Source organism: Dermacentor silvarum, chromosome 4 (assembly GCF_013339745.2).
Source record: "Dermacentor silvarum isolate Dsil-2018 chromosome 4, BIME_Dsil_1.4, whole genome shotgun sequence".
In the NCBI taxonomy this organism is placed as follows: domain Eukaryota; kingdom Metazoa; phylum Arthropoda; class Arachnida; order Ixodida; family Ixodidae; genus Dermacentor; species Dermacentor silvarum.
In genome coordinates this window covers 582,664-704,559 of record NC_051157.2, presented here as the reverse complement: position 1 = coordinate 704,559, position 121,896 = coordinate 582,664, and the positions used below count along the sequence as shown (strand labels likewise).

Sequence of the window (121,896 nt, the reverse complement as noted above, 5' to 3'; positions counted from 1 at the left end):
GGCCCTTCCTGTGACGCTCTTCACGGGATATTCTTTCAGCCAATCAACAACTGACATGCCGGCTATCTTGGGACGCCACCACATATTCGCGAAATTGCAGATGCATTGCACGAGCTTCTGCACGCTACCGTCCACTTTCTTTTTAAGCGCTAAAGTCGCAATAGAGGTGCCAAGGACCACAAAAAAGTATTAGTCGATAAAGTTTGCAGCTCCACGTCACGTTTCATCATTCTGACGAAAACGCAAAATTGCATTTAGCAAGTTACAGCTCAGGCCGACCTCTCTGCCTTTCTGTAAATAAATTTCTCTCTCTCTGCATTTAGCAAAACTTCCGTTTCCCGGCACTGCTGAGCCGTGCTCCCTCAAGGGCTGCAGAAGATAGCGCCAACCTTTCCCTTTCCCTCAAGAACCACTTACCACCAAATTTCAAAACACGTGACCTCCGGACAGCCAATGAGACAGCCAAGACGGCGGATAATGGCGGCCGTGCAGCCGCCATGCGTGTCTAGAATAGAGCCCTATGTTAATAGTCACATCAACGCCTCCTAAATAGTCTTTTTAGGAGGCGTTGGTCACATAGTCCTTGACGCGGCAACTTGCGCCCTCTCCAGGAGAGTCTATTGCATAGAGTTTCCTGCAATAATTGTTGTATTGAACTCTATGATCTATTGGCATTATCTTTGAAACGGGCGTTATTTTTGGCATAATTGGCATCATTTCTCCTTGATCTTTTCTCTTTTCATTAAAACCTCAATGTACCAACCACAGATGTACCAACCACGGTGTGCACGAGGTGGCTGCAGGGCGATGCATGCCACCATGGCTTCTACCGCGAGGAGGTGTTACCGTCGTCACAGTGGCGTTGAACATGGCGTCGGTAAGATGGGGTTTCCTTGAGTTGAAGATGAAAAAAAAAAAAATAACGTTTTATTTAGGCTGGGAAGAAAAAAAAAAAAGAAGAAAGAAATCAAGTGTGCGTTGTCTGTAGACAGTGCTATATTAAACAACGCCTCAACTATGTCCCTAATCTGTAGCGTGTCTGTGTGCATTGTTGGAACTCTGTTCGCTCTTTTCACGTGGTGTGCTTGGTCAAAAAAAGGATGATGCCGGTCGTTTCATTGCTCATATATGCTTCATTGTCGTACATACATAGCAATGAATGGTTACTTAACGTCAGTGCCTTGAAGATTCGCACGGTGCTTGTCCCACTGAAACGCGCACGTGCTCAAGTACCGATGTCCAAGCGTCGTTCACTCACATGACACTTTCTTTTTCCAAAGGCCGCTGCAGCGAAGGTTCAAGAGGTCCGTGAGATCACAAGGATTGAACGTGTAGGAGCCCATTCCCACATACGTGGACTCGGACTCGATGATTCACTCGAACCGAGACCGGTAAGCGCCAAGTTAGGCAACCTTATTAGAGAAGAAAGTTGGGCTTGCCGGTGCGTATCCCATAGTTCAGACATATTTACCCAGCGAAAAAAGACTTAGTGCTAAAATGTGTGTGCTGCTTATTCTATTGCTACATATTTTAGTGCGCGTTAGATAGCCTGTATCACGTTAAGGGGGAGGGGGCTTCAGGTTTTGCATTCGGAACCAAATGAATGGTATCAGGTTAATAATTTGCTTTCTTTGCAAGTTTTGTGCGTCACTGGGTTTCCTTGCTTAATAGCTTTTGAAAGTGTAGCTAACTGACCCAGGAATATTGCTTGTGATCTCGTGGAATTCTATTTTTGCTTTCGTCAAGTCTGCTAAGAACTCGCTCTAAAGAGGGCGATTCACTGATCACATTAAGCTCCCGTACGCGGGAGATCATTTCAATTACATGAGACACTGCAAAGTTGAGAAAGTTGCACACTTTTCAGGTTTCCCAAGGGATGGTGGGCCAGACTGTTGCTCGGCGAGCTGCGGGCATCATACTGGAAATGATAAAGGAAGGGAAAATTGCAGGCCGTGCAGTGCTCATTGCAGGCCAGCCAGGCACAGGAAAGACTGCAATCGCCATGGGTATGCGCTTCCACTGGGCTACCATAATCGCCTTACAAAATGAACTAGAGCAATGTTGTAGGAGGGCAGCATGGATTTTACTTGGGCTGTAACATAATCTCAGCTTTAGTGTGTATTAATAGTGTTGGTGATGTCTTTTAAATATCCTTTATTTATGGTTATGCTTTGCATTTCCTTTCTTAATGTATAGAAAATTTAAAAAAAATGCGATCCACAATGGCCATTTCTGGCAACAGAAAAAGCGTATTGTGAGAATGTGGCTGCTTGGAGTTTCTATGTACAACAGTCAGTCTCAAGCTGCAGCTCACATATTGTTTTCATTGATGTCTTCATAAAAAAAGAAAAAAAAAAAACGGAGAGATAACAGGAATGTACCTACAGATGTGCGATCGGCGAAGCAGCACATGAAAACAAAAAAGGGAGCCGTGTGTCTCCGTTTGTTCGTGATTTTTGTGCAGCTTCGCTAACCTTCATGATTAAATACGTGGAAATGTTAATATGCACATAGCAATAATATCTACATATTAACTGCTGGAGTTTCACGTCTTATCTTGCCATAGTGAGTTTTGTATGCGAGGTGCATTTGCATCACAATTTGCACTCGTAAGTGCTTTGTATACTATTTGGTGCCCTGAATGTGACCTTCCTCATACAAGTGGTGACCTTTCTCAAGAGCAGAAACCTGAAAACTAATTTTCTGATTCATCAGCCCTTAAAGGGATCCTGAAACGATTTTGACGATTTTGTACAAACGTACTGAGTCATTAGAGTAGGTCCTTCTGATCATTAATTGACGCATCTAAGTGCTTCACATAAAGCGTGCAATTTATTATTAGGTTTTAAAAAGGTACATCGCTACCGATTGCAACATGCCAATCGGCTGAGTTTTGTGACCAAGTGATGCGATTTGACCATAACACGTCAGTAGGGCCAGCTAACCGATTGGCTGCCCAGGGCGCGTCATTGGTAATTTTTCCAACATTATGGTGAACAAATGTTGTTCGTAATAGTTTAGATGTTAGTTAATTTGTTTCTATAAAAAGAAAGTAACAGAAAGAGAATGCACAAGGACATGTATCACTGCATTAAAAACACTTCCGGCCCACAGCAAGTGTCGTCTGCTTGTGTTAAAACGTGCCCCGTGTTGACGAGAGCTGCGCGGTCAGTGTTGGTCTTGTTTCTTTTCACGAGCAATTTTTGCGAACAATTATGCGTGCACTTCGGATCGAGATCAAGCAGCAGCATTTCAGCAAGTCGAGGACCTGCTTAGCTTGGATCGCTGTCTTGCCAAGTACATGGGGTGGAATTCCTGCTCCATTTGCGCCATCCTGCTCCATTTGAATTTTTCTGCGCCATACTGCTCCATTGCGCGCCAATTACACCAAAAATGAAGCCTTGCGCCGTACTGCGCCATACAGGAAATTTTACTACAAATAAGGCCACTTTGGCTAGTTTCGGTTTAAGTTGCTAGGCAAGCTCGTCTTGTGTCTGGCTAGCTCTAATTCTGGCTACAATTTGGCCAAGCATTCTGGTGAAGGAACACAAGCATGTCAACTTTCTTGCCCTTCAGCTTGAGCCTCCTATCTGAAATTATCTGTCCAGCATTCTGTGGGTACCGACGTTGCTGGAATACACAAGTACTTCCTAGCCACTTCAGAGAGCGGCGTTGTGGAACATTTGCCTTGACTTCCAGAATGCTAAAGGGTTACTTTTCCTTTCCTGCGGATGTAACTCCAGGTACTGGTGAACCATTAGCTCTAGGTTCGAGTTTGTGGTTGAGGGCTCCTGTTGCTGTCTCTCACGGAAACGCAGAATTTGGCTTCCTGCTGCAGCTTCGTTTGGAATCGCCTGCTGTCTAGATGGTTCAACTGGGACATTTGCGACACTAACACTTTATCCAGCAACTGTACGTAGGGTACATCTGTAGAGCTCGGTGATGGGTAGACTGCGATAATGAAGGGTCCTGTCTTAGTTGCACCACCACCACCATATACCACGCACTTGGAGAACCAAGCTTATGCTGCAGTGAGTTCACGTGGTTCATTTTATACTATCGATAGTACTACTGAAAGCACAATCGATAGTGCTATCGAAATTACTGTCGATAGCACTATCAATTGTTTTTTTACCATCGATAGTTTGATAGTGACTCAGCTATTGATAGTTTTGATAGTACTATCGATAGTTCTGCATCACTAATCACCTGTCATGCCTGCGGGGGTACACTCCGTGTTAGGCGAGGGATAAAGGCAAGCTCCAGATCTAGCTACACAGTCGTTCGTAGCATTCTCCAACCCGTAGCGCGTGTAATCGCAGCTACACTGGGTTCGGACTAACGAGGCAACCAGTGGCGTCGGCTCTAACAATGCTTATTGTTGCGACCAATAAATAACACTTGCAGAAGGAAAGTCCACTCTTTAATGGGTAATAAATAGGCTTGCCTTGTTGCATGTGATAGGCAACGAGGTCACTCATGGGTTGCAGCAGGTATCCCTTAAGTTGGTCTGGTTCAAGGTTAGGGCACCAGAGAGAGTCTTCCCCGGCAATGCTTTTTACCTTTGCGAGGGGAATGTCCTCCTCACGCGTCAGATGCCTTTCCTTCCCGCTTGTCTCTTGTGTGTCTACGCCGGTTATCGAAGCGTCTACAATGAGCAACATTGACAGTATGTGGGAGGACATGGGCGCGTGTGCTCCTCACATGCCCAACAACTGTCTTTGCAGACACCAGCTGTTTTGGTCTAGGAGCCGTCCCCCTTCAAGATCAACCTTGAGAAGCGAGGCGGGCAGTTGCTTTTGCATGTTGAGCTTTGACCCCTACAGAAATGCTCTCGAGCCAGACTGAGAAAGAGGCGTTTGCAATATCCTGGGCTCATAAATTTGTCCAAGACTTCCAAATTAACATAGAAACTGACCATCTACCATTGGTATGCCTCTTTTGAAAGATGGACTTAAACACGCTACCACCTCGCGTCCATTTGCCTCAAGTTGATGCAGTCTCGATTTGGTATGCATCATGTTCCAGTAAAGTTGCTGGCCACTGCAGACACCCTCTCTTGAGTTAAGTGACCGCCACAGTTTTTAGCAGCATAAACATAGATGAGTTGGACTCTTTTACAGTTGCAGCAGTAGAAGCTGCCTCTACCAGTCTTCCAGTGCAAGCTGCAAAGGTTCCAGCTGCTCCAGAGTGTTGCACCCTCAAGCAGTACTGCAAAGGGCTGGTCATCCAAGCACATCTGCCAATTCACATGTTCAAGTATTGTCAAGTGCAAGGTGAACTGTCAGTGTTAATGGGATAGTTCTTAAAGGATCAAGTTGCTAGTTTCTGCAGCATTATGTCCAAGCATATTTCGCCTCATCGGCACCAAGGGGTCAAAAGTGCCTGTGCTTGTGAGTCAGTGGGGTGGCCAGGCAAAAATGCACATATTGTGGCACTTGCAGGCAACAGTGTGCAAAGACTTGGGTTCAACCTGCAGAACCTCTCATGGACTCCAGCTTGCTGACATAGGAAGTTGTCGGAGCAGGCTTGTTTCACTACAAGAAGCAGGGCTTCATAGTTATTATTGACTACTACTCAAGGTACCCAGAGGTCTTGACACTCAGCAACACATCAAGTAAGGCCACCATTGAAGCAGTAAAGTCTGTCTTCGCACACCATGGTATTTCGGTCACTGTAAGAACAGACAACAACTCTCAGTTCTTATCTGGTGTATTTCCCACGTTTTCTAAGGACTACGGGCTCAAGCACCAGACAAGTAGCCCCCGATTCCCAGTCAAACGGTGTAGCGGTGAGAGCAGTTCACACCATCAAATATCTGATCGTCAAGGTAGAAGACCACTAGTTGGTGCTGCAAGTTACGGGAACACCCTCGGTGTGTGTGGTTACAGCCCAGCCCAACTCTTATTCGGACGAAAATTGAGGACTCGCCTGCCCAGGTCCTAGAAAGATTTATACCCACTGATACCGTTGCCAGGAAAAACAAATGGTACAAAAAGACTACAACCATAGGCATGCGGCTTGTGATTTACCTCTTCTGCAGCCAGGCGACCGCATGTGGGTTCAGTCTGAACAGTGTCCAGCAACAGATCTCAGTCCTGGCCAGCATCATCACTGTTACATTGTTGAGGCACAAAGAGGATTAATTTTGCAGCTTAACCACAACGGGTTGGTGCTTTTTTTCTTCAGAAGAACAGCCAACAAAGGAGCAAGTTGCCTTGTCACTTGCTGAACAATATCCACAACTAGGCTGCAGGTCACAGTATCACACTTGCCCTGGACGCTTAGTTGTTCCTCCAAAGCATTTGGACGCAAAGGGGGAGATCAGTAGTGGTTGCCGTTATCATCAGTGTCACAGGTGGTGCCCTCAGTCTCGTGTGTACGAGTAAAGGACACAGTTCATTCCCAGCTGTCGGTTTTCTAAGTTGCCTCGATGAGCTCGAGCAGGCCCGAGGCCTTCTCGCTACCGAACCCCCACACTGTATGTACTCAGATAAATCAATGACCCTGATGTAGTAATGGTCGACGTTGTTTGAACTCATGCCCTCTGCTACCTGTGCGTTAGTTGAACATTTTGTCTTGTTATTATAAAAGCACTCACTCAGTGGTTGCCTATGATTCTCCTAAACATGATGTTTTCATTGCAGGTATGGCACAAGCCCTGGGCCAGGACACACCGTTTACGGCAATCTCGGGAAGTGAAATCTTTTCACTTGAGATGTCAAAGACCGAGGCCTTGATGCAGGCATTTAGAAAATCAATTGGTGTCCGCATCAAGTGAGTTGCCCCTCGCATGTCAATTTGTAGCAATTCGCTAAGCAAGTCTTGGTGCGAGCACAGTTTTCCACATGCTCTGCTTGAAAACATTTGCATATTTTCCTCAGCACTACGTTTGAGCCCTGCTAGCTAGAAAAGCAGCTTCCCTATGGCATAAACCAAAGTAGGGTGCACACTGCTTGAATTACAATAGGCTCCATGCCTGTTGTCAGACGTTCTCATCCCAAGGGTCACACATAAAAAAATGCCCTCTTAACTTTCTAGGTGAACAAATAGTTTGCCACTGACACAATGGATTTAATATAAAATTCCGAGGAAATGTTAGTTCTGTTCATAATTATTGTAGGACCTTATTTTGGCCCAATGCATCATAATATTTCCATATTGGTGCATACTTCTATGAGTCATTACCTCCATGTGCTTCTTTATTGTATAGCAGTTCTTAAAACTTGAATTCATTGGGTCAATGCATGCAATCTCTCGATGACTGTCTTTTCTGCAATCAGTTCCTCTTAATATGCAGGACACTGATAACTTTCGGATGTCTATGAGCAGTGAATATTATGAATTCAAAGCTATACTGTTATGCTATAGGTACACGAGCTTATCGGTCTTCTACGCACTAAAACCTCATTAATTTAGATATCATGAGACCGAAAGAAATGTCAGCATTAACCGAATGTCGAATTATCGAAGGTATCAAGAAAGCAATGAATAAGCAAATGCTTACTGCATCAGCAAATCCCGTTTTGCACAAAAGCTGTGGAAGCTGCATCATCTTGTGACTGATATTAGCACTTGCAGCGACTGATATTAGCACTTGTAGCGGCGAAGGCCTTGTGACTTCCATCACAGTGGGGCTATGACACGCGTCTTCATCCGAGACTTGTATTTCACTGCCACACGCAAATCCCAGTTATCACCTGTGAGCTGGTGGGCAACAGCATCACCATGTAGCCTGCGGGCTTGCTGCCAGCGTGCGGGCCTTCATGCTCGTGTTTCACATTACACGTGCATTGCACTGTGTCAAAACAAAACTACTGCTTGCCGTAAACGCTGTGCATGCAGTCCTGAACTTTATACACTACAGGCAGCCGCAGTCGGCGCGGTTCAGCCAGCACGGGAATGATGGATTTGCCTAAACTTTTTCCTTCTGGCTTCGCCGTTTTCAGCTACATAATAAATAATTGAAATTGTCTGACGGCAAGATTCGAACACAAGATCTCTAGCAGAGAAGCCCGATGTTGAAACCGTTACGTCTCGGACGCATACATCAACATGCGACATAGAACGCCTTTATGAATTTCTCTCAGGGAAGCCAGTGCATTCAGACACTTGGTGCGTTTCGATTTGGCCACCTCGACAGGCTGAAGCACTGTAGTTAGTAGTGATTATGTGTGCTCATAGGGTCTTCTGCATTTATACATACAGTGAAATCTCAATATGATCAACTTCAGGGGACCGCGGCAAATTATTCCTCCTTCTGAAAGGCGTTATAATAATGAAAGCCCTGAAATGAACCATTTCACCCACCAACACTATAATTTACCATTTCGTAGTGTTTAGACGCAACCAAGGACGAGAAAAAAAGGATCGGGAAAGGAAAGAGCACTATGTGATTGGGTAATGATGCAAACTTGGAGTTATGTGCGCGAATGTACGTGTGCATAAGGCCACTTTTTCCTATATTTGACCCTTGTCTGCTTTCAATAAACTAGTTGCAAGTGACACTCTTTCCTGTCCTGATGCTTTTCTTTTTCCGTCCGTGGTTGCGTCTAAACACTACGAAATAAGATGAACCAACTAGCCCAGCAACAAGTCCTGATACGTTATAATTTACCAGTTGTCACCGTATGAGATATCCACGAAAATGGCGCTGTTGGCTATCGGCCCGCGCTGTTGCTATTTTCTAGGGGTGTGCGAATATTTGAAACTTTCGAATAAAGAATCGAGTAGTTATTTGTAAATGCGAATATCTTTCAAATACTTTTAGAATATTTTAAAACGTGAATTGCGGCCAACTAAACATAAAATTGGAGCTAAAGTACTGTAAATTTTCACCCCCGTGGGCATAGTGCAGATATAAAACATGGCAACTTGCAACGTGGAGCAGTCTACGTCACTATGGTAGCCATACTTTACAGCTTGTACAGCGATCATTTGCACTCTCTGAAGAGCCCTGTCCATGCGAAGAAACCGCTTGTTTCCTTCTAATGCTCCATTTGCACTTTTAATAAATGTTTCATAACGTACTATTTAATGACAGCAACTTGCTAACTATACTGGTATGTGAACATCGTTTTATATAATAATTGTGAAAATGGCTGTTCACTATTCAAAAGCTATTCGAAAAGTATTTGCTTTTCGATTTGATTCTGTTCGAGAATTGATTCGATTTGGTCTCAAAAATCACTATTTGTACACCTATACTATTTTCCATAGAATCTGCTACCACACACCACCGAAACAATGTTTTATATAGAGTGGCGCGCCCAAGAGCGACGACCGACAAAGTAGAATTTTTTTCTTCTTGTAGCACAAAAAACATACGGACGTAGAAGAACAACGGAGACACAAACAGGCGCTAACGTCCAACAAGTTAGCGCCTGTGTGTGTCCGTTCTTCTACATCAGTGTGTTTTTTTGCGCTACAAGAAGAAAATCTGGAAACATGTTACACCAACAAGCCCAAATGTCTGCACTGATGGACAAAGTAGAAGTGCCATGTCGTCCATAAAGCATAATGTCTCCTTTTGTTTGTTTGTCACATTCCTTGCCATGGACACACTGCAACTGCTTTGCTCGGGGCGGACACCTGAACTATTTTAAAGTGCAAGCGCGTGTAAACAACACGGGGTGCGTACAGATCCTTGAAACCCTTGAAAACCCTTGAAATGGAAAACTGCGTTTCCAAGGCCCTTGAAAGTCCTGGAATTTTTTTCCCTGCTTGAAAATCCTTGAATTGCATGAGCAATGCACTGTGATATCGACATTGCGACCTCCGTTCTGTGGTAGATTGGCGTCGAACTGACAAACTCCCCATTTCATAGACAATATGCTGGCGCGAACGCACATGATTCTGTTTTGCAGAACTGCACGAAAAAAATAAAAGGCTTTACTGCGTCAAACCGCGAACAGAAGGAGAGATGCGTGCCGCGCTTCGGTTCTGGCTTGGCTGGCAGTGTTTACGCTGATTTCTTCACCCCATCGTTCGTTTCAATCCTCGCCCGTCAGTCTGCCTTGTCCCACTTTCACTCTTGCGCGCGAGGTGAAGCTAAAGAGAGCTATAGTGGAGCAACTTTACCACTGATGCTCACTGCCTTTGTTTATGTAGCCAGCAGTTTAATGAATATCCACTACCGTTGTACTTCCATCGGAGCTGAAACTAAACAAACAAAAAAAAACATTGTACTGCCCAATACCAAAAGTTCCAGTCCTAATAACAGCATCTGATGCTTAACAATTGACTCCCACGCAGTATTTTTATTAATAAATTTTTGCAGAGACTTTAGCGCTACTTAGATAGCTGATTCTCGTTGAGCTGCTGGCCACATTGGCAGGAGTTCGATCGGTATTCTCTTGTGTCTCTACTATACCGTGTTCAATGCATTGCGTTTTGTATGTGGTATCGAGTGTGTGGTGCACGTATGTTGTGTTGTGATGGATGCCTGTGCACAATGGGAGTTTCAAGGTGAACCTCCGTCTTTGAATGTCAGCGGGATCATTTGAAAAATGCCCGGGAAGTGCAAATTTCAAAGCTGGTGGCTTAGAAACGACAGCTACAAGAACTGGGTTGCGCCTGACATGATGGATCCGCACCGAGCCACATGTAAACCATACGGAAAAACGTTCGACATGGGTGAGTCGGCTCTCAAGAGCCACACAAAGAGTGCGAAGCACAGTGGCGCAATGAAGCGCGGTGTTAAACTACCTTGCTCCGAGGACAGACGTGCTAGCACAAGCGAAAGAACCACCCGTGTGGTTTCAGCAATGGATTTAGAGGGTGCTTGTAAGACCTATGAGATGGTCACAGACACTGAAATCTTGTGGACTCTGAAGGTGGTTACCAGCCATTATTCATACAGGTCGTCGTCACAAACCGCCGATCTATTCAGACGCATGTTCCCGGACAGTGAGCTGGCAAAAGGTTATTCCTGCGGAGAAAAGAAATGCTCCTACATAGCGTGCCACGGGCTTAGACCCTTTTTTCAAGCAGCTTTGCAGTGGGAAATTGAAAACTCGGACTGCTACATTGTGTTTTGCGACGAATCTGGGAATGAGTTTCTGCGCCAGAAGCAAATGGACGTACTTGTGAGGGAGCTGGAATTCCTCGCACAATGTCGCAACAAGATATCTCGCATCAGTCTTCATAGGGCATGCGACCGCTGAAGGCATCCAGCAAAAGTTGTTAAAGGCCCTCGAACCTTTACCACTTAGAAAGATTGCCCAAATTTCAACGGATGGACCAAATGTTAACCTAAAGTTATTTAGGTACCTGCAAGCAGACTTGCGTGAAAACTACCAAGTGCAGTGTGTTGATCTGGGCACTTGTGGCCTGCACACAGTTCATAATGCTTATAGGGCAGGTGTCGTGGCCAATAAATGGGGACTTGATGTCCTGCTGTTAAGTCTGAGCATGCTCTTTGACAACTCCCCAGCACGAAGAGAAGATTTTACAGTGATAGCGGGGCAGAGCACATTTCCACTGAAGTTTGTAGTGCATCGCTGGGTGGAGAATGTCAGTGTTATAGAAAGGGCACTACTTCTTTGGAGCGACATCAGAAAATACATAGAAGCAGCAAGGAGTAAGAATGTGACTCTACCAAGGTGCGCATCTTTCGAGAACTTGTGTGGGTTCCTCCATGACCCTCTTGTCCTGGCAAAGCTGAACTTTGCCCTAACTGTTGCCATGGCTTTCAGACCCTCCTTGATTGAATATCAGGTAGACGAACCTATGGTTTTCTTTCTGGCAAGAGACCTGGAGACAGTAGTAAGATAGCTGCTAATGATAAAGTTCATGAAATGCTCAATTTTGTCTGCAGCAGCGATCACTGGCCTTCTGAGGCTAAACGTTGAAGATGTGAACAAACATGTTCCACTGGAAAAAGCGGACATGCGCAGATTATCAAAAGCTGCAAAGCAAGTAGAAAAGATGTGTTCCAGTTCAAAATGGAATGCAAGCAGTTTTTGATAGCTGTGACAAAATTAAAAAAGAGCCCTTTGAAGTCAACCCTAGTCAGAGGCCTGTCCTCCCTAGACCCACGGCTCATGTGCTGCAAGCCAGATGAGTGTCTCTTAGGCCTGAGGAAAGTGGTTGATGCTCTCATCACAGCTCACAGATTTGACGAAAAGCAATGAGACTCTGTTTTAGCTGAATACACAGTTGTGGCAACAGGAAAGGAATCGGCTCTTTCAGAAGGCTCTAAATAGGCTGGATGAGTTCCTCTATGAGTTTATGGGCTTAAATTCCTCGTATGTCGAACTTTGGCTACTTGTTCTCAGCCATGGACAAGCAACAGTCGAGCGTGGGTTTAGCATAAACCGTCAAGTTGCTGTGGAGAGCCTCGCAGACCTGTCCTACATATCGCAACTCATCATATGTGATGCAGTAGACATATGTGATGCAGTAGACAAAGCTGGTGGTATTCTGAGTGTCCCCATCACAAAGGAGCTAAGGACATCAGTGTCAGCAGCAAGGAACCGCTTCAATGCACACATTGCGGCTCAAAAACAGGAGAAGCTTGACGACATTAGGTACTCAAAAAGGCGTCTGATCAATGATGAGAGCGACAACATGAAGAAAAGGAAAAGGGAACTGGAAGCAGTCATCGCTGATTTGACTGTTTCAGCTGATCACTATTCGGAAAAAGCAGAAGCATCAAATGATATTACATTTGTGAAGTCCAACAGCTTGCGGAAGACTGTGAAAAGTAAAGCTGAAGAGCTGGTAAACATCACACAGCTTATACAAGAAAAGTCCCAGCAGCTGTTCTGAACTTGCTATAGTTTATTGTGAACATTTGTATTGTGTTGTGACCCCAAAAAGTGTTCAGGGCTGGAGGTTTGTTATGTAATTGTGGTAAATAGCACCAAGGTAATACAAGAAAAGTCCCAGCAGTGGTTGTGAACATTTCTTAACTTTTTTTTCAGTATTGTGGACTTGAGAAGTGATCAAGACAGAACGTTCTATTATAGTTGGGATATATACATTTATTTATTACAAATAAGCGCAATCAAACTATGCTGAATGTTTGGAAAAGGTTTGGTGAACATTGCCCAGTGAATACTAGAAAAGTCTGAGCAGCTGTTGTACACGCTTGTTGTGTGTTGTGAACTTTTTTCAATGTTGTGGACTTGACAGGGGTGCAACAGCTGGGCCATTTTGATACAATTTGATATAATGCATTTTTGCGCTGAGCTGCGCCAAAACGCCCGACCAGCTGCGAAATTTCTCGGTTACGCTACGTTTAGCGGGAAACAGAGGCCACGTTGGCAAACTGCAGTTTGGACATGGCAATCCAATCCACTCCGATCCAGTAGCGCAGACGAGATCCAAACACATGCTCAGATGAAACATTGGTAGGGTGGCTAACGTTGCGTGTTTTGTGGTGGGTGCCGAAGAATATTTTTGCTGCTGGTTGCAGTGTGATCTCGCGAAGACACGGAGTGCGCATTGTTTGCAGTAACGAAAGCAGTTCGTCTTTGCCGTGTTGACTTGACAAGATGCTCGCCGTATCCGTGCACGCGGTCACGAGTGGAGTGGGTGCGAATACTCTACGGGAAACTCGCTTGTACGGTACAGCAAGCGACCCGGCACTCACGGCGTGAGCTTTGTAGGCGATGCAATGCACAAAACTAGCAAGGGTTCGGTTCCATGCGGCAACAGGCACCGCATTGTAATGAAGCTGTGCCGATTTTCTCTCTACATCGCCAAAACGCCAAAAGATTGTCAGTCCGTGCATAATTCGACTACCGCCGGAACATTGCGACACACCGTCTGGAAAAAAAAAAAAAAAAAAGAGAGGGAACCACTCGCGAAGAAATGCATGTGTACTTTTCACATGTTTGGCGGAAAAAGTTGTGTGCAGTGCACTGCTGGGGCGCGATCGATGTCGTTGTTCGGAGCACGCGTTCGATTTCGCCGGGCGCGGCCTAGGTCAACGGCGCGCGGCGAAACTGAACGCGCGCTCCGAACAACTAACTCCGATCGCGCCCCTGCCCTCACCTACGCTGCTAACGTGAATTACCGTATCATCATCATCAGCCTGTAGTTATGTCCACTGCAGGACAAAGGCCTCTCCCTGCGATCTCCAATTACCCCTGTCGTATTACCTTATAGAATTAATTACCGTATATACTCGCGTAATGAACGCACTTTTTTCCCGAGAAATCCAATGCAAAGTTTGCGCGTTAATTATGTGGGGTCAATTTTATGGCGTTTTATGAGTAAGCGTTCTTTGTGAAACTGCTTAACTGCTCCAAATTTGGGATTTAGTGCTCCAAAACGGAGGTTTTTTTTCCCGTAACCTGCTCCAAATTTGGATTTTCGTGCTCCAAAAGCAAGATTTTCCTGCTCCAAAAATTGCTTCAAATCCTATTTTGGCTGTTGCACCACTGACTTGAGAAGTGATCAAGACAGGGCATTTTAAATGTAATTGTGGTGTACCAGGGTGTCTCTACCAATCGGGAAAACAGGGAATTCTCAGGGATGTTAAGTATTCTGGAAATACTCGGGGAAAACTCGGGGAATTTGTGCCTTTATCAGGGAAAATTAGCTGTAAATTTATTGAAAGGAAACGAAAGTTGTGGTAATGCTGGCTCAAGTAACAGAGATGACGCACTTTATACGGCTTGTAAAAAAGCGCGTCCTCTCCACAGCCACCGCCGGCTTCCCGCACTGTGCTGTCTAAAGACTGTGCCAGCAAAGCGGCAAAAAGAGCGCACATTTCCCGGCGCCGTCACCGATTACTTCATGTAATGCAGAGAATGCGCTTCGTACGGTTAGCATGTGAGCTCTTCGACGGCCGCCGCCGCCCTTGCTTTTTTTGTTTCACAGACTGTAGAGAGCTCAAGCAAGGCGTAGAAGACGTTGCGGGTTAGGACGTATAGACGTCAGACTCTGCCCAGGCGGCGCTGCGGAAAAACCCGCCACCAGCGCCCCCATCGCAGCCTTGGCGCAAACTGAGTAGTGCAAAGAGAGCTGTCCGCAAGCGAAGCTGCATAGGCCACAATAGAGCCCCGTCTTTCGGTTTTGTAAAGGCACGGTTTCCTAAAAATCAAGGACCTGGAAAGCTTCTTCCGCCCATCCACGCTTCGGAAAGGGAGCAGAGCGAAGTACGTGTACAATGTAAAAGAAGTTTCAGGTGTTATTTCGGCGCGCTGCAACTCGCAAGTACAGCGAGCATCGTACAACGTCGAGTTCGAGGCAAGCACTCCGACGTCCGTTCTCTAGCGCCTAAATGTGTTAAATTTGGGTACGTACATAATATCAAAGCGATGAAGTACATATATGATTAAGTCAGGTAACTATGTAGCTTACGGTCAGTGGTACAAAGCTCGCTTTATCAGCGGCGGACGGCCCCGGCGACCTTCGCCTTTTCAGTTGCGTTCTCGCTTCAGCTCTCGCTTCCTGGGCGTTCGAGCGTGTTATCGCGCATCTTCGAATGTTTTCTTCACGGTTGTCTTCCGTTTGTATTTACTGCAAATGGAGATACGTGCGTGTCCGCTTTCGCGGGATACAACCGAAGGCAAAACAAACCAGCAGACGCTTAAAACAACACACGCGCACAAATTAATGTAAAGAAACGCGACATTTTTTTTTTTCTAAACACGTGCGTTACTTCGCAATTGCTCATCCAGTGCTCCCACAGCAACTTTATTGCTCAGATTACAAAAAAAAAAAAAGAAAAACGCTGTCAAGAGGGCTCAGTGCATTGCGAAACGTGCTCGTTGTATCGAAAAAGCCGAAACTAGAAATAAGCTCGCGATACCACAATTCCCTAGAACATGATTTTGAATTCATAAAGGAACCAAAATGTTTGGTTAAACTGACCTGCCAAATCTCTCCGTTACACTTGCTGAGTAAAGTGGAGGCGGACGTGTACGTGTAAACAGGTAGAAACATCGATGGCACATACGCAGGATGGTTCACAACTTTGTTTATTCTGTTGCCAACGAAGAGGCGGCTGCAGATTCCTCAGTTTTCGCTTGGTTTCCATAGTCCCCCGTGAGGGCTACGCAACACAATTACAGCAGAACAACATTATCACACTTTCTCATGTGAGCGGCTGTGTTGTGGAGAATGCGAGTAATTCGCTTACCCAACACGCGAACGGCCCGTATCTAGCGCTCTCTCCTTTCTCCTTCATACGACCGCGATGGAAATCGGTAAAACTGAACGTTGTTATTCAGTCCTTCACGTTCATGGCAATTTACAACGCAACAGTAACGTCGATTGCGGCGTTTCTTCGTAGCGCGCGGAGCTGTCGCGGTTGCCGTCGTGCTCGCCATCGCCATAGAAGGAGTGAGCCAACAAGAACTTTACGGCAGTTCGGCGGCACGTCCGACTAGCGGAGAAATTCATAGCTCTCATTCTGGCTGTTAAATGCGCAAAACATTCGCAATATGAACAAAAATTAAGTTAAATCGTTGTTTCGCACTCGCTAGCTGCTTAGGCAACTTAGCAAGGGAGTCCGACTTTGCACTACTCAATTATTACTTCTTCGCACCGACAGGTGGCGCTACGCGTCTTGCAAAACTCCAGAGTCTGACGTCTATTCTTCGACGATCGCTTTCGGCGGTAGTATCGTTGTGAGGCGCGCGCTGATTGGCCGGTTGAACAAAATCGGATGAGTTGATTCGCTGGTTGAGCGCTACATCACGCGATGGCAATAGTACTGTCGCAGAATACGTGCCTAGTTGCGGGTCTTCCGCTTTCCACTACGCGCCCAAAATGAACTCTTCCTGCGCAATGCCTTGATGGAAGCGTCCATTTCTAAAAGTTCAGGAGGTGCACGCGGGCAGCGCAGCATAGGTAGAATATTCGCGTGCTGCCGCGATCTGCCGACGCCGGCGAGGTTCAAACTAACGAATTGTGTCGGGTGTTTAGTGACGCCGTGCTGAGCCGACACTGTTTTAATCACTGCACTGGCGCCGCAGGCAAGCTTTGTTTGTTGTGACAAGTATGACAGCGTTCAAGTGCACTTTGAAAGCAGCGTTGAAAAATTTTGACAGGAGCACGGATCGGCTGGATGCCCTTTGTGCAGGCATCTGTGGTTCAAACAAGGAACTACTCACTTTTGCCAACATTATTCTCTCTCTTTCGCACGGAAATGCGTCTGTGGAGAGGGAATTTTCTTTTAACAAGGGCTGTCTTGTCGAAAATCAGAAGGAACAATCTCTGGTCGCCCAACGAATCGTCTTTGATGCTGTGTCGTCTGCTGGAGGAGTTGCCAGTGTACAGTTGACCAAGAGGATGCTTCAAATGGTCCGTGGGGCAAAACGCATGGTGGAAGGAGGAACTGGAGAGAACGAGAACAGAAAGGGCATTGAGGAATGAACGTGAAAGAAAGCGTGTTGGCCGCTTCTTTGAAGGAGCTTGAGCTTAAAAAAACTAAGTGTTGGCTGACGCTGAGATGCAGATGTCGCTCATCCAAACTAAAATACAGTAGAACCCCGCTGTTACGTTTTTCACGGGACCGTAAAAAAAAAACGTAAGAGCCGGGAAACGCAAGAGCCAGGAAACAGGAAAAATTGAGAAATGGGAGTAGTGTTGAACTGCACACAATATTATTTTAATTCTTACGTGCGACAAAAAGTAGTTTCGCCCGACAGCCGAAGTATTGATTGCGGTGAGCTATACAAAGTAAGAATAGTAGTTTTATCGTCTGTATAAACTTGTAAACATTCGGTTATTAACTAATTAACAAACATAGTGTCAGCGCCCACAGGCAAACATGAACACATCACACTCGATGAGCGCGGACACCCGCAGTTAAGCGCCGCTGCAGAAGCGAGCGAAGTGACCTTCGTGCTGTTGTCTATCGCTTCAACCCTAACTGAGCGCCGAGAACACGCAGCACGCACAAAGCCACGAGCCGCCGACGCACCTACACTGCGTAGAATCTACCCCCACGCAGATCGCTTTCAAGATAGGGCCCGCGGGACCGCGCGCGCGCCGCCGCGCAGTATGATGCCAGAGCACAACGCTGCCCGCTACAGCCCCCCCCCCCCCCCCCCCCCCCCTCGCTCCCTCGCTGGTGCCTCGAGCGCAACGGAAGGAGGCGCGCTTCCTCTCTGCTTTTCTTTCGCGCGCGAGACGCGGTCGTCGGCTCCCCTCGCACGCTTTCACTCGCACATTCAGCATACGGCCGCGCCAGGCCCCGGAAACTCTCGAGTTCACCAAATGGCCACAGAGGGCGAAAAATCAACCGCGGCGCGTTCCAGCATAAGCGCGCAAGTGGAGCTACTGTAATTTGGTCGAATACTTTAGTTTGTATTTTTTCTGCTAGGGGCGCTCAACACGACTCAATATTTGAGCGATTAATGTACATATAATTACCGACAGACACAGTTACAGTGTCATTTTTTTACAAAATAAGCAGTCCATTGTTTTATTGGACTTATGTTATTAAAGTCCGTGCTTTGTTACGTGAATAAAGGTTTTGTGGCCTCACTGACATGTGATCAGCGGCAGCCCACTGGTATCGATTGCAGTCCGTGCCGTTTATCGATTCAAATTGTACGGCGGTTATATTTGCGAACGGGGTGGTCGTTTCCTTTGAGTAGCATCACGCAGGTTCATTTTAATTAGATATCAATAATACCTCAGCCAGTTTATGCGTCCAACATTCGATAGCTGCCGCCAAGCGAACGTGTTTAAAGACGGTGAACTTTATCAGCTGCGGCGTTTCACTGGCGGCTGCATGCACGGCTTCCGCCGTTTGTGATCTGCCGCGTCTGGCCGCGTTGCGTCTGGTTGCTCGAAAAAACGTGCTGGCCAGCACGAAAATTCATCGCTGGAACCGAGCACAGTCTGCTTGAAGACTACCCACGAAAGCGGATTAACCTTGCAGCCCCTGGGCTTGTGCGCCGGTGAGTAAAAAAGCAGTGCTTCGCATTTTCAACTTTGAATTTCTTTGCGTGCGAGGCGGATAAAGCTGATTCCTGTCGTCATGTCTTAAAAGTAGAAAATAGTAATAATTATAAAGTTATTGCCCTTTCAAAGCAATTCAAACGAGGCTCTTGCTACTTTGCCAAGTTGCTAAAATTGCTAACATGAGTACAGCATAAATAATAAAGTTTTGGCTGTTTCTGCATAAATGATACACCGCGATAAATTCACTGCACATTAGTGACAAGTGTACTTCCCGTGATACAGTTAGATTAACTGCATTTGAGACATAATAAGATGACTGTGTTTATTACTAGTATCTGGCAGAAACAATTGTAATCTAATCGAGACTTGACTAAGCACAGCCCACACAAGGACACCACTGAAAGAAATGCACACTCAAAACAGTGTTGTGTGTGTGTGTTTGTGCATTTTTCTGTCATGGAGCGTTTCGTGCACTGTTCTCTGTCATACATGAATCACAAACTCACGCACACTTCCACCATAGTAATTGAGGCTCTTTTTTCTTTCGACTCCAGCCTCCAAGACGCTGCTCATATTTGGACTCATCCCTTTGGACTCTATTGTCTCTGGACATAGAAGTCAACCGTGAACGTGTCTCCACTGGAAGTAACATCAAGGGCCAGAATCCTCACAGGGTATGTTTCTGAACACTTCAACTAGAACCGTGATTTTTCTTCATTTATGGGACTAACTTTTGTTTCACCATTTTTTGCTTGCTTGTGTGTCATGGCTTTGTCATTTCTCTTTTCAGGAAGACGGACAAAAGAGAGATTATTGGTCTGCATGCTGCCCAAGCTAAGCCACAAGATGCTCAACTGCCGCCACAATGACAACAGGTCCTCTTGAACTACGTGCCTCACTATGAAATGTTTGGAAGTTTACCAGATAGAGAGGTGTGACCCCTATTAGGAAAACAGCAGTCTACAGTTCTGTATCATACTGAGCGGGAATGAGAAATTTGACATACAAGCTTAGTTGCTTTTAAGGGCGCTTTATGACAATCGGAGAAGTAACATGTTGAGTCCCAACTTGTTTCTTTTGCAGTCATTATAGCCATGACGACCAGAACAGAAACAATGTAGCAAGCTCCCCACTTGCTAATGCACAAACTCTGTCATCTGCTATTTGCAAATCAATTTGACGGGCATTAGTACCACGAAGTATCACATGCTCCCTCACAACGATAATTTGTTACATGAAAATGCAAAGAATTTTAAAATGATCAAAAGCGCTTAATGCAATTTTAAGGAAATGACACTTCATGTTGATTGAAACTCATTTTATTTTTTGCTTAAAGTACCCTCAGGGCCACAGGCATTAAAGAGGGGAGTGGTTACAAAGTAGTAGAGTAAAACAAACAAGTGCAGTGAGTTCTTGTAACATAATGATTCTCCTGATTATACAATGTTAGCTAATGTTTTGCAAAAAAAGTTTGTTATCTGTGATGGCTACGATACTTGGTGGTTCCATTTCTGAGATGTACGGGGCATGAAAGAAAGACTTCGTGTTACATGAATCAATTCCTACCTTACTGCGATGATTGACGCAGTTTGAAATGCACTGAGGCCGCAGTATGAAGTCGTCATGAAGTGTGGTGTGATAGAAAATTTTATGAAATAGCAAACGATGGCCGACTTTACGGTGATTAGCTAGTGGAATGAGTGCTAGGCCAGTTTACATTGAAGTTATACTCGCGGTACGGTTATAATTAGAAATAATGAAACGAGTATAGTTATTTTGTACTAGTTCAAGTGAAGTAATAAGATTAACGCGACTGGGATCCCGTATTGCAGATGCATATTCAAGTTTCCAGCGAATTAGTCTTGTAAAGCTGTAGTTCTAAAGCAGACGGTGCTTTGGAAAAGTTACGCCATAAGTAACCGAGCATGCGATTAGCACTGCTAATAACGTACTCTATATTATTGGCCCAATTTAAGTTATTTATATGACATGACAAAATCTAAGGGAACGTTAGCATGGCAAGTGCTAGGATTTGAATTAGATCTGGAAATGCGCATGATTTTACATTTGCTTACTACAAGAGGCTCATATACAGTTTGCATGAAATAAATAACTAGGCTAGTACTGCACCATAAGAGATAGCTAGAAAAGGCAAGCTCACACAACCGGCCAGCCTATTTCACACTTCACAAACTTGAGAAATCACTAAAAGCAAATTTTCTTTCTCTTCAAACAGCAGATGACAAAACCTGCGCACGGTGTGCTCCCAAAAATATTTTGAAATGTATTCGCAGAATAAGTTCAGCTTAACATTCAGCTAATCAACAGTGAACGAGCAAGGGAAACCTCAGCGTGGGAACTGGTCTTCGTCTCGGCCCTCACAAATATGTTTGCTTGGTGAAACGCTGGCTCCAAGCTGAGGCTTCCCTTGGTCACCTGTTACTCAACTGAAGTGTTCATCTCTTTGCTCTGTTTGAATACATATACCGAGATTATTTTTCACCATGAAACCACAAATTCCGTTTTCCAAGGATCTGTGAGCATTAATTGGGCTTGCTTATATGTTGATTTAGTGCCCTTGTTTATTCACACAATATTTCCAGAAGTCCTTGTAAGCACTGCTGTCTCCATAACGTTCCTTGGTTTCCTTACAAGTGCTCAACTTGTGTCAAAGCCTTTGCTGCCGCACCTGAGCACTAAATGTGCAGCAGAAAAATATCAAGAGCAGGAAATGTGATGTAAAATTTAGCATAACGCCCCCCTCCTCCACTTCGTGCCTCTCGCCAATGTGTTATGAGAGAAGTGAGACATTGCAGCTCGAGCTTATCTTGCTGACAGTACATTTTTGCCGAGCAATTTTTTGTGTTCCTTTCTTTAATCTAGCTGAAATCGTCGAACGCAGATAATGTAAAACGCCAAGCAGCACTGTACGCAATCCAAGTACGAGGGCAGCTCAGCATAAATGTCACTGACTGAACCTTCGTTCTCCCTGCTTTACGGCACGCCGAACACGATGAGAAAACTTCGCTCGATTTCAGCTTTGGGTCCCAATAAACAGATGGTTATCTGTGTTTCTGTATGTTGTAAACTCAGTGACGGACAACATTAAGTCCACCTGAGCTGTACGAAAATTGTGCTCATGTACTGCCTCATTCACCATTGACAATAAACAATGTGAGCTTACTTGTTTGAAGTGTTTTATTGCCAGTTGAGGCCTCTCGGTCACCTGGCGACATAATGAAGATATCTGTAGTCATGTTAGAGTACAGTACACACGAATACCTCCCCGAAAGCGGTAACAAAACGCCCCAAAGCAGCGAGCGAGCAGCGCGACCAGCCCTACGAACCGCTACCGCAGCGGCCATATTGCTCACTACATAATGATGATGATATTAGTTTCGATTCTGCCAGCGCCATCTCTCGGTCGCATACTTTAGTTCACAACGCCACCGCTACGCTTATTTTCGTTGCACTGTGGAAGGTACAGTTTCCCTTCTCTAAGTTTGTATGGGTGTTCTGTGGCCGCGCGGCTTCCCTCGCACGCTTTCACTCGCACATACAGCATACGGCGCGCGGCGACGTATGCTGTATGTGCGAGTGAAAGCGTGCGAGGGGAGCCGACGACTGCGTCTCGCACGCGAAAGAAAGCATACGGCGCGCGGCGACGGCGTTATCGCCTTTGGACTTTATACGGAACATCTATGAGCCAAAACCAATTTTAGGGCCGCAACGCGTCATAGACGTCATCTTTAGATAGCAAAAGCGGATATCAAAGGCCATACTTTTGCTGGCGGAAACCGAAAATACGTAATAAATGTCGCCCCCAGCACTTTGAGCGGCCAATGCCATCGTCAAGCAACCAAGCCAAGCGACATGAAAAGTCAAAATGGCCGCTCGGGCCGGCGCGGTGTGGCAGTTCGCAACGTATGATGCGGGAACGGTCCCACAGTTGCGACGTAACAGCGGGGTTACCAATGCATTGGGTTCTATGGGAGCTGTGCCGGGACCGGCCGAAAACGACGTAACAGCCGGGAAAACGCAGCACCCGGGAACGTAACAGCGGGGTTCTACTGTAAACTCTTTAAAACAGTGAAACTACCATTTCTCTCGAAGATATTTTATCTGCTGTGCATTTTACTAACCCCTCCCTTCTGTGTTCTTATTGAATGAAATAAACACTACTCCTTACTATTCAAACTGGATTAAGTTGTTTTAGAATGCAGCTCTTAGGCGCCCGTTCGCGCGGTTACGCCGACGCTTAACCCAGGAACGGGCGCGTGTTGTCTTCTACCACAGCTGGCTTGTAGGCGCCCATTTCTGGGTTGAGTGTCAGCGTCACCGCGTGAACGCGAGCATGCCACTGCTCGCGCGTTCGTCGTCATCTTTTACCACAGCTGCCTCGTCGCCATCTCTTGGCGTAACCGCGCGAGCAGTTGCACGAGCGCGTTTGCGCAGTAGCGGTAGCAGCTGTAGCCGTAACTTGCGACGCTTACGGAGTACTGTAAGCGTCGGACATTTTATTTTATTGCGATAGCAAATATATGGACACTCAAAGCGGATTTCTGCCGTCGCTGTCGCCGTTGCCGTGAGGTTCTGTATGACGTCAAACGGTGATAAAATGCTTGCCGCGCGCCGTATGCTTTACGTGCGAGTGAAAGCGCGCGAGGGACACGCGCTATCACGGGGAGCGAATGCACGGCGGAGAGCACACGCGTGTTCTGCGCCGTGCTCGCTGAAGGGCTGCAGCAACAGTCACCAACGCCGTGCGCGTTAGGTGCGAATGCGGGCAAAACGCCGACAGCGTCGACAATAGTTCTGCACGTTGCTGCTGCTGCTGCATGTCCAAGTTGATACACAGCTGATAAAACTACTATCCTTTATCCGTATAGCTCTCTACTAATTTGCTATCGCAATTGATGCTTCGCCTTTCAGGTGAAACTGCGACATTTTTTTTAACATGCTTACTAAAGAGTGACAGCATCAGGCAACATGGTGTCAGCCCGTCTTGATATAAAAAGTTCCGTTTCACTCAGGGAATTTAGCAAAATCACTCAGGGAAAACCTGGAAAACTCAAGGAATCTGAAAATGTCAACTTGGTAGACACCCTGTGTACATTTATTTATTATGTAGTATAAGTGCAATAACACTGCTAAATGTTTTGGAAATATTTGATGAACCCAGCTAATACTGCAGAAGCGTGAGCAGCTGTTGTGAATGTTCATTGTGGGAACTTTTAATATTGCGGACTTGAGAAGTGATCAAGACTAGACATGTTTTACATAATTGCAATGTACATTTAATTTGTTATAATGGATGTGTAGCAAGACTACACTGAATGTTTTGCAAATGTTCGGTAAGCTTGCCCAGCTAATACTGGAGAAGTCGGAGTAGCTGTTGGGGAAGTGTTCATTGTGTTTTATGAACTTTTCTTTTTCGGTATTGTTGTGAATTTGCAAAGTGATCAAGGCTAGATATTATTAACATCATTGTGGTTTACATTTATTTATTTTTATATTAGTGCAATAACACTATGCTGAATGTTTTGAATATGTTTGGTGAACTGTACCCTGCCTATGCTGGAGAAGTCTCAGCCGCTGTAGTAAGCATTCATTTTGTGTTATGTTGTTGAGAAGTTATCAAGACTCCTCAAAATGTCTTATCAAGACTTTTTTATTATAATTGTGACAGTATACATTTATTTATTATACGTGCAATAAAACTAGTCATTCTTGGAAATCTTAGAGTGAAGAAATTCTACTTTCCATGCCACTTTGAGTCTCTTTAAAACCTGTGACAGGTCCTGGAAAGTCCTTGAATATCCTAGAATTTTTGCCTTGGAAACCTGTACGAACCCTGACAACACCGTCCGGAAAGTGCGACCGTGTGTCATCCCCGTGAGCACGAAGGTTGTATGGGTTACATTTCTCCGCTGTAGCAGTGCGAAAAAAGGAAGAGACGTGCCTCCATTGCTAGGCGACACTCGTCTGGGCTGATAATGCGCTCGCAAAACGTGATGCATCATTGCCTCTGCAAAAAAAAAAAAAAAAAAAAACTTCTGGTATTTGTTTTCTCCGGTGTATCTCAATTTTTTCAAACCCATGCGCTGCGACGTCCGCTTTCTGCTCTTTGTCATCTGCTAGCCTACTGTTCCGGCTGCCGTAAAGGATACACAGACATCTAACAATCCCCAGATTTCTGAATATTAGTTTGTAGTACAGAGGCGTTGTGTCAGTGTTTTAGGTGGCAGGTTCGCGATTGTCTGCTTATGATTTTATTATTTTTTTTTTAGAGAAGAGACGGAGATAATCGAAGGAGAGGTTGTTGAGATACAGATTGACAGGCCAGCCACAGGAACTGTAAGTGGTTCTGTTTTACCACTCGTTCTTCCTCATCTGAATCCTGTTTAATGTCACACAGGGCGCAAAAGTTGGAAAGCTCACTCTGAAGACTACAGAAATGGAAACCATCTATGACTTGGGTCAGAAAATGATTGAGAGTCTCACAAAGGAGAAGGTGCAAGCTGGGTAAGCTCGACGTAATTGTTTTTAATGCTGTGCCATAGCATTTACGACTGCATAGCTGCGGAGTGATTGCAGCAGCACACAATGTGGTGCTGCCTGTCTGGCCTCTGAAATGCAATGAGTGCAGCTAGATGTAACAAGAGGTGACACGGCCTTTTTAGTCACTTGTCTGATGTGCCCATTTCTTTTGGGTTGAGATCTAGCATTTGCATTGCATTGCAATTCTTAGCACAGCTTAGCGCAGATGGCACTTAAAGTTGTTGAATTATAGTTGGGTGCATGCCAGACCTATGATACATTGATAATTTGATGGTGTACTTCCAGTTTCGACATTATTGTTCCAATTGGTATAGCTACAGTTGCCAACTGATTTTTCACATGCCTGACTTTCCAGACCTGCTCAATTACTGCATTTTTGGGCGTATAACCAGCACAGAAAAACTAAAAAAGTTTTAATAGTGATGTTGGAGTCCAGGTTATATGCGAATTTACGTTGCGCAGGTAGGTGCTTGAAGGTTGTCCTACTGAATGATGGAAACAGATGATGATGGATACAGCTAAATGATGATGGATACAGCTAAATATCACTGACCACCAGATAACCTCACCTTGGTAACACAAAAGAAGTGAAAATAAACATGAAGCACCAAGATTGTTTGAGTCAAAAATATTCAAGTAGTAAAATGTGGGACCAAAGGTGCTAGAAATGTCCCAGCAAAATGCACAGTTTCCTGCTTTCTTTCTTTCATCCTCAAAACCTTTCATGAGGTTTCTTTTCCATCTTCTTCATTCGTTCTTGTGGAGCTGCAAATTTTGCTTTGCCAACCCTCTCCTTACCAAGGCAGGTGAGAGAGATCTCAGAGAGTGCATGTCATTTGATGCCAAGTACACTCAAAACAGTACTTCATGCTGCATTTTGATTCTTGCCCACTTCCCATGCACTTTTGGAGTGTTAGGGCAAAATGACATAGAGAAATATGAGCGTAAAATTGAGCAAACATAAAAAAAACAGTGACGTGTATGCAGTACACTGCAGCACTCACTATGAAAATTTGAAGTGACAACTAACAAACACGTTCTTGCTCAGTACACACATTCTTCTTGCTGTTCGGTGCCAGCATTTGTCATTGAAACAATTTGATGCTATTAGCAATGGCGCCGACTCCGCCTTTGTAATCCTCGCCAATGGCTTCGAAGCTTGGAAAGCACGGCGCTTTGCGTAATGCCAGTTCTCGAAAGTCGGCTTCGCCTCAATACAGCAGTGTTACGCGGGGAAACATGCGCGAAGTATTGCGGTGAAGCACACCAAGAGTGGGAAGGGGTAATTGTCATGGGATGTTTCCCTTAATTATACACGCGTGCACCCGCTGTCTTCTATCACAGTACGAGCACCGATATGCCTAATAAATGTGCTGGCAGGCCTTTAGAGCTGTTCTGGACGTGCCTGTGGTGATTTGAGCCCTTGGAGCCAGTAAAAGACATGCATTCATTCTCGCGGGCCCCTAGGGAGTCAGAAAAATAGGACGTTGAGTGTATGTGGACATAAGCCAGCCAGCGTTGGTGGTGCCAAGAAAAATATAGGCCTTGTTCATCTTGGCCGTTTTCTTGATGTTGTGAGCAACTTTGTGTACACAGGGGCAATCAGTGGCCTTTTATCCACTAGTGAGTTGTCTTTCCACTTTCCCTTATATTTTTGGAGGGTTTGAACAACTGAAACTATAACAGAACAAGGATACCTGGCTGAAAGTAGCTGTGTGACCTGATTGTTAAAGCTTTCCTGCATCATGTGACAGCAAGACCTTACTAATGCTACTTGGGCTGCTAAGAACGAGGTCGCGGGATCACACTCTTGATAAGCTTGGTGTGGGCCAAATAAAATGGCAAAAGTTCTTTGCCTGAGCATAGACAATATGCCCAGAAGATTTACCTTACAGAACCCACCGTGGTTGCTTAGTGGCTATGGTGCTGGGCTGCTAAGAACGAGGTCCTGGGATCGAATCCCGGCCATGGCGGCCGCATTTCGATGGGGGCGAAATGTGAAAATGCCCGTGTACTTAGATTTAGGTGCACGATAAAAAACCCCAGGTGGTCTAAATTATTCTGGAGTCCCCCACTACGGTATGCCTCATAATCAGATCGTGGTTTTGGCATGTCGTCATCATCAGCAGCCTATATTTTATGTCCACTGCAGGATGAAGGCCTCTCCCTGCGATCTCCAATTACTCCTGTCTTGCGCTAGCGTATTCCAACTTGCGCCTGCAAATTTCCTCACTTCATCATCCCATCTGGTTTTCTGCCGACCTCGACTGCGCTTCCCTTCTCTTGGTATCCATTCTGTAACCCTAATAGTCCACTGGTTATCTATCCTACGCATTACATGGCCTGCCCAGCTCCATTTCTTGCGCTTAATGTCAACTGGAATATCGGCTATCCCCGTTTGTTCTCTGATCCACACTGCTCTCTTCCTGTCTCTTAACGTTGGTCCTAAGATTTTTCGTTCCATCGCTCTTTGTGCGGTCGTTAACTTGTTCTCGAGCTTCTTTGTTAACCTCGCTGCCCCATATGTTAGCACCGGTAGAATGCAATGATTGTACACTTTTCTTTTCAGCGACACTGGTAAGCTCCCAGTCAGGATCTGGCAATGCCTGCCGTATGCACTCCAACCCAATTTTATTCTTCTGTAAATTTCTTTCTCGCGATCAGGGTCCCCTGTGAGTAATTGACCTAGGTAAACATACTCCTTTACAGACTCTAGAGGCTGACTGGCGATCCTGAATTCTTGTTCCCTTGCCAGGCTATTGAACATTATCTTTGTCTTCTGCATATTCATCTTCAACCCAGTTCTTACACTTTCTCAATTAAGGTCCTCAATCATTTGTTGTAATTCGTCTCCATTGTTGCTGAATAGGACAATGTCATCTGCAAACCGAAGGTTGCTAAGATATTCGCCGTTGATCCTCACTCCTAAGCCTGCCCAGTCTAAGAGCTTGAATACTTCTAAGCATGCTGTTGAGACTCCGGTAGCTTTTAGGCCAGTGATCCTTCAGCCAAAGGGATGAGTATGTCCGGGAGTAAGAGTGAGAGAAAATAGGGTTTATTTTACATATTTACAGTGGCTCCAAAGATGGAAGCCCACTCCATGGGAGAGCACTTTGAAAGTCTCATATCACTACATGTCTGAGCGCATATCAGAACACGCGAGGACACACCACTGCATGCAAGGTGTCTCCTTATAAAACATCGGTCTTCCCTAGTTGACCCGGCTAGGGAATCAGATGACCTTGATGCGACCAATCAGAGGGGTCGTATTGTTCACCGAACTCCGCCTGTAATGTTTCACTTTCGAAGCAAGGACGAGGCAATCCGGAAACAGGGGGTTGACACTCCTTCCACGAAAGTCGGTGACTTTCTTGCCCTCCAGCGGTCATCTTGCCAGGGTCGGGAGAATGGCCTTCACGCTAATCCCCGCTTCTAACGAAGGGTGGCGGTTGTGGTCGGTCGCTTCTAAGTGAGCTTCTTTGTCCGAACGGTACTGCCGCTGTCGGGCCGCGTCGCCGTCTGGGCGACGCTGATGAAAGGGGTGGCATCGGGGGAAGCACCCAAAGAATGGGCACTGCCGAGTTTGGGCGCTTGTTTGCCCGTCTCGTCGGTGTCTGGCATTGTCGCCGTCTGGGCGACGCTCATGAAAGGGCCTGCCTCGATGGGAAACAATCAAAGAATGCACCCGGCCGATTCGGGACGCAACAATGCAGTGAATAGCATTAGAGAGATGGTGTCTCCTTGCCTGACCCCGTTCTTGATAGGTATCTTTCTACTTTTCTTGTGGAGAACCAAGGTTGCTGTGCAATCCTTGTAGATGTTTGCGAAGATATTCACGTATGCCTCCTGTACTCCTTGATTACGCAATGCCTCTATGACTGCTGGTATCTCTACTGAATCAAATGCCTATTCATAATCTATGAAAGCCATATAGAGAAGTTGATTGTACTCCACAGATTTCTCGATTACCTGATGGATGACATGGATATGATCCATCGTACAATATCCCTTCCTGAGGCCAGCCTGTTCTCTTGGTTGGCTGAAGTCAAGTGTTGCCCTGATTCTATTAGAAATTACCTTGGTGAATATTTTATACAATACTGAAAGCAAGCTAATGGGTCTATAATTCTTCAGTTCTTTAACGTCTCCCTTCTTATGGATTAGTATAATGTTGGCGTTCTTCCAGCTCTCTGGTACACTTGAAGTTGTGGGGCATTGCGTATAAAGGGCCGCAAGCTTTTCAAGCATGATATCTCCCCCATCTTTGATTAAATCTACTGTTATTCCATCTTCTCCAGCAGCTTTTCCCCTGGTCATGTCTTTCAAGGCCCTTCTAACTTCAGCGCTAGTTATAGAAGGAGCCTCTGTATCCGTTTCATCACTATTTCGAATGAAAGTAGCTTGGCTGTTTTGGAAACTGTACAGGTCAGTATAGAATTCTTCCGCTGCTTTTACTATGTCATCGAAATTGCTGATGATATTTCCATGCTTATCTTTCAGTGCATACATCTTGCCTTGTCCTATGCCAAGCCTTCTTCTTACTGATTTAATGCTGCGTCCATATTTTACGGCTTCCTCAATCTTTCCCACGTTATAATTTCGAATATCCCTTACATTCTTCTTGTTGATCAGTTTTGACAGTTCAGTGAATTTTATCTGATCTCTTGAGTTGGACATTTTCATGTTTTGTTTCTTTATTAGGTCCTTTGTTTCTTGGGAGAGCTTACCTACTGGTTGCCTTGGTGCCTTACCTCCCACTTCAATTGCTGCTTCTGGGATCAACCTAGTTACGGTTTCGTTCATTACCTCTATGTTGTCTTTATCTTCCTTTTGTAAAGCTACATATTTGTTTGCGAGCACCAGCCTGAATTGGTCTGATTTTACCCTTACTGCCTCTAGGTTGGCTTGTTTCCTCTCGACTAATTTCACTCTTTCTCTCTTCAAATTGAGAGAAATCCTAGACCTCACTAACCTATGGTCACTGCACTTTACCTTACCTAACACTTCTACATCCTGCACTATGCTTGGATGGCAGAGAGTATGAAATCTATTTCATTCCTTGTTTCTCCATTAGGGCTTTTCCAGGTCCACTTCCTTTTGCTGCACTTCCTGAAGAAGGTATTCATTATTCGGAGCCTATTCCTTTCCGCGAATTCTACCAACATCTCTCCTCGTGCATTCCTAGAATCGATGCCGTAGTTGCCAATTGCTTGCTCACCAACCTGCTTTTCCCCCACTTTTGCATTGAACTCGCCCATGACTAAAGTATACTGAGTTTGCACCTTTCTCATTGCTAATTCAACATCTTCATAAAACGGTTCTATTTCTTCATCATCGTGACTAGAGGTTGGGACGTAGGCTTGTACTACCTTTATTTTGTACCTTCTATTCAGCTTTATTACGACGACTGCTACCCTCTCATTAATGCTGCAGAATTCATCAATGTTGCCCGCTATGTTGTTATGGACTAAAAATCCTACCCCGGATTCTCTCTTATCTGGAAGACCTCTGTAGCAGAGGACGTGGCCGTTAGTCAGCACTGTGTAAGCCTCACCAGTTCTTCTAACCTCACTAAGGCCAATAATATCCCAGTCAATGCCTGATAATTCTTCAAATAGTCCTGCTAAGCTAGCCTCACTCGAGAGGGTGCGTGTGTTGAACGTTGCCAGGTTCAGTTTCCACACGGTTTTGGCGCATAATACCCCATAATTTAATTTTAATTTTAATTTATCTCACAGAAGAGGTTGGGCAGCTTGTCATTACTAGGAAGCTCATTCATAAAAGAAAGCCTTTTACCATGTTTTCCAAACTGTGCTAAAACTTCATCCACAGTGTTAGTCGTGGTCACACAAGGGCTAGCGTTTAAAATCACTAGAAAGTCATTAACATATCTAAATACCTTAAGCACCTATGAATTGTCAAGGACTTGGGCCATCTCTCGGTCAATAGCAGGTTGCACGTTTTATGGGCCAGCACATGTTTTTAACATGTTTTTATAGACCGATGGACGAGCCACTGCACTTGGTGCACTGCCTTATCCATTGTGGCATGCTTCAATGTCTCCTCAGGAAATCGCTCAGGTGTGCAGTGACCAGCTGCTGGCTGCAACGTGGTCTTGGCTAGTGGAGAGAAAGTCTGTTAACTTGGTGGTAAAACTGACAGAAGCTGCTGTATCCAATCTTTCAGTGACATCATCACCATAGACAAAGCCACTGGCAAGATCACCAAGCTTGGCCGTTCCTTCACGCGCGCTCGAGACTATGACGCCATGGGACCTCAGACCAAGTTTGTTCAGTGCCCCGAGGGGGAGCTTCAGAAGCGCAAGGAGGTTGTGCACACTGTCACCCTCCATGAAATAGACGTCATCAACAGCCGAACACACGGATTCCTGGCTCTCTTCTCGGGTGAGTGACAGGCTGGCCTAGCAAAGAAAGGTGACTTTTTCTGCTATTGGCATTACTCTCATGGGGAAAATAGTGGGATTTTGAATGAAATACATTGAATGAAATGTCGAACATGAGAAAATTTAACACCATCTTTTATGGTTACAAATTTTGTGCGAAAAGCATGGTGCTGCTTATGCACAAGAATCTTGCTAGCCATCAGTAACTCACAGAATGGGAACAAAGGATAAAAAGAAACGACAAAATGTTGATGCCAGCTACTGTCGTGTGTGAAAAGTATTTAAAAAGCCGTTTCATCGAACGCACGTTCACTACCATCATGAATGGCGTTTTAAACTATCTTTGCCACGATAAATTGCGCCTTGAATCGATGTGACGCGTACGATATTCCATAAGTATCCTACATACCTTGTACCTCAAAGCAGAAAATTAAGAGACAGAATATATATCTGTGCGAAAGAACTTCCATCAAAGTGGCACAAGCGCACCCAGTCGGTGGCCTCCTTGTTGTGTGCAGCCATTGAGAGCGCCGAATCGGAGAACTTTGAAGGATCTGGTGTCCACCCCAAAGCTTCTACAGTAGAACCACGCTGTTACGTTTTTCACGGGACCGTAAAAAAAGAACGTAAGAGCCGGGAAACGCAAGCGCCGGGAAACAGGAAAAATTGAGAAATGGGAGTAGTGTTGAACTGCACACAATATTATTTTAATTCTTACGTGTGACAAAAAGTAGTTTCGCCCGACAGCCGAAGTATCTATCGATTGCGATGAGCTATACAAAGTAAGAATAGTAGTTTTATCATCCGTATAAACTTGTAAACATTCGCTTATTAACTAATTAACAAACATGGTGTCAGCGCCCACAGGCAAACATGAACACATCTCACTCGATGAGCGCGGACACGCGCTGTCAAACGCTGGGGTGAGGAATTTAAGCGCCGCTGCAGAAGCGAGCGAAGTGACCTTCGTGCTGTTGTCTATCACTTCAACGCAAAGAGAACACACAGCACGCACAATGCTACGAGACGACGATGCACCTACACTGCGTAGACTTTGCCCCCAACGCAGATCGCTTTCAAGATACGGCACGCGCGCCGCCGCGTAGTACGCAGTTGAAGCCAGAGCACAACGCTGCCAGGTATCACTCCCCCCTCGCTCCCTCGCCGGTGCCTTGAGCGCAACGGAAGAAGGCGCGCCGCAATCGTCGGCTCACCTCGCACGCTTTCACTCCTACAGCATGCGGCGCGCGGCGACGGCGTTATCGCCCTTGGACTTTATGCGGAACATCTATGAGCCAAAACCAATTTTAGGGCCGCAACGCGTCATAGACACCATCTTTAGATAGCAAACACGGATCTCAAGGGCCATACTTTTGCTGACGGAAACCGAAAATACGTAATAACTGTCGTCCCCGGCACTTTGGGCGGCCAATGCCATCGTTAAGCAACCAAGCCAAGCAACATGAAAAATCAGAATGGCCGCTCGGGCCGGCGCGGTGTGGCAGTTCGCAACGTATGATGCGGGAACGGTCCCACAGTTGCGATGTAACAGCAGGGTTACCAATGCATTGGGTTCTATGGAAGCTGTGCCGGGATCGGCCGAAAACGACGTAACAGCAGGGAAAACGCAGCACCCGGGAACGTAACAGCGGTGTTCTACTGTATTGACGTTTCGGCAGGGGTCCAGCCTTCATCAAGCCTCTTGATGAAGGCCGGACCCCGGCTCTAATGTCAGATCTGTATCAGAAGAGTGCGCCCAATGTTGTAGTTTCAAAGCGGCGAGCGTTGATGGATTGCAAAACGATGGTGCACAACGGCCGCAAACCACCAGTGAGGATCGCCATCTGTACTGCAATATCGATCTATTATATTCCAGTCGTGTGGATGAAAATGCCATCTGGGCCAGTGGAATCATTAGCTTATGCCTACTGCGAAGGTTAAATGAAAAACTTAAAATAATTTATTTGCCACCTTATTTAAAGAAAATCGTAGTGTTCGGAATTCTGTGATAAAGACAGAAGACATAAACTATGAAGGACAAAACCGATTCTTTATTGGGCGAACCTGTGCCCACAAAAGCAAATTGCACTCGCAGCACAACGATCGTGGCAAACACAGTCGGCGATCGTCGAAATCTGATCAGCGGCGAAACGCGTATATGAGTCATCGAAGGCTCCATAGTAATCCCTGGTGCCCGCGTGTCTTCCAAAAAGTACTAGACAATTCGCGTCGCTCATACAATCAGGTTACATAAGCGTTGGTGACAACAGACAGCGGATAGAAGCATCGATAACGTTCAAGAAACTTCTGATACATGCAGGCGCTGTCCTGCGCCGAGTGTCAACGTTGAGCATTTGTAAGCCGGTGAAAAGCAGTCACCGGTGAAGATAACTACACGTGTCATTATAGTAAAAAAAACCCCTAAACCCGAAATGACCTTCCTACATAAGAAATTTACTGCTACTACGGCTTTATAAATACAAAAACCCCCTTGTGAAAACACGGGGGTCTATGAAGAGCAGGCGGCGCCGTGGCACTTACCTGCATTGCAGCGCTCCTAGCGGCAGCCGCCGACATTCATTGCATGCGGTGCCACCCGGAAGGCCGCGGTTGGCACACTAACCAGTATATTCTAGGCACTATAGCATGGCTCAGAACGGGTGATTTAGTCCGGAATATCGAATTCAGGGCCTAAATTCGTCCGAAAAATCAGTTGTGAAAATGCATTAGCTCTATGTGAACCGGAGGGTGCATATGTAAAGTCCGGAATATCTAACAAGTCCGAATTTTTGGTGTCCTAAAGGTCCGTTGGCAACTGTATTTGAACACCCCTGACTGAACAAGCATTGTCCGCAACATGCTCTCTACGTCAGCCAAACATAAACAATTTACTTTGTTTCAGTGTTCACTGAAGATACCAAGAGAACCAACTGTGCACTTTGTATAAGGGAGAAAACAACTTGCATTTTGGAAGCACATACAGTAAAAACACGTTCATATGTTCTGGAAAAAGATGTAAACATGAGAAAAAGACATACTAACTGGGAAAATGTACCACCAGAAGTCACTAAAAGTTTGGCAGACTCAACTGTAGTTGTCGTATGTGTAATGCATTTTAAGTGAATATCTTTCTTTAAACCTTTCACCCATTTTCGTACTCTGGTTTTGCTCACAATCTAAGAGTGATGTGATCTTACTGTGCCGCTCTCTACGGACAGCGCAGTGGCGCCTTTGTGATGTTATTACAGGTCTTACATGTTGTGCGTCTAAGGGTGCCAAACATTTCGGCACACCGGCGTGTATCACACCCGCATGTCTAGTTTGAAGACCGTCCGAGGGTTTCTGTCAGTGCTGCCAATTCTTGCTCTACACGGCCCCCACAGGTGATACTGGGGAAATCAAAGCTGAGGTGCGGGAGCAGATCAATGCCAAGGTGGCCGAGTGGCGTGAGGAGGGCAAGGCTGACATTGTGCCCGGTGTGCTGTTTGTGGACGAAGTACACATGCTGGACATGGAGTGCTTCTCTTTCCTCAACCGAGCCATGGAGAGTGACTTGGCGCCAGTGCTAGTGATGGCCACCAACAGGGGGCTTACGCGCATCCGGGGCACCAATTACCAGAGCCCCCACGGCATCCCCATCGACCTCCTTGACAGGCTGGTCATCATTGCAACACAGCCCTACCAGGAACGGGAGGTCAAGCACATACTGCGCATCAGGTGATTCATAATTACTGCATTCGTCTAAGCTCAGCAGGTAGATTATATGCTTAAACAGGCTAGTTTAGACATTTTCTATATAAGGAACACCTTAGCAGAAGAAAAGGCGCAAATGATGCTGCTTATCAGCTGATTCTGCAAGCACAAGAAATACTAGGTGTGAATATTTGAAATTTTGAATTAGAATTAGATCTATTCGTCTGTTTGATTTGTACTACAGGTTTTCCTGCTCAATTTAATCCAAGCGCCACCGAAGATTATCCAGGTGCCAGCCACTTTATCTGAGCGGCAGCATTTTTAATCCAAGTGCTAGTAATTTAATCAAGGCGCCACCGCATTTTAACGCAGTGCCATCCGAATTAATCTGCGTGCCAACTGATTTAATCCTTGCGCCAGCTATTTTAACCCAAGTGCCACTCATTTTAATCCCGGTGCCAGTCAATTTACTCCTCATGGCAATTGATTGAGGAACGAATAATTTTTGCAAAAGAGGCCATAACAGGCGTCACGAATGCTGTCTATTTATTGACGTCATCACTGTACTGGTGTCAGCACTAAGGTAGCACAGTTTCCATGCTACCAGTATCGTCATGGCTGCTTCACAAACACTTAAGTGTAGTATATCACTCATTTTCTTTCCTATTGTAATGCATATCGATCGAAATGGATTGCAAGTGTAAAAACTTGCTCATAATTTCTCATCCACTTGACATAATCACTGAGCGACTCATGATTGAAATTTTGAAGTTGTTTATTTGCCTTCCTGTACATTTACAGATGGGGGGACTGTAGAAAAAAAGCTATCCTTCAACAGCTTGACGTGTCTACAATTCCTGTTGCTGCAGGGAGGCAGCATACCATATGCACACATACATATACACATACATACATATATATAGCTATATACATAACTTCACTGACATGTTTCTCACTCGCACTTTACTTCATGTCCAGAAACAAGCGTAAACACAGATGCATAACGCTACCAGATATTACATCGAAGCCGTGTTCATCAGTTTCAGTTCCTTGGATGATGACGTAAAAAGATCAAATCGGATCGAATTATAGTAATTTAACAGTGTTGGTATTATGTATTTAAGGCATTGTTTCCCATAGTTTGAACGTGGTGTTGGTACTAACCAATCCTCAAAGTGTCACTAAGCTCACTAAGCTTGTACTTTAGCATGCACTCCTATACTCCTGAGATGCATATCAAACGAAATGGTTCTGAGAGTGTAATGGCTTATTGTTGAGTCACATAATTAGGTCACTAGTGACTCACTCGATGTCACCACTGTCACTCCCAAGCTGCGCTCTCCTAACCTGCCAACTAGCATATCAAACGAAATGGCTTTCAAAGGTTAACAACCTGCTCACTATCACCCAGTCAAATGTTGTGATCACTAGTGACTCACGTGACGTCCTAATGGTTTTTACCCAACCATGCACTCTCCTAACCTGCCAACTAGCATATCAAACGAAATGGCTTTTAAAATTGAACAACCTGCTCACTATCACCCAGTCAAACGTCGGGATCACTAGTGACTCACGGGGCGTCATCACGGTGTTTACCCAACCATGAACTCGCCTAACCTGCCGACATGCAGATCAACCGAAGTGGTTTTCAAAGGGTAACAACCTGCTCACTATCACTAAAATGACGTGATTACTAGTGACTCCCGTGACGTCACCACGGTTTTTATCCAACCATGAACTCTCCTAACAAGCGACATGCATATCAAACGAAATGGCTTTCAAAGGGTAACAACCTGCTCACTATCACCCAGTCAAATGTTGTGATCACTAGTGACTCACATGATGTCATCGTGGTTTTTACCCAACCATGCACTCTCCTAACCTGCCGACATGCATATCAAACGAAATGGTTTTCAAAAGGCAGGTAGCTTCTCAGAATCACTCAGTAACATGACGTCATCAGTAGTGACTCATGTGATGTCACCACGGTCATACCCCGAGCATCCAGTCTCCTCACCTGCTGACATGCATATACAATGAAGTGACTATACAGCCACCTCGTAGCCCCCCTGGGGCACTGAAAGCGGTCTACGGGATGGAGCTTGATTAAAACACAAAGAGGGTGACGGGTTAAAGGTACTTGGTGTTGGTGCGGTGTCATGACCCTAAGGCAAATGCCAGGTGCGGCACGTCGATTGTAGTGATTGAACACGTGGTCGATTACATATGGTGCCCTGCTCCGGGGTGCTCACACTAGGGACCGGGCTAGAGGTGTGGCGAACTGACAGGTGCAATCCGTATTACCATGGTGACACACGTGACGTCCCCTTGAAGAATACTTAGCACGCACTCTCCCATGTATATTGGAGAGGCTTCAATATAAAAATAATTTTTACAGGGCAACATAGAGGCATTTAGTCATACGTTTTTCTTACAAGCACCGTTGACCGTTGTTCTATTATGACCAGCAACTTCTTTATGCTACCGACCTGCATATCAGAGTGTAAATCAATGTTTGTTTATTGCCGCAGGTTAGTCTCGTGGGAAACAAGTCTAGCTGAATCTCAGACGTGTGCGATCAGCACGCATTCTTTTCTTATTAAGCTCAAGGATGAAGTGCCAGAAGGTCACCTACAAAACGCTTCGTGATAAGACATCTCCTTCGACAACAGAAGTAAAACAATGCAGCGAGATCTCCTGAACGAAAACATGTAATTTATTCAATGCAGTATTTGATTGCACTAGAGACCAGGGCACTTTCTTGGTGGGTTTATACATACAAGCCGAGAACGACTACATGTCCTTCTCTCTGAGTGCAGCTTCAACAAAAGAAAAGTTGTGCCTATCGAATGCACGAATGCCGCGCAATCCACGTGCTGAACAAGTGGCATTGCGTGTTGTGCAGCATTCATAAGCAACGAGCGCCTGTGCACCAGCACTCAGTCGCGCCGCTCTCTGAGGTACTCTTTAGCTTGACATTTTAGTTTGGAGAAAACTTGCTCAATTGGATTAACAAAAAGGACTGTATGGCGGCAGCCGCTTGATGGAATGGTTCGAGCTGACCAGATTTTTGCCTGTTCTGCGCGATTGACTGGAGAGTGAATGAGGAGGGGAAGGCAGTGGCCGCTTTTATAGGGGGGTGCGGAGGTCATGGAAGACTACGCATGCCATGGCTCGAGTCTGAGGCTTGTTTGTTATGCTCAAAAAATGATTAGCCGCTCATTGTGGGTACGCAGCGCGATCGTGAAAACTGAATGGTTTTGCAGTAGGGGCTTTACAGGATCACTGGGCAATGTTTTCCCGAGGTGTGCAGCCGTGAAGTTTTTTGGCGCAACGTTGTCGCTGTGCTAACTCTACGGTGTCGGTGCTTGCGCACCGTTGCGACCGCGCCATTCACAAATGTCTTGGAACAAAATTCAATGACCCTACCACACAGTCGGATGGTGCGAATCAAGCATGACTGGCTCAAGAAAATCGCCGGGGAAACACAAGCTTGCTTTGACCCACCATGTTGACATCCTAACTCGCCGCTGGCGACGCTCAAATTTTTTGTGTATTCGGCAAGTTATCGGTCGATTTGCACCGTAAAATGTGCAACAAAGCTAAGGGAGGTGTTTTATTGCAATGCAGGTCGATTTTGCGAGCGGCGAGCAAAATTCTAGACCGGCTTCTCCAAAGTCGTCTTTCCGATTTGTTAAAGTAGCTCCTTGGTCGAACATGGCACTTACAATCGGAGGGACACTTTGTGCTTTTCAGCATGTTTCAGCGCCAGAAGTGCTCTTTTGAGCGGTAAAACTTTGCTTATCGAGCGCACCCCCCATGGAATGCTACGGATGCAAGTCTGCCTGTGGTATTTTGGCCACTTTTCGGCATCCAAGAGACGTGATTTTCTGGCATCGCAAAGCGTCGGGAAAACTTTATTTTCGTGTGGATTTTATCATGGGGGACAGCAGCGATACGATTGCGACCGAGATTACTGGTTCGGGCACGCTGCACCATGGTATTTGACAGCTTCCGTTCGCTCCGCAGTAAACAGCTGGGAGTACTTGGCACTCGCTTGGTACCCGTTACTAGACGGTCATCGGTCGTGGGTTTGGTACTTTTGTGGCCTGTTCTGTGCCTGCATGAGACTAATTCGTCGGCGGTATTAATTTGACACTGCATGCACAAAATGGTCGCCACTGCTCGACGACGGTGGCGATGCCTCCACTCGCCACTTTGCTCTAAGCGGGTCAAGCTCTAAGTGCACTTCGAGTAATGCGGCTTAAAATGCTTGCATTTGAGCCGGGACTGGAAGAAATTTCAAATAAAACGATATTTCGAGTAAAGCTATTTCGTTATAACGCGGGATTACTGTACACTGTGTGGGGATGCGCGACTCTCGCGTGTCTCCTGTAATCCGGCTTCACCGCGTGGCTAAGCGCCGGCGGCGGTCGTGGTGGTTGCGGCGCATTGCGAGAGGTGGCGCGAGTGTCACGATGCTAACGCCACTGAACGGCGGGGTGACTTGGGAGAAAACGGTCGAAGGCGCTTCCTCTTTGGCTTGGAATCGGCGACCAACACGCACGAACGCTTCACACGTGCGCCGGCCTGCTTCGCGGGACCGTCTCGCGAGGCTAAGAGCAGGGCACCGGTATGGACGAACACGGATCGTTCGAACGCGCCACCGTTCGCGTGACCGTACACATGAACGAGTAGGCGTTGGTGTCACAGCATGTGGCGAACATATTCGCTCGCCATCGGGTCGCGGTGAGTCGGACTTCCTTGATTTTTGGCGCGCCCATGTGAATGTTCTATTGGTAGTAATTCGGTTAGTGTGTATTAGTGTATGAAAGGTGGACTAAATGCCTCTTTGTTTGCACTACTGTGTTGTCGTTCCTTTGTCCCAAGAGCCCGAGTGAGACCCCACATCTGGCTGCCCAATGTGGACCTCTTGGGGCATCGGACGATAATTTTAACAGTTTTGCTCGGTTCGAGACAACCTTTGTTTCAACAAAACTGTAGTCGTAGCGTGGATTTTGATCGCTAGTGTCGGCGGCTTGCTTTCTTGGACGAGGCGACGGTTGCTGTAGCGTGTTTGAACTTTCCAACATGCTAAGCCTTTTCGCGAGTATTTTGTTGGAATTGTGGGGTCTCACTCGGGCTCTTGGGACAAAGGAACGACAACACAGTAGTGCAAACAAACAAAGGGGCATTTATTGCACTTTTCATACACCAATGCACGCTAGCCGAATTACTACCAATAGAACATTCATATGGGCACGCGACAAATCAAGTAAGTCCGACTCGCCGCCAGCGGATAGCCAGCGAATATGTTCGCCCCATGCTATACACCAATGCCTACTCACTCACGTGTACAGTCACGCAAACGGTGGCGCGTTCGAACGATCCGTGTTCGTCCATACCGGTGCCCTGCTCCTAGCCATGCGAGACGGTCTCGCGAAGCGTGGATGGGCGCACGTGCGGGATGTCCGCATCGATCACCGATCCCAACGCGAAGAGGAAGTGCCTTCGACCTTTTTCTCCCAAGGCACCCCGCCGTTCGGTGGTGTTAGCATCGCGACAGTCGCGCCATCTCTTGCAATGCGCCGCAACCACTACGACCGCCGCCCGCGCTTAGTCACGCGAGAAGCCGGACTACAGGAGACGTGAGCTATGCGGGGAAAACAACATCAGGGTACGCGTGAGAGTCGCGCATCCCACATCCCCCCAGCCTTAAATCAATATACATACTCCGGCGAAACATGCCACACGGTCTATCAACTAGGGTTGGTAATATCGATGAACGATTAATCGGTTAAAACTATCCCGCAAAACGAATAATCGTCATCGATGTCCATCTTTCATTTAATCGACTTAATCGATTAGGCCTGTTCGATTAATCGTTTGCGAGAGTTCGACAGGAGTGGCACGAGAATTTTGAAATCGTACTGGAATGGCGGCCCACGAGCAGTGTCTGTGCGGCTGGGGTGGAGTGACTGTCGACGGTCTTGCCAAGTCCAGAGTGATGCCGAGCCGAGCGCTTCCCCTCTCTTCCTCCCCACCGCACATGCCACCACGCCGTGCGAAGCCGGAGGCTTGAAATGCTCTCACAATTCAAGGCACACTATAGTAACCCAGTCATTGATCGTAGTACCACTGCCAGTCCACTAAAAATGTTTCACAGCATGCGCGCTGGCTTAGACCATGTATTTGACATAGTGGTGGAGTTCTATATTCTCGCATGCTGGTTGTGTGCCATTCAAAGTAGGTGTCGGTTTCACCCAAACATGCAAGCCAATTGACATTCCTTCGCTCTGTAGAAAAGATTATGTGGTTTAAAATCCTAAACCACTGACTTTCTTTTCCCTGTGTAAATTGCAATTTCTTGCATATTTCAGTTGGACTTCACCTTTCACTTTTGCCATTTTTTAAAATTCTTTAACTACTTGGATTCAGTAGTGCAATGTACCTTATTAAAACAAAGCTTTATATGTCTATAGTCGGATACAACTTAAGTCTGCAGTGAAGCCCTGCCCACGCCCTCATAACCACCAGCCACTGTTCCTCCATGAGGCTGAAAATAGTTCGTACTTCAAAGTTTCCTCTCGCCTAAATAAGGCGGTAACCAGAAAAATAAATTATAAACGCGTAATTTTATACATTTTCACTTGACTATTATAGTGGAAAGTACAAGTACGACAAGTACAGTCATATCAAGTATGACGGCATTTTGAAAACGTCGCATGACGACGATTTTGTTTGCTTCCGTGATTGGCTGGCGGAGTAACACAACCCCGCGTGGTCTCTCTACCTTTTTTGCCAACTCTAAATTTGTATCCTAGTTAGGCGAAATCGTATATGGCTAGGCGAAATTGCCTGTGTGCACAAAATTATCATCATCAGCATTGGCTCGAGCGACGTCGTCTTCTTCCACACCTGGCTCGTTGGCGCTCTTCGAGCTGTGCTCGTGCTGCTCCCACGTTCGTTGTCGTCTGCTTCCATAGCTGGCTGGGTAGCCGCTAATCATTCCAGCGTAGAATTTCACTTCTCTTCTGTCGTCGTAATGGGAAGGCCGAGTTTACGGCGCTATGAGCCAATGGAGTATGAGCCAATCATTGTCTTACGTGACAGACAGATTTTATTTTTGAAGCAATTTAATTTAGAAGAATCGCAAGCGGCATTGGGCGGGCAAATGCTACTAACAACGCCACCGAGCAAATTCGACACATCGAACACAAGCGACAACGGCGAACTGTGGGCATAACGTGCATGTAACCTTGTAATTGAGAAATGCTTTAATGAACCCTAGGGGGGATCAACCCAGTGATAAATACCGGGGCCGCACGTTTCAGCTTTGCTGGTTAACCATCTTTACGGGTGGTAGGGCCGCCAAATTTTCTCATTGTGGACTAAGTGCCATTTGATAACATATATTGTTTATCTTGTCAAAAGGCACTAGTCTTTGACAAGGTAAAAATTACCTTTATCAAACGTTTATACTCTTGTGTTTCAAGCTTGGTTCCACCTCTCAAACATTGAAACAGGGCCCTACAAAAGTAGATAACTGCGTTTCAGCCTTTTTGAAAGTGCCCGGCGAAAATTTCTATTAATTGATTAATCGATGAAAAACCCTGCATCGAAAGCAATTAATCAATTAAAGGCTAAAACGATGAATGATTAATCGTTAATCGAATAAAATAATTCATCGACCATCCCTACTATCAAAGTGCGCGTCGCGAACAAAAGTTAGTACATGCGACAGTGGCCGCGCCGAGGAAATGTCCACAGGTTATCCACAACATGCTAGCCGACATTGTCTCTAGGATTCACCGCTGGCGTCCGTTGGTCACAGCACCATCTCTGCAGATTCGATGGCACGACTCCAGCCCAGGACTCCGGAAACGGCGACGCAGATGTTGTCACGAGTAAGCGTCGCTCGCGCTGACGCGCCCTGCCGGCGAGAGCCGCTGTAGCCGTTAGTGACTGCCAGCACTTTTCCCAGCCACCGAGGGTGGCGAGCCGGACACAGGCGGCCGCCGAAATCACTGCGCCGAACTGGCCACAGGCATCTGCATCGCCTGGGGTAGCTCGACTGTAGTCCGGGGCAGCAGCGCAGACGATGTGCACGTGACAGCAAACCAGGGGTGACTCTGCTCACGCTGCGTACACTCAACGCACTCGACTAACACTAAAGTAGTGCAAGGGAGAGGAATTCGGCATACGCATCACCCACGTGGTACGATATTCAATTCGGCTAGCAAAAATTCGGGCGGCATTTCAGATACTAAGTACACGTGAACAAAGCTTACTTTCTTGAGTCGAACCAGTAATTTCAATTCGTGCGAGGCGAACTAATGAGGGAAGCAATGTGCAACACCTCAACACCACGATCCAGCAGGTTGTGTCCCTGAACGTGCTACAGGCGGCTTTGTAAAGCCTTAGGCCTAATGCGTCGCTACTTTGACAACAACTGGCATCCATAAAAAAAAAAAAAAAAAAAAAACCTCACCCAAAATGGGCACAACAGGCAGCCGCCAGAAGACGTTAGCTCTGTGAGGTGGTCCTACTCCGCTCGGTACACACAGCGTCTGAGTTAACGGCGCCCACCGTCGCAGACGGTGTCGAAGCGCCCGGTGCCAGGCCGCAATACCAGTCAGCCCATAGCGGCACCGCAGCTACGTAGAGTTCGGGCGAATAAAGCAACACGCGAGTCAACTCAACGTTTATTGCTGCGGGCATTAAAACACATTTGCAGAGGGAAGTCCGCTCTGTATAATAAGTAATAAATAGGCTTGCCTCGTTGCGTGTGATAGTCACGCAAGCGAGGTCACTCACAGGTTGCAGCAGGTATATCCGTAGGAGCAGGTCAGGTGTAGCGAGGTCAGAGAGAGCCCGGGGGTCTCTCGGTCGTGCTCTTTTATACGTTTTTGTGAGGGGAATGTCCTCCTCGCCCGTCGGATACTTTCCTTCTTCCCGAGCGGGTACGCGCATCGCGAGAGGCGAGCGAGAACTGGGAGAAGGGCAAAGTACATCTCTCCCGTGTCCGCCCAGCTCCCGCCGGGTGCGCTACGTGCGCAAGCGACGGCGAGCGCCCGCGGGAGAAGGTGGCGGCGTGTGCTCCGCACAGCTGTCTTCCCGTGCATTTGGAGCTGGAGGTGCCATAATCCAGAGTTTCAAACACATGTTGAAGTGAGAGGCAGATGAACTGTTTGCTTTCCTCTGCCTGCACTGTTCATCACAACAGTGTTGTGGTAGTGAGTGTTTGTGGTCATCGAGTGAGATCTGTAAACATTTGCCTGTGCGCATGCTGCCATGCTTGTTAACCCTTTAGCCGCCAACCCCGAGCTGTACTCGTCACACGAGTTTGTACCAATATCGCCAACGACGAGTCACACTCATCCGGCCTGATTTTACGCTCCTTCCGCCAACAAAGATGTATCACGGTTGTCAATTGCTTTGCTTGCAATTTTCAACCTTAGATGGCGGTAGTTGTCTATGAAAAACCGCATTTCGTGCCTTTCGCAAGTGTTTTAAACCTGGCAACAGTCATTTCATAATGGCACTTAGCAAGTAGAATGCCGGTGGCGGCGATGCTCTAAGAAAAAGAGGTGCTTCTTGGAGCAGTACAGAAAGCAGCGTTAATGACGACGTGGAATTTGTGTCCGACAGCGACTCGGACGTCTTTACTCTGGATATTGCCTCAGATGACGACGAGAGCGACGGTGATGACGATCACGGTGATGCACTGAGCAGTGCACGTGTGTGGCAGTGCGTGAACACTGATAACCCGCCACCTGCGCCTCCGCGGTTTCCCTTCTCTTCAGTGCCCGGAATCTTGTGGCAGCCCACTGACGAGAATGCCATTCTCGGCTGGTTTCATGTATTTTTTGACTGGGGCATCATTGACGTAATCGTCACGGAGACGAACCATTATGCGGTAGCGTACTTTGCTGCTCGGGTTTCTACATGGAAACCGGTACACCATGATGAGATTATGGTCTTCTGTGCGCTGATAATATTGCAGGGTATTGTCGCCAAACCTCAAGTTGAGATGTACTGGTCAACAAAGCAAGCTTTGGAGGCACCAGTGTTCAGGAAGACCATGAGCAGGAACCTCTTCAACGCGTTGATGTGCTCCCATCATTTCACCAACTTGAAATCTCGTGGATGAAGCTACTCATCTTCACCGCAGGCTATGGAAGTTGTGGCCTGTTATCACAAGGCTGAACGAGGCATTCCTTGCTGACCCATTACCACGGCATGCATTGAGGGAAAGCCGCCCTCAACAGCAGTTTTCTTTTTTAATTTCGTTGCTAATTTTAAACAGAAGTCAGTGGTGTAACATGTATTTCCAGAATCAGAATTGCATGGAAAAAAATTATGACTAATTAAAAGAAAATTGATTTTTTAAATGTTTTTCGGAAGGTAAATTGGCGGTTAAAGGGTTAATTACATTAGAAGCTTGTTAATACGTTCGGGGAAAAAAAATGCAAGAGAAAACATACTAACCACAAAAATGTACGATCGGAAGTCAGTAAAAAAATTGAGACTCAACTGTAGTTGACGTTTATGTAATGTGAAGCGTTGTGCGAATCGTTGCAGCGCGAGACGCTGATGGGGCGTCGATCTGGCGGGGCCCGAGCGGCCCAAGGGGTGCATTGTCGTTTTATTCGCGGTTCAACAATCTTACGCTCGTGCTCCTTGAATTCGGCCTGGGTCAGCAGCTCCTTCGAGCAGGGCATTATGACGGGTAGTTTTGACAGGCCCACTCGCATGAATCATTGCGCCACGAGATACCGACGTGCGTCAAGCGGGGGTGCGAGCTACCCGAGATGAATGTCATCATTTTCCTATTGCATTAAGATGGCTGCGGGAAACCAAAACAAAATCGAGCTGGTGGGCGACGCCTACGATGCCATGCCGCCAGAGCGACACGACACTCGCCGCCTGCAGCAGGGAACAGCAGCCTGTTTGGGTTATCGCCTACAGCATAGGCCGCTTATAACGTAAGTCACTGGAGTCATGAATTTCTGCACTTTCAGTGGTACTGCACTATAACCAAAACAACATTTTTTAAAGGCTGTGCACAAGAAAAACGTATAGACCAAACAGCCGGCTGTGTTTGGAAATTGAAATAGAGAAATGGTATGCACCTTCACTTTCGTTGGTGAGGTGGTTTCTCTCTTTACTAAGTGACGTACAACCACTGCGAAGCATTTATAGTCGACTCTGCACCAAACCACAACTTTGGCCGCTGACTCCCGACGAGACGGTGCTGGTTAGGCCTAAACGGCGGGCGTTAAGGGTGGCATGCTGTTGTGGGAAGTGCACCCTTGAAACAGTCGCCGACCGATAAATTGGACACCAATAATCCGGACATGCTTGGTAATTCAGACAGCTTCATGGCACTGGAAATGACCCCATAGACTTAATGTGGAAAGACGACCAATATTTCGGACAGCCGCCAGCTTTACATTCGATTATCCGGACTCCGTCCATGGCTGTAGCGTACGCCAATTTTGCCACCATTATCTCCTCTGGCAACTTCAACAAGACATGAAGTATGGCCTCATAGATACTAGACATCAAGTATGGCCTCAGAGATTATACGCTAGATGGTAATCTCTGAGGTTCTGCCTTGGTTGCAGCACTGCGCCTCAGTGATTTAACTACAAATGCCAATCTGGGAGGCTTTGCCTGAATTGTGAGGTCGCGTCAACATCGTGATCATCACATCCTATTCCGGCAACCCCGTGCACAGCCTGCTTTTTGCCATTCTGTTTAGTTTGCATTCCAGACAGCGCTCTGCTGGCTCCAAGAAGTCTTTCTCGTCAAGTTATCGACAGGCTGTGGTCACTGACAGTGAATGAGTCTTGAGTCGCAGTCCGATTTAGCGCGACTCCGCAACTGGAGAGCCTGAACTGCCACCTATCACAGCGAGTGACGTATAGAATATTTTTCGCTCACAGGATGTTAACGCCGACCACACTGATGACCTGCTAGGCTGCGGTGTGCCGATTCCTGACGCCGTCACATTTGCAGAATTTGCAGACGTCGACAGCGTGGTGTTGTCGTGTTCCAAACTAAACGATGACGAAATAATTGAGCAAGTTCTCCCACCATCCAACAGCGACTCTGACTTGGATGAAGATGCGCCGTGTGCTCCTTAGCCTTCACATGCGGATCTGACTTCGAGCCTTTGCAGTCCTTGCATTGCAACAGCGACAACAGAAAACTGGCAGAAATACAGGCATACTTGGTTGCACGTAAGCGGAAGTGCGTGCAGCAATGAATCGACCACTTCTTCCTTGCACAGGAGGGACTTTAAAACGTAAATAAATAAGAACCGCGACAGCTTGCATATGGATGTTTTAAATTGATGAACTTGTGGAACACAACTTAAACTTCAAGGTCGCACGCGTAATATCTACGCTTCACGACGACGCACAAGGGATTGGCGAACGCGAAACCCACTCGCGGCCTCGATCGATTATTCCGTAGTGCTGAAGTTGTAATAAACAGCAAATTGATTTTACCGTCAAAATTTGTTTTTGAGATTTGCCCGATAATTCAGACATTTTGCGACCCCGTCTGTGTCCAAGAAAAGCAGCCAGCGACTAGTTATTTTCCACGCACAAGCTTAAGAACCAAAGAGTGACAGTGCGCACATGTTAGATGGGGACTGTGCGTTGCCTAGGCAACTCGTGCATGCCCACTGAACCAGTGCACTGCCGTCGCATTTTTTCCCCATGTTCGCTTGCTCACTCCTTGTCTCCTCTTCCGCATTGCCCTCGTTGCTCTCCCCTCAGCCGGCGCACCTCTTTGAGAAACGCGCTCGCTGCTTAGCTTGTCTTCGGGATTTTCCGGCAACCACATTATAACCGGTATTTCACCTCGCGCAACTGCACTAGTATAAGCAGTATGCGTATATATATATATTGAGTTCTGCGGGAAGAGAAGCGCGAGTCAAAAAAGTCTGCAGTGGTTACGTTGGAAGTGGTCCGAGCTGTATTGAAAGCACACCTTGTACCTCACACGAGTGTACCGCCCACCACGGGTTCGAGCTTAGCGAGCCACAGGGCCGCTTCAGCTGTCGCCTCACGTAATTTAGGATGGCTCCCCGCGACATGTTGCTAGAAGTTCCCCGCGGCTTTGCCGCTTGATCTCGCGATAACCAATGGGCCCCACTCGCGAAAGCTCGCGGCTTGGTCTTCCAATAAGTGCTGCTCGGCGTAGTAGGACCACGTGCGAGCACTAGGCACCGCTTTTTGGCTTAGCATTTTGGAAAGAATCAAACGAAGGTATGCGCCCGCCATAGGTGCAAAGACAACGCAGATGAGCTTAAGTCCGAGTCCCTAACAAAGAGCCGGTGGACGAGAGGAAAACATGTACGTACCCAGTGCTGTCCCAGATAGATTCCTTCACGCTCGCTCTGCTGACAGCGGCGCCCGCCGCCACCAACCCAAGCACCATCGCTGCAAACTGGTCTGTAGCAAAGGCCACCACTGACGACCATCACGAGTGGAAACGGACGACAGAACAGATGAATGCCCTCACAAAGGTGCCGGGGCGCACCTCCATCCCCACAACTTCCAACGGTACTACACCCCGCACGCTGTGGAACAGATAGGTGAAGATGCATAGGGTTGGTGGCGATAGCGATGAATGCAGTGTGTGGTCACCCAGGAGGAGATTTGCTGGTACCAGAATAGGAAACTGAGTGTGCGCTAGCATCTTCTTGTGAAACAGACGGGCGAGTATTGTGGGGATGCTGCTGCGGTGGGCAGCTACTGTTCTGCCTACTCGATTGCTACTCGATCATGCGCGCCTCATGCCTTTTTTTGTTTACATATGATCTAGCAACTGGAAAATGTATCATAACGTCACAACTTGGAGATGTACTGAACATTGGTACCACAGGATGGTGCTTCCTGGGGACATATTAACCATTATAATAGAAGTGTAACTGATTTGAGTCTTTTTTCATGTTCTAAATCGCGAGCATTGGCACTGGGAGATCGTACGTAGCGGGATTGTATCAACGAAGTTCTACTGTAGTAAGCGAATGTTTACTGCAATTTTTATGGCTGATAAATCAACTAATCTTTATTAGTTCTTTTGTTCTTTGCTATAATTATTGATGCTTTCCCTTTCGGGTGAAACTACGACATGTTTATTCGTGGAACCAATACTAGAAGCTATGCATTACGGTTTCTGAAATCTCGGAACACTATAGCGGATCTTGCTCGATTTCTCAGACATGAAATGCTCATGCAATGTAGCGAGTTTACAACAATCATAGTGGCAGTGAACATGGAACCGAGTGTGGAAGAGTCAACGGCACGGCAGTGAGGGTGGCAACAAACAACAAGTTTGCAGTGTGCGAGATTTGCATGACCCACTTTTGGTTCTTTTACAGATGTGAAGAAGAAGATGTTGAAATGAGTGATGAAGCTTTGACAGTTCTAACCAGGATCGCAATGGAAACAACACTTCGATATGCCATCCAGCTGATCACTACAGCGCACCTCGTCTGCAAGCGAAGAAAGGTGCGTTACAAAGTCTGTGTTTGTGGTAGAACATCTGGTTTGAAAGCACACACACCTGCAAACTTCGCTTGGGATGGTAAAAAAGCACAGAAAATGAATACATCAGAAGGATCACATACCACAAAGTACAGTAAAACCTCGTTAATTCAACCCTCGTTAATTCGGAAAATCGGTTAATTCGGGTCCTCTGGTCCCAGTCGGCATATGCATTATTCAATGCAATGAAACTCTCGTTAATTCGCACTTATTTGGCCGCACATCGGTTAATTCGGACAACTTTCGAAGCTCGGTGAGCGAGGAGTACCGTAAATGTGCGATGCAAAAGAGCAAGAACGGCGCTAGCGTCCAACTGAAAGGAAGAAGCCGAGTCCGCATCGCCATAGTCATCAGCTGAAATCATTCGAGAATGACAGCAACGCTGGAACGCTTCGTGCCTATTTGTGTCTTTAAAGCCTGTATTCTTGCGTTTACCGCTTCTCATAACACCGCTTTGACCGCGGGCTTTCATAATTGCATACTCGTCATCCATGATTATGTCGATAGCAGCCGCGGTTTTCTCCACAGCGGTTGCGGCGAACAGTGGTTTCGTTTTTACTCAATACGCGCGTCGGCCGCGTGCCTAAAAAATTGTGGAGTCACCAGCCATGATCGCGTTGATAGCGACCGCAGTTTCGTCCTCAGTTGTTGCAGCGAATGGTAGTTTTGTTCAGACTCTGTGCATGTGTTGGGCACGTGCCTTCAGCACCGCAAGGTCGCTGTTCATAATTGCGTCGATAGCAGCCACGGTTTTCTCCGCAGCGGTTGCGGCAAACAGTTTCGTTTTGACTCGGTGCAAAGCTGTCGAGGTTGAAAAGCACCGCTACATCGCGATTATGATTTCGCCAGCTCACTGGCGAAAACATAGTCGCAATGTGCGCGCGATAGTACAAAGCGTGTCGCAAATGAAGGTGCGTGCTGCGAAGAAATTTGCGAGGCCTCGGTCGCTGCTGCGAAAGCCAATGAGTCACGAGATGGCGAGAATTTCAGCTTCCGTTTTGTTTTTGTGCAAAATAGTAACAGGAGTTGCTCACTCATTCACTAAATAAAAGCGTGTTGACGTAGTAAGCACTTGCTTATTGTTTTCTGGATACCCTCGATAATTCGACATTCAGTTAATTCGGGCATTTTTTTTTGGTGCCGTGAAATCCGAATTAACGAGGTTTTACTGTACTGACTAACAACTGGAGAATTTTCTTGTGAAAAGAATTCCTAGCCAACGGATTTTTCGGACTCCAAAAATTTGAACTTAATGGATATTCCAGACTTCATAAATACACCGTCAAGGTTCCCATAGAACTATGCATTTTCGCGACCGATTTTCAGGACGAATATAGGCCCCAAAGCTCGATTTTCTGGACTAAATCACTCGTTCCGAACCACACTACTCAATCTTGGAGGCTGCCATGTTGAATTTTCCGATGGCTTGGCCCGCTCTGTAGTCTCCAAGATTGGGAGGCGCACAGTGCAGTCCACTTATAACGATATCAAGAAGAACGAAAAATCCGATTGTTATAACCAATTATCTCTATATTTGGACTGCCGTTAAAAAAAAAAAAAAACAATATATTTTTGAAGTCCCGAAACCAAATTTGCCACTTGCGATAAAAAAAATCGACGTTGTAGAAAGTAGGCTGGGAAAAACAAAACGTTTATTTATACAGTTAAACCTGGATATAACGAAATTGACAAATTCCCGAAAAACTTCGTTATAAAGAGGATTTCGTTATATGCAGGTTCGGCATGAAAATTCGAAAAATAAACGTTTACTGTATTTACTCGATTCTAACGCGCCCTCAATTGTAACGCGCCCCCGTTTTCCGTTTTCGTCGAAGCACTCATCCTCGGAATGTCACACCAGGTACCGGATGCGTGGACGCGTGTCGTTTCGCACAAGCGCGAGGCATCGGAAACGAAGAGTGAGCGTCACGATGGCGTCGCAGCGTCGTCTAGTGTTACAGTAGGACCTCGCTGTTACGTTCCCGGGGGCTGCGTTTTTCTGGCTGTTACGTCGTTTTCGACCGGTCCCGGCACAGCTCCCATAGAATTCAATGCGTTGGTAACCCCGCTGTTGCGTCGCAACTGTGGGACCGTTCCCGCATCATACGTTGCGAACTGCCACCCCGCGCCGGCCCGAGCAGCCATTTTGACTTTTCATGTCGCTTGGCTTGGTGGCTTGACGATGGCATTAGCCGCCCAAAGTGCCGGGGGCGACAACTATGACGTATTTTCGGTTTCCCACAGCAAAAGTATGGCCCTTGAGATCCGTATTTGCTATATAAAGATGGTGTCCATGACGTGTTGTGGCCCTAAAATTGGTTTTGGCTCGTAGATATCCCGTATATAAGGGTACGGCCACGCTAGCGGCAAAAAACGCGCGCGTCATGCAGCGAGCGGCAAGTTGCTGCGCGTCAGCGCCTTGCCGCGAGGCCACCGTGGCACGGGCGTCTCGCCGCGCCCGCCGCAGCGCGATAAGATCTCCCGCGCATTCCGAACGGGCGAGCAACACCGCGAGCGCTCGTTGTTTCATGCGAGAGACGACGATCGTCGATTGAAAACCCGGCGCGGACCGGCGGCGTTCCGGTTGTGATGGCTCCGTGACGTCACCCTCGTTGCTCTTGATTGGTTCTTCATCTCGCGGCACGCGGCATTTGCCGCAGAACCCATTTCGCGTGGCACGCCACAAGACCCCTGATTCCTGCCGCTTTTGCTGCGCACGGCATGACGCGTTGCCGCGCGTTTTTGCTGCGTGTTTTTGCCGCTAGGGGCGTGGCCGTACCCTAAAGTCCAAGGGCGATAATGCAGTTGCCGCGCGCCGTATGCTGTATGTGCGAGGGGAGCCGACGACCGCGTCTAAATCTCGCGCGCGCAAGAAAAGCAGGGTGGAAGCGCGCTTCTTCCGTTGCGCTGGAGGCACCGGTGAGGGAGCGAGGGGGGAGGGATGCGGGGCGGCGCGCGGTCGTGCAGGCCGTATCTTAAAAGCGATCTGCGTTGGGGCAGAGTCTAGCAGTGTAGGTGCGTCGGCGGCTCGTAGCTTCCTGCGTGCTGTGTGTTCTCGGTGCTCAGTTTGCGTTGAAGCGATTGACAACAGCAGGAAGGTCACTTCGTTCGCTTCTCCAGCGGCGCTTCCACACGCCGCCAGCGTTTGACAGCGCGTGTCCGCGCTCATCGAGTCTGATGTGCCACAGCGTGTACCAGCTCCTCGGCAACATCAGTTGGAAAAGGAGAGAGTGCCGGCTTGGCGGGCTAGGCCAGCTGCAGCAAGATCAGGTTTGAATGAAGGGAGGGGGAAAGGTCATGCCCGCGGCGGCAAGATCGCCGGGTCGAGGAATGCAGGGCCGCCTCGCACACGCACGCACGCACACGTGCGCTCGCTTCGCATTCCATCGCGGCGGAGAAAGTTCTTCCGGTTGCTGCTCGCGCAAAAATGACAGAATTTCGGGCGAAATCTCTAGGTGGTCGGAGGGGAAAATTCGTTATATCGAGGGGGTCTCCCGCTGCCACTTCGTTACGTAGAGGTCTCAAATACATGTGCTTCTATGGAGTAACGGCAGGGAATCGAAAAACTTCGTTATATCCAGGAATTCGTTATATGGAGGTTCGTTATTAGCAGGTTTAACTGTACCTCTAAATAGCGTCTCAATCGTTAGCACGCTGAAATAGAATTCTGCGCTTGCTTTTGCAGAAGTTTCGGATTCACAACCGCCGTGCGCATTGCATCCAGCTGCTGCACGAACACTGGCAGCTATAATTTAGCGTGCGTGAAATCAATGAGCGACATCAGATCGAAGACATCGGCACTTTGGTTGAACATCGGGGTCGATGTCAATGACAGGCCATTGTCAATCTCGTCGTCGCTGCCGCTGCCGCTGCTATCGTCGCAGCTGTCGCACAACGCCGCCGTTTGTCGGGACAACGATTGCCTCGACGGAGATCTCTTCGCAGAACGAGGCAGCACTACCTGCACTTAGAAACTCCTCCATCGAAGCACCACCTATTTGATCGTCAGTAGCGACGTGCTCCCAGAGTTTGGTAATGTCAGCGGCTTCCACCGTGTTAGTTTCACCCATGAGGGTTTCGTCCTGGCGCACAAAGCCCGCTTTTTCCGTTGATCGGCATGGCCACTGCTTCTAGTCTTCATGATTGTGGCGCTCCTGGTTTTCATAATCATTGATATCATCAACTGCGCGAGCTCGTAGTACTTAGAGTCTTGCTAAATGTGCAGCTTCGTCTCAAAAGACATGGCTTGGTGCTTTGTTGGCGCACCTCCCGCTCCTTCCGCGGCGAATTTTCACGCTCGCTGAGAGCGGGAGATTGTAAAGGCAGCGTAGGCCGCGCAGGCGCCGCTCGCTTATCACTTTCTTCCCCCTCTCCTCTTCTCTGAACGCTCGCACAACCGCCGGCGACACGGACGCGAAGCAGCTGGCTCCATCTTGTGCACGCTGCGCCAACTTGCGATGCTCTCTGTGGCTTTCGTTCGCAATTGGCGCGCGGGCGGGATGTGCTGTGCGGTAATGGCGGCAAATACGAACTCGCGTAGGCAAACTTTTGCCCCGTGTTAGGAAGAGGCAACTTAGGAATGCAAATTTCACGATTATTCTGCATGAAAAACGCTGCCCAGAAGCAAGATTTCGATCGTTATATCCGATATGCGGTGAATAATATATCGTTATATATGGTTTTTTTTCTCATAGCCCTAATGCATAAGTTGATACTCTTAGGTCGACTCATCGTTATAAGCGATACTGCAGAACCTCGCTGATACGTTCCCGCTTAATACGTTTTCCCAGCTGGTACGTTCGCAATCGCGAAAAATAAATATAGCCCCATAAAGGAATGTTTTAATGCGTTCCGGTTAATACGTTCCCGGAAAATACGATTATTCGGCAGCAACGTTCAGCATTGCGGCAAAGTGCAGTCGTATGATACGTTCTGCAGCGAAAAATTACCATTCAGGTGTGCAAACAGACCACTCTCATGTGCTTGTGAAGCGCTAAGCGGCAGACAGCGGCCGCGCGACTTCTCTGCATTCCTCGTTCGCCCGAAGTGACGAGGCGCGGCAGCAGCGGTGAACGCCGCGCGCGCGCGCGGCGCTACGAGTCGCCGAGATCGTAGCGGAGGTGGTGGCGGACGAGGCGCCTGAAGACGGCGGCGAGAACGATCGAAGGCTTGCGCACACCGGCTACCTTCGCCGAAGCCCTTGCTGGTCTGGAAGACTTACAAAGCTTCTTTCGCACGAAAGACAACGAAAATGCGGACAAGGGTATGCAGTGTGCGCAAAAGGAGTTGTTCCTGTCCAATGGTGTGACGCACCAGCAGAAAATACAGTCGAATCTCGATAATTCGAACTCGAAGGGGCCCGAAAATTTGTTCGAATTAAAAGGACTTATTTTTGACGTATTTGTGCACCATAGCGCTACGTACGAACGGTGCGAGTCGTGAAATATCGCGGCGCGCAAGCACATAGCGAGCGAGGGCCACGAAACTGCCCGCGCCGGCCAACGCTCGCATCCCGATAGCGCCTCTTCCTCCTCACAACCACAATCGCTCTCTCTCTCTCTCGCATCCCGATAACGGCAGCGAACGAAACTTCAGGGAGCGGGCCGCGCCGGCATGGCGACGCGCGCGCGCGCGCTGTGACCGTCGAAGGTGAGGGAGGAGGGCGGCAGGGAAGCGCATTTGGTAAGGTTTTGGCCTCGCCAACCCCGTCGCTTCGGTGGCTCCCCTCGCCCTCCCTCTCAACTCCCTCACCTTCGACTGTCTCCGTGCGCCCTGCGGCCCGGCGCCAGCTTAGCCCGCTCCACCAAGTTTCGTTTTCTGCCGTTGAAGCGAGCGTTGGCCGGCTTGGGCAGTTTCGTTGGCCGGACTCCGTGTTGCTTCCCTCTGCGCTGCAGCCGCTGCGTTGGCTGAGACGTCGGCGCGTACACGCGTGTTCCGGTGCGACGCTGAAACGGCGACCTTGCCATTTGAGAGAGGAAATTTTCGCCGCGGTAATTTTTCTTTCTTTTTTATTTCTCCGCGCGGCGTTGAGGGGCCTCTCCTAAGCTTTTGCTTTATGGCGGTGTCGAAGCATTGCCAGTCGGAGGCGCCGCCACGTGATTTGGCGTGCTGCTGAGAGCATTGTTGGTGCGCGGTTATGTTCGAATTAACCGTCGCAAATGCTTTCGCGTTCGAATTACCGATCGTTCTCGCCCATTGGAATACACATAACTTTGACGGGACCACAGCGTCAGTTCGAATTAACGAGATTCGACTGTAACTATGTTTTGCAAGAAATGTTTTCTGCACTTACACCTCAATATGGGCTTGTCAGCTTCAATTTTTACTGGATTCGGATCGTACGTTTTTCCGGATCGTACGTTTATTTTTCGCGTATTTTTTTAAAACGTATGAATGAGGTTCTACTGTATATCGTTATATGTGGTATCATTATACATGGACTGCACTGTATATGGACACTCCAAGCAAATTTTTCCATCGGCGTCTCTGTGAGGTTTCGTATATACAGTCGAATCCACTTTTAATGATACCGGTTTTAACGATATATTGGTTATAACAATGAGAAGCTGCTGCACCGTCAACTTTTGTATGTTTTCTATGGTGAAATAACTTGCTTACTACAACCATTATCGGTTGTTATTAACGATGAAGTCTGGCTACTGGGTGTCCGTGCCGAAATGCAATGGAATGCGAAATCCTTGAAAAGAAAAAAAGAAATTCAAGCCGCCACACCTCGAGACGCAGTTTTTCAGTTTTCTCTTGCATCGCCTGCTTCACATGCCTTTCTCCTGTCGCCCTTCCACCCCTCTGAAAACTAATGGGCTGCGCCCGTGGTTCTACGCCGCACCACCCTTCGAAACACGAATGGACCGTGCCAACTGCGCTGATGAATGATAGCGCTGCGGCGCTGCACGCTGCCCCGAGATTGCGTGCTGGCCGGCTGGCCCCTCATTTCGCACAGTTCTGCCAATGGTTTCCCGAGTACCAGTGCCACTCGGGCTCGTCTTTGTTGGTTGCGTCGAAGTCCATGTGGTTTTGCAGCTTCGTTTGACTCGCGGCCTAAACGGAAGACGGCTGATCTGCCCGCTGATCATTGGCAATGCATGACGTTGCCGGTGAAGAGAAAGCGCACTGCTGCAGATTTGAAAACGAAGTGCTTTAACCGATAAGGCGATTGTTGCGAACATGCTTGCATCGGATAACGACGATGGCAGCGACGACGCGGTAGGGCAGGCTGCCTCGCAGGAGGCCCTTCAGATTTTTCAGTCCCTCTGGGGCTTTGTTTTCGCGAGGGACCTTTTGCTGCACAATGTGGAGCACCGGGATGCCTTGGAGATCGGCAAGCTTCGTGTAAAGCAAGCATAGCTGGCGGACATAAGGTTTTCTCGTGCAAGCCAGTGTAAATTACGTAGTTAGATGCTCGTGGCAATCTCGTCCCAGCATTTCTTCTGGACTTCTCAAGCTGAGGGGCTGCCGCAGCAACCTTCTCGCATTTTTTAAACGGTCCCTTTTGAGGCCACTGCCACTAAAGCGATGCCTCAACGGAGCTCGTGTGTCACTTGCCATAGCAGTGCCATTCTTGATCGCCGACAACCGTGGCTGGTTACATGCGATAGGAGTGCGCAGGAAGCAGAGTTAATCAGCAGCCGCATGGAGGAAGGTGGTAGGGCCTCCCCGCATTCTCACAACAGCCATGCCATCCCTTTATTTTGATTTTTTTCGTGGAACCCGGTTATAACAGTTACAGTGGAATCTCAATTATACTTCCCCCAGTAATGCGACGACCCGCATTTTACGGCGATTTCGTTGGGTCCCGGCAAAACCCCCATAGAAATAATGTATTAAAAACCTCAATTATACGACGGACTTTTGCGCCAACCCAGCCTCGTGCGACGCCTCGCTGGTACCGTCTACAAAAAGAAAAGAGGCAAAAAAAAAAAAAAGTCTTGGCAGACGCAGGCTGGCACGTGAGCACACTGCAGCCGGCTGTTAAAGGGTGTGTAATACCGTATTTACCCGAATGTAATGCGGCTGCGATTGTAGCACGAGGGGCCACTTTCGACGCTGCAGTCACGCGAAATTAAAAAAAAATAAAACCGCGAATGGAACGCGAGATGACCCCCCCCCCCCCCCAAAAAAAATGGCACCTTTATTCGGAATTGCAATTCAGAAACTAGTTCTCTTCACTCATCATCGTCGTCTGAAGAGTAGACTGAACTTTCCTTGGGTGGTTTTCTCGGGAGATCACTTTCGTAGGTATTTTCACTTTCGGGAAATTTTGTGTGACTAGGCACTGAAAGTGTTCCCGACAAGTGTTCAGTGTGCTGTGCTAAAGCTCGCAATCAGCGCCAAGACCTCTGTCGGCCATATACTTCGAGGGGTTCGGTGCCGGGACGAGCCGCGTCTTGCGAAAGCAAAACTGTTTCCAAAGTGATCGCCTGAGAATCGAGTCATATTCCGTGCCATTGAGCTTGTTTGAGATTTAAGTACTTCTTAAAAGATCGCACAGCCATTTCATTCGCGGTCAGTGCCAGGCCACTTCAATTTCCACAGAGCCTTTCCGACTGGCCTCGTACTTAAAGAGGGCCTCCCGCTGGTACTGGCATCCACAAATCGTTGGCGTTGAGACACCGAGCCACGGCGGACTTTCCCAGCTCCTCGGCCATCAAAATTGTTCGTCTCTCGAAGTGTCCGTCATACAGAAAGTGCTGCGTCGCCATAACTTTTCGAATGAACGGAGTCGAACTGCAAAAGGCTGTAGGGTACAGTCGCCGACTGATTTTCCAAACTTCGCGGGGACCGAAAAATTGTCGGAAAAATCGAACAGTCTGAAAAACTCGTTCACCCTAAAAAAAGAACATTTATTGGGCTTAGAGTGGTACAAAAATGTTTTTAATAATGCCCTGCCTCAAAATGGTTTGGTTGGTTTTCCTATGTTCGCCATGTTAACAACATCGCATACAAGATACATGGATACAAGACACTCGGTTACTAAGGACAACTTTTTTTGGTCGCTAAAGTAAGTTCTTCACTATATAAGAGACACAACCCAGACATGCTCACGTGGCGCGGCCAACGTGGTACCAACTGGTATGCGCTGCAATTTTCATTCCCTTGGCTCGATTTTTTTTCGTTCCGCAGTCACATGTCATTCCTCACAAGGTTGCGACTACAAATTGCGCTGAATTTTCTGTCATTATGCTTCTATAATCTGTCGTGTTCCCACACCGACTCTTCGACAGAGTACCATTGAGTTGGATTTCCGTCACAGCGTCTGCGGTGCTGGTCGCTTTGTATGCCGGTAGTCGGACTCCGGAACCATCGCCATGTTTCCATGAGACAGCTCTGTTCACGTCAAAGATGTGTTTAAACTCACTTTGATGCTGATGTACAATAAAGTGGTCTAGCCCGACTCCTCAGTGTTTTTTTGAATATTTGGTTACAAGAGACCTTGGATACAAGAGACATGTTTCCCGGGTCCCTTGAGTGTCTAAGAGGTTTTACTGTATATGTATGCTATATGCTACGCCATGCTATATGACATGTGGTATATGCAGGTTATATTGCCACACCTTTCTATCACTACAGGTCTTACATTCCTGAAAAAAAATTACAGTAAAAGCTCGTTAATTCGAATTTCGCGGGGACGCCCAATGAGTTCGAATTAAACCGAAATTCGAACTAACGAAATTCATTGAAAAAAACAGCAGGAATTGAGACTGGGTTGGAAAATCACTCAAAATATTTACTTGCGAAAATAATCCGTGATCACTGTCTGTTTCTCTTCTTTGAATGCGATCACCATAGCCTTGTTTTCCAACGCGCGAACGTGGCAGAAAGCATCCTCTGCGTCTTCCTCGAAGCTGAAGAATAGACGCGCGACACGCATAGCCTCCATTAGTTCCAAAGCTGAGGGCCGCGTGGGTGCATCATCCTCTTCGTCATCCGCACCTACATCGACGACGGGCGCTTCTCCACCAGTCACCTGCGCGATGATATCATCGTCGGTGACTGTGCCGCAGACCGCTGCACAGCGATCTGCATCGACGTAGTCGTCGAAGGTCACGTCCTCCAGCGCATCCCGCAATCCGGCAGGAATGACCACGGCCTCGCGCTCGTCGGGCTCGCAAGCTGTGCCCTCATTGGTCACACAAAAGCCACTGTGGCGGAAGCAATTGGCAACAGTTGTTGCCGTGACCTGATCCCAGGCCCGCACCAACATATGCAAGGCCGTGAGCAGCGTCACATCGTAGCGACACGGCACCGAACGACTTCGTAGCTCTGACGTACACGAGGCCTAGCGACTGAATGTGCGGCACACAAAGGACACGGAGACTACGCAAACACGTCCGGCACGAACCACCACACGATGCGAAGAGCGAGCGCAATGACGACAGTGACGCCGCTGCGCTCGCGCCATCTATCGTTGAGCCTTGAAAGCTTGCGGCGGCAGTATAAAATACCACCACGCAGCGGCGCGCAGTTCGAATTATCGATAGAGGAGCCGATGCGCGCATGAACTAACGAGTTGGTTAACCCATAGACGCCTATATATTGTGGCCGGACCATGACCGTCAGTTCGAATTAACCCGAAAGTTCGAATTAATGAGGTGCGAATTAACGAGCTTTCACTGTATTCCTCATAATTTTGAGAATGGCAGCCCACGAACAAATGCCATGAAGCAAAAAGACCGACAGCGCATGCTTTTTGTCTTAAATCTTCTCAGACCTAAATATTAAAAGTGCGAAAGAATAACAGAGCTCAAACCTGAAAATGACGTAATTTTGTTGACACAGCTGTGCACTACCTCTGGGATTGGCCCAGGAAAGAGGTTTGAAACATACCCAATACAGACAAGTGGTGGTAAAGTCGCTAACAAAGACGTTGGCTTTAATTAATAAACATAAACGAAATTGTCTGATGGCAGAATTCAAACAGAGGACTCCCAGCACACCAGATGGTTTTCAGTCGGCTTTCGTTTACTTCAATTCATACTGCCGCTACAGCTACGAGTTTCGCACTTTTGTGTGTTACCGTATTTATTCGATTATAAGGCGAGGGTGCCAGTTGGAGGACCCAACAATAAAAAAAACATATTGATGTGAAATAAGTTGGCACGTGGTGACACTGGCCCCTTGAGGCGAGAACGACGAAGTTCGTGATTGCGCGCGCGCTCTCTGAGGTCCAGCCATTATTAAAGGCTGACGTGTTTCTTTGCCTATCTGTTGCTGGTCAACTATTCTAGCTGTACTAGCTGGGTGACATTTCTGGTGGAAGTGCTGGGTACGGTCGATGTTAAGATCTCCGGAGCGTACCCCAGACCTAAGCCCGGCGAGTAGTTCGGCCGAGCTTACCCCTGTGCACGTACGTACCAGCCGACGTCTCCAGGGACTCCAGCCACAGCACGGTCTGCTACCTGAACGAAGTAGAATGACGAACCAACCACTTCCTGCCACTACTGCAACATCGCACGTGGTCGTCAATCAGATCCGGACGCCGAATCATTTCCACGGGAGTGCTTCAGAGGACGCCGACGACTGGCTTGACCATTTTGACCGGGTCGCCAACGTCAACGACTGGACCCACGAGCGTAAGCTTCGATACGTGTACTTCGCTCTTGAAGATTCTGATAAAATATGGTTTGAGAACCACGAGGCGACACTGACGTCATCGCAGTGCAGCGTTTATAGCGGAGTTGTTGCGACAAGTTGTCACGCTGACTCATACTGACCACCGAAGGACCACAGCCTATCATCCCCCGACTAACGGCTTTAAAAGAGCGCCTGAACAGAACATTGGCCGACATGCTATCCATGTACATTGATGTGGAACACAAGACATGGGATGAAATTTTTCCATACGTGACGTTTGCTTACAATACCGCTGTGCAGGAGACCACCGAGTTTACATCATTCGAGCTTGTTTACGAACGTCACGTTACAACCTCCTTAGATGCCATGCTCCCGGTAGACCACGGAACCACAAGGAATGACACCACTGAAGAGTTCGTCGAGAAAGCAGAGGAAGCTCGCCAGCTTGCTCGGAGTCACATCCGCGCCCAGCAGAATACCGACGCCTGCTGTTACAATTGGACCCGACGGAACGTCCAGTACTCACCAGGCGACCGCGTGTGGGTGTGGACACCTATCCGACACAGTGGGCTCCCGGAGAAATTGTTGCTCCGCTATTTCGGTCCCTACGAAGTTGTACGCCGCCTCAGTGATGTGAATTATGAGGTGGTGCCTCAAAGCTCTGATCCTAGTTCGAACCGACGCCGTCCCCGTGCTGAAGTCGTCCACGTAGTACGGATGAAGCCGTACTACGCACGCGAGGGATAAGCAACCCTCCCAAACCGCTTCAGAATTGTGTACATTTCTGTATGTTTTTTTTTTTTTCTTTCCATGTTGGCACTGTTGCCCATATTGCTCGCCCCATGCCCTTGAAGCGACCGGGTCGGTCGCTTTTGAGAGGGGAGCAATGACGTGAAATAAGTTGGCACGTGGTGACACTGGCCCCTTGAGGCGAGAACGATGAAGTTCGTGATTGCGTGCGCGCTCTCCGAGGTCCAGCCATTATTAAAGGCTGACGTGTTTCTTTGCCTATCTGTTGCTGATCAACTATTCTAGCTGTACTAGCTGGGTGACAATATATCGCTTTATAGTGTGGCTTCACGGCATCATGGCACGCGCTGCCATAAAGCCAGACCTAAATGCAAAATTTGCGTATATGGCGGAGGGTGACCTTGAGGCTAAATATGCTGGGAAAAAAAAAAAAAAACTTTGCCTTATATTCGAATAGATGCGGTATTCCACCATGTTGCTATCACATTCATTGTTTAGCCCTTATGGCGAAACTGTGATATTTATTTAATGCTCGGTACAGAGGGCTTGTCAATTGTCATCAAACTTTACCTCAGCGTTTAGTCCTGTTTCCTCTTTTCAGGGTGAAAATAAAATAATTGATTGATTGAAGTTAGCTGAAACAGCGTGTATCATCCTGAGACCTGGGTTGCATTTGGGTGCACAGATTTTTCTTAAACTTTCAGAATAAGTCAGTAGGATTATGAAGGGGAAAAGTGTTTCAATAGCCCTGATAGTTTCAGCTCAGCGCAATGTCCAGTGTATTGGACACTGGGATTCTACCCGGTCTTTTTTCACGCAGCGTGCAAGAATGACGTACCGCAGATATTGCACTCAAGCTCGTGTACAAAAATGTTTTAATAAACTCGAAAGGTAAAATCACTAAACTGTTGAAGCACATGCCCAGTGTCACATACTCGGTGGCAGGGAATTTGGCATGCAGATAGATTAGTATGCTAATCACAATGAAGGAATGGCAGGAAGGATAACCACAAAAAGGCCAGTTTGCTACCCCAGATTGCACCGTAAAGGCGAGAGCCTTTTCAGAAGGAGGAGCAGGCTTAGTCATCTGGGACGGACAAGCCTTAAGACAGATGCAATACGTCAGCTAGTCTTCAGATTTTTTTTTTTCTTTCTCGTGCCCATGCACCGCTTTCCACGTGGCACACGTGCTCCTGCGAAGCTCTTTCTCGTTGCCGTCTATGTGCCGCCCAGTGTAGCAGACGATGCTACCACAATACTTGAAACAGGCATCGGACATTGGAGGCTCAATGTCCTACGTGATCCCTTCGGCGCTTCTTCGCAAAATCGCGCCAGCCGACTCATCAGACCCGCAAGGCCGGTCTCCTACAAAAAAAAAAAAAGATGAATTTCGTTCACAAGTCTAAATACCAACAGTGCTCGTCTACTGTTCATAGCAAGGCCCTCGCAAAAGGGCGGTCAAAATAACTGGGTTGAGTCCCAGCGTCCAATGTAATGGACGTGCGAAATCAAAGGAAGCGTAGATAGAAGTAAGCATAGTGAATAGCTTAAAGTTCGTATTCTGCGCGTTCGCTATTCTAATAACTTTAATGTACAATCAAAGATGTGCCCTGAAAGTAGGCAGAAATACGAGAAACAGTACTCACTTCTTCTCCAGCAGGTGCCATAAAACGCCAGGCCGCTGAATGCCGCCATTCTGGAGCTGTTTTGGCGGGAATTTGAACGATGTATTTTCATCAATGTGGCATAGATAGCTCCAGCAGGTGTCCAATACATTGGATAGCGGGGTTTTATGAGGATGAATGCATTGGCATAGAAGTACTGTCTTTTTACTTAGTGTCCAATATTTTGGAAAAATCCCCATAGCGGGGTCTCGGGAGGGTATAGCAAGAGCTTTGACACCACTTTCCAAAACAGTGTCACAGACCGCACAAAAATGACTGCTTACCTGCAAATGTTTACAATTTTATCGTAAAATACCCTATATTCAGCACTGCTTTACAGTTGATGTATATTGACACAAATATTTAACGATTTTTCGTTTGTGTGTAGTTTACGGCAAAACCAACTTGGAAAAAAAGGAAATACAGTCCAATGAGTAAATTTTCATATCCCATTTTTTCGGACCCGTCCATTATACAAATACTCGCACGGCCGCGAGAGTGGCTGACAGAACCAATATATAATGGCAATCGAATCTACGACAGCTGTTACGTAAATGTTGCATAATTAAACTCCATAAAAATGTTTGCTTGTTTGCTGCACATTAGTTGTTGCTGCGGCTATTCGCAGCATCCACGCCGAAAAAAGTCTGCAAATGTTAAAGGGTGACCAATAGTGAATAATCAAACAAATTTTAGTATTTTTCACTGACTTTTAGTATTTTTTGGTTCAGTATTCTTTCAAGTTGGCAGGTCGGTGACTGCCATAATTTGTATTTTCAGTGCAGTGCCTGTTCTACTGCCATGCAACACACAAGCTTTTTCAGTGCACTGCATTCCCTTGCCTTCTGCAAAAATAGCAGCTGTTGGTGCACAGTTTTCCTAGTCACTTGTTATTCTTGCTTTCTTTGTTGTGTAACAATAGTTCATATTTTCACGACACTTTTGGCAGGGCCTGCATCACAAGTGATGAGTGCTTAATTTACAGGGCACGGAGGTCTCGATACAAGATGTCAAGCGTGTCTACTCACTCTTTTGGGATGAGGCACGATCATCCCAATTCCTCAAGGAATATCAACAAGAGTTCATGTTCAACGAAATGGGTAAGTCACAGGTCGTAATGTAGGCATGCAGTCTCTGGCATTGGTGTGGTCAACAGAGTACTTCTGCAATAGTATCTGACATGGGCCCTAGATGGGGAGACAAGTTGTGAAACTTATTTTGTGGCATCAGCAAAAGAGCGTCAACGGCAGTTGACTCCTTAATATGCTTGTCATTAGCTCTCCTGAAACCAAGCCTCTTCTAAATTATCCCGAGTAACATTTCAAACCGTCATTATATTTATTGTAAATCTATGCTGTGCCCACCACACAATGTTTGCTTTGCGCAAGTATGCTCTACCCACCCTGGTGACGCCACGGGTTCCCATACACAGCGGCCGCATTCCAGTCGGGGGGCAGGATGGAACAAACACTTGTCTGCTGGGTTGCAGACAATGGCTACAAAACAAAATAATATTAGCAAGAATAAAGTGATGTCTAAATCTTTTGGGACAAGCACTGTGAAACTTGCAGCATAACCAGAAAGCCGTGTTAGGCCGCCTGTCTGAAACCTCTTGTGCGTAGCTGGGCCGTGGATATCCCTAGGCATATACAGTAGGCTCTCGATAATTCAAACTCGAGGGGTCATAAATAAGACTCTGGGAAACATACCAACTTCTGTTGTAATGAAACATTCACATATATTCAATAATACAGTCGAACCCATTTATAACGAACTCGAAAGCTATGTGAGAAGTGGTAGTTATATCAGCAGTTCTTATAGACTCGCCCTTAAAAACGCTAGAAAATTAACTGCACGTAAGCTGGCATCAGCAGTTACAATTTAGTTGTACGTTGGCCCGAAAACCAGATCTTCAGTGTCATTTTTGTTCCTGGTGCATTCCCGCACCTAGCTACAAACTTCCATTAGAAGCATCCATCTAAAGAACAAAGTGCGGCGTCGTGTAGCTCTTTCGAAACTGGAACCGCAGCCACCATTTTTTATTCGAGAGTTCGCGATATATTTTACTACCAGCGGGACACGACTGTATTCTGCACACGAAAGCGAAGCGTTCTATTTGGCCGGAAGCATACATTTCGGGCACTACTGCCGCATGCCGCCATTCTGCGAAGGTCTCGGCATTACGACTGCGAATCAGCCCCACAAGAGCCGTAAAATTATGTTATCTATGTTGCTTCGGGCGCGAAAAGAAAATGCGATGCTCGAAAGGTGAAACGTCACCGCGAACCGTTATCAGGAATCTGCAACGTGTAAATGAAGCGCCGCCGGACCGTGATCGCCTGATAACGGTGTAGCAACCGCCGACCCTTTGCAAGATTGCGTGGCGGCAGCGCAGGATGGCAGCGTTCTCGCCGACTCGGGCCGCGTCGACAGGAACGCTTGAGTGGCCGTATTTTCCGTGGTGGAAAGATAGGTTGTCCTTCCAAATTGTTGAAAAAGGCGTAATGCACATGGTGCCGCACGGTAATGCACATGGTGCCGCACGGAAAGTTTCGTGCGACGGTGACCGGCCCAAAACAACAAAAAACCTGGAAGACAGGTCACGTGCTTGGGCGCGTGACGAAGGACAACCGTGTCATTTTTGTACATGCCGCACCTGCCGTCTCAGACACTGGGGCGTTTTTTTCTCCCCCTTCTCGATCAATATGGAATTTTGTTGGTGCGCGTGGTTTGGCCGTTTTGAAACGTGCATACACCGGGAAAAGGGGAGATGGCCGAGGGTCACGCGCATCATTTTTGTACATGCTGTGCCTGTTCTCTCGGTGTTTTTTTTTTCTTTCTTCCTCAATCAACACGGGATTGTTGGTGCGCGCAATTTAATTTGATTGACTTTATTTCTTTCTTTTGCAACATAAAATTTGCACACACTGAGTGGACCCTTAGCCCTAGGCTCGTTTGGGTCTAAAAAAATATTTTTTGATACAATGGCTATTCGGACATGGTAAACTTCATTGAACAAAATCAATTATACAATCATCAAATATCAAATCAACAGGTTCATCAACAATAAAGCATACAATATTGATGAAATATGAAATCGAGCATAAAACCAATAAATTTTAATCAAAGGTAATATAAAATTTGATCTACATTATGCAAAGGTATATTTCAGAAGAAAAAAAAAAGGGAAACGTGATACAGTTGAATCTCGTTAATTCGAACACGCTTAATTCGAACTTCTGGTTAATTCGAACTGACACTGTGGTCCCATCAAAGTTGTGTATTCCAATGGGCGAAAACGCCCGGTAATTTAAACGCGCAAGCATTTGCGATGGTTAATTCGAACATACCGCGTTCTGACAATGCGACAATGCTATCAGTAGTGCGCCAAGTCACGCGGAGGCGCCTCTGAGCTTAGGAGAGACCCCTCAGCGCCGCGTCGGAAATATCGCCTTCTCAAATGGCAAGGTCGCCGTTTCTCTGTCGCGCCGGAACACGCGTGTACATGCCTATGGCTCGTGGAGAAAATGGCAGTGAACCCTTCTCCTTTCTGCTTCCTCTTTTTCCTGGACCTTGAACGCTGCGGCGTAGAGGGAAGCAGCGGCGGAGGCCCCGACCGACCAACAAAATTGCCCGCGCTGGCCAACGCTCGCTTCCCAATAACGGCAGAAAAGAAACTTCAGGAAGTGGGCTAAGCAACGCGCGCGTGGAGACCGTCGAATGTGCGGGAAGCGGATTTGGCCTCCACCGCTTCGATGGCTCCCCTCCCTATCAATTCCCTCGTAACTGCCTCGTCTCCGTGTGCGGCCGTCACCCCTGCTGGCCCAGTGTCAGCTTAGCCCGCTCCCTGAAGTTTTGTTCTCTGCCGTTATCGGGAAGTGAGCGTTGGCCAGAGCCGGCAGTTTCGTGGTCCTCGCTCGCTGTGTGCTTGCGCGCTGCAATATTTTATGACTCGCACCGTTTGTGCATCGTGCTATGGTGCCCAAATACTTCAAAAATAAGTCCTTTTTAATTCCAACTTCTTTTAATTCGAAAAAATTTTCGGGGCCCTTCGAGCTCGAATTATTGAGATTCGACTGTATACAAAAAATGCAGATGAGTTGCAAATTTAATAAATAATTGGTTACATCAAATATTTGTTAACTGTTCCATGTAGTGTTGTAGTGTGCTAGCAAAGTGAGGTGACATGTTTATTTATTTCTTGGCTAGTTTGGCTGTTTTGACCACGTGTAGGCAGGCAATTGGCTTTATTTGCGACTGTTAGCGATATAAGAATGAAAATGTTCAGCTAGAAGCGACAAAAGGCAGCAGATATTTTCCGGCACGGACAAGCAAAAAGTATAAATTAACCGAATTAACGCAATGGAACAGTTTGAATTAAGCAGCTTTAAAATACATGGAAAACATAGTGGGCCAACCAAAAACTTGAAGTTTGTTTAAATGAACCGAAAGTTTGATTTATCAGAGTTTGAATAATTGTGAGTCTACTGTAAAATTTCCAGAAATTTCAGAAATGAAAAAAAATACTTTTTAGAGAAAATTATAAAATGTTCAGATTACAGTCGCCGACTGATTATTTGTACTCAATAGGGACTGCTGAAAAGTCTGCATAAACGGGAAGTCCAAAATACCGTATTCGTCTGAAAATAAGTGATTTTATTCCACAAGTGGCCTAAAAATGTGTTCGATACTCTCGAATTGCTACTTTCAGGGATACCTTCAATTTCGTGCGACTAGCACAACACACATAGGTGTCTACGAGCAATGGAATTCTTGGCAGTGCCAAGCACAATATCTTTCGCATTACCAGCTCAAGACCTTTACGAGCGACGGCATTTTTGGCAGTGCCAAGTACGCTATCTTATTGTGCACAGTACAGAAACGCTGCGGCCCATCGATGTGACTGGTGCTAGACACGCAAAATATTGCGAAAATGAAAGTAAAGTGCAGTTCACTTATAATGATATTAAAAGGAACAAAACATCCGATTGCTATAACTGATCATCGCTATATGTGGACTACTGTAAGAAAAAGCTACCGAATATACCTTTGTAGCTCCAAACCCAAATTTGCCACTTGTGCTAAGAAATGTGAAAAATGTTTGTTTATGCCAGCGTGTCAAGCATCAACACATACCCCGTGACCCAAACTGGTGTCGAAGAGGTTCACCTGTGCGGCTGCCAAGTTGCGTATCTGCTTGTGGCTGCGAATGACACTTGAGGTATTGCACGTCAAGAAGAATACTTGTCCGATGTTAAAGGCACCCACCGGCGACCCAGCTCTCCATCTTGTGCTGCCGTCCGAAGTTCGAAATTGCAATTTATATATATTGTCTATTGCATTGGACGTGAGGGGGCGCGATTGTTTCTAAGGAGCCAAGTGGCGGCACGTTCCTCCATTGTGTTGCTTGCAAACTTTTTCTGCAGCTTTCCGTACGAGTTGTCCTTGCTGCTCCAAAACTTTTTAGCGCAGCACCGAGAAAAGAAAGTAACTTTGTTTTGGCAGGAAGAATGCGCCGGCAACTTCGCGATCCCCTGCAGATGAGTCAAGTGCTTCATTGTCAGATCTTCATCTATGGACAGACAGTGAAGTCAGTGACGAAGACAGCGTTTACGAACCGTCAGAGACCTCGGCCAGCACGTCGAACGGTGAGTCAGACCTGACTGGGGATTCCGAAGCGGACGATTCAGACGACACTCTCATTTCTCTCAGACCATCATTAGAGAAATGGACACCGGCAACAATCACTTCACCTAGTGTGACGCCGCACTCTAGGCCGCCCAAGATCAATCACTTGCCATCTAGTCACGATGACCTGACGTTATTCTTCATGTTTATTACGGATGATATCTGGCAAATGATGATGGATGAGACAAACAAGTTTGCCCAACAACTACACCGAAATCTAAATCGCGGTTGAAGGATTGGGCGGAAACCAATGTCCAAGAAATAAAGGCATTTGTTGGCGTACTGATTTGTCCACCTTCCTACTCTTAGCCACTACGAGCCAAAAAGCGACCTGTGTGGCATTGAACTCATTCGCCAAAATGTGAGCTGTGACTGCTTTTTCCTGCTTCTCAGATTCTGGCATTTTGCAGACAATGAATTGCTTGCAGAGTCGCAGGATCGTGTCTTCAAGATCCGACCTCTGATAGAGAAATTGAACAAGAATTTTGCTGCTGTGCTTGAGCCAGGAAATGAGGTCGTGATCGACGAAACAATGGTGCCATGGCGTGGTCGACTTTCGTTGAGACAGTACATTCCAGGAAAATCCCATAAGTACGGAGCCAAGCTTTTCAAGGCATGTACAGAAGGTGGTTACACACTAAATGCCGACATTTAGGCCGGAAAGTCTGATCGACAAGTTGGCGTCGGACTCGCCGAAAATGTATGTTTGAAACTCATGCAAAATTATAAGGGAGTCAGGTGCACGCTCTACGTAGACAAATTTTACACGAGCTTGCCAGTCGCTCTTCGCCTTCTAAAAGAAGACACTTTCATTTGCGGCACAGTTCGCTGAACAAGGAAACGGCTGCCAAGAGAAGTCACCGAAGCGAAGGTTGCGAAAGGCAGTGTGACCGGACTTCAGTCCAAAGATGAAGTGAAGCTACTGAAGTAGATAGACAAGAGGCCCGTTCTGATGCTCACATCTGTTGCCAAACATGAAGCAATTTTGGTGGCCAGCGGCAAGAAAACAAGGGACGGCACACCAATCATGAAACCTCGGGCCGTTCTCGATTACAACGCAGCAAAACAAAGGTGTGGACTATAGCGACCAAATGGCGTCTTACTACAGCTGCCTTAGAAAAGGACTGAAGTAATACAGCAAGGTAGCCGTTGAGTTGCTTGTCGGAAGTGCCATTGTAAATGCGTGGAACATTCGTGGCATGCTTGAAGAAAAGTGTATGCCAATTCTAAAATTCCGAGAAGAACTGGCTCGTTCACTGTTCGGACCTCATCAAGACCAGATCGAAGAAAGTCGTGGGAGAAAGCACGTCCACACGCTCAAAGAAACTGGTGGGTCGGCACGCAACACTCGATGGCACTGCACAGGCTGCTATGCGGCCATCAGTACCAGCAGGGTGAGAGCGAGAAAAGTGACCTATTTCTGTGGAGAATGCCGTGGCAAGCCTTTCACCGTGTTTACTCGAATCTAGGCCGACTCCGATTCTAATCCGACCCCCCAAAAGTTCTAGGCCAGAAAAGAAAAAAAAAAAAAAAAAACTTGCCTCGAATGTAGGCCGAACGAAAAAGAGAGGACAACATTCGCAAAATGAAACAGCATTTATTAAATATGAACATGCCGAGCTCATTCTATGTCACCATCGCTGCTAGCCTCGTCGCTATCTTCCTTATTGCCGACATCTTCAAACAGTGCACTATATTCAGTACCATCAAGCGCGTTAGAGATGCTGCACTTTTTTAAGGAGCGCACGATCAATGTTCCTGGGTAAATGCCATCCTCGTTGCGGCGCACGCAAAAAGCATCTCCTGTGGCCTCCCCTTCAACGACAGATGTTTTTCTTATCGATGCCGAAGTTCCGCCCGGCTTGAACGTTTGACGATGCCTCTATGGCTAGCATAGCTACCGTATTTACTCGATTCTCACGCGCCCTCGATTGTAACGCGCACCCGTTTTCTGTAACGAAAAAAAAAAAGTCCTTTACAATACCGCGCATCTCATGCTTTCAAACAGAAATACAACTTTCTGTCATTTGGAAAATGATTTCCTCCCGATGCACTGAAGTTGCGATGAGTAAACAAAGTCGCAGTTTCGCCCGAAAGGCGTTGCGTTGAATACGATAGCAAATTAGTAGACCGCTATACGAAGTAAGGATAGCAGTTTTATTGTCCGTATAAAGTTGCAAACATTTGATTACTAAATAAATTCACAAGCACGGCGTCACGCGCGCACAAGCAAACATGAACACATCTCGCTCGTTGACCGCGGAAACGAACTGTCCAAACGCTGGAAGCACAGCGAGCGAATTGATCTTCGTGCTAGCATGCAACACGGCGCGCGGCGGACTTTCCCCGTCGCAGATTGCTTTCAAGATAGGGCCAAGCCGATCGTATCGACGAAGTGGATCGTCGCAGATTACGTCCTGCTTCGGTCCACTGAAACCGTTCCGCATTGCTTTGCTGGCAAAAATCCTCTCCTTCTGTTTGCGCCAGTCTCGCAAGTTTCGGATTCTCCGAACGCCCATGATGCGGCCCGATTTCCGTCCGTCTCCGCACACATGATCACTTTCCTTTTAAATGCGGCATCATGATGAACTCGGTACTTCATGCTGATAGAGCAGACGCAGAGAACGTGAAGACAGACGGTAGACTATTGCCTAAGCACACGGAGGAAGCTATGGCATGCTACAGTAGCTAGGCTCTACGCACGTGCGAAGTGGCCATCTTGAAATGCCGACGGCATTGTGGTAACGCAGATGTAGGGTCGTGTTAAAAGTGCGCGTTAGAATCGAGTAAATACGGTATTCGTCAGAAAGAGGCACTATACTGGCATCGCCTGTTTGGTGCCATTTTATGATAACGCCACACCGCGCGCCGATGCTACACTATACCAATACTACCGATACGACGCAGGTCAAAATGGCGACATCCCTCGTGTACTTCAGTTGGCTACTGGCGCGGCTAGTAGCGACTGCGATACTGACTTTTCTAGATGGCGCTAACTATGCATTATATTTATCAGTTTCAGTTAAAGACTGGCGCATTTCTTAAAATCCTCGAATATAAGCCGACCCTAGAGTTTTGTATATGATTATTTGAAAAAAACTATCGGCCTAGATTTGAATAAATACGGCATGTGTTTGTCGTGCTTTAATTCTAAGCACAAGTAAGCTGAGATGCAAGCTACCTTCAACTGCAGTACGATATAAACTTCAAAACATGGTTAATATTCCTACTAAATTTCAATATTTCAATCACAGAAACTGACTTCATGTGTTTTCTTGTGGCAGGCACTTTGTATTTAAACATAGATTCACGCGAAAAAGGTGGCAAACAGCTTTGCATCTTTCAAATAAACACGCCAAAGGCCCGCTGCAAAGGTGGAAGCGCCATCTCGTTGGAGCAAAAGAAAGAGGCATAGACGTGTGTCCCACCGGTGGATATGGCCCACTGGTGGGTCACTCCGCACCTAAAACCCGCAGTGAACGTGTTAAGGAGCAGCACACACCCACTTGCACAGCCTTTCGAACCTCTTTGACACCAGCTTGGGTTATGTGCTGCTGGGTATGTGCAGTTTTTTTCAGTTTCACTGTTACGTGGAATCAGACTTGCTAATGTTTCCAGTGAACTGTGGTAAGGCCATATTTTGGTGTTTTGACGTTTTGAATGAATGGAAAGGAGCTTACTGTATGCAAGCTCTATTGCTCTAAACATGAATTTCCAAATGCAATGTGCCTTGTTTCCTAGTGATATTTGAGCTACCGAATCGGAGGATTCGGCAGCAACTCATTGCATGTTACTAGATGAAGCACTTGTACTGTTTTATTTTCGTGGTTTAATTGAAGTTGTGCTTAAAGAAGCTTCATCAGGAATGCATTTGTTTAAAGACGTTAGATTTTATCTCATCATATTTTTGTCGCTATATGCTGTGGTAACCCGAGCTGGATGCTCCAGTGGATAGGAAACCAAATGGTGGTGTGTTCAGCGAAAATTACTGTCGTCTCCAAGATGTGTTTAAAGTATGAGTGTTTCGTCATGACATGCGAATACATCATCCACCACTGCAACTGTCACCATTTGCAGAACACCACCAGAACAACTGAAAGAGAAAAATGTCGGTGAAGGAAGTCCGTCATGCAGGGTTCTGATTGGCTTTGTCGATTTTGATGGAACAGTCGTGGCTGCTCCATGGGGTAATGTTGACTTATAGGGCAGATCAACAGATTTGGGCATTGCAAACAGACAAGCACAGCGCATAGATTACCTAGCACTTGCATCTGCAGAGTAATCAAGCGGCTACATGGTAAAAGAAAAGCTAAAATTTCAAACACAAGCCTGTGTGCCTTCTCGAAAGAGCCCCGCTTCCAGCCAGAGTCAAGGTCGCATGCATAAATGCCTATTATGTAAAACACTGCTTGCAACGTCACCGATCATGGCTGGGACCTCAGTAAATCGTCCAATGCAAGATGCGCAATAGCTCCACTGAAAGTGCGTTGCGCAGTGAAGAGAAAGACACGAAAAAAATCACTGACGATTGCGATACTCCCTAATGCGAAATTTGAGCACAGCTCTACACGTGTTTTCATTTCGTGATACAATGAGGCAATGAACTGATCCTTGCACTGACTGGCAGAGCCGCGACACACGGCAGTATATACAGTGTGATCAAAGTTGAGTTGAGAGGTTTTTTTTTAATTAGGCGCTGAGACGTACGTGAAGACCACCTCTACAGTAGGCTTATGTGGGGAGGGGGACACAGTGATATGATAATTATCTCTGTTAGCAGTGCAATGAACAAAAATTTAATAATGAACTTTTGACTGACTGCAGTAAGCAGGCATGTTTGTATTGAAAAGTTAGAGGCAATCGTGTTTCTACAGAGTTCCACTTGGCAGAATTCTTCTAGCGTATACGTGCTTTGAGATATCTAACTGTGAAGTTTAATTGCTGTTCGCATGATTGTGCTTGCAAGACGGTGAGGACCAGTGCAAAGCTCCTCCTTTATGTGCCTTTTGCGTGTGCGTTTATTCTGGCAAATTGGAAGGAGGCATAGGTAACTGCCTCCCTTTCACTCTCGGCTGGCATAATCAGAGTGCATAAGTCGGAACAGCTATCAGAACACGGAACCGCGCAGCCTGTAACGATGGTAGCTTCTGTTATACCGAGATAAGGGGAGGAGCTTTGCGCCGGTCGTTGACAGCTACGAACATGACATTTGTCGGTTACGAGGGATGCCGAGGCACGCCAATGCTCAACGCAGGAAAAGGTACTTAAGAGCTACACTCAAAAAGAAAAAAGGTGGGGTTCGTGACATAAACATGACATGGTCCATCAGCTCCGGTCGGGGGGAAGGTGGGAAAGAAATGTCCCTTGCGGATGCTAGTCAAGGCAAAGGGAAGGTACGTCTATGTTGGCAGAGAAGCTCGCTGCCCGGCAGTGTGGCAACGCAACATTTTGATTTCTCATACCTCCTCTGATTATGAACCAATTTGAAAAACTCTTGCTCACGGTGCCCTAAAACTTATAGCATATAAGAAAAATGAGCAATTGGGTGGTGCCCCTTTAAAGGGTATTTGTCGTATGTCTAGACACATATTTCATGGAATGCTTTCTTACAAGAATTTTGTGTCGGTGCGCTATAATAACACGAGTGGTTAAACATTGCCCTCTGCTCAAGCTGTGGCCCTGAACATTTCACTGTGTAGCCATCACTATGTCACGCCTCCTTTCAAGTGGTGATGCAAGTGTTGTCTACTTCTGATTGATTTGGACAGAGTGTGTTCTTGCGTCTCTTTCCTACACAGTTCTTATCGTTAAGCTTGAGCTATGTGGAGTGAAATGGCGAGTGGCACTGCTGCTATCAGTAGCAATGCACATATTTAAAACCTTATAGTAAATTACACACTTTATGGGGAGCACTTAAATCTGTCTCTTAATATCAGGAGTACCTGCCCTACAGACTCGGTATGCTTGTACTAGATTGTCAAAATCGTTTCAGGGTCCCTTTAAGAACCACTCTGGATCAGCCTTTGGACCAGGCTTGCTCAAAAAAAAAAAAAAATAAAATAAAATAAAATGTTGCTCTGGAAATGCTCCCGGCATTGAAATTCAACATTAATTGCCCAAGCTTTAGTACAGATCCTTTCAAAAGGCATTTCTGCGTATCAGCAGCTTTTTCATTATGATAATGCAGCACAAGCATTGTGAGCTTGCCTCTTGCATATGCTTGCTGTGGTATAGATGATGTGTTTGCATTTGAAGCCAGTGAACCTTCTTCGTGATGTGCCACACCTAGCCTTTGTTGACTCTACGTGGGAAAAGCATTGGCGGTTAACGCCATGCATGGCACGAGAAATGGAGAAAGAAGGCGGCGATCTGAGCGGCAGCGCGGCTCGTGAGCACGCAATAAAGAAAAAAAAGGAAGTGTTCGACCAGGGAACCGCGGGTGTCAGTCTCTTCTCTGCCACTACATTATTGGTGCCGAAAACCGGGGAAGAGGCCAGCATCCATCTCACCGATACCGTACCGAGGATTGAAAAATTGCGCAGGCATCGAGGCGTCCTTTGGGCTGCCACTACACAACTCAACTCCTTTCCGAGGCCAGGGAGATGCTCCTGCAAGGCACTTAACCGTTTTCCGCTGACCTGCAGGAGACCATCGACAGGCTGCATGACAAAGACACAGCTCTCGCCGATCTGGATAAACCAATTGCAGACCTCCTTGATGGTGAGGTGTTCGAGGAAGAAATTAAGGGTGTCATCGAGTATCACGAAAAGATCATCAACGCTGTCAGCAATCTTCGGTTCGCGCTGAACTAGTGTGCGTCGGTTGGTTCTGCCATCGTCGAAGGCAACGAGCCGAGACATGACTAATTCAGCAGTGCCATGGGAGCCGCTTACTCGATCGGTGGTCAAGACCTCGCCGATCACAGCAGGCCATGAGCACCGGCCCTACGAGTCGTCTTACCTAAACTTCAAGTACCCGTCTTTAGCAGTGAAAATTGAAGGGCACTTTGTAAATTCCAAAATGTGTTTGTCGAGAACCTGTGGCCATTCGACTGACTATGCCACGTCTTTTTTTTTTTTTTTTTGTACATGACACTACCAGTGGAATGGATTGCTGTGAGAGTGTAAGGGGGAGAGGCCACAGCTGTGGTGGCGCAACTGTTGCTATGCGCCACTGTGCCATCACATGATTGCTGAGAGAGTGTGAGGGGGAGAGGCCATAGCTGGCACCGTTCCAGGGCACGGACAGACGGTCGGATGCCGCGAGTATGAGTCATTAAAGGCTTTCGCCTTAACCCTTTCAGCCCTGAATTTTTTTAACGTGCGGAATTTTTTTTTTGTCGTTTGGTATTGATTTACTACTGCCTAAGAAACATAAAAATATTTATTATATTCGGAGTACCACATCAGTATAAGATTTGGCGTCATGTCCTATATATAGGACGCCAGGGCTTAGTGGTTGTGGAGAGGAATACGAAGTATTTGGAAGTTGCATGTTATTCTCAGCTATGTCACACATATAAACATAGAAAATCTTGCAGGATGGCAATTTCACAGTGGTCCTTGTGCATGAAAGGCCTCAAAAACATTTTTAATGCTCGTTATACATGGTTAATCATTGCACTTGAATGACCTCTATCTACTTGATAGTCGATTTGTTGGATGTATTTTCGTCATAGATGGCCAATTCTTCTTCTAATGCACAGCAATTACTTCTCCCCAACCTTGCAAAAGCAAACTGTGTGTAGCGCCCACCGACGCCGCAACGAGGGGACGCTAAGATCGGCCCTCTCGGACGGCGCCTTGGTGTTGGCTGCGAAAGGCGACGAAAATAGTTGGGCGCGTGCTCTATGCGCCAGCACAGCACGTGCTAGTCTGTTCTAAAAGCCTGGTGCGCTGGCCCTCTTGTTCTGGTGCTCCACAGCGACCCCTTGGTTCCCGACATGTGTCCTGGTTTTCATTGTCATCGTCTTCTACCTCAAACACGCACACTTCCTTCATCCTTGCACTTGAATGGCCTCCATCTACTTGATAGTCACTTCGTTGGATGTATTTTTGCCAAAGAAAGCAAATTCTTCATCTACTTTGCAGCAATTACTGCTTCCCAAGAGTGCAAAAGCAAACTGTATAACGTGCCTTTGATCGCCATCGTCTTCTACCTCCTACACGCACACTTCCTATAGTGCATCCAACATATTTGGGTCATAAATACACAGTCATTTCACTATAGGAGTCCCCTTGCCACTAAATACAGCAGTTCAGGCTGACTGGCCGTCCGTGGAATAATAACAGAAAAAATCAGAAGCTGTCACAAGCAACAGCACCCTCACTCTACATTCAACTCATGCAGGACCTTCACAACCACTAAGCCCTGGTGTCCTATATTTAGGACACGCAGATCACGGCTTGCCACGGGCAATGCGCAAGTAAGAGGCAAAACTTCCCGATATAAAAACACCCCTAAACATATCAGAAACAACACACAAAATTATTATCGCTACCGAGACAATAGGTACTGAGTAAAATATTATCAAAAGGCGTGGAAACTGCTGCAGTCGTGTTTCTTGCTTTCCGCCATTTTGATTTCACCTCTAGGGCTTTGTGAGGAAGACAAGGATGATGAAACTATCACGTATGCTGGCGGATGTGTATGTAGAATACCTGAAATTATTTTTTGAGCTTGATAACCATTTCTGGCACGATTTAGGACAATTTCTCTTCGTGTCCTTTTTATAGGACGCCAGGGCCGAAAGGTGAGTGGCAGGGGTTTTGGGAGCACTACGAGGCGACCATTCGAACGCATCCCGAGCTGACTGACATCGAGAAGTTTAAGTATTTGAGGACTTACTTGGCCGGAGCTGCAAAGCGTGCCATCGAGGGAATATGCTTGACAGAAGCGAACTGCAAGATTGCCATCAAGGTGCTCACCAACCATTTTGGCCATAAGCATATCCTCATAGATGACCACATCGACAGCCTACTTGCCATTGAACCCATCGAGTCATCGTCACAAGTATCAAGGCTGCTGGACCTGTACGAGCAAGTACAGTTCAGCACCGGCTGCTTGGACAGTCTTGGCGTGCCATCTGCAGAGTACGCGGTTGCTTTGAACTGAGTGCTGATGCGCTCATTGCCGGAGGACCTGGCGATCCTGTACCAGAAGCGCACGAAGTCTGACGCAGGCGCGGACTCTGCAGATCAGTCAAGAAAAAGTGAAGGCAATCGTGAGGTTCCTTCAAGTTGAAGTGGAGAGCAGGGAGGAAGGTCGTCTGTCATGCGAGAAGGGCCCTTCAGGGAGGACGTCGGTAAACCGCAAAGTCGCGGATGTCATGACACTGCCTCATCTACAGTTCGCCTTAGCACTAGCAGCACCATCTTCATCACCAGGTGCCACTTCAATACCTGGGCCGACTACGTGTCCCCTATGCGGTTTTCAAGGACATGTGACGCGTGATTGCCGGGCTACACTATCTGCAGAAGAAAAGCGCCAGTGACTTTCCAGCCAGCAATGCTGCTTTAAATGCAGAAAGCTGGGGCACGTTGCTCACAGTTGCCGAACTGCAGCACGGCTCAAATGTGACCGATGCTCAGGACGCCACCTTCCTTCACTGTGTGAGATTTGGAGCCGACTTGTTTGGAGCCGATGCAATCCACCGCTCCTGTCGGAGCTGAAAACCGTGAGACGGCCACGCGAGAAAGGTAGGTAACAGCTTGTGCGAGCAGCACGCGATCGTCGTCTATGTTGCTCCAGACAGCCACAGTGTGGGAATCTGGGAACCGTAGCCGCGTGCCAGTACGGCTGATGCTTGACGCCGGCAGCCAATGCACGTTATACGTAAAGACCTGTCGCAGCAGCTATCTCTTCCTTACACTGGAAATGAAGAGTTAGACATGTGCACATACAGCGGCTCCAGATACACACAGACAATGTCGAAGGGTGAACGTCGTGCTATGCGGCCGCACAGAGTCTATTGAAGTCAATCTAGAAGCTCTGGAAATTCTGGAGGTCTGTACCTTAAGGAGTCCGGCCATAGAGCACACCGTTATTGACATGATTCATGACAGCAATTTAGCCTTCGCGGATGAAGCTCCAGCGGACCAGCTTCCAGACTCAACGATAAGTGTTTTAATTGGGTAAGACCAACTATTGGAGGGTAGTGACCGGACACATAGAATGTTTCACCAACAACGTATGCACAGTAGAGACTATATTTGGCTGGGTTCTTCAAGGAATCTACGCTAGCACCTACCACCCGCTGTCACCGCGGAACACCAGTGCTACTGCCCTGTTCTTGACTTGCTCCGACTCCTGGCACACTGAGACCATACCAGGAGAACCATCAGAGATGTGGCGTTTGGATGCCATTGGTATTACCGACTTACAGGATGATCACGACGTCAACAAGCGCCCAGCGCTTATCCACTTTCGGAGCGCAGTGCACAAGAGCGCAGGACGTAGCTGCGTAGTACCGTTGATGATCAAAACGTCAGGTCTCACGTCATGCACGAACCGGACGGTAGCTGAAGGTAGGTTCAAGCGGCAGCTTCAGCGGTTTGAGCATTAGCCAGAACTTCTACAGAAGTACGATGCCGTCATCAGCTAGTAGTACTTTAAGAAAGGCCATGCGGAGAGAGTAGTGCCGTCTGAACCGCTCGGACAGACTGTCTATTACTTACCTCATCACGCTGTAGTACGACGTGAAGCTGTCACTACAAAGGTGCGCGTCGTGTTCGATGCCTCATCTCATGAGTATGGTGAACCGTCTTTGAACGACATGCTCGATAAAGGCGTCGAGCTTGGTCCCGAACTACTGCAGCTGCTCTTGCAGTTTAGGTGCAACAAATTTGTTCTCAACACTGACATCCAGAAGGCATTTCTTCAGATATATATTCGCTCGGAAGATGCACTCTCCATTTTCTGTGGATCGACTGACTACCGACATGTGAGCATCCCGTACTGACAATAGTCGAGTGGCGCATGACCCGGGTCCTTTTTGGAGCGTCTTCTAGCCCGTTCTTGCTGTCAGCAACCCTGCACCACCTCCTTGAAACATGGAAGACGAAACACCCGGACATTACAGCTCGCCTACAGCGGTCATTATACGTGGACAACTTGGTAATCGGCGTGTCTTCTGAAGAGGAGGCTCTGGAGATATACCGGGAAGCGAATGCCATTATTACTGCTGCAGGAATGGAACTCAAAAAATGGTGCTCAAACTCCCGCCTACTCTGCACTCAGTTCTTGAACGACGGCCTCTCACTTGAGAATGTCACTGAGCAGGGCTCCAAGTCCAAGGTACTTGGTCTGCTTTGGGACCGCTCATCCGATGACATCATCCTCACCACGCAAACCGTCCTTTCGTACCTTTCAACTCAGCCATCAACGAAGCAGACCATTTTACAAGCCTTCGCCAGGCTATTCAACCCATTGGGCTTCGTTGCTCCATTTCTCGTGAGAGCTCGACTCCCATTTCAATGACTATGGCGGCATGGCATCGATTAGGACGAGCCTCTGCCACTGGACGTTGAGGACTTGTGGAAGAACTGGGTATCGGAACTGTTTGTCCTATCTACCTTCGCATTAAACGTTGCATCTCACTGGCATCGCTAAACCAAGGAAGCACAACAATGCATTTCTTCGCTGGTGCCAGCCCTCATGCATACGGAGTCGCAGTGTTTGTGGGTCAAAAGACTAGCCGGCGGCGGTTTTACACTCCGGCTCCTTATTAGCAAGTCTCGCCTTGCACCACTGCAGATGATTTCTCTACTGCATTTAGAGCTGCTTGCTTGTCTTTTGGCGGCAAGATCATGGCATTACATCCAGAAAATGCCAGAGGTTTCATCATGTATTGCTTCCTTCTTGACTGATTCAACGATACCGTTGCATTGGATCTCTGGTGACGCCAACCGCTTGGAGACCTTCGTAAGGAACCGTATTCGTGAGATTCAGACTTTGACCCAAGGTTACACTTGGCGCCATTGCGTGAGCGCAGACAACCCGGCAGACCTTTTGACGCACGGAGTATCAGCAGCGCTCCTTACACGAGAGACAAAGTGGTGGACTACCGTAAAATTCCGAGCAAGTGCCCCCCCCCCAAGCAAGTTGAAATTGCCGGCAAAGTGAGGGGGGCGCTATCCCGGAACGGCACCAAAATTCAAGATGGTGATGAAATTTTCACGCCAGGAAAAAAAAGGCAGTGCGCATGGATTTAAAATTTTATTACACTGCACTTTATTTAGGCGAAAGATTTGTTGCATCTCTTAATCGCTTTCAAAACCATCAAAAGACTCTTCCGAGTCAGTCGCAAAGAAAAGGTTGCGGCATTCCGCTTGAAGTCCGCTCCGCCCCTGTCTTGCACCACGGCTCCAACATCTGCCAGTCCGCTATGCAGGTCGCCGTCCTCCGAGCCATCGAGTATTGCTAATGCCGCACCCCTTGAAGGATCGGGCCACTGTCTCGTCAGGTAACAACGGCCTACGCCTTGGCAACAAAATCAAGCACTTGTTGCCGCGACGGCTTCAAGTTTCCCTTTGGTGTTCGCTCTTCCTCACGCATATTTTGCTCCCACAAACGCCGCAGGGTGGATTTAAATGGCTTGTTCCAGTAAATGTCAGCAGGCTGCAGGATGCTCGTGCACCCTGCAGGCACATAGAGCATGTCGGTATTGTACTCCTCGAAGGCATTTTTTGCAGCTTGTGTTTTGTGAATGGGCGCCTGATCCAGTACCAATAACCGTCGCACGTCGTTGACGTTTGGGCCCCAGACTCTCGACAGCCATTCTTGCATCTTCTCCGATGTCATCCACCCGTTTTTCGTGGCGGTGAGACGAACATTTACTGCGAGTGGGAAGAAAAGTCAGCATTGTGATAGAGCGAACTTGCCGAAATTGTGACTCCTTGCCCCCATCAATAAAATATATTCTCACCTGGTATGCGAAGGCTCGTAAAGGCCCTGGCTGGAATTTTCCCGCTTTGCTCTTTGAATAAATGAAAGCTGGGAGCTTGTGGCCGGTGGCGCAAGCAGCTAGGCAAACCGTGAAGCCTCGCCGGGCACATCCTGTGTTAGTGATCCGTATGGTGCTTTCGCCGATCACGTTGTTGGTCCTGTTGGCCGGGTTGCCTATACGGACCATCGTTTGATCCATATTGGCCATGTTGTACAAAGTGTAGCTGTAGCGCCATCGCAGGGAGGAAGACCGAAAGGCACTTGCTGCCTCTGAAAATTCCTCCGCCGTCTTCTGGCTCTCGTTTGTAACATGGCGCATGGCAACGCCGAACCGCTGCTTCCACCAATTCATATCATGGCTGGAAGCTACGAAGTTTCCCAACTGCATGCTGTTGGCGATGTTGACGGCCTCTTCAGAAAAAAAAAAACGGTTGCTAACGGCACATCCTGCACTTATTTCACGCTCGAAGAACTCGGAGTGCATCGTCCACGTATTCACTGAACACTGGTGTGCCGTTACTCAGCTTCCGTCGAAGTTTTGCCTTCCTTGTAGTTTTGCTGCAGCAAATGGTCGAAATTCTTTTCCCATTCCCGTATCCGCTTCCGGTCGAGCTTGAAATGTCAAGACGTATGGTGCACATTTTTTTCCGATGCCAATAAATGACCTCGATTTTTCTTGGCCACTGTGTAGGCACAGACCAGGCACAGCAAACACAAAACAACAAATGGCGCGTAGCATGCGTGTAGCATTCGGGCTGCAGGATTGAATTGGATTGGATTGAATTCTTGGATTACGGTGGTCCTGCCCTCTCGTGTCCTGCCCTTCCGCCGTAGCTGGCCGTGTCCAAACCAGCAAGACCACAGTATATATATATAGTAACCGAGGTAACAGGAGCTACGCGATAGTTCACGGCAGATGTTCTTTCAAGCACGGTATATGGGCCGCGATACCTGTGAATAAATTTTTCACAGAGCCCTGGCACTCGAACAGGTGTCCACAGAAGCACTTCGTCGCCTGGTCGGAACGAAATGACACGACGGGTCGCATCACAACGGACTTTTCTCTTGTCCTGAATGGTCGCGGTGTGGGCGCGGGCAATTTCGCGGCAGTGGGTGACACGGGCGGCGAACTCCTCTGGTAGAGATGTGGATGGAACAGAAGGCGTAGAGAAAAAGGTGGTGTCTAAAACAAAAGACGGTGCATGGCCGTGCACGAGGAAAAAGGGGCTGTAGTTGGTTGTGCATTGAACGGCAGTATTATATGCAAACGTGACGAAAGGAAGTATAGTGTCCCAGTTTGTGTGGTCGGGTTTCACATACATGGAGATCATGTCGGACAGAGTTTGATAAAAACGCTCGGTAAGACCATTGGTCTGGGGATGGTATGCAGAGGTGGTCTTATGAATGGTGTTTGAGGCTTGCAGGACTTCAGCAAGAACATGGGAAAGAAATGTCTTGCCACGTTCACTTAGAAGAACACGAGGCGCACCGTGGCACAAGATAATGGCTTGCAGGACAAACTCGGTGACCGCAGAGGCCGCACCAGAAGGAAGAGCTGCCGTCTCAGCGTAGTGAGTGAGATGGTCCACGGCGGTGACAATCCAGCGGTGACCCGCGGGTGTAAGTGGAAGGGGTCCGTATAAGTCGATGCCCACGAATTCAAAGGGAACGGACGGGCACTGCAATGATTGTAAAGGGCCGGCGGGAAGAGAGGTCGAACGTTTTCGATGTTGGCATGACGCACACGAACTGGCGTACTTGGCAACACGAGTAGACAGGCCAGGCCAGAAACAGCGAGTCTTAATGCGGTCGTAGGTTTTATGAAATCCTAAGTGGCCAGCCGTTGCGTCGTCGTGAAAAGCTTGTAAAATTTGCAGTCGAAGTTAGCCAGGGACGACTGGAACCCATCGGTGACCGGTAGGGTGGTAAACTTGCTGCAGTAGTGATCCATCATGAAATATAAACCGTGCTAGTTGCTTAAGCGGCTGTTGGGAGGACGGGATAAGCCAGTGAGGGCCGGTCGATAATTGTGCGGCAGTACGTATCTGCACGTTGGAGGGAGGCGAGGTCTTCTGAGGACAGAATGTCGACCGAGGTCACGAACCGTACCGGGGCCATGGTTGTGGTCGGTTGGCTGGGCGGTGCCGAACGGAGGGAAGGTGATACATGGGCATTTGGCCACAGCGGGCAACGAGATAAAGCGTCAGCAACTTGATGTTGCCTGCCAGACCTATATGTGACAGTGTAGTCGTACTCCTGCAAACACAGAACCCAACGGCGGAGGCGTCCGGACAGATTCTTCAGGGAGGACGACCAACACAGAGCATGGTGGTCAGTCACAATTGTGAATTGGCGGCCATGTGCATAGGGGCGAAACTTTTGTATGGACCATACGATGGCGAGGAATTCTTGTTCAGTGATAGTATAGTTTCGCTCAGCAGGAGAAAGAGTACGACTCGCGTAGGCCACGACTTGCTCTTCAGACGCGTGGTTTCGCTGCAGCAGGACAGCGCCTATTCCATGCCCACTTGCGTCAGTGTGGAGGATTGTAGAGGCTGTGGGATCAAAGTGACGAAGCACTGGTCCTGATGTGAGGCATCGCTTGCGGGTCTGAAAGGCGGCTTCACATTCATCCGTCCAGGTAAAGGGTATGGTCGTGGTCAGGAGTTTATGAAGAGGAGCTGCGATAGTCGCGAAGCCACGGACAAAGCGGCGGAAGTACGACGCTAATCCGAGAAACCTGCGAAGGTCTTTAGGTGTGGTTGGTGTTGGGAAATGCTGTACAGCAGCGACCTTGTCGGGATCTGGCTCAATGCCGTGCTTGCTGACCACGTGACCTAATACTTTGATGCTGCGGTTTGCAAATCGACACTTCTTAGTATTGAGCTGGAGACCGGCCTTGGCTAGGCACGTGAGAATGTTGTCTAAACGTTCTAGGTGCTGGGAGAAGCTGGACGAAAAGATGACAATGTCGTCCAGGTAACATAGGTAGGTTTTCCATTTGAGGCCGCGTAGTACGGTGTCGATCATTCGTGCAAATGTGGCTGGCGCATTGCACAGACCAAAAGGCATTTTGTTGAATTCGAAAAGGCCATCAGGTGTTGCAAACGCCGTCGTCTCTTTGTCGGGCTCATGCATCGGGATCTGCCAATATCCAGAATGCAAGTCGAGGGTCGAAAAGTATTCGGCACCTTGTAAGGTATCCAAAGCATCGTCAATACGGGGCATAGGATATACGTTCTTGCGGGTAATTTTGTTTAGTGCCCTATAATCGACGCAAAAGCGTACCGAACCGGTCTTTTATTAACTAGGACAACAGGAGACGACCAAGGGCTTGCTGAAGGCCTTATAACATTCCGTGCGAGCATGTCGTTGACTTGGTCTTCTATAACTTTCCGTTCAGCAGACTATACACGGTAAGGGCGGCGACGAATGACGCGGGATCCGTCGGTTTCGATGTGATGAGCGGCCACGGTTGTTTTACCCAAGCTATCCGAACACACGTCAAAGCAAGGTTGGTGTTTCCTTAAGATGGTCAGCAAGGCATCAGTCTGAGTTGGGCTCAGATCTGAACTCACAGTGGCCCTGAGAGCACTGGGTGAACCGTCCGTGGGCGTACACTCGGCGAAGGAGGAAACAGGCGAAGCAGTGACGACACATACTGGTGCTGCGTAGATAAGTATGGCAACAGTGGACCCCTCCGGCAGCAGAATTGGCTCTGACGTCGTGTTGTAGGCGGTCAGACTGGCATGAGAAACGCACTAGACAAGAAGCGATGGCGATTCCCCGAAAAATGCAGCGCTGAGAAGGGGAAACCACTGCGTCGCCGTCAATATTTTCGCTAGATCTAATGGTGAGAATGCGGGCTTGGCCGGGTGGAAGAACAAAATCTGCCGCTGTGAACAAGGTGGGGAGGCGGGGAATCGGCAGCGTCACAGAGCTCGGTGTCCGTAATATGTATAAGTGGTTGTCCGCACGAAATGACAGCAGATGCAGCTGACAAGAAATCCTATCCTAAGATGATCGGATGAGCGCACGACGGAAGCACAGTAAACTGTATATGATGGCGAATTCCGTCGATGAGGACACGAGCAGTACACTGTCCGGTAGGGTAAATAGGACTGACATTGGCGCCACATAAGACCGGACCAACATACGGAGTTTGCACTTTTCGTAGATGGAAGCATAGTGCACGATGAATAACAGAAATGACGGCGCCAGTGTCAATAAGAGCGTCGACAGAAACACCTTCCACACAAACAGCGAGTAAATTAGTCGGGCGAGCAGGAGGAATTGGGACAGTTCGCAAACAAGCAGTTTCTCCTCCAAGAACTGCAGCGTCTAGTTTTCCGGATGGTTGTCGAAAGAAGTGGAGGTAGGACGCAGGGGCAATGAAGTACGGCGGAACGGAGACGGGGAACGACGACGGGGTGAGCGAGAAGACCGGGACATGTTTTGGGACAACGGAGGTGAGGGCGAGCGACGTGACGAGGACATATAGGGTCCTGGATTGTAGGCGTCCGATCTGGGCACATAGTCTCTCTCATAGGCGGATTAGCCACGTCATTCATCATGCTGGCGCCGGCGGCAGGAATGAGAGATATGACCACGTATGCCACAGTATAAACATACTGGCCGGGAAGGGCGCCAGGTAGAGTCGTATGGTTGCACGGGGGCCTTCGCTGCCATCGAGGCCAGGTGGTCGCAGACAACGGTGGCAGGTGCAGATGGAACTGGGACCGCAGGCTGTGAAGCAATCTCGGCGTAAGAAGGTGCACAAACAGGCGCAGGGGACCGGGCATGTGTGACACTTGGCATGGATGCCAGTTCTTCTTTGATGATCTCGCGCAAATTGGGAGGAGGAGCGCGCAGAGCCGCAATGGCGGTGTTGGCTGGACCATGACCGTGAAGCTCCTCTCGCACAATGATGCGGATGAGCACGTGCAACTCGGCGTTGTCAGTAAGGTGAGCGTCGCAGGAGGCGCGTGGAAGACGAAAGGCGCAGATCGTGGCAAGGCGTTGGCATGTCGTGATGATGTCAGTAACCTGAAGTGGGGCTCTGGACTACAAGAGCGTTAAAGGCAATGGAGTTGATGCCCTTCAGGATATGGCGGATACGTTCCCCTTCGGGCATGTCACTCTGAGCGCGATGGCAGAGAGCCAGAACGTCTTCAGTGATAGAGGTATAGGATTCCTCGGCTCCCTGGATGCGGGTAGCGAGCTTCTGTTTCACTACTTCGGAGTACCCAGCAGATGTATGTGCCAAATATCTGTTGCAGCTGCGCAGTAAATGCTGGCCAATCAGGGAAGTCGCGTTCATGGTTGAAAAACCAAGTTTGGGCAACCTGCCTTAGGTAGAAGGCAACGTTGCAGAGCTTGTTTGACTCGTCCCAATGGTTGCAAGCAAGCGCTCACCCTTTCGTACTGGTCAAGCCAGTCTTCCACGTCTTCGCCGCGACGGCAAGAAAAAACCTGAGGGTCGCGTTGCGGTGCGGTGACGAACCAAATAGGCCCAGCTGGCGCAGCTGAGGTGGTAGCAGCAGTGGATGCGGTGGTTTGTGCCATGACTGGTGTTGGTGAGCACAGCCGTCGACCAGAGCGGAGCTCCAGGGGTGACCGGTAGAGCAAGAGGACGGGGATGTCAACGCACGCTCCACCACTTGTGAGATGACGCCCGGGACGAAGGCAGAGCTCTTCTATTGTCACACAGTGCGAGACAGCCCACGAACACCAACCCGATAAAATGATGATGATTATGAGGATGGGTATATACACATGAAGACGATGATGAACTGCACAGTTAGCGCTCACAATATATATATTTTAGAAAAATCCACGGAAACTTTATTCGTGAACTGGATGTGGCAGGCCACTGTTGCTGCGCGTCGGCGCGGAGCAGTGAAAGGGGGGGGGGGGGGTCGCTTTCTCGGAATGGCACGGATATTTGAAATTAGCAGAGAAGTTAGGGGGGGGCTCTTGCACGGGTGGGGGCGCTTGCTCGGAATTTCACGGTATGCTTCTGGACGTCCGGTCAAGATTTTGGATCTTAAAGGGAAAACAAGCCGTTAAGAAGGTGCTTCAGTCGTGCTTGCCGTGTCGTCGACGTTTGAAGGGCTCCTAAACCACCTCAGATATTTTTTGAACATTTCAAGTAAACACGTGCATCGAGTTCAGAATGCCGTCACGATCAACGATGCCAAACGCTGCAGTGCTACGCGCTGCGGGCATGCCACAAAATAAAAAAAGCAATGCCGTCCTCATCTCCTGGCCTTCTCGGTATCCCCAGCGGACGTCACGATGTCACCAGGGTGCATCTGGTGATGTCAACAGCGGTGACGATGTCCATTGGACGAACAAGAACCTACGACTTCCGGTTTTAGGGGCGAAGCTCCTTAGGGTGTGGGTCGTTCCCTCCTCTGTAGTAGTAGTAGTAGTATGTAGCCACCTGTAGTTTTATGAAGTGTTCACTAGATGGCGTACCGGTTCCACGTCCGGTTCTGGTTCCACTTTGCGCGCATTCGGTGTGAACGCGGGCAAAACGCCGACGGCGTCGACAACAGTTCTGCGCTTTGCTGGTGCTGCTGCATGTCCAAGTTTATACAGCTGATAAAACTACCTTGAGTCGACCCCATGGCTGCTTCGCATACTAAGGGTTCCCATACGGGAAGATGGTGCAATTTTCTCTCTCGTTCCTGATGCGCGCTCTTTATCTCTCGTCCGTAGCAGTGGTTTACCTGAAAGATCCCCCGGTGCTTCGCCCACTCATCATCATTCACTTCGTGGATATGCTGTGATTTTTTTCTTCTAGCATTTGCACGCGCTCCCTGCTTTTTCTCGTCGTCTTGCTCGCTTGTGCGCCCTTGCGAATCGGTAATTACAGCCCGCAACGCAAAGTGCCAAATCCCTCGCGTTCCAACACAGTCGTGCTTAGCGGTCTGATTAGCTGCGCGAACAGAGTGCGACAGTGTTGGCCTTTCCAGACGTGCGCGCAACACAGGGTCTATAGCTGCACGCTTCGCATGAGCACGGGCCGGCACAGCAGCAACAGCGGGTAGCCAAGAAGTGCTGAGTCGCGGCTAATAAGAACCGTCCATGCTACCGGCATGGTAACACGCCGTTCGCCATTCGCTGGCCGCCGTTCGATGGCGGTTTTCCTCGCGAACGGCGAGATTTCCTTGCCGTAGAAAGGATGAGACCGGGTCCCATTTGTGCGGCCGCCTTAGGCTACGTTCACACTCGGGAAGCGGCAAGCGGGCGGAAAGGCCAAAGCGGCCGGAAAATCTTTTCCGCGCATGTCCAAGTTGTTCACATTTGTTTTGCTATCGCCGCTGCCACCGCTGCCGCTTTCGCCCACATCCATCTAGTCTGCGTACGTTTGTCGGCGTGGTGGCGCTCATTATCGCACCATTTCGAGCGGTATGTTCATTCATTGTCCCACCCCTCATCAAAAGTGTTCATTTCGCGCAACTTTGCGTGTCATCTGCGACCTTCGGTAAATTCCTCGTAGCCGTTCCGTAATTCTCCTCGTACGGGCACGGTAGCGCTGAGTCAAAGGTTGGTGCCTAGGCGTGATTATATTTCTTTAATAGCTTTTGCTTACAGGTTGTAATAACATTTCATCATTTGGTATTACTGGCGGCGCCTCCAGTACATCAAAGCTAAAACCCGGGCTGGCCCTTGTGTTGGGGCTCGCCGAAGCCTGCGCGTCCTACGTGAGACCTATGCTCCCGATCTATTGTCGCGACGAGAAAACCACCGCGCAACGAAAAAAAGCGCCCTGCGACTTTTGCAACATACCGCGCCTGTGCGAGGAGAATTGCGGAGCGCCAACGAGGAATCTGCCCAACTTTTTTCTGCCGCAGAAGTGGGCGAAGAAATTGTTTTTTATACTTCTACCTACTTGTTTCCTAGAAATGGACAATGAATAAACGGAAGGAGCGGACACCTCCGAAGCGGCTGTGGTGGGTTCGCCCAGCTTTGCAAAAGCGCGAGAAGTTGGGTCACCCCAAGGCTTCGTTGCTGCACCTCCGGTCGCGCGACGTTGAATACTATCGCGAGTATTGCTGACAGTACGTTTGAGTACCACTCTTGTTGTAGAGAAAGTGGTGGATCTAGATCGCGTCAAGCACCATGCATCGCAGCCTACACTTTTGGTTCCATGTACAATTTTACGACCGGATGTTTACATGCTAGTGGAGCTTCCGGTCGAGCGGAACGACTTTCCGCCGCGATTCCGCCTCGCCATGGCGAAAAAATCGGTCCGAGACCGATTTTGCTTTCCGCCTGCTTTTCCGCCCGCTTCGCCGCCTAGGCGGGCGGATTTTTAGAAGTTTTTGCCGCTTCCGCCTGCTTCGAGGCCAAGTGTGAACGTAGCCTTACCGCCGCCGATCGCTCAACGGCACCGATATCGTTGCTAGGCCTTCTCCGGTTCACTTCAGAGCTAAGGCGAGTGGCGCTTCGGAATGAATCGCCGACGCTCACAAGACGCAATATTTTTCTACCGTTGTTGTTGCTCTTCGCAATAATTGTACACAAAGAAGAAAATACGCTGATATTAGCGGCGCTGCCAGCTGCCATGCGAGCACAGCCGAGCCGGTCGTCTCCCGTCGGTAGCCGTGTGCTGCAGCTGAGCTCGATAAGCATCGGAGCTCTCGTTCGTGTTAAACGTTTGACAATCGGTATCGTTTTTCATAATATGTAAAATTTATGCATTGCGCTATCTAGTGGAAAATATTTCTCTTGGAACAGAAGCTGCAGCCAATGTTTTCGTCGCCTGTGGCGGAGGCGTGCAGCTTCGCGGTCGTCAATTGGCCCTTCGATCGTGCTGGGGGTGTACGCCGGCCGAACTGCCGTCTACTTTGGACACCTCTCGCGCAGCAGACGTTCTACGGCACTGGGGGACGGTTCACCGTCGATGTATTTGCCGCTAGCCTGGACGTGCCTTAATCGGAAGTGGACAATGTTTTGAGAAGCGCGATGGCGATGACGTATGTCACGTGACATTTTGAGGAGCACTCAGCGAGGAGAGACCAACCGACGAGGAAAGTAGCGAAGGAAAGAGCAAAACGAGCGAGGGCTGTGTTTCCATCTCAAACGCGTGTAACTCCGCTATTACTGCACCATTTGAAAAAATTCTCGTGGCTATGTGTTCGTTTTAGACTCGTGCACAATTGCAACACCACAACTAAATTTCGACCTCTGGCTGGTTTAGGGGCCCTTAATTCCAGCATTGATTCTCGTGGCATCATTACCAAAGGACCGCATAGCAGAGACCCCACCATTTGATGTCGTGGGAGTAGACTTTTGCGGTGAATTTTATTGCCGCTTTACGCAAGAGCCGGAGAAGCTCTATATTGGCGTTTTCTCCTGTGCTGTGACACGACAGTGCACCTAGAAATAACCTCAGACATGACAGCGCAAGCATTTATCTTTGCGTTTCGTCGTTTTACACTCAGGCGTGGCGTTCTTTCTATAGTTTATTCTGATAACGCCAAGACATTCATCAGCTGTTCCAGACAACTGTGACTGTTGCTCAGCGAAGACCGTCTGCGACTACGCAAGTGCTCATTGAATCCAGTGGAAATTATCGCCGAAGGGGCCCGTGGTGGGGCGGTTTCTGGGAGCGCGTCATCCGGACAATTAAGGATGTGCTGAAACGCTGTCTTGGAGGAAGCAGCCGCAGTTACGAAGAACTCCTTACTGTGCTGGCTGAGGTAGTGATTGTCAACTGCTGCCCTCTAACGCAACTCTGCGAGGACACCGAGGATGCAGAAGTGCTCACGCCATCGCAATTACTAACCGGCAAGTACGTCGTAGGTCTACCAGTAAGAACCGCAAACTGTTTGCCTAGCTCCACCCTGCAAGACTTGCGTAGGCGGGTGATGTATAGAGACGAGCACCAATGAAAGAATATTTGCTTTTCCTCCGCTCAGCTCATCACTGTCAGCCAGCGTCTTCGTTCGAAATGCACGTTGGCGACTTGGTGAAGGAAGACAACTTGTCGAAGTGGAAACTCGGCAGAGTAGTTGGAGCGTTTCCAGGCCGGGACGGCATCGAGAGATATTTCAAAAAAGCGTTCCCAAACGGCCAGCATTTTTGGCGCGCCGCTCAGCGGTTGTACCCTTTGGAGGCAAACGAGCATGCCGCGGCCCCAGGAGGATGTTGAGTCTACACGGGAAAAGCATTGGCGGGAAACGCCACGCATGGCACGAGAAAAGGAGAAAGAAGGCGATCCGGGCGGCAGTGCGGCTCGTGTGCATGCAATAAAAAAAAAGGAAGTGTTTGACCAGGGACTCTTCCCTGCTGCTACAGCCTTTGCCTCAACATTGGAGTATTGCGATTGTGTATGATTTTTCACCATGCAGGGAATGTGTCTTGAAGGCTGTGCACTCTGATCCTCTGAGGGAGCTACATGTATTCTTGGAACAGAAATTCATCTGGTAGCATAAGCTTTTGCAGACCAACACCAATGTTCTTATGACTACTTGCATTTTTTTTTTTTCAGTTGCTGACATTGAAATGGAAGCGGCATAATGGTCAAGCCAAGTCACATCATTCCTCCTGCCATCATCGAGTTCTTTTTTTCTTATTAAAAAGAATATTCTGTAATGTTTTTCTTCACTGGTGTGTTTGTCATGTGTGCATCTTGTTTGAAAGGACCATGACACCAAAGCTCATGTCAACCCAGCAAGCTGGTAATAATTTGGCACATTCATTGTAGAAAGTTTCTATTTGATGTTATTTTTATATCGTAGTAGAAATGAATAGCATGTGGCAACACTTATGCGAAGTGTGTTCAGCATGATCAGTGTGCATGATATGCAGGTAGTTTCGTTTTCGCATGTAGGTTTGGCGGTCCTCCCGAGATTTTGCCGGCGTTCTTTGGTGGGGGCTGTTTTTATCTCGCAAGTGAAATACCTGTGGCCACAATGCAACAGCGACCGCGACTACCTTGCTACTTTGTTGGTTGTCAGCGTGCTGAGTGACGAGAGTGGCCCAGCGCACGTATGGTTTCCGAATATTTTAGAGCAGACGGCACAGCCAGGGGCGGCGTAGCCAGGGCGGGGGGGGAGGGGGGGTTGATGGGGCTTCAGCCCCTCCCTCGAAATTTTCGTGCTGTCATGCACCGTCGACCAAAACAACCACCGGCGCCGGGAATCATTCTGTGTTTTGTCTACAATGTATTTTTCACGTTCGAAAAGACATTTCGGCACGAACATTGTGAATGAACTCGGGCTGGATTTCGTGGCAACAGCCTTGCACCTGGAGTCACATAACGCAGGGAGCCCCATCTGAGCCCAAACTTTCAAGGGCTTTACGATAGCAATCGGATGCATTTCGGCATCTCGCAGCGGCCGCGGAATCTACGGAGTGCATGGATTTTAATTCCAAGACTTTATGGGTATAAAGTTGTCATAAACTTTTGACGTGACTAGTGCACTGACATTTCCAAACGTGTGCTTTAGATTTTCAATTCTGGAACTTTATAGGTTTAATGTTCTTATATACTTGGGCCAACATGCGCTCACTAGAGCCCTTGTTGTCAAGCCTTTGCAGAAATGTAAGCACGTGCTCGCAATCTTCCACACACACGAAAATACTAAATATCACCGTGACTGTCAGCTGGGAGCTGATAATTTTCTCCTACCATTTTCAGGAAGCACACTCAATGTGATTGATCAGCTGGACCAGGGCAGCCATAGTAAAATAAGGAAAACAGAAGAAAGTCAACGGCCTATTATTGAGGCAGTTCCTTGTTGCGGGCGACAAGGTCTGGCTCTCCGTAATTATAAGGACAGTGGTCCTATAGATTTAAGCAAAGCCCCCACTGAAAATACTGGTATTTTCAGAGCGCTTCTTCGCATGCGAGCTGATTGTAGAGATACATATCTGAAGAACCATTTGGAAAGTTGCCCCAGCAATGTCTCGTATTTAAGCCAAGATGTACAATACCAAATTAAAGAAATTTGTGGTGAAATTATCAAAGAAAGCGTAGATTCAAAAGTAAAGGCTACAGGCTGCTTCTCTATACTTGCTGACAAAACGGCGTATAATGCTGGAATCAAACAGCTTACTGTTTATGCAAGTTACCTAAACAAGGTTGATAACGATATCGAAGGAGTGTTTTTAGGTTTCGGAACCGGAATAGATGCCGTCTCTCATTGCGACTGCAGGTTCTATGTAAATGTGTACCAACTGCTGCAGATTCTAGTCACCCTTCCAGTGACCACTGCCAGCGCAGAGAGAATATTTTTTCAGTTCAGTTCAGTTTTCAGTTCAGTTTTATTTCCTTAAAGACCCCTTTGCTAGAGGTATTACATAAGGGGTGGGTGCAGTTGATGCAACAGAAACACAGGTATTCAGAAAACTACAAGAAAGCTCCATTTCGCAAGTGCATAAAAACAAAGAAGGGGGAAAAATGATGCGGTGAAAAAAGCTGATTATTTTTCAGCCAACAAAGACACATTTTCGAAGAACGATGTCGGGCAAGTGATTTCAGCCACGTGGTGGGGAAGGGCGTTCCAGTCTGATGCTGTGCGGGAAAAAAAAGACGAAGAAAAGGTAGTTGTATGGGAGCGTGGCCGTAAGACTTGTAATGGGTGCCCAGTTCGTAGCGATATGCGTGCGGGTGGTGTGATATATGGCTCGTGAATTAGGGAACTGTAAAAAAACTTATGAAAGAGGCAAAGACTGGCTGTAGCGCGACGACGTGCAAGGGGCTGGAGATCAGATTTTGCTCTTAAGGATGATACGCTTACGTCATATGAGTATGATGAATGGATGTATCTGACGACGCGGTTTTGAAAGGACTCGAGCGCGTTAACAAGATAGACTTGATATAGATTCCATATGGGTGATGCGTATTCAACTTTCGGTCTGATAAGGGATTTGAAAGCTAGGAGTTTTACGTTCTGCGGGGCGTCACGCAAGTGTCGTCTCATGAAGCCAAAAGTTCTGTTAGCTGATGAAAGTATGTTGGAAATATGCGTACCCCAACTGAGATCATGAGAAAGTGTTACGCCCAAGTACTTAAATGATTCTACTGATTCTATGGGAACGTTTACTATTGTATAAGAGGACAGGAAAGGGTTACGGCGGCGGGTAAAAGATATATGCTTACACTTGTTGGGATTAAGAGTCATTAACCATTGTTCACTCCAAGACTGCACGTTGTTAAGACTTTGTTGTAAGGTGTTTTCGTCAGTAGCATTAGAAACTGGATGGTAAATCACGCAGTCATCAGCAAAAACTCGTATCTTGCAAGATACATGTAGGGGTAAGTCATTAATATAAATTAAAAAGAGAAGAGGACCGAGAACTGATCCCTGTGGGACACCAGAAGTTACAGGGAGAAGAGTGGATGATTTGTCATTTATAGAAACGAATTGGTAGCGATCAGTAAGGAATGCTTCGAGCCATTTAAGTACGTCACTGTGCAAGTTCAAAGAAGAAAGTTTTAGTAGTAAGTGGCGGTGAGGAACTTCGTCAAAGGCCTTTTCATAGTCCAGAAAAATAGCGTCAGTTTGTTGGTTAGAGTCAAGGTTTATATGCAAGTCGTGTAGAAACAAAGCTAGTTGCGTTTCGGTAGAGAAGCCCTTACGGAACCCATGCTGTGCCGAATGAAAAAATTGATTGGCGTCCAAGTGATTCATGATCAGGGAGTAGATGACATGTTCCATGATTTTGCACAGAAGGCTAGTGAGAGAGATTGGTCGATAATTTAGCGGTATGTTCTTATTACCAGACTTGTAGAGGAACGACCTTCCCCACCTTCCAGTCATGAGGCATGGAGGCTGTAGAAAGTGACTGAGAGAATATTAGACACAAAAATGATGAAGAAATATATTTTGTATTTTTTAGCAGTTTAGAGTTTATATCATCTATACCTGCTGAGGATGAAAGTTTAAGGTTTTCAATAATGCGCAAAACACCATCAGGATAAAACACCACGCTCGGCATGCTAGAAGCTATGTTGCAGGGGACATTAGACAATGGAACGTTATTATCATTAGAAAATACTGACGAAAATGCGTTGTTAAATATTAGTGCGCACTCAGTTTCAGGCATGATTTCCCCCGCATCATTAACAAGAGTTATAGTGCGTGTGTTCCCAGGGTTGATAACTTTCCAAAATTTCTTGGGGTTGTCTGTTAACATTTTAGGTAAGTCATTGTTGAAAAAGGACCATTTGGCATTGCGGACAGCACATAAGTACTCTCTCTCAGCGGCGTAGTATTTTTCCCAAGAAGTTGGGCTTAAATTCTGCTTGGCATTACGAAAAAGTCTTTTTTTCTTATTTTCCAACCTCTTTACATTGTTATTAAACCAAGGGTTCTGATGATTCTCACGGAGTGTTATTTTCGGAATATACTTGTTTGCTAGTTCATTCATTTTATTTTTAAACAGTTCCCAGTTGTCTTCAACAGATCGTTCATTGAATGAGGTTTCAAAGACTGGTAAAAAAGTGCACAATTCTTCATTTATAGCTTCGAAGTTTGCTTTATCATATAGGTTGATAGTTTTGCTGGAAAGAACACGCGGTGCTGGGGCAAAGTCAAATGTGGCATGAATCACACTGTGGTCACTGATAGGACGAAGGTAGGTAACCGATGATGAGGTTTCTGGATGGTTAGTAAGTATAAGGTCCAAAATGTTTGCGCAGTCGCGCGTTACACGTGTCGGCTCTGAAATAAGTTGCGATAAGTTAAAATTTAAACAGATGTCGACAAAGTCTTTCGCTTCTGCGTTGTTTATTGCGGAAGTAAGGTTATTCCAATCAATAATGGGGTTATGAGATTACTAAAAAAAAATCACATCTCACCCTACGGGCAACCATGGTGGGATGCGAAAGCATCGCGGGGGGTGCGCATCGAGTTTCCGTTTCGTTTCACTTGGCAACACAACCCAATGAGAGTTCGAGTGAGAGAATGTATCGAGAAGAGAGGAGACGTTTGTACGGGGTTGTTTTCGTTTGATGTGTACGTCGATCGCCGCGTCGTCGGGAACGTTCCTGGGTAGGCATTGCACGAGTTCCTGCACTTCGATCGAAACGCTCACGACTTGCCCCGACGCTGACGTTCGTTCTGCACGCTCCCGACCTTGCTCAGGTTGTTGGCGAACCAAAGCCGGTCGCACACGTTGCAGCTGTGCCCGAAGCTCCGAACGCAACAACCCCGGCTTCCCGAGCCTTCCTATGCTCCGCGGCGGTGGCGCTGCCGCTGCAACTAGCGCCGAGAGAGATGTTTATTATACATAAGGAAGAGACGCTTAATTATGCAGCCCATCAGGGAGCACGGCGCAGCGTCGTAGGGGATAGGGGGAGTAGGAGGTAAAGAAAAAGAGAAGAGAGATAGATCAGGGGGCTCGTCCGCACATGGGTAGGCAGCAGAGGCGGCAGGGACCGGCAAGGGCATGTACGCTCAGCGGTATGCTGCTATCCCACTCGCCTCCACGAACTCCACGAGGCTGTGTAGTGCGGGGAGATCCGACGTTGACGTTGTTCATGGCGTTTCGCGCATCGTTGCGCAGAGAGAGAATGACGGAAGCACAGCGAACGCGCGTTTTATACTGCGCCTAAAGCCCCTTTAACTGCGCCGCGACACTTGCGCCGCCTACCGGCGTACCCTTAGAGAGAGAGAGTGAGAGAGAGAGTTAGATGCAATGATTTGCTGCGCCGCACCTGTGGCGGAGAGGGGGAGGACGCACACCTGCGTAGGAGAGGAGAATGAGGGAGAGTTGCGCATGCACAGTACGGGTGCGGACGCCGCAGAACGGACACTGACCCGAGCATAAGATGCTTTTGCATCTAAAAATACTTGCGCTCTACAATGTCCTGTACACCCACAGATTTCGACGTCAACGTGTCCGAAGTCATTGACCGCTTCGCTAAACTTCCCCGCCGAGTGAAGTTTTTCCTTTAGATAGCGAAGCAGCAAAAATCAATGCAAGTAAAAAGCTCTGTTCAATCAGGTCCACAAACTCGTAATTATAAAAACGTATGACTGTTCATTAGCTTTTAAAACCGCAGAAATTTTCGCTGTTTATTCTAATAGCATCATGATCAAAATTATCACGGGAATACGAAAATTACGAGGACATCAATAACCAATTTTGACCGACCTTCCCAACAAACAATCGGATATTGGGTAGTTAAACTTGCCGCATCATCTGTGGCTTTCGTTTGGCCTTTTCTTTCCTTTTTAGCTACCTGCTTTTACTTCTTTTTTGAACCGAAACAATGCCCTTCTTTAATTTTGGATGCAGAATATTTGTTGCCGCTCTGCAGGCAGTTAAATTACACATTTTCGTACTGATTTCAGTATTATTCCGCTATTCTACCCATATGGTGCGGTCGCGACCGCCGCATGGCCCAAGTACATATCACGATTTCTGCGATCATAGTTTGGTTTGTGCCTGGATCGTCTGTCTTTTTATGCGTAAAGTTTAGTATCTGTGACTGCGCAACATGTTTATTTGTCTTGTTTGACGCATTATATACAGTGACGTTTGCTTAAATACGTAGATTTATTGGAGACTTATACATATATTTAATTATCTTGTTGCGAGGTGTTGTATATACAAGCAGTGAACTGTTTCCAGTGGCACCTTCTTGCACTTTATCAAGTTGTATCGCATTTGTATATTCCATTCTATCTTCGCATTTATAATGTGTATTTTGCGGAACTCCTGCTTTTTATATGTACTCACTGTTGCGACTGTAATATCGTTGTAATTACAATACACGACCGGTAACAGCTGCTCCTGCGCAATCTATTGCAACAAATGACAGCGTCATTGAGGTTTTTCCTTGGCCGTTGCATATGTACAAAAATGTAAACAAGGTTCTTGAATGAGAAACATTCATCAAAATATTTGTCCTCAACTTGTTCTTTTCATGGCCTTTACGTTTTTCATATGAGCTGCATGCACTGATTTGCTGGTTTCGAACTGATATAGTTCTAAAGTTCATGTGATATTTTGACAGAGCGATGAAGAAGACGTTTGGAGATGACTTGAAGAAGACGACGCTCCGGACTTCGCGAGCTATGATCTTGTCAGCCGCTGCCATTCTTGTAAATACAGTGTAAATATATTCCTTGCTTCTTTTCCCCGTAACATTTTTGGTGGAGTTTGCGGGCTCAAGCGCAAGACGGATTTACGCAGCGGGTGCTCCTTGGCTGCATCTACCATGCCAGCTCAAGGCGAGGATGCTTCGGGCTTGTCGGCCTACACGCCAACCGTCATTCTGGCACAACCGCGCGACCCCGGCACCTTTTCCGGCAATGAAAACACCGATGTTGAAGATTGGTTTCAACGTTATGAGCGGGTGAGCAAGAGCAACCATTGGAACCAGACCGCCATGCTGGCTAATTTGATATTCTATCTCGCGGGAACGGCACGCGTCTGGTTTCAGACTCACGAGGAGGAACTTACCACCTGGGACATTTGTAAACAAAAGCTCACAGATTTGTTTGGCAAGCCTGTTGGACGTCAGCGCGCCGCTCAAAAAGACCTCGCTTCGCGTGTCCAGACGTGCACCGAGTCCTACCTCATGTACATTCAAGACGTGCTCTGTGCCGGAAAGTGGATCCGAGGATGCCCGAAGCTGATAAAGTCGCACATGTCATTAAGGGCATAGCCGATGATGCCTTTCACCTTCTCGTGTTTAAAGAGCCCCTAAACCACCTCAGGTATTTTTTGAACATTGCAAGTAAACAGGCGCATCGAGTTCAGAATGCCATCACGATCAACGATGCCAAACGCGGCAGCGCTACGCGCTGCGGGAGCGCCACAAAACCAAAAAAAAAAAATAAAAAAAAATAAGCATATCCACGAAGTGAATGATGAGTGGGCGAAGCACCGGGGGATCATTCGGGTAAACCACAGCTACGGACGAGAGATAGAGAGCGCGCGTCGGGAACGAGAGAGAAAATTACACCATCTTCCCGTAGGGGAACCCTGAGTAGTATGCGAAGCAGCCATGGGGTCGACTGAAGGTAGTTTTATCAGCTGTATAAACTTGGACATGCAGCAGCACCAGCAACGCGCAGAACTGTTGTCGACGCCGTCGGCGTTTTGCCCGCGTTCGCACCGAACGCGCGCAAAGTGGAACCGGAACTGGAAGTGGAACCGGAAGTGGAAGCTAGGGTGCCTCGATGCCCAGCGCCGCCGTCCAGGGTGGAGACAACCCCGCTGGCGCCGCCATATTGAGTCACACGAGCTGAGGCTCAGCTACGCTTGCGTTCATAAATAGGGTTACTCGCGGCGCACTTCCAAGTGCTTTGCCTTGATGAGGATTTTTTTATCGGTATCGCATCTGCACATCTTTATAACCAATAGCCGTTAACTCGTCGAGGGTCCAAGACGTAAATGTATGGCGCCGGGAACATGCCCCAAGTTGCCTAATTCAATTTACATTTAATATGCCGTGTGTATGTTTGAAATACGCACTATTTTTTTTTCTTGCGCTTCGATGCTTGGTATGTAAGGTTTGCGACCCCCTGTGTGTGGAAGTTTTTCTTTTTCGCTGTTGTATTTTGGTTTACACGTCACGCCTCCTTTACTGTAGGCAGCCACTCGCGCACGGCGGTTAGTTTCCCTTGCGTTGCGCGCGCTCTTCGCGTTCGTTGCAATTATTTGACGATATCTACGCGCAATTTTGCTTTTTTTTGCCCACAAAACTGTGTGCTGACAGGATTAAGGTGTAAAAATAACTGCGATGTGAAAATAAGGTTTAGTTAGTGCTGTAGAGTAACATGTAACGTAACTTGTCTGTGTCAATCTTGCGTAGTACACACAAGAAACCAAGCGATGCACAAAATACATTTACTTATAATGTCTAGTACAAGCAATCATGAAAGAGATATGTACATGAAAAATTATATGTACTGTGTGGCACCTGAAGGTTATGTTGAAAGACGAGATAAAAAAAAAATTCGCAAGGTAGGCTCGACACACAATTCGGGATAGTGAGAGTTTTTTTTTAATTTATTCATTACATGGGGGGGGGGGTTCAAGTGAGTACATCAACCTTATTACACACAATATAAATCGAAAACAAGAATGCAAACAAGAAAACGCAACCGCGGGTAATATTAATCAAGATATCCAGCCAGAATACATCAGCTACCATCGAATACGTCGTATCAGCCAAACACATTGATGGCGAGTACAGAACATTTTATAAATAACCACTAGAACACTGATAACTACATTGAAAAAATAAACAACACTGCATATCGCGCACAAAAACCGTAAATGAAACTACGACAGTCAAATACAGATTAGCAATGTTTTTCACTTCGAAAATATAGTCCATGATGATGTAGGGCTGTTGACTTTAACAGACGGCGCCCATCCTGTCGATTTCCCTCGTACTGGTCCTCTTCAAAGTGTTTCTAAGTACAAATAAAACAACAAAAGTGATTATTGATATGAAAAGTTGCCTTGTAAATACAGAGAACCCATTACAGTACTTAAAAATAAATTTTCGCAGAAGTAATGCTGTATTACCTCGCTTCACACGTTTCGAAGAAATGCACAGGCTACAACAGACACCATGCCAGAAAGCGCCGAAACATTTTGGTCCCATGATGCCCCTTAACTCTACTACACCTGGGCATACCGTGCACAGGCATTTAAAGACCGTCACAGTACCCACCACGATCGGGAATGAGCACGAATGACCATCGGCTTACGAGCACCACGCTACAAATATATTCGTCTAAAAAATCAGCTATATAACGTAACAACCTGAGATCCGCAAGATATCTGCTGAGAATAGAGAAAATCACAATGCTTCGCTTGCCACGTACACAACAGCCGCTCTCCCCAGAAGAAGCACTGCGTTCTTTAGTCCCAAATAATTAACCAGTCGCGAAAAAAGAAACTGAGGTAAAAAAAAAAAAGAAACAAGAGACACACGATGTGTGCTTCCCGTGAAAAAGTAAAATAGGTGGTTTACATGACGATTTGTAGCTAATGTAAGGCTATTTCGCGGCGAAGCATTTTCGTCAGTTCTTAAAATAAGGGTACTACTCGCATAGACTGCGCTGATCAAAACGGCAAAAGCCTATGCGACGCGCGCTCGCAAACCATAGGCTACTCAGCATCGGTGCAGTGCTTAGTTCGTGAGCGAACGTAGGTACCTGAGCGAGGATCAGAGAATACTTTCTTATTTATGAAAAACACGATGCGATAGTCTAAACTTTCATGACACTTACCTCGCAAATGTAGGAGCTATCCGTTGCCTTCCAGTGATACCGCTTTACTTGGACTTCCCATCTCTTCCTTCGCTCTGGGTCCCGGGGGAAGCGTAAACAACGAAGCCCTTTACGCGTCGATCCGGTGCACTTGGGAACACAACAACCCGTCATGTCGACTCGATGCACTTGACAAGCTTGTCATTCATGCGGCTGAACACTGTCCAGCAAGTAGAAGCGTCAGCGAAGCATCCGCGCGCACTGTGTCTCGAACTAAGCACCGGCACCAAGCACTCGCAACCGCTCGCTGTGACTCAAGATGGCGTCGCAGCGAGAAAGCGGCGGCGCGGGTGCGGTCAAAGGATGGCACCACCCTGAACGGCGGCGCTGGCATCGAGGCACCCTAGTGATGATGATGATGATGATTTATTGGCATCCCCTTTGAAACGGGGCGGCGACAAATAGTCACCTAGCCTGCTTGATTTAATCAGGTATACTATACATGTTCTTTATCTTGCATTTTTGTATACCTATCATTATTTTTCTTTTTCAAAAATTTACCTTGTACCGCTGCCTATGATTTTAAGAGATCAGGTTGCATCCATCTTTTCCCTACTTTTTTTCCACCAGTACTCTAATCGTCTCTTGCTGATCTCTACGGCTGATCTGTTTATGTTTCCTTCCACTTTAAACCTAAGCGCTTCTGGGAGTTGCACGTTACCTACGGTTCTCGCTGGGTGGATCCCGTCGCATTCCATTAGGATGTGCTGAGTGGTCTCTGGATCTTTACTGCAGCATACACATGTCTCATCTAATTCCGAATATTTGTTCCGATATGTTTTCGTCCTTAGGCAACCGGCTCGAGCCTCAAATAGCAAGGCACTGCCCTTTGTGTTATCGTACAGATTTTCCCTTCTAATTTCTTTCTTCTCATTCTTGTAAATCTCCATTGTCCTTTTCGTTTCCATTCTTTGCATCCAATTCACGGTCTCTATTTCTCTCACTTTCTTTCTGATGACCCCTGGTTGTCTATTTACAGTTTCGATTATCCTGTACTTGGTTGCCAACTTCCTTGACCTCTTCCTCCATTCTGTGTCCACGCTTTTCATGTAGAGATACTTGTGCACTTTAGCCGCCCATTTATTTTCATCCATGTTCCTGAGCCTTTCTTCAAAACTAATTTTCCTTTGTGCGAGGTACTTATATTGCTTCACTATGGGTATTACTTGCTGTTGAATTGACACCACGAAGTTACTCGTGTGCTCATTAAAGATCATAATCCCTGATTTCTCTGTGCTAAACTTAAGGCCTAGATTTGTCGCTGCGTTCCCACAGATATTCGCAAGTATCTGTAAATCTTTTTTATTGTCCGCTAGTAGCACAATGTCGTCTGCGTACATCAGTCCATGGATCTTCTGTTGCACCATTTGTCCATTACGCATGTAGGATAAATCAAAACCTAATTCGCTGTTTTCCAGTCGTCTTTCTATGCCCTTGACGTAAAGCGTGAACAACAATGGTGACAGAGGGCATCCTTGCTTCAATCCTTGGTGAATTCCCAGCATTTCATTTCCTTTTCGGCCTTCCCATGCCACTTGTACTTGGTTGTCTCGATATATCTCCCTCAGCAGCTCCACGAAATCGTCATCTATGCCTTCGTATTGAAGAATATCCGACAACAATTCCCTGTCTACGTTGTCATAAGCTCCTTTAATATCTAGAAATGCTATCCATAAAGGTCTTTTCTGAGCTACTGAAATCTCTATGCACTGAGTTAGTACAAACATATTGTCTTCTAAGCGTCTGCCTGGCCTGAACCCATTCTGTAGTTCCCCCAATACACCGTTTTCCTCCACCCACTTCGACAGTTCTAATTTTATGGCTTGCATTGCCATTCTATATATCACCGACGTTACTGTAACTGACCTGTACGAGCTCGTCTTATCCTTATCTCCTTTGCCTTTGTAGATAAGATTCATCTTGCTTTCACGCCATCCAACGGGAATATTCTTTGTTCTAATCACTTGCTCTATGGCATTAGTCAGCAGTGCCTTGCTTTTTGGACCGAGGTTTTTGATTAGCTGTATTGGGATTTCATCGGGTCCTGCTGCCGTGTTGTTAGGGACATTTTCTGCTGCCTTTTTCCAATAAAAGCTTTCTATGCTGAATTTTGATCTCTCAGGCCTCTCTGTTGTTGCTGGATCTGTTGTCTGAACTACGCTTTTTCTCGTACCGAAGTTGCCTGATAACGTCTGTGATGTACCGCAGCGCATCATCGCCTTCATAGATGTTACCGTCTTCATCCCTTATAGCCGTTTGCGAGTTTATAGTTGGAGCTCCGAGTGCTTTTATATGGTTCCAGAATCTTTTTGGGGCGCCTTTGTCTCTTTTGTGAATGTTATGCACCCAACGTTCACTTGCGCATTTAATTTTCTCTTGCACGAGCTCACTCGCAACCCTTTTCTTTTCTCAGTATGTATTCCATCTAAGGAGCACCTCTTCTTCTTGTAATCCCAACTTTTGGCTTCTCGATGAACCCTAGATGCCTCTTTACGCTCTTCTATAGCTTGTTTAATTTCCTTGTTCCACCACTTACGTGGTTTCCTCTTTCCAATCCAACAATTGTATTGCCGTGTCCGCCTTATTTCATGCTGCATAACCTCCACCAGTTCCTTATATTCCCAGACTGCTGTAGGAAAAGCCTCAATTTTCTTCTCTATGTTGTTTGCGATCTCTGTTATTTGCTCGTCATTCATTTTTAAAAACTCTGAGGCTATTGGTTCATGTTCTGAGCTGGTATCTCTCCCAAACTTTAATGCTAAACGTCTATGATCGCTTCCCAGGCTATTTTTTCCATTTTCGTCTATTATCATTTGGTCCAGTTGTTCGTAGACCATTTCTGAGACTAAGGCGTAGTCGATACATGACTGCCTGTTTCCGCATTGCCACGTTACCTGTCCATGACACTTATTCTCCCTGTTAACTACTATAAGGTTCTGTTCATCACACAAATCCAGCACTAGAGAGCCGTTGTAATCAGTATATCCGTCTAAATCGTCCATGTGCGCGTTCATATCTCCCACTAATATCACCTGGCCCGAGTTACTGAACTCATTAATATCGCTTCTAATGCAATCGACCAATTCCTTATTTTTTTCCCTGCTATCACTACCTGTCCACAGGTAAGCTACTCCCAGCCACGTCTTTTTACCTTGCCATGTACCACTAATCCATAAATGCTCTTTACATGTCTCGTTTACCCTTCGCCACTTCAGACCTCGCCTAATTAGTACGCCTACGCCTCCGCCTTTCCTTGACCCGGTCATTCTGTTGCACCCTTCCCATACAAAGTTGTCAATAACAGGCGGCTGCTCCAAATCTCGTAGATGCGTTTCGGTCAAGGCGTACACACTAATCGCTTCTTCATTCAGTTGCGTTTGAATTTCCAGCCATTTTTCCTGTTTACGACCACCCTGCATGTTAATGTAGCAAATTTTACCTTCTCTATTCTTATCCTTTCTGCGTCTTTTCCTGACTCCTGGTCGCCTAATTCTGCCCTTTACTGGTGTTTCGCTATGTTCAATACTTAATCAGAACCGGAAGCAGAACCGGAACGCCATCTAGTGAACACTTCATAAAACTACAGGTGGCTACATACTACTACTACTACTACTACTACTACTACTACAGAGGAGGGAACGACCCACACCCTAAGGAGCTTCGCCCCTAAATAAACAATGTCGTCCTCCTCCCCTCGCCTTTCCGGTAACCCAAGCGGTCATCGTGATGTCACCAGGGGGAATCTGGTGATGTCAACGGCGGAAACGATGTCCATTGGTTGAACAAGAACCTACGACTTCCGGTTTGTCTGCTAACGCGGGCTCCCTGCTCGTGCTCGCCGTGTTGCCCGCTTGTGCACGCTTGCGCATAGGTAATTACAGCTCGCAACGTAAGTGCCAAATCGCTCGTGTTCCAACACAGTCATACTTAGCGGTCTGATTAGCTGCGCGAACAGAGTGCGACAGTGTTGGCCTTTCCAGACGTGCGCGCACGCTTCGCATAACACGCGCCGGCACCGCAGCAACAGCGGGTAGCCGAGAAGCGCCGAGTTCACGTCCACGTTACCGGCACGCTAACTCGCCGCACGCCGTTTGCCATTCGCGGGCCGCCGTTCGACAGCGGTTTTGCTCGCGAGCGACGAGATTTCCTTGCCGTACGTAGAGAGGATGAGACCGGGACTCATTTGTGCCGTAGCCTCACCGCCGCTGATCGCTCGACGGCGCCGATATCGTCGCTAGGCCTTTTCCGGTTCCTTTCAAAGCTAAAGCGGGCGGCGCTTCGAAATGAATTAACGACGCTCACAAGCCGGAATATTTTATTATCGTTGTTATCGCTCTTCGCAATAATTGTACAGAAAGAAGAAAAATACGCTGATATTAGCGGCGCCGTCAGTTACGATGCGAGCACAGCCGAGCCGGTCGTCTCCCGTCGGTAGCCGTGTGCTGCAGCTGAGCTCGATAAGCATCGGAGCTCTCGTTCGTGTTAAACGTTTGACAATGGGTATCGTTTTTCATAATATGTACAATTTATGCATTGCGCTATCTAGTGGAAAATATTTCTCTTGGAACAGAAGCTGCAGCCAATGTTTTCGTCGCCTGTGGCGGAGGCGTGCAGCTTCGCGGTCGTCAATTGGCCCTTCGATCGTGCTGGGGGTGTGCGCCGGCCGAACTGCCGTCTACTTTGGACACCTCTCGCGCAGCAGACGTTCTACGGCACTGGGGGATGGTTCACCGTCGATGTATTTGCCGTTAGCCTGGACGTGCCTTAATCGGAAGTGGACAATGTTTTGAGAAGCGCGATGGCGATGACGTATGTCACGTGACATTTGGAGGAGCACTCAGCGAGGAGAGACCAACCGACGAGGAGAGTAGCGAAGGAAAGAGCAAAACGAGCGAGGGCAGTTTTTCCATCTCAAACGCGTGTAACTCCGCTATTACTGCACCATTTGAAAAAATTCGCGTGGCTATGTGTTCGTTTTAGACTCGTGCACAATTGCAACACCACAACTAAATTTCGACCTCTGGCTGGTTTAGGGGCCCTTAATTCCAGCATCGATTCTCGTGGCATCATTACCAAAGGAAGGACCGCATAGCAGAGACCCCACCATTTGATGTCGTGGGAGTAGACTTTTGCGGTGCACTTTATTGCCGCTTTACGCAAGAGCCGGAGAAGCTCTATATTGGCGTTTTCTCCTGTGCTGTGACACGACAGTGCACCTAGAAATAACCTCAGACATGACAGCGCAAGCATTTATCTTTGCGTTTCGTCGTTTTACACTCAGGCGTGGCGTTCTTTCTATAGTTTATTCTGATAACGCCAAGACATTCATCAGCTGTTCCAGACAACTGTGACTGTTGCTCAGCGAAGACCGTCTGCGACTACGCAAGTGCTCATTGAATCCAGTGGAAATTATCGCCGAAGGGGCCCGTGGTGGGGCGGTTTCTGGGAGCGCGTCATCCGGACAATTAAGGATGTGCTGAAACGCTGTCTTGGAGGAAGCAGCCGCAGTTACGAAGAACTCCTTACTGTGCTGGCTGAGGTAGTGATTGTCAACTGCTGCCCTCTAACGCAACTCTGCGAGGACACCGAGGATGCAGAAGTGCTCACGCCATCGCAATTACTAACCGGCAAGTACGTCGTAGGTCTACCAGTAAGAACCGCAAACTGTTTGCCTAGCTCCACCCTGCAAGACTTGCGTAGGCGGGTGATGTATAGAGACGAGCACCAATGAAAGAATATTTGCTTTTCCTCCGCTCAGCTCATCACTGTCAGCCAGCGTCTTCGTTCCAAATGCACGTTGGCGACTTGGTGAAGGAAGACAACTTGTCGAAGTGGAAACTCGGCAGAGTAGTCGGAGCGTTTCCAGGCCGGGACGGCATCGAGAGATATTTCAAAAAAGCGTTCCCAAACGGCCAGCATTTTTGGCGCGCCGCTCAGCGGTTGTACCCTTTGGAGGCAAACGAGCATGCCGCGGCCCCAGGAGGATGTTGAGTCTACACGGGAAAAGCATTGGCGGGAAACGCCACGCATGGCACGAGAAAAGGAGAAAGAAGGCGATCCGGGCGGCAGTGCGGCTCGTGTGCATGCAATAAAAAAAAAGGAAGTGTTTGACCAGGGACTCTTCCCTGCTGCTACAGCCTTTGCCTCAACATTGGAGTATTGCGATTGTGTATGATTTTTCACCATGCAGGGAATGTGTCTTGAAGGCTGTGCACTCTTTGATCCTCTGAGGGAGCTGCATGTATTCTTGGAACAGAAATTCATCTGGTAGCATAAGCTTTTGCAGACCAACACCAATGTTCTTATGACTACTTGCATTTTTTTTTTCAGTTGCTGACATTGAAATGGAAGCGGCATAATGGTCAAGCCAAGTCACATCATTCCTCCTGCCATCATCGAGTTCTTTTTTTCTTATTAAAAAGAATATTCTGTGATGTTTTTCTTCACTGGTGTGTTTGTCATGTGTGCATCTTGTTTGAAAGGACCATGACAGCAAAGCTCATGTCAACCCAGCAAGCTGGTAATAATTTGGCACATTCATTGTAGAAAGTTTCTATTTGATGTTATTTTTATATCGTAGTAGAAATGAATAGCATGTGGCAACACTTATGCGAAGTGTGTTCAGCATGATCAGTGTGCATGATATGCAGGTAGTTTCGTTTTCGCATGTAGGTTTGGCGGTCCTCCCGAGATTTTGCCGGCGTTCTTTGGTGGGGGCTGTTTTTATCTCGCAAGTGAAATACCTGTGGCCACAATGCAACAGCGACCGCGACTACCTTGCTACTTTGTTGGTTGTCAGCGTGCTGAGTGACGAGAGTGGCCCAGCGCACGTATGGTTTCCGAATATTTTAGAGCAGACGGCACAGCCAGGGGCGGCGTAGCCAGGGCGGGGGGGGGGGGGGGGGGGGGGGGGGGTTGATGGGGCTTCAGCCCCTCCCTCGAAATTTTCGTGCTGTCATGCACCGTCGACCAAAACAACCACCGGCGCCGGGAATCATTCTGTGTTTTGTCTACAATGTATTTTTCACGCTCGAAAAGACATTTCGGCACGAACATTGTGAATGAACTCGGGCTGGATTTCGTGGCAACAGCCTTGCACCTGGAGTCACATAACGCAGGGAGCCCCATCTGAGCCCAAACTTTCAAGGGCTTTACGATAGCAATCGGATGCATTTCGGCATCTCGCAGCGGCCGCGGAATCTACGGAGTGCATGGATTTTAATTCCAAGACTTTATGGGTATAAAGTTGTCATAAACTTTTGACGTGACTAGTGCACTGACATTTCCAAACGTGTGCTTTAGATTTTCAATTCTGGAACTTTATAGGTTTAATGTTCTTATATACTTGGGCCAACATGCGCTCACTAGAGCCCTTGTTGTCAAGCCTTTGCAGAAATGTAAGCACGTGCTCGCAATCTTCCACACACACGAAAATACTAAATATCACCGTGACTGTCAGCTGGGAGCTGATAATTTTCTCCTACCATTTTCAGGAAGCACACTCAATGTGATTGATCAGCTGGACCAGGGCAGCCATAGTAAAATAAGGAAAACAGAAGAAAGTCAACGGCCTATTATTGAGGCAGTTCCTTGTTGCGGGCGACAAGGTCTGGCTCTCCGTAGTCATAAGGACAGTGGTCCTATAGATTTAAGCAAAGCCCCCACTGAAAATACTGGTATTTTCAGAGCGCTTCTTCGCATGCGAGCTGATTGTAGAGATACATATCTGAAGAACCATTTGGAAAGTTGCCCCAGCAATGTCTCGTATTTAAGCCAAGATGTACAATACCAAATTAAAGAAATTTGTGGTGAAATTATCAAAGAAAGCGTAGATTCAAAAGTAAACGCTACAGGCTGCTTCTCTATACTTGCTGACAAAACGGCGTATAATGCTGGAATCAAACAGCTTACTGTTTATGCAAGTTACCTAAACAAGGTTGATAACGATATCGAAGGAGTGTTTTTAGGTTTCGGAACCGGAATAGATGCCGTCTCTCATTGCGACTGCAGGTTCTATGTAAATGTGTACCAACTGCTGCAGATTCTAGTCACCCTTCCAGTGACCACTGCCAGCGCAGAGAGAATATTTTTTAACATGAGATTACTAAAAAAAAATCACATCTCACCCTACGGGCAACCATGGTGGGATGCGAAAGCATCGCGGGGGGGTGCGCATCGAGTTTCCGTTTCGTTTCACTTGGCAACACAACCCAATGAAAGTTCGAGTGAGAGAATGTATCGAGAAGAGAGGAGACGTTTGTACGGGGTTGTTTTCGTTTGATGTGTACGTCGATCGCCGCGTCGTCGGGAACGTTCCTGGGTAGGCATTGCACGAGTTCCTGCACTTCGATCGAAACGCTCACGACTTGCCCCGACGCTGACGTTCGTTCTGCACGCTCCCGACCTTGCTCAGGTTGTTGGCGAACCAAAGCCGGTCGCACACGTTGCAGCTGTGCCCGAAGCTCCGAACGCAACAACCCCGGCTTCCCGAGCCTTCCTATGCTCCGCGGCGGTGGCGCTGCCGCTGCAACTAGCGCCGAGAGAGATGTTTATTATACATAAGGAAGAGACGCTTAATTATGCAGCCCATCAGGGAGCACGGCGTAGCCGTGCACTCAGCTGCAGCCGATGGCCCGTTGATCGTGCAGCGGGCGGGGCGCCGGCCGGACTGTCGTCTACTTTGGACACCTCTCGCGCGGCAGACTGGAGGCTGTATCGTCGTCCGCATATGTACCGCTAGCACGGCTAGCGTGGACGTGCCTTAAGCGGAAGTAGGCAGTGTTTTAAGAAGCGCGTTGGCGATGACGTATGTCACGTGACATTTGGAGCAGCAATCGGCGAGGAGGAGAGACCAGCCGTAGCGAAGGAAAGAGCGAAACGAGCGAGGGCCGTTTTTCGATCATCAAACGCGTGTAACTCCGCTATTATGGCACCATCTCGAAAAATTCTCGTGGCTACGTGTTAGTTGTAGACTCGTGCACAACTGCAACACCACAACTAAATTTCGACCTCTGGGTGGTTTAGGGGCCCTTTAAGAATTCGTCTACTGTACAAGCCATCATTACCGAATGCCGGCGATTTGAAGAAGCCAAGAGCCGTCGCATTGCCCACCCATTTCCCCGCCTCCCCAACACGGCTGCTACGTCCACCTGCGAAGACCTCCGCAGTCTGCCTACGCCCAATCGCTCTGATGACATCGTCCACATCATCCGGCGTGAAATCGAAGCCGCATCTCCTATGCCTACCCCAACCCTTGGCTCCGACAATTGCCACGCCACCGTTTCCCTCATCCAGACCGTCGTACGCCAGGAATTGGCCAACGTTGGCTTGACCAATGTCTGCTCCATTAATCGGCCTGACTACGCTTCGTCCACCTCTGCCATGCGCCCTCGAAACGTGAATGCTCTCCGCGGTATCGCAACCCGGCTGAATGGCGCACTCCAGACGACAGGCCAATATGCTTCACTTGTGGCCGTATCGGTCATATTTCACGTCACTGCCGCTCTTCGTGGAATTCGACCCCTTGGCCATATCTCCCATCCGACCGTCCGCCTCATGCTGCTTCTCGCTTCCCACCGCACACGCAACCAGTAACTCCTGGCGACACTTCTCGGCCCACCCGCCCTAGCCGCTCTCCTTCGCCACATCGCCGCTTCTCCCGCTCGCCCCCATCGCGTCGGTCACCGTCCCCAAGCTCCTTACGGCGCACGCTTTCGGAAAACTAACGGGTGCAGCACCTAGAGGTGATGCTGCTATACCGACCCGACGCGAAAATCCTCTTCTGACCCTGCCCACACATCGGAACCTCATTAAAGTGAACGTGGATGGTGTACCTGTTACGGCTCTGATTGACACTGGCGCGCACGTATCTGTCATGGGTGCTCAGCTTCTCCATCGTCTCAAGAAAGTCCTCACTCCTGCCCCGTCGCCTGTGCTCCGAGTCGCCGACGGGGGAACGCCGGCCGTTATTGGCATGTGTCCAGCTCGCTGTGAGTGTCGCCGATCATCATACTTCTGTTTTATTCTATGTCCTCGAACACTGCCCTCACGACCTAATCCTGGGACTTGACTTTCTCTCAGACCATTCCGCCTTGATAGACTGTTCTGCTGGTGTTGTGCAACTCGCTCTACCTGTTGCTATTGATCCCCTCGATAGTACTCCGATCCGGCTTTGTTCCACAGAGCATATTCGTCTCCCTCACCTTGCCGTTACCTACATAGGTGTTTCACCCGTTCCGCCCGGTTCAGACGGTGACTACATCGTAACCCCTAATCCGGATGTCCTGCTCTTGCATAACGTCGCATTTCCTCACACCGTCATTACCATTACGGACAACACGTCCTGTCTTCCGCTAGTGAACTTTGGACTTTGTGCACAAGTTCTCCCGCGCGGCATATCACTTGCGCAAATCACGCCGGCCCGAGACTACCACATTTCGGGTTTAACTGCTGACGACTCCTCGTGTGCAACTCTTGCTGTGCCTCTTGCCGCTTCAGACTTGAATGCCCTAATGAAAATGATCGCGCCCGACCTTCCGCCCCAGTTTGCCAATGAACTACGTTGCCTCCTTGCCTCGTACTGGGACTTATTCGACCTTGGAGACCGTGCTCTCGGAGAAACATCTGTTGTCAAACATCGCATTAACGCTGGGGATGCGAGCCCAATCCATCGGCGACCCTACCGCGTCTCTCCTACTGAGCGAGACATCATCCAACACGAAGTTGATAAGATGCTTTCTCGTAACATCATTGAACCTTCTTGCAGCCCATGGGCATCCCCTGTTGTACTAGTTAAGAAAAAGGACAACAGTTGGCGATTTTGCGTAGATTATCGGCACCTAAACAAGGTAACCAAGAAGGACGTCTATCCGCTACCACGCATTGACGATGCTCTGGATTGCGTCCATGGAGCACAATATTTTTCGTCCATAGACCTTCGCTCCGGGTACTGGCAAATTGCCGTCGATGACATGGACCGTGAGAAAACGGCTTTTATTACTCCCGACGGCCTTTATCAGTTCAAAGTGATGCCTTTCGCGTTATGTAATGCCCCAGCCACATTTGAACGAATGATGGACGCCCTCCTACACGGCTTCAAGTGGTCCATCTGCCTCTGTTACTTGGACGATGTGATTGTTTTTTCCCCGACTTTTGCGACGCACCTCGAACGCCTATCGACGGTCCTATCTGTTTTTCGTCGGCCGGGGCTACAACTCAATTCGTCCAAATGCCACTTCGGTCGTCGTGAAATTTCTGTGCTCGGACATCTCGTCGATTCTTCTGGTGTCCGTCCTGATCAAGATAAAATCCGGGCAGTGAAAGACTTTCCCGTGCCAACGTGCGCCAAGGACGTTCGCAGCTTCTTGGGCCTCTGCTCCTACTTTCGTCGGTTTGTCCGCAATTTTGCGGACGTTGCACGCCCTCTTACTCAGCTCCTCAAGAAAGACGCTGCCTTCATCTGGGGCCGTGAGCAAGCTGCTGCTTTCACTGAGCTGATCCGGCTGCTTACTTCCCCTCCCATTCTCGCTCACTTTGATGCATCAGCTCCAACAGAAGTCCGTACCGATGCCAGCGGCCACGGTATTGGAGCTATCCTGGCCCAGAAACAACAAGGACAAGAACGTGTTATTGCTTACGCCAGCCGCCTTCTTTCCCCTGCTGAGCGCAAATATTCTATCACTGAGCGCGAGTGTCTGGCTCTCGTTTGGGCAGTGGGAAAATTCCGCCCCTATTTGTACGGCCGGCAATTCACAGTCATCACTGACCACCATGCTTTGTGTCGGCTTTCTTCCCTGAAAGATTCTTCTGGGCGCCTTGGCCGCTGGGCTCTGCGCCTTCAAGAATACAACTACTCAGTTGTATACAAGACCGGCCGGTTACACCAAGATGCGGACTGCTTTTCGCGTCATCCTGTCGACCCACCTGACGTTTATATGGCCGACATTCCTGTCACCGTTCTCTCTTTGAGTGTTTTTGACAATATCGGAGCGGAACAACGGCGGGACGACTTCTTCAAAGACCTTATTCACCGGCTGACTTCAACGACGCCCGATCCTTCCCTTCGAATGTTTGAACTCCACGATGACATATTGTACCGCTGTAACATGCGCCCTGACGGCCCTGACCGACTCTTAGTTGTCCCTTCGCATCTGCGCCGGCCTGTTCTCGCCCAGCTTCATGATGTGCTGACTGCCGGTCACCTTGGCGTGTCACGGACTTACGACCGCGTTCTTCGGCGCGTTTTTTTGGCCTGGTCTTTACCGTGACGTCTGCCGTTACATCGCTGCATGTGACCTTTGTCAACGACGCAAAAAGCCGATCACACTCCCTGCTGGTCGCCTTCAACCACTGGAGGTGCCATCAGAACCATTCTTTCGTGTAGGCATTAATCTTTTAGGCCCCTTTCCTACGTCTGTTTCGGGAAATAAGTGGATTGCTGTAGCAACAGACTACGCCACCCTATACGCAATCACACGGTCTCTTCCGACAAGCTGTGCAACCGATGTCGCCGATTTCCTACTAGAAAACGTCATCCTTCACCACGGTGCCCCTCGACAGCTCCTCGCCGACCGAGGCCGCTACTTTCTAAAGTTAATGGCATTCTACACTCGTGCGCGACTAAACACAAACTTGCTACTGCTTACCATCCACAAACGAATGGTCTAACCGAGCGTCTCAACCGGACCCTTACTGACATGCTCTCCATGTATGTCTCCGCTGACCATCGCGACTGGAACGTTGCATTACCATTCGTTACCTTTGCCTATAATTCTCGCCACGATACCGCAGGCTTCTCTCCATTCTTCCTCTTGTTTGGCCGCGACCCTACGCTACCTTTCGACACCCTTCTGCCTGATAGCCTGCATTTCACATCAGAGTACGCCCGGGACGCCATACTCCAGGCACAAGAGGCACGCCATATTGGCCGACGTCGACTTGTGGACTCGCAGGAAAATCAGCGGCGCTTATATGACACCCACCATCGTGACGCCCACTACACGCCGGGCGCCCTGGTTCTCCTTTGGTTTCCGTCGCGACGCCTTGGCCTCTCGGAGAAGTTGCTTTCACGCTACTCTGGCCCTTACCGCGTCTTGCGTCAAGTAACCGACGTCACCTACGAAATCGCCCCTCTTGACCCCACCGTGGCTCAGCCTCGTTCCGATGTAGTCCACGTGGCGCGTCTTAAGCCGTATCATTCGACCGCCTCCTAACAAGCACCGGGTCGGTGCTTCAGCCGCCGGGGGTGATGTGACAGAGCGATGAAGACGTTTGGAGATGACTTGAAGAAGACGACGCTCCGGACTTCGCGAGCCATGATCTTGTCAGCCGCTGCCATTCTTGTAAATACAGTGTAAATATGTTCCTTGCTTCTTTTCCCCGTAACAATATTTTCTTTACTTATTAAATAGACAAAAAAGCTAGGAAGAATTCATATCAGTTATTTCTGCCACTATTTTTGGGACATACGAATACATTCTATTATGAAAACATACATATTGCTACGATACGGGAGGACGCTTGGAAGTGAAGGAAGACGACGTGAGTTCGGACTGTGACATCTTCGGTCCCTAGGCCTCTCGCATCCATCATTTCCATTAATAAACGCATCTCACCGTAACAGTATTGGTGGAGGTGCTGGGTAACGAAGAGGAGTCCAGGGCGAACGACCACGGAAGCGCAACATCAGAAACTACGCCGAAGCCGCCGCCTGGCCGGACTACCACCACTTCCAATGGACGCGGTTCCTAACGGCGACAACGCGCTGACTTCGTCTGGCGTAACGTGGCAACATCACATGGCGCAACGGACCTTCGCCGGAAAGGTCGGAGAAGACGTTGAAGAGTGGCTGAACCACTACAGTCGGGTGAGTAGATACAACCGTTGGAATTCGGACACCCGGCTGAACAACGTACCATTGTTTCTAGAAGGCACGGCGCTCGTGTGGTTTGAAAACCACGAAGAAATTCTAGCCACATGGGAAGACTTCGTGGATGAAGTAAAGAGCTGCTTTGGGGACCCATCTTTGAAGAAGAGCTCTGAGCAGACTTTGATGCAGCGTGCTCAAGTTCCAGGCTAGACTTGCACAACTTACATTGAAGAAATCTTGAAACTGTGCAAGTCTGTAGACCCTCGCATGAAAGAAGAAGACAAGGTCGGACATCTTCTGAAAGGGATTGCCGAGGACGTCTACAACTTCCTCATAGGAAAGGACACCTTGGAGTCTGTAGCCGACGTGATCAAACATTGTCGCACGTTTGAGACTCTGAAAGCTAGGCGCATTACACCTAAGTTTGGTAGTCTCGCCAACGTCACCACCGTTGCGAGTGTTGACGTCGGTCCTATACCACCCTGCGATCTCGCGTCAACGATACGACAAATCGTACGCGAAGAACTTGATCGACGTGAAGCTGTCGCTGCGACAAGAGCACGTGTAAGCGATGCCTATTTGCCTTACGACGCAACGTGTGCGTCCGTTCAGGCCACGGGGTATGACGATGCGCCTCGATCACGAGCACCGGAACGACCAACCTACGACTTACATCGTCGCGATGGCCCGCAGAACGCCTTCAACCAACCACATACTATGACGTCATCGTGGGACGATCATCACGAATACACGGAGCCTAGTGGAAGGTTTCGTGATGTGCGTGAGGCACCTGTGTGCTTCCAGTGCGGTGTCCGTGGACACGTGGCTCGATTCTGCCCTGAGCGCCGTCGCGGACAACCACGGTTTTACGAGAATCCGCCGGCGTCTCCTCGACGGAACAATCGGCCCGGTAGTGCTCACTGGACAAGGGACACGTACTTCGGAAACAGTTTCCAGCAGAGCTCCCGTGGTGACACGTTCATGGGCAACAACTGCCGACAGAACACCCGCAGCGACTCGCCCGCCTCCGTACGAAGCTTGACGCCCCCAACTGCACGCCGGCGCCGTTCTCCATCGCCTGGTCGCCGTGTCACTTCCCCACCGCCGGGAAACTAGGTGGTGCGGCCGATGGAGGTGAGGTCGCCGAACATTTGTCACAACACACACGCATGCCTCCACCAGTTTCGATGATGCAGAACAAGGTTCACGTCCTCGTAGACGGACTTTCGACGATGGCTTTGATAGACACTGGAGCAGCTGTTTTGGTTATGAGTTTAAATTTTAAATCACGGCTAGGACCCAAAGTGATGTTTTGCTGGGACAACTGTGCCACATTCCGTGCAGTGAGTGGGGAGTCGCTGTACCCTGTCGGGATGTGTGTTGCGAGTGTAGCTTTAGGCCACAGAGTGTTCAAGGTGGAATTTGCTGTTCTGGCTAGCTCCACGCACGACGTAATCTTGGGGATCGATTTTCTACGAGAGTGCGGCGCCACTGTAGATTGCGGCGCTGGTGAAATTTTGTTATCCGCTTTTACTGAGGGGTCTCCGCGCTGTCATGGTACCCTTGCCGTCACTGACGATATTTGATTGCCGCCCCAGTCGATGAAGAGAGTGCCCGTTGATACCCCTGCTGTAGACGCTGGAACGTTTGATGTCCTTGTGGGGCCGGTCTCCCTCAACTGCGTCAAGAAAAATTTGCTCGTGCCGCGTTGCGCAAATTCTATTATCGATGGGCGATCCTCATTATGGGTGCTGAATTGTTCTAGTGAGCCTGTCGTGCTACCCAGTAGAATGCGGCTTGCCCTCTTCAAACAAAATGCGAGCAGTTGTATTGCAGCTTTAAGCAGCGAAACAGTAGACCACGTGGCTGTCACTCACCCTACAGAGGACTAGTTTCTGGGTATGGTCAACAAGTCGTTGCCGTCAGAGAAGCGCCGAGCCTTGGTCCACGTCCTGGCCAAGCATGCCGCAGTCTTTGATTTTGCGCAGAGCGAGGAACAATTTAATGTGCCAGAGTCACGTACTCGTCATGTGATTGACACGGGATCCGCTCATCCTATCCGGCAGAAACCGTACCGTGTCTCACCTGCAGAGCGCAAAATCATTGCTCAACAGGTGTAAGAAATGCTCAAGAAGAAGGTCATTCAGGAGTCATGCAGCCCTTGGGCTGCACCTGTGATCCTTGTAAGGAAGAAAGAAGGTTCTTGGAGATTCTGTGTGGATTACCGACGTCTCAACTCTATCACCAAAAAGGATGTATACCCGCTTCCCAGGATTGGTGACGTAATTGACTGCTTGCATTCTGCCTCGTACTTCTCCTCCGTGGATCTAAGGTCCGGTTGTTGGCAAATTCCCATGCATTCGGATGACAAGGAGAAAACGGCTTTTGTAACCCCAGATGGTCTGTTTGAATGCAATGTAATGCCGTTTGGCTTGTGTAACGCCCCAGCCACGTTTGAGCGCTTCATGGATACTATTCTGCGTGGACTGAAGTGGAAAATTTGTCTATGTTATCTTGATGACGTTGTAATTTTTGGCCGTACATTTGACGAGCACAATCGCCGTCTTGACATCGTTCTTACATCTCTTGAGAGAGCTTCTCTCACCTTGAATTCTAAGAAGCGTCACTTCGGCAACCGTGAGACTCTGGTTCTTGGTCATCTTGTCGACAAGCACGGCGTTCGGCCTGACCCTCAAAAGGTCGCTGCATTTAGCAGCTTCAAACAACCGCAGTCACTACGAGAGTTGCGAAGTTTCTTGGGCTTGTGCTCGTACTCCCGTCGCTTCGTGCCTAAATTTGCCGACCTGGCTTACCCCCTGACATGTCTACTCAACAAGGACGTGTCTTTTCAGTGGTCAGCAGAATGCGAGTCATCGTTTAAGCAGCTCAAGATTGTACTGACTTCAGGGCCCTTACTTCGCCACTATTACCCATCTGCTGCAACCGAACTTCACACCGACGCCAGTGGTATTGGCCTCGGGGCCGTCTTGGTTCAACGGCATGACAGCATAGAACATGTGGTTGCCTATGCCAGTCGTTGTTTAAGTAAACCTGAGCGCAACTATATGGTGACGGAGCAAGAATGTCTCGCGGTCGTCTTCGCTGTCCACAAGTTTCGCCCGTATATCTACGGACGCGGATTCTCAATTGTCACCGACCATCCCCCGTTATGTTGGCTCACCGGACTACGCGACCCATCCGACCGTCTTGCTCGTTGGGCCATACGATTACAAGAATATGACTTTGAAGTGTGTTACAAGAGCGATCGCCGTCACGCTGACGCTGATTGTTTATCAAGGCTTCCCCTTTCGACGACCGAGTGTGACGCAGACAATTTCGATGAATACCTAGCAGTTGTTGACCCTCTATTTCCTGACCTTACCACCTTTCGCACGGAGCAACGCAGCGACACCAGTCTGGCTGCTCTATTTATCTCCGAAGCGAATGGTCAACGCCGTTACGTTGTAAAGGATGGCATTCTTTACAAGCAAAATTATTCTGGCAAGGGTTTCCGTTTGCTTCTAGTCGTGCCGACAAGCTTGCGACGTGATGTGCTCCAAGTAAGGCACGATGACCCTACATCTGGACATATGGGATTTTCCAGGACGTTTCAGCGCACACAAGAACGTTTCTTCTGGCCAAAGATGCGCCAAAGTGTAGCAGCGTGCGTTGCGAGCTGTGAACTGTGTCAACGCTACAAGCGCCCAACTAGCGGCCCTCCCGGACTTCTGCATCCCATCACGCCCCCTGCTTCACCGTTTGAGGTAGTTGGTGTTGACCTGCTCGGCCCTCTGCCGCGATCAACGACAGGCAACCGGTGGATTATAGTATGCGTCGATCACCTGACACGGTATGCAGAAAGTGCGGCGATTCGTGCAGCAACGGCCGCTGAAGTTTTACACTTCATGCTCTCATTCGTCATTTTACGCCATGGACCCCCTCGTGTTATTATCAGTGATCGTGGCCGGCAATTTGTTGCCGATGTGGTTGAAGAGCTTCTCCGGCTTTGTACGTCTCATTTTCGTTACGCCACCCCGTACCACCCACAGACTAACGGTTTAACTGAACGGACCAACAGAACTCTCATCAACATGCTTGCGATGTATGTTGATTCCGCTCACAAAACTTGGGACACTGTGTTGCCTTTCATAACTTTCGCCTACAATACCGCAAAACACGAGACCACCGGATAGAGCCCATTTTATCTCCTATACGTCCGCCAACCGCGTACAGCTCTCGATTCTATCCTTCCGTTCTCCGAAACCGCTGAAACTTCTCTGGCCGAAACACTTTGACGCGCAGAAGAGGCCCGGCGCATCGCCCGCCTTCGTACTTTTGCCTCCCAAGAACGCTCTAAAACCCGTTATGACGAGCGCCATCAGCACGTATCGTACGAGAAAGGCGATTTGGTGTGGCTATGGACGCCACTTCGGAAGTGCGGCCTATACCAAAAGTTCTTGGGCCGTTACACCGGCCCCTTTGTCGTTATGGCACGTCTCAGTGATGTCACGTACGTGATTTGTCGACTCTTGTCTACTGGCCGCCGCTCAAGCAAGACCAACGTCGTCCATGTCGCCCGTCTTAAACGTTTTCACCACCGGAACTCCAACTGACTCGCCCGGTGGGCATCGTCTGCAAAGGGGGGAATTGCTACGATACGGGAGGACGCTTGGAAGTGAAGGAAGACGACGTGAGTTCGGACTGTGACATCTTCGGTCCCTAGGCCTCTCATATCCATCATTTCCATTAAAAACGCATCTCACCGTAACAATATTTTACTTGACAGTGCGTAGCGTTCAATAATTCGTTTGCAGCATCTAAGATACAATGGCATTGGCAATGCAGGTATTATTCATGTATTTGATCCCTCGACAAATTCTATAAGGAGGAGGCCGCGCTGCAACGTGAGCCACCCCTGAACAACATTTCTGGCTACGCCACTGGGCACAGCGGTGGCCTCGCACTTCGTGACCTCACAGAAGCCATGTCAAAATGACGGTTTCTGTCGGTGGGAACAACGTTTATTGACCGC

At 47.9% G+C, this 121,896-nt stretch overlaps 1 protein-coding gene across 2 annotated transcripts; it reads left to right on the top strand.

Annotated features, from left to right (window-relative positions):
* The first annotated feature begins 766 nt into the window (after window positions 1-766).
* Window positions 767-109,443, top strand: LOC119449326 (ruvB-like 2). Of its 2 annotated transcripts, none has more exons than XM_049665172.1 (11): window positions 767-877; window positions 1,281-1,391; window positions 1,865-2,006; window positions 6,648-6,777; window positions 25,164-25,230; window positions 25,292-25,398; window positions 31,621-31,838; window positions 35,221-35,554; window positions 49,932-50,061; window positions 65,089-65,203; window positions 109,328-109,443. In XM_049665172.1, the coding sequence occupies exons 1-11, from the start codon at window positions 812-814 to the stop codon at window positions 109,354-109,356; spliced, it is 1,449 nt and encodes a 482-aa protein (XP_049521129.1). In that variant the 5' UTR covers window positions 767-811; the 3' UTR covers window positions 109,357-109,443. The 2 variants fall into 2 exon arrangements, with proteins under 2 accessions (XP_049521129.1, XP_037568420.2); XM_037712492.2 differs by lacking the exon at window positions 109,328-109,443 and adding an exon at window positions 93,241-93,356.
* The last annotated feature ends 12,453 nt before the right edge of the window (window positions 109,444-121,896 follow it).

Excerpts from the sequence above, each read along its gene's own strand:
- LOC119449326 (XM_049665172.1), top strand. The coding sequence starts at position 812 with ATGCCACCATGGCTTCTACCGCGAGGAGGTGTTACCGTCGTCACAGTG. Across the intron at positions 50,062-65,088 it reads TCGTCTGCAAGCGAAGAAAG|GGCACGGAGGTCTCGATACA; the intron begins GTGCGTTACAAA and ends CTTAATTTACAG. Across the intron at positions 65,204-109,327 it reads GTTCATGTTCAACGAAATGG|TTGCTGACATTGAAATGGAA; the intron begins GTAAGTCACAGG and ends TTTTTTTTTCAG.